Genomic DNA, 144,179 nt, shown 5'->3' with positions numbered 1-144,179 from the left:
CTTTTATTAATAATATTAGAAATCTGTTCATGGTATCGTGTATTTCTCTGAATCATGGCTATTCCTTCACAGTGAAGCTTCTTTGGGCACTGGGCCAGGTCATGGGGGCGACACTGTTGGCAGTGATGGCTTCGGTTATCTGGTCCCACATCGTTTGTTCTGGAGAGCCCCCTGGCCCCTGTGTAGAGAGGACCTCTCTTGCAGTGTTGGCCCCCTGCACAAAGCTGGAGTGACCTTGGGTGCCCCTCCCCTGGCTTGCTGAGCCATTTGTGTTAGTGCTGAAGCACTTTTCCCATTTTTTTAGGTGCGGAAGGGAATTCAGCTTTAAGAGCTGAAGACACGCATTTGGGAATTCTTTGTAATGTTAATTTTTTTTTCAGAAGCCAGTTGAGCTGTAAAGGTCAAAAATTGCCTATTTTTACATGATTTTTATTTTTTTTCATTTCAGAAGGCAGTTCCCCTTTAAGAGACCTAACTGCTTTCTGAAATGACAGGCTTGCTTTAACAGAGGCTGTGCTTGCTGCAATGACGCTATGGCCTCGCTACATTGGGGCCTCCTGCCAGGACGAATGCCACCAGGACGGCATTGCACAATGAGTTTAGCGCTGCGCTAATGTTAATTATCCACCAGCGCCAATTTACCAGTCCAGTCAGTGCCACCATTTTCAATGGCCGCGGTGGCACCGGCAGGTTTTTACCGCTATCGAATTTTTAGCCATTTGTTCTTTCAGAGTACTATTAAAAAAATTCTCTCCCCTTTTACCAATTGGGTTTCAACGAGAATCTCAGCAACCATTTTTAAAATAGTCAAAAAAATTGCTGAGCGATTTGCATTTTCCTGCCCACAGGGGTGATGGGACCTCTCTGTTTCCTGTGAAATATAGGAATACTGTCACTCTGCGCCATGCATTGAATCTCACATTTCGATTCATGAACTCCTAAGTCTTCAATAATTTAATTGAAGCCATTCCAGCATGAAAATACAGCTAGTGTGGGATCCAGCATCCTTTATAACCTGACCTCATTTCAGTGATAGATGAGATGAGAACAGACTCAGTAACAAGAATCATATCTCAATGGAGGTTTGCATTTCACTGAATGTTCACATTCAGCTTTTAAAGGTGTTGAAGGAGATAGAAATTAATGATATGATGAAAAGGATGACCAAAAAGGAAAACAATATAGTAGTTTTAGGATGCCATGAATAAATAAAGAGGTTAGAAACTGATTCAAATTGAAGAAGAGGGGCCTATGAGGAGAAAAATAATAATAATAAAAAATAATAATAATGAAAAAAACTAAAGGAGAATATGAGAAAATAAGAAAAGAGGTTCTGAGGGGGATAAGGAAAGTTAAGAAGTATCATGAGGAAAATATGTCAAAAAAATCAAATGGAATTAGTTAAAAGTGAGGTGGGACCCTGAGATTGTCAATTTGTAAATGATGATCAAAAAATGGTGGAGGAATTTAATAAGTACTTCTGAACAGTCATTGCTATGGAAAACAGGTGAATCCTCGTGGTTGAGACTGCGATAAGCAATATTATGACGTATAAAAGGAGAAGTTTATATAAGTTAGTTTGGCTAAAGGAAGACAAAGCACCAGGTCTGGATGGGAAGCATCCTATGGAAGGTGAGGGAGGGATTGCTGAGGCCCTAGAAATGATATTTCAGGCTCTTTTGAGTGTTGACGTGTGCTGGATGACTGGAGAGTGGCCAATGTAGTGTGGCGTACCGATCACAGAACGAACACAATCCGCTTTCCGGTCCGTAGACTATAAATCAGGGCCTAGAAATTCAGTCTGGACACTTTTGGGGCGCTAAAGTCGGGCGCTCGCTAAAGTTAGCGCCCGCCGGAAAGTGCAGGCCACCTCGCCGAAATTCAGTAGAGTTGGCCAAGAGTTTGGCCGAGCGCTGAAACTGGCGTTGCAATGCTCTGTTCAGGCGCTAATCCGGCGATGCGGCCTGATAACGCCGAGGCCGGGCGCAGCGCAGGTGCGGTCATGTTATGATTGACAGCAGACACCCTGACGCCGGCCAGCTCTTAAAGGGGGAAGGGTCGACTTTGACTTCTGCCACGCCCTGCATACTGGAGCCCTGCAGCTAGGCCTCAACACTGCTGGTGGGACAAAATAGCGCCAGGAGACATGGAGAGGGCCCGTGAACGAGCGCAGCGCTTCTCCGAGCATGCTCTGAGGGTGCTCATTAATGGTGTGGAGGACAAAAGACAGATCTTGTGCCCGGACAGTGGCAACAAGGCTCCCAGGAGCGAGTACAGGAAAGCCTGGAGGAGAATCGCCCGCAGGGTGTCATCCACCTGCGATGTCCCCAGGAGTGCGGACCAATGCCGCAAGAAGTTCAACGACCTCACTCGGTTGGTGAAGGTGAGTACCCTTTCCAGTGTCCTCCTCATCCTTGCATGTGAACCTCACATTATGGGCAAAGGGACCTCAAAGGCCTAATGGGCAGCCCTCCTCCCGCAGCAATGGCACTGGCATGATCATCAATAGCACTTTCTGCACTTACCACACTGGCCAAGCTATTCCACCATGGGAGGCAGTGCACACAGCAACAGGGCATCACACTGGCCAAGCTATTCCACCATGGGAGGCAGTGCACACAGCAACAGGGCACCACACTGTACTTAGAGTCCGTCCTTTCTCTTGCAGGCCAAGCTGGCAAGGAATTTGAGGAGCCAGACTGTCACCGGTGGAGGCCGTCCCCAGTACCAGGCGCTCACTGATCTGGAGGAGAGCGTGGCTGGACTCATGCGTTCCCAGGTGACTGGCCCTGTTGCGATCGGAGATGCGGACCCTGTACTGGAACCCACTGGTAAGGACATGACCGGTTGGACCTCTCTCGTTGCCCTAGCGCTTCAGACCTAGATCCTTTCCCACTGACCGACAAATGCGCATAATGCCACCACTCAGGCCTCCCTCGCTGACGCCGTGTCCTCACTCTAAAGCTACTCTTATGCCTTCCTGCTTTCAGCTGCTGAGGAGGAGGTGGTCCCTGAAGCTCCGAGTGCCAGGCCCTTGGAGGAGGAGGACGACGAGGACCAGGAGGAAGGCGGCACATCGGGGGAACCCTCAGCCGCGCCAGGGGATGGCAATGGAGGGGGGACGTCTGGCCTGCAGGAGAGCCAGGGGGAAGTGTTGCAGGGGAGGGCAGATCCTGTGGCCAGTGGGGTTGAGGCACGCGGGAAGGGTCCGGCAGCACGCCGGCCTGCTCCCCAGAGGGGGGAGGTGTTGCAGGGGAGGGCAGATCCTGGGCGCAGTGGGGTTGAGGCACGCGGGAGGGTTCGGCCAGCTCGGCCGCCTTCTCCCCAGAGGGAGAGTCCTCCCTCCAGTCCGGAGAGGGTCCTCGCCCAGGAGGTGCGCCTCCTCGAAGACATCTCGGCGGCCTCTGAGCGGCGCCACCAGGAGTTCATGGGGGTTGTGGACCAGATGCCTCAGGCCATTCAGTCCCTGGCTTAGAGTGTGGTCGCATTCGGGGAATCACAGGCCAGGGGGGTGGAACAACTCGCGGCAGCCCATGACAGGGGTGTCCAGCATCTCGCGGCAGTGCAGGACGCGACTCGCGAGATGAGTGGTGCCATCCAGACACTGGCACAGCTGATGCGGCCACATACCAGGGCAGTTCGGGCACTCACTTCTGCCACACTCGCTGTGGCGCAGAGGCTTCGCCACGGCACCCGCCGCCCTGCTGCAGCACAGCGGTCTGGCCTCCACCAGATAGCTGCGCCTGCTGCACTGCCAGGCCGGCCGAGTGCCAGTGTCTCTGGCGAACATCGCGCGCCTGCCATCAGCCAGCTTGCCCCCCTTGGTGCAGCCGACAGTGCCACTCCCCCAGCCAAGGTGCGACGAGCTGCTGCTTGTTGTGTATGTAACCTGTTCCACCTTAAGAGAGCTTAAGCCTGTTCCACCTTAAGAGATGTACTACTTTCTCAGGTTGCTGTAGACGTAATACCGGGGGTGAACACACCGGTATATAAGCACTGTGCAGTAATCTTGTATTCAGAATAGTCCCTACCTCCAACCAGTAAAGACCTGTTTTATTGTTACTGATTAAGTCTGAGTATTAATTACTTGAACAACTCACAGACTTAACACTGGCGACGAGTCTGATTCGGACCCTGCGGCAGTCACTCCACGGCAGCTTCGTCCACAGCCAGGACGTTGCAGAGAGGTTTCCACCCTCTCCACCCCACTGGAAGACATCCTGACCTCGGAGCCTCCATCGGCGACCGTCAGCTTCTTCTCCAGCTTGGTGGTGGGTAAGCCGTTGTCTGAGCCGGGCAGCGACGCGACAGGCAGTCGACCGCGTTGGCCGCACGAACGGGGCTGGGGGAGCCGGAGGAATAGGGCGCGAGAGCCGCTTCGAGCGGGAGGCGTTTCAACAGAGCGATCGCATCTCCTGATAAGGGCCGAGAGCCGCGAGAGCGATCGCATCTCCAGATAAGGGCCGAGAGCTGCTTCGGTCGGGAGCCACTTCGCGATCCAGCGATCGCATCCGCTGATAAGGGCCGCACTCGGGCGATCGCGGCGAAGATAAGGGCCGCACTCGGGGGCTGAAGGGAGACGGCGTCGGGGGACGGGTGAAGACCGCCAAGCGCGGGAAAACCGCCATTTTGTGGGCGGAGGACGACGGCAAGAGCGGGAAGCCGCCATCTTGGATAGCAGTAAAAAAAAAAAATCTGAGAAATTGCAAATCTGATAAAGTACTACAATGCCTAAACACGGGAATATTAGCAACTTTGATAGTGACATCGAAGATTGGGCCATATATGTTGAACGAGTTAAAAATTATTGTAAGGCCAATAAAATTCGTGAGGCTGATAAAGCACTAACATTATTAAATTTAATGGGTGCGAAGACATACGGGCAATTGAAACACCTGTTATCACCAGATGAACCGGCGGATAAGATGTTCGATGAGATTGTTACTGTCCTGAAAGATCATCTAAACCCCACGCCGCTGATGCTAGCGGAACGATTTAAATTTTACGACAGAAGGCAGCTACAGCATGAAAGCAATGCTGAATATTTGCTGGAATTGCGTAAATTAGCGAAATATTGCCAGTTTGGAACGGGACTGACAGATGCACTACGAGACAAATTTGTGTGTGGTTTATTTAAACAGGATACACAAAAGCGACTGCTCGAGGAGAATGAGCTGACGCTTGAGAAGGCGGTCACTATGGCAGCAGCACACGAAGCCGCAGCGAGAGGCACGGCAGTAATGCAGCTACGGTCACCGGAGCTCAGTGCACACAAATTGGGTGTGAGTTCTGGCAAATGTTATCGTTGTGGAAAGACAACGCATGATCAGAACCAGTGTTGGTTTAAAAACCACGAATGTAGAACTTGTGGTAGGCTTGGACATATAGCTAGAGTATGCAGGTCAGGGAAGAAGACCAGCAACAAGAAGTCACCGCAAGGAAAATACGCAAAAGTACACAAGGTGGCCGAACAGGAGTCCGATTCAGACGCTAGCAGTAATGAACTGGCTGGCTTAAGCAGTATTGAACTGGCTAGCTTAAGGGTACTCAACGTTGGTAAGGGTGCAGACCTCCAGACAATTTGGGTTACTCTTCAGATAGAAGGAGTCCAAGTAAAAATGGAATTGGACACTGGATCGGCATTGTCGGTCATGAATAAGAAAGATTACAGAAGGTTATTCCAACATATTCCCCTACAGGATACGGAGATTATATTGACAACCTACACGGGGCAGAGAGTGTACCCCATCGGGACAATCAAGGTTGCAGTGGCCAACAAGGGCGAAGGAAGTCAAATAATGGACTTATATGTGCTACCGGAGGGAGGTCCACCATTACTAGGCCGGGAGTGGTTTAGAAACATAAATATGGACTGGCATTCGCTAAAAGCCATAAAGAGTGAGAACTCGGTGCAGATAATCAGCCCAGACTCTAGAACTGATGATGGTAAGACCAACCCATGTGCAAAAGACAAAGTTTCAGCACACAATTCCACTGAGCAACAACAACATAGTTTAACAGAGAATTCTGAGTCTGTCAAGTCTACTGATATGCACATTTTTGAGGGACACTGGGCTCGAACTCAACTCCATTTCAAACTACAACAGCAATTAGAACAAATGATTCGCCGTTTTGAGCAAGAGATAAATGAAATAAAAAAGTTCTTTGTTACAGAGTGGGAGAATCTGGAAAGGCAACAGAAGCAACTGATGGAGAAAATGGAGCAGGAGCACACCAACCATCTGCGCGAGGAGGCCGAACGAATCAAAGCTGATTCAGGTTCTGAAGGTGCGTGCCATAATCTGGTGTCAGAAGAGTTAACGGTCAGCCAACTCCTTCATATGCTGAGGGACAAGACTCTGAAATGGGAAAAACTTGAACACGAGCTGCGATCTTCAAAGGAAAAGGGTTCGGAGCTCTCAAAAGTCATTGAGATGGCTGATGTGATGACACAGACTGAAACGACTGCAACAGAGCAGCCATTGGATGCCAAAAGTACGCTGACTCACGTCAATGTAGAACAACAGACCGCTGAAACAGCTGCTCCGGTAGAGGGATTGCATAGTCTGATCAATCAATCTCCAAAGGAAGTTGAAGTATTAAAATCACAAATGAGGTCACTAGTAAACGACTTGCTGAAAGCCCAGAAAAAGCTGGATGCAGAGGTACACATGAAGAAGTCTCTTCAGGAAAGATGTCTGGATTTGGAACAAGAGCTGGCTAACGTCCAGCTGGGTATGGAGGAAATAGACGACCCTCTCGCTGACCTGTCGGATGACTCCGAATATTACTATGTCCTGTCCTGCCCAACTTGTAACTTCGACTCCCACCATACAGAAATCATGGAGGAGCACCGAAAGTCTACGGAACATCGGGAGAAGGTGGCTCTACTACAAAAAAAGGAGGAAGAGAAGGAGGAACTGCGCATGCAGCTGGCAGCTGTGGCAGCTGACAATGGAGCCCAGAGAGTCTCCAAGAAGCAGAAAAGGAAAAGTAAAAACAGAAGATGACCCATCTGAACCATTATCACCTCTACCAGATCACACACGTGGTCCCTCCGAACGGAGCCAAATCAGTTCGGAAGTTCAAGCTGTTAAATCCATGAAAGGACTATTGAATGAGTAACGTGAACCGACTACACCACAGAGATTGAATCTGTGAACTGTTTTCCGCAGAGACTGAATCTGTGATATGTTATTACGTTATGTTAAATGGGGGGGATGACTATAAAGCTAAGAAGGGAGGAGTGTTGTGTATGTAACCTGTTCCACCTTAAGAGAGCTTAAGCCTGTTCCACCTTAAGAGATGTACTACTTTCTCAGGCTGCTGTAGACGTAATACCGGGGGTGAACACACCGGTATATAAGCACTGTGCAGTAATCTTGTATTCAGAATAGTCCCTACCTCCAACCAGTAAAGACCTGTTTTATTGTTACTGATTAAGTCTGAGTATTAATTACTTGAACAACTCACAGACTTAACACTGCTGGCACTGATGCTGGCCAGCGACAGCTGCAGCAGTCAGCAGCCGACCCCTCCCGGGACGTGCGTCGTCTAGGCCGACCCCCAAGGGCATCTGCCGACACGCCTCGGGGCCCTCATGAGCCTTCCCCCAGCCTTGTCCCAGCCACAGGGCCCAGGTTGAGGCGGAGCAGCAGGTCGGGCAGGGGCCGGGGAAGGCTGTCTAGGGACTCGCCCTCTCGGCACACCCACTAGAGTGTGGTGAGAGCGGTTTTTTATATATGGGGGGGCTTGTGTTTTGGGGGGGATTATTTTGGGAAGGCCGAAGATCAAGGACTTGTTTGTTTTTATGGGGGTGTTTGTGTTGTGGAGGGGGGCCCTTATTTTTGTAAGGCCGATGTTGGAGGCCATTTGGATGGCCAAGTTTTGTAAGTCCTCCCTAGGTTTTGGGAGCAACAGATGTTTTTGACTGTTTTTTGGGGCTCTTGTCTGTTTTTCTGTTTCATGTGGGAAGGGCCCTGAGTTTGTGAAATAAAGCGTTTTATTTATTCAGCATGTCCAGGTGTCATGTTTCAAGTGGTTGTTGCATTAACTGGCTGAGGGCTTGCGGAGCGGCTGCCTTCAGGTGCGTACATTTCCACAGCCCATTCCCTGACAGGGGGCCTAGAAGTGTCGAGCAATAAGCCCCCGGCGGACGGCCCTTGGACCTTGTGGCTCCCTCCTGGGCTGGTACTCCTCCTCCTCCTCCTCCTCCTCATGGTCCTCCTGCTCGTCCTCCTGAGGTGGCAGTGCCTGAGTCCTGCGGATAGCCAGGTTGTGCAGCATGCAGCACACGACGACGAACTGGGAGACTCTATCCGGCGAGTACTGTAGAGAGCCGCTGGAACGATCCAGGCAGCGGAACCGTTGCTTGAGGACGCCTATCGTTTGCTCTATGATGTTCCTTGTGGCTTGATGGCTTTCGTTGTATGCCTCCTCCGCTGGGGTCCTGGGCGTGCGGAGCGGGGTCATGAGCCATGTACACAAAGGGTAGCCCTTGTCCCCAATAAGCCATCCCCTTGGTGGAGGCTGTGCCTCGAACATGTCAGCCACAGTAGTCTGGCGCAGGATAAATGCATCGTGGCTGCTTCCTGGAAAGCGGGCATTGACAGCTAGGATGCGCTGCCTGTGGTCACACACCAGCTGTACATTGAGGGAATGGAAGCCCTTCCGGTTGCGGTAATCCTCGGCATTGTCGATAGGTGCCCGCATAGCCACATGCGTGCAGTCAATGGCGCCCTGCACCGTGGGGAAGTCCGCGATCCTGCCAAATCCGACTGCACGCTGCTCCTGCCTCTCTAGGGTCATGGGAAAGGAGATGAATTGGTGTCTCCTCGCAAAAAGGGCATCGGTGACCTGCCGGATGCAGCGATGTGTGGCGAACTGGGAGATGTTCGCTATGTCCCCAGCAGCGGCTTGGAAGGAGCCGCTTGCATAAAAGTTCAGAGCCACCGTGACCTTCACTTCCACCGAGAGAGACGTCCTGCACATCAGCTGTGGACGCAGATCTCTGTGAAGCAGCTGGCAGATCTCTGCAACCACCTCCCTTCTGAAGCGCAGCCTCTTAACACAATGCGCGGCAGTCATGGTGAGATAGGACACCTGCTGCCGGTATTCCCTGAGTGGGTAAGGCCTACGTTGCCGACGCCTGATGGCCCCTCTGCGTCTAGGCATGGCTGGCCCTCTCTCACAGCGTCTGCGAGCCCTTCGCTCATAATGCTGCAACTCAGGGTTGCACCCCCATACAGCCCCCATAATGAAGTTGAAAACAGTGAAATCACAATGAGTCAAATGTCAAAGCACTGGCCAGAAGCCAAAAATACTTCTCCTATGTTGTCCCAAATCAGTTAGCTCTGTCCCTTGGTCTCTGTCCAGAAATTCAAAGCAGTAAAGTCATTGCAGCAAAATGGCTGGGCTTTATAGGTCAGTGTAAGTGCCCTTTAATTAGCGCTCCCCGAGGCCCACAGGGCCTCTGTTGCGTTCCACTTCACAGTTCTTAGCAGCGCCACGCCCACATTGGGCGGGCGCCACTGAATTTCCGGTTTGGGGCGCACAAACAGCGTTGCGCGACAATATGACGTCATAAGCTGCGCGCGCACCTGATCGGGCGCAAACACTTTGCGCCGGCGCTAAATGTCAACTGAAATTGGGCGTCGGCGCGGATCACGCTGCGCCCGGGCGCAAAGTGCCTAGCGCTGGAAGTAGACCCCTCTTATGGCGTTAACGGCTGGCGCTATCCACTGAATTTCTAGGCCCAGGTGTCATGCCTTTAAGAAGAATCACACCTTTAAGAAACTCGATCTGCAACATAGTTAAGCCCAGAGCGGGGGAGGAGCGGTCGAAGCTGTGCACTGATGAAAGACAGTTGTACTTGGTGTAGTCTCTGACTCCATTTTGTGTTCAGCATGCAGCCTCAACAATTAAACCTTTTCTGTTGAACCTCTCCGAGTTCAGTATTTTTTGCTAGGAGTACGTAGACTCCTACATTGGTGACCCCGACGCTCAGGACGACTCCTAAGCGTAACCATGGCTGACACAAACGCAGTTTCTGTGAAGCTGCTGGAGCTCTGGGAGAACCTGGCCACCGCCTGGTTCCTTCAAACCGAATCGCAATTCCGACTCCGCAGCATCACCGCCGACGCAACGATGTACGACTACCTCCTCGCCTCCCTGGGCAGCTCCACAATCACGAAAGTCTGGACAACACTACAAAACCCTCCGGAGGAAGGCAAGTACGCACATCTCAAGGCCGCGCTCATTAAAAAATTCACAGCCTCCCAATTCGTGCGCAACTGCCGCCTCCTCGACCTCCCGGGCCTCGGTGACTCCACGCCGTCAGACTAGCTCTCACACATGCTTGCTCTGACCGACGAGAAACCGCCCGGCTCACTCTTCTGCACGCTCTTTATCCGCCAACTACCTCCCAGCATCTGCCCGGCGATCGTGGCGTCCAGCCTCACGGACCTCGAGGCCCTGGTCGACGAAGCCGATAAGCTCCTGTCCGCCAGCTCCAACCACGCCGTCACCCCCGACCTGGCCGCCGCAGCGTCGGCGCGCACTCCACCCTCTATCGCGCGGCCACACAGCTCAGCCACGAGTCCCCCCAGGCCCCCACGTCCCCCAAGCCCTCCGACCCAGGGCTACTGCTACTTCCATACCCGGTTCGGCGCACGGGTACGCCGCTGCAGCCATCCCTGCACGTTTCCAACTGCCCCCACACCGGCCTACACGATGGCCGTGGGGCAAGCAGGCGCGCTGCTGTACGTTACGGACAGCGCCTCTGGACGTCGTTTCCTATGCAACACGGGCGCGCAGCGCAGCATCATCCCCGCGTCCGCCCTCGAGATCCAGCGAGGCAGCCGCGGCCCTGCGCTGGCTGCCGCCAACGGCACCGACATCCGGACGTACGGCACCCGCACCGTCACCATTGACCTCGCAGGCCGTTGCTACCACTGGGAGTTTATCACCGCCAAGGTGCTTTCCCCGCTCCTCGGTGCGGATTTCCTGTGCGCCCACGGCCTGTTGGTCGACAGGCCTCGGCGCCGCCTCGTGGACATGAACACCATGTCACCTGTCCCGGGCGCCATGGCCTCCCCCAACCCGCCGAAATGGCATGGCAGTGCCGCGCCCGCTCAACGGACGACTACTCAGCACTCCTGGCTGAGTTCCCAGCCCTCACCAACCCGACCTTCTCCGCGAAGGTTGCCAAGCATGGGGTAGAACACTTCATCCCCACCACAGGCCCACCAGTGTATGCCCACGCCCGCAGGCTGGACCCGGCCAAGCTGGAGATCGCGCGGGCCGAGTTTGCCACAATGGAACAGCTCGGCCTCATCTGCTGCTCCAACAGCCCCTGGGCCTCCCCACTCCACATCGTCACCAAACCCGACGGGGGATGGCGCCCCTGCGGGGACTACCGGCACCTAAATGACGCCACCACGCCGGATCGGTACCCCATACCGCACATTCAAGACTTCTCGGCTAGACTGGCCGGCCGCTCAGTCTTCTCCAAAGTCGACCTGGTGCGCGGTTACCATCAGGTGCCAGCCCACCCCACGGACATTCCCAAGACGGCCATAATCACCCCTTTTGGGCTATTCGAGTTCCTCCGAATGCCCTTCGGCCTCAAAAAAGCGGGGCAGGCCTTCCAGCGGCTCATGGACTCGGTCCTCCGGGACCTGAAGTTCCTCTTTGTCTACCTGGATGACATCCTGGTAGCTAGTTCCTCCAAGCAGGAACACATCGAGCACCTCCGCTCCCTGTTCCAGCGGCTCAGTGAGCACGGGCTCATCATCAGCCCAGCCATGTGCCAATTCGGCCTCAGCAGGATCGAATTCCTCGGCCACCACATCACGCAGGACGGAGCCATTCCCCTGCCCACCAAGGTGCAAACCGTCCAGCAGTTCCCCCGGCCTACCACCATCAAAGGCCTCCAGGAGTTCTTGGGGATGATCAACTTTTACAACCGCTTCATTCCCGGAGCGGCCTCCCTCATGCGGCCCCTATACGAAGCCCTCCGGGGTAAGAAAGACAGAATGGCGATCGAGTGGTCGGTGGACATGTTGACCGCTTTCGACTCGACCAAAAAGGCGCTCGCCTGCGCCACCATGCTCGCTCACCCACAGCCCAATGCCAGGGTGGCCCTCACCACGGACGCCTTCGACCACGCGGTCGGCGCCGTGTACGAACAGTGGGTCGACGGGGCCTGGCAACCGCTGGCCTTTTTCAGCCGCCAACTGCGCCCCCCGGAGGCCAATTACAGCGCCTTTGACCGCAAGCTCCTCGCACTGTACCTGGCAGTCCGCCATTTTAGATTTCTTCTGGAGGGCCGCCCCTTCACCGCGTTTGTCGACCACAAACCCCTGACATTCGCGATGGCGAAATCTGTGGACCCGTGGTCAGCCAGGCAACAACGCCAGCTTGCCGCGGTGTCCGAATTCACCACGGACATCCGGCACGTCTCCGGTCGAGACAACGTGGTGGCCGACTGCCTATCCCGCCCCGCCGTCCACGGCGCCCACCTGGCAGTGGACTATGCTCAACTGGCAGCGGAGCAACGCACCGACCCCGATCTGCTCTCCGCGCCCACTACCCTCCCAGGGCTGCGACTGACCGACGTCGCCTGCGGCCCGTCCGCCGTCACAGTCAAATGCGACACCTCCTTGGCGCAACCCCGCCCCGTAGTCCCGGCGTCCTGGCGAAAACGGGTGTTCGACATCGTCCACGGCCTCTCACACCCCGGCACCCGCGCGTCCATTAGACTGGTGGCCAACCGATTTGTCTGGCGCGGCCTGCGCAAAGATGTGCGCATCTGGGCCAGATCCTGCATAGCTTGCCAGCGTGCCAAAATCCACCAGCACGTCAAAGCCCCACTCGAGGAGTTCACCGTGCCAGAAAGAAGGTTCAACCACGTCCACATCGACCTCGTCGGCCCCCTGCTGCCATCTCAAGGTCACACGCACCTGCTGACAATCGTGGACCGTACCATCCGTTGGCCCGAGGCCATTCCACTGACGTCCACCAGCACCGCCGACATCGCGAGGAAGTTCATCGGTACCTGGGTCACTCGGTTCGGCGTCCCCTCCGACATGACGTCAGATAGAGGCTCGCAGTTCACCTCTGATCTGTGGGCTGCCATCGCCCGAAACCTCGGGGTGGCCATTCATCGCACCACGGCTTACCACCCCCAAGCTAACGGACTGTGCGAGCATTTCCACAGGTCCATGAAGGCGTCCCTCCACGCCAGCCTCGAGGACGAGGCTTGGATCGACCGCCTCCCGTGGGTGCTACTCGGCCTACGCGCCGCGGTCAAGGGAGTCCTGCAAGCCTCAGCGGCGGAACTCGTGTACGGCCAGCCGCTGCGCGTACCCAGAGAGTTCCTGCCCACCGCCACGACCCCCTGGTTGGCTGACCAGCAACGCCGCGCTTTCGCCAACCGAGCACAACAGTTCGCTCCGGTACCCACCGGCCGGCACGGCGAACCAGCAACCCGCATACCACCTAGCCTGCACATGGCCAAATTTGTTTTTGTGCGCCATGACGCCACCGAGGACCTCTACAGCCCCCATACGACGGACCCTACAAGGTACTCCAAACGGGGAACAAGTTCTTCCTCCTCGAAGTGGGCGGCAGAACTGACAAGGTGTCAGTCGACCGGCTCAAGCTGGCGCACCTAGAGCCCGATGAACCCGTGCAAGTGAGCCAACCCCCACCGCGTGGCAGACCGCCTAAGAGCCCGACGTGTCCGACCGCCCCGCTCCCGACACCAACCGCCAAGAGCCGTTCCGGCCGTGCCATCAAGCTGCCATGCCGGTTCGTACACTCCCTACTAGCGGATTCTGGGGGGAGCTGTGTGGCGTACCGATCACAGAACGGACACAATCCGCTTTCCGGTCCGTAGACTATAAATCAGGCGTCATGCCTTTAAGAAGGATCACACCTTTAAGAAACTCGATCTGCAACATAGTTAAGCCCAGAGCGGGGGAGGAGCGGTCGAAGCTGTGCACTGATGAAAGACAGTTGTACTTGGTGTAGTCTCTGACTCCATTTTGTGTTCAGCATGCAGCCTCAACAATTAAACCTTTTCTGTTGAACCTCTCCGAGTTCAGTATTTTTTGCTAGGAGTACGTAGACTCCTACAGTAGTATCCATTTTTAAAAAGGGAGACCACGCTAATCCCGGTAATTACAGGCCAGTTAAATAGTTTACGGCAGGAAAAACTTCAGTGTATCTAATTACGGATGAAATTATCACGTTTCTAAATAAAGACAAAGTAGTTAGCAGTAACAGCACAGATTTCAAACAGGATGATCATGCTTGACAAACCTCAGAGAATTCTTTGAGAAGATAACAGGCATGGTAAATGGGGGGATTGCAGTGAATGTAGGTAGATGAAGGAAAAGGGGATGGAGGCACACGGGAACAGGATGGGTAAATGTGATTAGGACTATTTGCTGGTGTGGAGGGTAAACTCCGTCACAGACTTGTTGGGCCAAATGGCCTGTTTCTGGGTGTATCTTCTATGTATTTCTATATATCTAATTTGGACTGTGAGCATAGAATTAGTAGGCAAAAATACAAGATTAACAAGCATCAAGCAAGACTAGAGATGCTAAGAAACTTCCCTTCTTCCCCTCCCTACGGAATAGCGGAAACACAGAAGAGATTCCAGCAGAAGCTGTTAATTTTGTGTTTATTAACTTCTTCAGGAAAAGCAAAAGTTATAAGAATAAGAAGTTATTTGTTGAATAGAGAAATTGTAAGGATAGATTTGTGGCGGAGACCACATAGGGACAATAACACAATGTATAACCAATGCTGTTATGTGTACCTAAACACAATTCACTATGTATAGCAATGTTGTGATATGTACATGCTGGGTTGGGTTATCGGTGCAGGGTCCCTTTAAGAGCATCGGTAGCGTGATGACGTCATGACGTCAGTAGCATGATGACGTCATAGCCCCTGCACAGGGCTGAGCCCTTCAGACCTTGTGGAGAGTGATTAAAGTAAGACACGTTTTGTTTTGGCTTAAACAAAAGCCTCAGCCTGTTGTTTTCTACCGATCCCAACATTGGTGACCCCGCTGCTCTTTTGGATGATTCCAAAGACCTCAGCTGAAATGGCGACGAACGCCGTTTCCATCAAATTACCCGAGTTTTGGGAACAACAGGCTGCTGCTTGGTTCGCCCAGGCCGAGGCTCAATTTGCACTCTGGGACATCACCGCGGACGACACGAGGTACTACTATATCGTCTCCGCTCTCGGCAGCTCCACCGTGGCCAGAGTCGTGAACCTGCTCGAAAACCCCCCGGAGCTCAACAAATACAATACACTGAAGGCGCACCTCTTACGAACTTTCGGACCCACCGAAGCCGAACGCGCACGCCGGCTTCTCTCTCTACCCGGGTTTGGCGACTCCAAGCCCTCGGAGCTGATGGACCACATGCTGGCCCTCCTGGGCACACACAGGCTGTGCTTCCTCTTCAAGGAACTGTTCCTTCAACAGCTGCCAGGTCAGGTACGGTCGGCTTTAGCCAACTCTTCCACTACCGATTTCCGCAACCTGGCCAAGGAGGCCGACAAATTTTTCTCCGCCGGGCAACAGTACTGCACGGCCATGCGGAGCCCTGCCCCCACTGTTACAGCCCAACGGCGGCAACCCTCAAGCCTCTGCTTCTACCATGCGCAGTTCGGCCCCAAAGCCAGGAAGTGTCAGCCCCCGTGCAGTTTTCCCGCGGTGAAACAAACTAAAGACCACATGTCGGCTGCTATGGCTGTCGGCCTTTCAGGCAGTTTGTTGTTTATTACAGACACCGACTCCGGGCATCGTTTCCTTTGCAACACGGGCGCCCAGGTGAGCGTCCTGCCCGCGTCAGCCATAGACATTCAAGGGGGGAACCACGGCCCCGTCCTCGAAGCCGCCAACGGCAGTTCCATCCGCACCTTCGGGAAACAGAACGTGGCGCTTTGTTTTGGCGGGCAGCGGTTCACCTGGGACTTTGTCACAGCAAAAGTGTCCACCACCCTTCTCGTCGCTGACTTCCTCTGCGCCAATGGCCTTTTGGTGGACGTCAAGAACCGATGTCTCATCAACGCGGAAACCTTCAGCTCGCTTCCATGTTCCCTCAGCGGGTCCAGCACGATGCAGTTGTCCAGCGCACTCTCGGCCTCCGATGAGTTTTCCCACCTCCTCGCCCATTTCCCGGACCTCACGAAGCCCACGTTCTCATCCACCGCCACCAAACACGGGGTAGAACACCACATCTCGACCACTGGTCCGCCCGTCTATGCCCGCGCTCGGCGCCTCGACCTGGGGAAGCTCGCCATCGCCAAAGCCAAGTTCAACACCATGGAGCGCCTCGGCATCATCCGCCGGTCGAACAGTCCGTGGGCTTCGCCCCTCCACATCGCCCCGAAACCAGGCGGCGGGTGGCGCCCGTGCGGAGATTACCGGCGCCTCAACGACGCGACGACCCCCGACCGATATCCGATTCCACACATCCAGGACTTTTCCGCCCGCCTGGCCGGGAAAGTGGTATTCTCGAAAGTGGACCTCGTCCGGGGTTACCACCAGGTCCCTGTCCGGCCGCAGGACGTCCCAAAAACCGCGGTGATCACCCCGTTCGGGCTATTCGAATTTCTCCGCATGCCATTCGGCCTCAAAAACGCCGCACAGGCTTTCCAACGCCTAATGGACACCGCGTTACGGGACCTGACATTTCTGTTCGTATACCTGGACGACATCCTCATCGCCAGCGCCTCCAGGGCGGAGCATGTGTCCCACCTCCGGACTCTCTTCGAACGACTCAGCCAACACGGCCTAATTGTCAACCTGGCCAAGTGCCAGTTCGGGCTGTCCTCAATCGACTTTCTCGGGCACCGCATCACGAAGGACGAGGCGGTGCCATTGCCATTGAAAGTGGAGGCCGTGATGGACTTCCTGCGACCCCTCACCGTGAAGGCCCTGCAGGAGTTTCTGGGCATGGTGAACTTTTACCATCCTTTCGTCCCCCGAGCAGCCCAGCTTATGCGGCCCCTTTACGAGGCCCTCAAAGGCAAGCCCGACAAGCTCGCCGTTGACTGGTCCGAGGAGATGGCCAGTTCTTTCACGGACACGAAAAGGGCCCTGGCTAACGCGACCATGCTGGCGCATCCATTACCTGATGCGCCGATCGCTCTCAGCACCGACGCCTCGGACTATGCGGTCGGCGCCGTCCACAAACAGTGGGTCAACAGCACCTGGCAGCCGCTTGCCTTCTTCAGCCGGCAGCTCCGCCCCAACGAGCGGAAGTACAGCACCTTTGATCGCGAGCTTCTCGGCCTCTACCTTGCCGTCCGACACTTCCTTTTCCTGCTGGAGGCCTGCCCGTTCACGGCGTTCGTGGACCACAAGCCGTTGACCTTTGCCATGGCCAAAGCCTCCGAGCCGTGGTCGGCCCATCAGCAACGCCAGTGGGCCTTCATCTCGGAGTTTACAACGGACATCCAGCATGTGGCTGGGAAAGACAACCCCGTCGCCGACTGCCTCTCCCGAGCCGTCGCCAGCACCGTACACCTTGGCATCGACTACACCCACATGGCGGCAGACCAGGCCTCCGACCCGGACGTCCAGGCCTACAGGACGGCAGTCACGGGCCTTCAACTGGCGGACGTCGCGTTCGACGCTGCCGGCACCACACTCCTGTGCGACGTCTCCATTGGGCAGCCACATCCCGTCGTGCCCGAAGGGTGGAGACGGCAAGTTTTCGACGCCGTCCATAATCTTTCCCACCCGGGCAGGAAGCCATCACAGAAGCTGGTGGCGGCTAAGTTCGTCTGGCATGGGCTCGGGAAAGACGTTCGCGACTGGGCCAGCACCTGCGTGGTATGCCAACGCTCGAAAGTACATCGCCATACTAAGGCCCCGTTGGTGCCTTTCGCGGTGCCCGAGAGGCGGTTCGACCACGTTAATGTGGACCTGGTGGGGCCCCTGCCGCCCTCCCGCGGGTTCACCCACCTCCTCACAATGGTCAACAGAACCACCCGATGGCCGGAAGCCATCCCGCTGCCTTCAACGACGGCCGCCGATGTGGCTCGGGCGTTCATCAGCACTTGGGTCGCCCGGTTCGGCGCACCATCTGACATTTCCTCTGACCAGGGGCCCCAGTTCACATCAGAGCTCTGGAACGCTGTCGCCCGAGGCCTCGGGTTGAGACTCCACCGCACCACAGCATACCACCCTCAGGCTAACGGGCTGTGCGAACGGTTTCATCGCTCCATGAAGGCCGCGCTCCGGGCCAGCCTCCGGGACGACAGCTGGATTGACAGACTCCCGTGGGTCATGCTGGGACTCAGGACCGCTCCCAAGGAGGACCTCCAGTCCTCATTCGCCGAGCTCGTCTATGGCCAGCCGCTACGGGTTCCCTGGGATTTCGTCCCCAATGCAACGGAACCTTGGTCCACAGCCCGTCAGCGGGCCGACCTTCTGGACAATGCCAAGGTTTTCGCGCCGGTGCCCACGTTGCAGCACGGCCTCCCGCAGTCCCACGTTCCGCTAACAAGGGAAATTAGTGGCTAACAAGGGAAATTAGGGATAGCATAAGATCCAAGGAGACGACATATAAATTGGCCAGAAAAAGCAATAATCCTGAGGATTGGGAGCAGTTTAGGATTCAACAAAGGAGGACAAAGGGATTAATTAAGAAAGGGAAAATAGAATATGAGAGTAAGCTAGCAAGGAACATAAAAACTGACTGTAAAAGCTTTTATAGATATGTGAAGAGAAAAAGATTGGTGAAGTCAAGCGTAGGTCCCTTGCAGTCAGGATCAGGGGAATTTATAATGGGAAACAAAGAAATGGCAGACCAACTAAATTCATACTTTGGTTCTGTCTTCACAAAGGAGGACACAAATAACCTCCCAGAGATGCCGGGGAACATAGGCCCCGATGAAAGGGTGGAACTGAAAGAAATCAGTATTTGTAGGGAAATGGTGTTAGGAAAATTGATGGGACTGAAAGCCGATAAATCCCTAGGGCCTGATAATCTACATCCCAGGGTACTTAAGGAAGTGGCCCTAGAAATAGTAGATGCATTGCTGGTCATCTTCAAGAACTCGATAGACTCTGGAACTGTACCCATGGATTGGAGGGTAGCTAATGTTACCCCACTATTCAAAAAAGGTGGTCGAGAAAAAGCAGCGAATTATAGACCGGTAAGCCTGACATCAGTAGTGGGGAAAATGCTAGAATCTATTATAAAAGATGTAATAGCAGAGCACTTGGTAAGCAGTGACAGGATCGGACAAAGTCAACATGGATTTACAAAAGGTAAATCATGCTTGACTAATCTAATGGAATTTTTTGAGGATGTAACTGGTAAAATAGATAAGGGAGAACCAGTGGATGTGGTGTATTTGGACTTTCAGAAGGCTTTCGATAAGGTCCCACATAAGAGATTAGCGTGCAAAATTAAGGCACATGGGATTGGGGGCAAGGTATTGACTTGGATAGAGAACTGGTTGGCGGGCAGAAAGCAAAGAGTTGGAATAAACGGGTCGTTTTCCGAGTGGCAGGCAGTGACTAGTGGGGTACCGCAAGGATCGATCCTAGGACCCCAGCTGTTCACAATATATATTAATGATCTGGACGAGGGAATTGGATGTAATATCTCCAAATTTGCAGACGACACAAAGCTGGGTGGGAGGGTAAGCTGTGAGGAGGATGTCGTGAAACTCCAGTACGATTTGGACAGATTGGGTGATTGGGCAGAAACATGGCAAATGCACTATAATGTGGATAAATGTGAGGTTATCCACTTTGGTGGCAAAAACAGGAAGGCAGATTATTATTTGAATGGCAATAGATTGGGAGAAGGGGAAGTGCAAAGAGACCTGGGTGTTCTTGTGCACCAGTCGCTGAAGGTAAGCATGCAGGTGCAGCAGGCGGTTAAGAAGGCAAATGGTATGTTGGCCTTCGTAGCAAGAAGGTTCGAGTACAGGAACAAGGATGTCTTGCTACAGTTGTACAGGGCCTTGGTGAGACCGCACCTTGAGTATTGTGTGCAGTTTTGGTCGCCTTACCTGAGGAAGGACGTTCTTGCCATGGAAGGAGTGCAGCGAAGATTCACCAGGCTGATACCTGGGATGGCAGGAATGACGTATGAGGAGAGATTGTGTCGATTGGGCTTATACTCACTGGAGTTTAGAAGATTGAGAGGGGATCTCATTGAAACCTATAAAATTCTGTCAGGCCTGGACAGACTAGATGCAGGAAGGATGTTTATGATGGCCGGGGAGTCCAGAACCAGGGGTCATAGTCTAAGGATAAGGGGTAAGCCATTTAGGACTGAAATGAGGAGGAATTTCTTCACCCAGAGAGTGGTGAACCTGTGGAATTCTCTGCCACAGAGGGCGGTGGAGGCCAGTTCATTAAATATATTCAAAAAAGAGTTGGATATATTTCTTAAGGCTAAAGGGATCAAGGGATATGGGGAGAAGGCAGGGACAGGGTACTGAATTTGGATGATCAGCCATGATCTCATTGAATGGCGGAGCAGGCTCGAAGGGCCGAATGGCCTACTCCTGCTCCTACCTTCTATGTTTCTATGTTTCGACCTTCGTGAGGCGGAGTACTTTTTCGTCCGCCATGACGCCCACCGGGGACCTCTTCAGCCACCCTACGAGGGTCCATTCCGCGTCCTGGAAACCGGGGACAAGACCTTCGTAGTGGATGTCGGCGGTAAGCCGGACTACATTTCCGTGGACCATCTTAAGCCGGCCCACCTGGACCTGGACTGACCTGTTGAGTTGGCACAGCCCCTGAGGCGGGGCCGACCTCCGGTTTCCACACCCTCAGTCCACCACCGAGCGCCCGAGGTCCCTCCGACGAACCCGCTGGTCCCCACCCCGGAACTGAGGAGCCGTTCCAGCCGTGTGATCCGGCCCCCCCCCCAACGACTGACATTGCCAGTGTAGGGGGGCATCTTTTTTGGGGTTTATGGTAATTTACCTTCCTTTACCTGGTTTACGGTAATTCACCTGGTCAGGCAGCCTTTTGCTACTACACTCTGACCAATCCCAAACAGCAGTTTCGAATCACTAAACCCACCCTTCCAGTTCTGACTGGAGGACTTATAATTAATGATATATATTAAAACGGACAACTGGTCTGGATGTGAGAAAATCAACTTTTATTAAACTGAAGAAAACTACACCATACGATTTTAGTAATCACTGTACAATTGCTTAAATGGGGGAAGACAGACGTCAAAACAAGGGATAAATGGCTACAATGTTAATTAAACAATCTTAGCAATTTCCCTTAAATTACCACCCCCCTTTAACTCCTTACTAGATTGCCTTGCTGAGGAGTCAGAAACCTGCTCACCTGTGGCCCAAGGAAAATAAGAGAGAGAGATAGCTTCTCAGGAGCTATCTTTATATCCTGCGAGCTCCTGCTGTTTGGCGCTGAAAGAGTCTGTGTGCAAAGTTCGCGCCGAAAAGGTTCAAATACACAAAAGAAAGGCCATGATTGGCTGACTCAAATGGGCTTGAAGTGGTTTGTCCCGCCCACATCCGGAGTTTCTGGGCTAACAAAAGGGAGTAATGGGTGATTCAAAAACCCATTCATTCCCAACTGTTCTCTTTCAAAAGTCCTTTTCCGGAGTTTCGGTGTGTCTCATTGTGTGTGAAGGGTACTGAATGGAGTTGGATTGCTAGGCAAACAGAAGCCCATTATCCTGCGGTCACCGTAACCACAACCTAAGTGGATAATCCCTTATGTCAATAAACAAACATTGATTGCTTCTGTAGAGAAGGGAAACTCCCTTTGATTGGCAAGTCTTTCTCACAGACACACTACAAGCTGTACAAGCTGCTTCCTTTTTGTACTTGGCCATGCTTTTCTGACGGCCAAGTTTAAACCCCTTTGCAATTTACCAAACTCCAGGGAACAATTTTATTAATAAAATGTACTGTCTTAAAGTGTGCGAATTTTTCCATGAAGTTCCTCGATTCCGGTGTTGTCCACATGCTGTCCATCTCAATGCAGCCTTTTGCGGTTCTGGGCACGTTTTAAAACATTGTCCAACCCAGAGACAATTTCCACGATGTAGATTAATATCTCCAGTAGCTTCGGGGTTGAGGGGATTTTGCGAACCCCTAGACCAGTTCTAGTGAATTCTGGGGGCCGTATGTGGCGGAGACGACATAGGGACAATAACACAATGTATAACCAATGCTGTTATGTGTACCTAAACACAATTCACCATGTATAGCAATGTTGTGATATGTACATGCTGGGTTGGGTTATCGGTGCAGGGTCCCTTTAAGAGCGTCGGTAGCGTGATGACGTCATGACGTCGGTTGCATGATGATGTCATAGCCCCTGCACGGGGCTGAGCCCTTCAGACCTCGTGGAGAGTGATTAAAGTAAGACATGTTTTGTTTTGGCTTAAACAAAAGTCTCTGCCTGTTGTTTTCTACCGATCTCAACAGGTTGATATTTTGAAGGTTCATTTGATTACGTTTGGAGTTCAGGGACACAGAATTTTCCTTCATAAGATTACAAAGGGTAGACTACGTATTCTGTAGGAGTGAATTCCTACAGAATTCATGCTTTCTGATAGAATCCTACAGGCATAGTAATAAACCCACTGTTTCACTTTTACACAACTCCAATGATATTTTCATCAATTTGATTCAGTTATTTCATTTAAAATTTGCAGGTTTCATTCAAATTGTGGTATAAACATGATGCATGCTTACAATTGGCAGTTTATAGAATAACAAGACTGGAAAGGGAAACCAGCCAAAGAAAAAATGCAACTATTTCTCTCACTCACTCACTCGGATCTCCCATGGTGTTGTTTATGGTAAGTCAGAGCGAATGCCTCTCTCTTGCCGACCTTTGTCACCTTCCTGTTGCTGTGTCTGTGCCTGTCCTCATGGTCTCTGTCTTTATTTGTTCTTTTCTCCGCGTAGTCTTCTGCTTCTCCCTCACTCTTGATCTTTTCATATTCTCCCTTTCAGACATCTTTTGCACTGTCACCTCTTTCCCTCTCTCCTTTCCGTGGGAGTTGTTGGGTGGTGTGGCAGACCTGAACGGGGCGTAGATATATTTTCCTTTTGTATTTCCGGGACTGAATCATTCAAGTAATTGCAACAAAATTATTGGAAAAGAAAAAAAAATTGCACAAGAACTGAGAAAATCAATTAACTGCTTTATAAATGTTGAAACCTGGGAATTTCACCCGGATTAAGTCAAAACTGGAAAATCACGGGCAATGAAGAAAACCATGCAGTCAACCCCAGGGTCGACTTTCAATGTGTAAATTTGGCTCCTATCCCAGTTGTAGCATTCCAGTGCAGCCAACTTTGAGCTACTAATGGGTGGGGTGTGCACTGCGCACACTCCTCCGCCCATTGGCACCAGATGTTGAGCGGCCTAACTAATGATCCTTAAAGGGAATGCCGCAAGCCTCTCCAAAATGAGGTAGGTTTCTGGGTTGTTTTTTTTTCTTTTTAGAGATTTTTGTGGGACCAGGAGGAGCACAGTCCCCTCCACCCCCACCCACCCATCCCCGACCGGCAAACTGCCTGCGAGTGCCTAAACTGCACTTGCGGCTCGAAATAAGGTCTGGCCCTCAAAATGGCTCAGGGGCCCCTCCTTCTGCTACCCACTCAAAGTGAAAATCTACCCCCACAGATCACATTGTTGCTCCACTAATCTGCATAAAATGACACTACATTTTAAAAATACAAGGGGTAGAAGCCGTGCTTGTGGAATTTGTGGAAGTTGAAAACTCACCGCAGAAAAATCATTGTTGCAATTTGTTTTTCTTTATACTCACATGCTGAAAGATTTAATTAACTCTCACTGATACATTTTTCAATACTGCAAATTAAAATGTCACAGCATGTAGTTTCATCACTTTGTACAAACTGGACTTTACTCGCATCTTAATCACAACAATACAGATTGATTGTATTTTACAGCCAGGATCAATACCATCGTGGCAGGAACAGGTTAAAGTTTGCCAGTGTTGTCAATAAAAAATGAGCACATTCAAAAGAAAAATGAAAGCCTTTATTTATAGATATATACCAAAGAATGATGATGAAATGCTAATGCTATCAGTATGAAGTAGGAACAGTTTATTAAAGTCAATATTACAGCGCTTAGTGTAAAGGGGAAGCATTAGATGTAATTATCGGTGGAAATCCAGTTTAAAGATTTTATATCAACAATTTTATTCAAGTTAGCTGATTTAATCTGGGGATATCAACATCTCTTATAGCCTGATTATAATAATTTCCCTTTTTTAATATAACTTGTGCACCATGTTTAATTAAGATTGCATGTGTGAATTGCTTGCAAAGCCTGCAAATAAAGTTTACAAGTATATGCTGCTACTGCCAGGTCTGTGTATCTGTCCATAGATTCTGCACAGTAACCGTCATTCAGCATTGTGGCAAATCTGTAGTGAAAAGTGCTTGGGTGAAATATTCGATAGTGCCCGAAAACGGGCACAGGGATCACGATGCGCAATTAACCCATGCCTGTTCAAAGTAAAGCAGACAGCACGCAAACTTGGTGCTGCTTGCTAATTTAAATGATAGTGGCCTGCAGCCCAGTGCTAAACATGCTACTGAATGGCTGTACGCTCAGCAGGGGGCCCAAGTTCGTGTGAGGCTAGCACCAATCAAAGCTAGCCTGCACTTCTTAATGCCAGCCTGCACCTCTTATAGGAGAGCTGCAGTTTAACACGACCAGGTGCTGGAAGTCATTCCAGAAGACAGTTTCAACTGGGAAACATTCAGCAATGGCACAACAGGCCAGAGAGAGGACCCCAAGGTTCTCAGACACAGCACTGGCAGCCTTAGTACAAGAGGTGTAGAGGAGGAGAGAGGTCCTGTTTCTACAGGGAGCCAAGAGGCCTTCCAGACAGACACTGTGAAGGCAGTGGGAGCAGATAGCCACAGAGGCCAATGCTAACAGTGTTGCCCTGAGGACCTGGATGCAGTGCCGGAAGAAGTTCAATGACCTCACATGAGTGGTCAAGGTCAGTGAATGCATCTTCAAATGCACTATCCCACAAACTGCACCACTAGCCTCAAACACTGCTCAATTGACCACACCCCCATTACTCACCTACCAACAATCTCTATCAATCATGACTCATACCTCACATTCATATGCACCATCTCACCCTCACACACTTACAACTGCTGCAAGCCTCACACACACATCTCACAGCTTGCGCACACTGCCAGCTATTCAACCACAACAGCCACATCAGCCAAACACATTGAACGACACTCAGTGACACATGACCCTCTCTCTTGCAGGCCAAGGTGGCTCACAACCATAGGCAGCAGTAGCTAACTGGAGGGGGACAGGCGCACCTTCATATCCTGACCCTGCTTGAGGAGGTGGTGCTTGGCATAATTGGAGTGGTTGTGACTGAGACCGTGGCCAGCAGTGGCGCTGAAGCGATTGAACATGACAGTACGCTCATAACATATCCTCCTTCTCGCATCCCACTTCCCCCACATTCCACAATCTCTTGTGACTTACAAGCTGCAGATGGTGTAAGTATGCACCTCTTGCTTTCCCTCCCCCCCACTCCTCACCACAACCCTACCCTTGTGCCTATCTCATTTCAGAGACCCAAGAGTTCCAACCTGACCAGACAGTGGTGCAAGAGGAAGAGGAGAGTGATGATGAAGAAGAAACACCATCACTCAATCTGATAATCACAGCCACCAGCTCAAGTACTGGTACTACGCGAACTTTAGAAGGTAGCTTAGAAGCAGGAACTGCACGTGGTGAGTCACCGGGCACGAGAGTGGGCTGCAGCCAGGGCAGGGGGAAAAGGTAGCGCAGGTGCCAGCTCCCTGGAGGGCAAGGTCGCACATGACATCTGCTGCAGAGCTCTCGATGGGGCAGCCTACTGAACAAACCTGATGGGTATGCACAACAAAATGTTTGGTGCATTGGCAGGCCTTCCAGAAAGCCTGAATGCAATGTCAAGGAGCATGGAGGCGTCCAGCTCCAACCATGCACAGGGCTTTGCTCAGAGTTTGGAGCCCATCCTTTCCAGCGTGGAAGGGGTGGGCAGATCTATTAGTGGACCCAACCATCATGCAGCATCTGATGGCCGATGTCTTGACTTGCATTGCAGCACAAGCAGAAGCCTTCCTGCAAGGCAATTTGCATTCTCCCCCACTGAAAGTCAACAGCCTTCCACCAGCCATGCTCCAGTCACTGGCGTAGCACTGCGTAGGAGCACTAGGACAGGCAAATCCACACTGAAGACTGGCACTAAGCTAATGCAAAGGGTGATTAGTTGACTTTTGAATGAAATATTGTAATGGTTTGATTCATAAAATTGGTTTGGAATGTCTGTTTTGTGGTGGCTTTTATTGTAGCTGTGATGGTCAGTAACAGAGGGAAGGTAAGGTGTGGGACTATTGGTGAATGAGGAATTGGGGTTGTGTTCATTGGAACCGAAGTTGGATGAGTCAATCACGGACAGCCCGGGCAGAAAGGGGATGTCTGGGTTGCCTCCTCCCTTCCTCCTCTTCTCATTCTTCATCCTCCTCTTTTGCTTCCTCTTCCTCCTCCTCCTCCTCCTCCTCAGCTGATTGGCATATATGCCTGGTGGTAAGGGCTGTGCCCTCATGATGACATAGTTGTGGAGCATGCAGCAGACAACGACGAAGCATGAGACACACTCTGGCGAGTACTGCAGGGTTCCTCCAGGGCGGTCAAGGCAGCGGAAGCATTGTTTAAGGACGCCAATGATCTGCTCTATCAGATTCTGTGTGGCAGCATAGCTTTCATTATATGCATGCTGCCCACGTGTGCGTGGGTTGCGCAGCGGAGTCAAGTGGTCAGCGCCCTTGTAGCTCAGTAACCACCGTCTGGTTTGTCGTGTTGGCTCAAATGCTGATGGTACAGTGGGACTGCTGCAGAATGAAGGCATCATGGCCGCTGCCAGGATACTGAGCATTGACTGCGTGATGTGCTAAGTATGGTCGCACACCAGCTGGACATTGAGGGAGTGGAATCCTTTCCGGTTGTGGTACAATTCCGAATAGAGATGCGGTGCCCGCAAAGTGATGTGTGTGAAGTCAATGCTTCTCTGTGGCAAGAAAGAATGAAATGTATTCAACTCTCTTTGCATACAGAGCCTCACTCATCTCGCTTATACAGGAGTGGACGGCGAACTGGGAAATGTTACAGATGTCGCCAGCTCCAGCCTGGAAGGAGGCCGATGTGAAGAAGTTCAAGGCCACAGTCACCTTTACAGCCACGGACAGTGCTGTCCTCGTCCTGGACTGAGGCAGCAGGTGACAGATTTAAGTGAGCACTTCTTTAAGTGAAGCGGAGACGTTGCAAGAGGATTTGAGTACAAGAGTAAAGAAGTCTTACTCCAATTATATAGGGCCTTGGGGAGACCACACCTGGAGTACTGTGCACAATTTTGGTCTCCTTACCTTAGGAAGGATATACTTGCCATAGAGGGAGTGCAACAAAGGTTCATGAGATTGATTCCTGGGATGGTGGGACTGTTGTATGAGAAGAGATTGAGTAAACTCAGCCTGTATTCTCTTGGATTCAGAAGAATGAGAGGGGATCTCATTGAAGCATACAAAATTATTACAGGGCTTGATAGGGTGGATGCTGGGAGAATGTTTCCCTTGGCTGGGGAGTCTGGAACCAGGGGCCACAGCCTCAGGATTAAGGGTAGGCTATTCAGGACTGAGAGGAGAAGAAATTTCTTCACACAGAGGGTGGTGAATCTTTGGATTTCTCTACCCCAGAGGGCTGTGGAGGCTCAGTCATTGGATATATTCAAAACAGAAGTTGATAGATTTCTGACTGGTGAAGGCATCAAGGGATATGGCAATAGGGCCGGTGAATGGCGTTGAGGCAGAAGATCAGCCATGATCTCACTGAATAGCAGAGCAGGCTCGAAGGGCCGAATGGCATACTCCTGCTCCTATTTCTTACGTTCTTATGTTCTTAATTACATTTTACATATTTATAGGCTTATTTTATGTATTTCCTAAATTCAAATAAATGTTGATACATTTACTGTAATTGATATCGTTTTCTTTTGCACATGTACATACAGTCCCCACCACTTAAAATGTCTACGTTCAAAACGGACAGTCGCTTATATTGGTCAGTTAACCTCGTTAAGGTGCACTGAATGCAAGAACACGCAAGTAAATTAACACCTCGTTAATGTTCAATTACATTTTGTGCACTTAAACCCTTCTAATCCCCTCCAAGTGGTGTGGGATTACAGGTTGTACAAAGCACTGACTGCAGTTTAAAGAAAGCTAGTTGCATTGCATCCAGTCTTATTTAGTTTATTCGATAGTGATCTCTGATGTTATATAGTAACGCTATTACAGTACTCTATCACGTTATACCGGCCATCGCGTATAACGGGCAAACCATGGGGACTAAAGAAGATTTGAGTTGAGCAGAAAGAGAACTGAAATGTCTGTGACAATGTCACTATTTAGTGAGATACACATCCAGACCCATCAGCTGCTCCACGGGTAGGGAAAGCACAGTCAGACAGCTAGAATAAGAAGGCAATCATTGAGAACATGCAGTGTGTGCCTGGTATACTGTCAGTTATGGGGATTCAGAGGAGGGGCTGAATGCCAGGCAGTAAAGCAAAGAGACTAAGCAAAATTGCAGTCTGGTCCAATTGGGAGCTGCTGTTTATTTGATTTAGCTACTCAATTTTGGATGTCAAATTTCTTTATTAAATTATCACTTTGGCTGGGCCCTGAAGTAGCAGAATGCACACTTACTCGCTATGATTTTTCACTGGGTGGAAAGGAAAATTTGATGATGATTTCCCCTTGTGAGCTCAAATGTGGTACTACCAGAGGCCAGGGAGCTGGTCACCTGTCCATTCCTCAGCCAGAGAATGGTGCATAGCCCAGGAAATGGAGATAGCTATATGTGCTCTTAGTGACACGTGGAAAAAACAATTCTCTGTGAGAGTATAACATGCACTGATGCTGATGGAATAGATCTCAGGTGAAGTAGAGATGACAGAAGTGATCTGTCAATGGTGGGAGAGGTAATGATGTCAGACTGGATGGAAACTTGTGTAAAGACTTGCAGCATCCTGAATCTGTAGTGAAAATGCAGTTTAGAGAAGGTAGTGGCTAAGGGAACATTTCTCAATCAGCTGGGGACTTTGACTTGACATTTGAAACTGTCAACTCAACAGCTGAATCAATGGCCAGTGGCCTCCTGTCTCAGCTTCACAGACGAGATCGAGGCACAACGGGAAACCGGTGGGCGAACTGTCAAATTCAAAAAGCTGGGAAAAAAGCCACTAATGATTTTAATTGCCTCCCCCGCCGCTGCCTGTTGGGACTCCTCAGTGCTGGCAGACCCGACATCGGGAAAGTCCAGTGTGCACGTTTTGACAGTGAGTTCCCGACCCACTGTAAATCATTTTAAATTTAACAGCTGAACCGCCACCCATCCCGTCTGCTGAGCGCCGGCAAAATTCCGGCCTAAGAGTCAGTAACTACTCGACCGTGGAGTGTTTCACAGCCAAGCTTGTTTCTGTCCTCAGCTGATGTCCATGCATCACACATTCCAGTAGGAGTCACTGAATTGTATCAGAAGTGAGATCCCCAGCCAATTTTTCCCCTTCATTAGTCAGGGCCCATTATAACTTCTTCGCCAGCCCTAGATACCTTCTCAGATTCGGTAGTGTCAGTAGCGCCAGTAAAGACATCTGACATCCCTTACGTTCTGGAGTGGACTCGCTTAGCCCAGTAGGCAGACTGTTTTGTTTGCGCTTTAGTGAGATGAGGCTATAACAAAACATTAAGCAGCTTCAAAATTTTCTCAGGCAGCAAGTGAACACACAGAATAACAGTTGTGATTAGGCTCACTTGTCTTTGAACAGGCTACACTTCCCCACATCAGTGGGTTGTCTTGCTTGATGTAAATAAAATAATTCTTAACTACCTGACTGCATGAAAAACTACCTGACTGCATGAAAACCTTCTGAGTCTGGGTGGGTGAAAGCCTGCCCTAGCAGCTTTTTGCTTAACGACCTGGCTGTCTGTGTGTTTCTATCCCTATTTCATTCCCTGTGTTCACAACTAGATGGGAGGGCCTATGCCAGACAACTCTTGCTGAGACCAGGGACTTCCCAACACAACGGGTGTGAGGTTGCAGGTTTATGAATTGCTCATTGTTTTCAATCTTTGGGGAAACAACTTCAATGCCTTGTTCATCAGCACTTAAATCACTCTTTGTCTCAGTGTCTTTATTTTAACCTTGTGCTTTAAAAACCTAACATTTAAATTTAACTCTTTTCCAAATTCTTTCTGGGGGAAAAATGGTCAAAAGAAATTCCAAAATGTGACAGGGGCACTGAGGTCTAATGTAGTACGTGTTGGTGGGCTAGTAACCAAGTGGGTGAAGGGGAGGAATGCATTGGTGTCATAATAGCTGAGCCCAGTCTTGTCCTCTTCCATCTATAGCTGTGCACTTTTCAAGGGACTCACTAGATAACTTATAGGAGTGGAGACCCTGACTGATTTTATCCTCCCTACTCTGGGACATTAATGGTAATTGTAGTGTCCCCACTGCTGCTCCAACTGAGATTGACTAACTCAACACAGATCAGGGATCAAATGAATCTAAATGGCGCAGTTCCACGTTAGCCAATGAATTTACTGCCACCTTCGCAAGGTCAACTAGGGACGGGTAATAAATGCTGGCCTTGCTAGCGACACCCATATCCCAAGAATTGATTTTTAAAAAAGTAATAATAGTGAAGCAATCATCTTACATCCTTCATTTCCCTGAGTCTAGGTCAGAACTCTTTCTGTTTTGGATGGATGTTCGCCTCTGATAAAAACAACAATCCTTTTAGCATTTCTGATGACAGCTTAACAGGATCTGTTGTGAACAATAAGCACCATGGGACAAGGACAGGTGCACAGCTGCATCATAAGACATCTTCCTTCAGTTTGTCTCCCAGGTCCAGGATGCAGGTGGTAGAATTGATTAAATTTTAATCTCTTTCCTCTAAGGGTGAAATCATACAATCTGGTATTATAAATGTATTAGTTGAGCTGCTGGCAGTTTGCTGCCTCAAGCTGGGACTTCAACACGTTGAAATTCATGGTGCCTCTTTTTAAAAAAAAATAATGAATTGGCTATTTTTTTTTCTCCTTCATCATAGACAATTACAATTATAAAAATTCAGTTGCCTCAGTTTCTTAGAGGGGAATTTTAACTCCCCAACCTGAGTTGGTGGGTAAAATACCCAAAGCTTCCCGTTCCATTCCGATTTCAAAATGGCTGATTTTTCAGGCGTATGAGGCGGCTGACTAAGTCAGGTGGGAGCCTAATACATTTATGCAAATTGGGCTCCTATTAAGTCAATAGGAGCCCAATGCCATCCTAACCTGGAAGGGAGCTGGGCACCACAATGGCCACCTTGGTGGCTACAACCAGGTTTGAAGACCAAAGTGGCCTTTCCAGGTTAGTTTAAAACTTTCCTTTGTGGGGCCTGGAGGAGCAGGAGTAACCGTCCTGGGACCCCCATTCCTCTTGACCCTGCACGTACCTTGGGTGGCTTCCAAGCTGCCCGACTTTACACTGCATCCGGCCGATTTCCCGTTTTGGGGTTAATGAGGCCCAGCTGTTAAAATTAGTTGCTGCCACTCCGGACAGGCTGGTTGCTTTCCAGCCTGTGAGTTAAAATTCCCACTTTGGTGTTGGATTCTGTAATGCAATGCTGTATTATTTGTGTTTGTTTTCTACTGCACTTAACACAAATAGAGTATAAGCTGACATTAGGCATTGATTTACAAGGCTAATAATAGGGCTCCAATGATAGTATAATGACAAAGTTACAGCTCTGTAACAATTTCATTTCTATCTGTTTCAGAAAAGGATCCCGTGGCACTTTTTAAAGAAGAATAGGAACCTCCCTTGGTGTTCTGGATGTAGCGTATGTACTTTGCAGAAGGAACTATATTCTGCAGCCCCTGTATACTGCAGTACCAGTAGTGACCACCCCTGTATATAAGCCTGTGTAGTAACTTTGCATAGTTAGTTCCAGTTTGTCTCCACTCAGTAAAGACCTGTTATAACCAACTCCTGCAGTCCGTGTCTCAATTACACACGGACATAATACTGGCGACGAGCAGATCCGAACTTATCTACAGTCTGCACCACCTCATGGGGATCCATCCCTGAAGCGAAGTTGTCAGAGGCCGAGGCCAGAAGAAAGAAAGAAAAAAATAAATAAAACGATCAGAAGAAACGGGCGTCGACCGTGGGGCAACCGCCTCTGATTCATCGGAGTGAAAGATTTGCAGGAGAGGCTGTCGAGGGCGGGGCTTGGTTATCCTGTCGATGGTGTTCCAGCTAATTGGGCTGGTGGCAGGTAGTACACTGATCCTTCCTGGGCTGCGGTGGGCTAGAGCTCGATCGGGTGGCTTTTCAACGGGGCCGAGCAGCGTTGTCGGGAAGAGGAGAGAGAGAGAGAGGGTGGAGCACACAGGGCGCGGCCAGTGCTACGAAGCCAGGCAGCGTACAGACCCGAGAAGAGGGAGGAAAGTGTCCCGCAGGGTTGCTCCGACGACGGGGAAATAAAAGAAATTAGAAGCGCAGAAAGCCGCGAGGAGCTGCCGTTTGCCACGGGAACCACGGAGAACAGCGCTAGCAGCAGCGGAGAAGACGGAAAGCGCGGGAGGCACCATTTTGTTAAATTGGGGAAGAAGGCAAAGCGCGGGAGGCGCCATCTTAGATTCCAAGATGCCGAAGACTGGCAATATCACTGCCTTCGATAATGCAATAGAAGACTGGACCACGTATGTGGAAATAGTCGAAGTATATTGCGAGGCAAACGAAGTAGCCGATGAGAAAAAGGCATTGGTACTACTAAACTTAATGGGCGCAAGAACGTACGGCCTATTGCGGAACATGATTACTCCAGCCAAACCGATGGCGAAGAGTTTTAACGAAATTGTTGATATCCTACAGGAACACCTAAATCCTACACCGCTGCTGATAGCAGAAAGATTGAAATTCCACAGGAGAAATCAGCATAAAGATGAGAGCAATGCTGATTACCTTACGGAACTATGCAAGCTATCAAAGCACTGCCAGTTTGGAGCAGGACTTGCAGATACCCTACGGGACAAATTTGTCTGTGGACTCCTGAGTGAAGGAACCCAGAAGAGGTTACTCTCAGAGAAAGAGCTGACACTAGATAAGGCTTTCAGCGTGGCAGTATCGTACGAAGCAGCAGCAAGGGGAGCTGCAGAAATACAGCAAAAGCCACAGGAATACGGCACCCACGAAATGACACGGGGATTTGAAAAATGTTATCGCTGCGGCAGAACAACCCATGACCAGAAGGACTGCTGGTCCAAGGACAAAATATGCAGGCAATGCGGAAAGATGGGACACATTGCACGAGTTTGCAGGTCTGGGAAGAAGACTAACGACAACAAAAAGGCTACTAAGGAACAGTACAGGAAAGTACAAAAGATGATGGACAGTAGTTCCGAAGACCAGATGAGCGATAGTGAATCCGGGAACAAGAGACTAAGCTGTCTCAAACTTCACAACGTAATCGCAAAAGAGGATCACCGAACCATTTGGGTCACCCTCACGATAGCAGGGTCCCAAGTCAAAATGGAATTGGATACAGGATCAGCCCTGACCGTCATGAATCGATGAGACTACGAGCGGCTATTCTCACACATACCCTTGAAAGAGACATCCATTGTCTTGAAGACGTATACGGGGCAAAAAGTATACCCCAGAGGGAAAATAAGGGTGCCTGTCGAATACAACGGCAAGGAAATACAGAAATTGTATCTGTACATACTGCAGGATAGTGGACCACCGTTATTGGGACGTGAATGGATCAGAAAGATAAGTTTAGACTGGCACTCCATTCAGGCACTGACGGTGGCTGGTAAAAAGGATGACGACGTCACACCTGGTCGATTGTCAAAAATCTTAGCTAACGCCAAAGAGGTATTTCAACAAGAACTGGGAACTCTTAAAGGCGTAACCGCCTCGATAAAAATAGAAGGGAATGCAATTCCCAAGTTTTTCAAAGCAAGACCGGTACCATTTGCAATTCGCCCAGCCGTCGAGGCAGAGCTGGAGAATCTGGAGAATGCAGGCGTGTTATCTAAGGTAGACTGGAGCGAGTGGACGACACCCATCGTTCCTGTCATGAAGAAAACGTTAAACAATAAGTCTGAGGAGCCAAGGAAGGTTCGCATCTGTGGGGACTTCAAGGTGACGGTGAACCCAGTCCTTCACACAGTACAATATCCTCTCCCAAGGATAGAAGATATTTTCGCCTCACTATCTGGAGGGAAGCGTTTTACAAAAATTGACCTAGCACAAGCATATTTGCAGATGGAGGTTGAAGAATCCTCTAGGAAGTATCTCACGATAAACACTCACAAAGGACTTTACCAGTATAATCGACTGGTATTCGGAGTAGCATCAGCTCCGGCGATATGGCAAAGAGCGATGGAACAAGTCCTGCAAGGGATTCCGGGGACTCAGTGTTACTTGGACGACATCCTAGTGACAGGTGAAGATGACAGTGAACACCTTGCCAACCTAGAGCAGGTGCTCACTAGACTAAGAGAACATGGGCTACGAGCCAACTGCCCCAAGTGCGAGTTTTTTAAGAAACAGATATCGTATTGTGGCCACGTGATTGATGAAGTGGGGTTACATAAGTCCCCTGACAAAATTGAAGCGGTAGTTAAGGCTCCAGCGCCTGAAAATGTGTCGCAACTGAGGTCATTCCTCGGATTGGTGAATTACTACCATAAGTTTTTGCCGAATTTGTCCACAATTCTGCACCCACTGAACGCCCTACTACAAACTGGAGTAGCATGGAAATGGAGCGATGAATGTAAGCGGGCCTTTCAGAAGAGTAAAGACCTAATCACTTCAAGAGAAGTATTGGCTCACTACAACCCATCACTACCGATAAGACTGGCGTGTGATGTGTCTCCCTACGGCATTGGAGCGGTACTGTCACATAAATTCCTTGATGGTTCAGAGAGGCCGATAGCTTTTGCGTCACGCTTGTTAACTTCAGCCGAGCGTAACTACGCCCAGATTGACAGAGAGGCCCTCAGCCTGGTGTGGGGGGGTGAAGAGGTTCAATCACTACCTGCACGGTCAGAAATTTACTCTACTAACTGATCATCAACCTCTTGTCTCCATTTTCAACCCTCAGAAGGGCGTCCCGATAATGACAGCACAACGGCTACAGAGGTGGTCCCTTTTCCTAGGGGCACACCAATATGACATTGAGTACAAAGGAACTAAACAGCATGGGAATGCTGATGGATTGTCGCGCCTACCGTTGCCGATGGTGGAAGAAGCACCTGCAGTGGATCCAGTGGAGATATTCCACTCGACCATAGTCGAATGTCTACCTGTGACGAATGCAAACATAGAAAAGGAAACACGAAATGACCCGACACTCTCCTGGGTCTATGATTTAACGGTGAAGGGATGGCTAGCACATGGCGAACCACTGTTGCCAGCATTCTTGCCGAGAAGAGAACAGCTGTCACTGTGCAGAGGAACCTTGATGTGTGGATCCAGAGTAGTAATTCCACCCAAATTGAAGGATAGAGTGCTCAATGAGCTTCATGAGGGTCATCTGGGAGGGGTAAAAATGAAGAACTTAGCCAGAGCGTTTGTGTGGTGGCCGGGAGTCGATAGAGAAATCGAAGAGATGACCAAGAGCTGTACAGGATGCCAGAAGGTCCAAAACGCCCCACCACAAGCCCCTCTACATCCATGGGAGTGGCCCTCATCTCAATGGCAAAGGGTGCACATTGATTTTGCTGGTCCATTTATGGACTCGATGTTTTTAATTGCGGTGGATGCACATTCAAAGTGGCCAGAGGTAATAAAAATGTCCTCAACCACCACAGAAAAAACTATCACAGTCTTACGAACCATATTCGCCAGAAATGGGCTACCTGAACAGATTTGCTCCGACAATGGACCACAGTTTGTGTCTGAAGAGTTCCGGAGGTTCTTAAAGAACAATTATGTTAAGCATTACACATCCGCCCCATATCATCCAGCCACCAATGGATTGGCTGAGAGGTTCGTTCAAACATTCAAGAAGGCTATCAAGGCAATGTGTAATGAAGACATACCCCTGCAACACAAGGTGGATAACTTCTTGTTTGCCTACCGGAATGCGACACATGCGGTTACCAACCAAACTCCAGCCATGATGTTCTTCAATCGAAGACTACGATGCCGCTTGGATTTGGTTAAGCCAAACATCAGAAGAGATGTGGCGAACAGGCAGTTTCAGAATATGAATGAAAGGCCGACCAGGAGTTTTAAGATAGGTCAACCAGTTTTGGCCTGGGACTACCGCACAGAGAAATGGCAGCCAGGAACGATCTGTACACGGCAAGGACCTCTAATGTATACCGTGGACGTTGGAGAGAGCATTGTAAGACGCCATGCTGACCAGATTCTAGAGTCACTGGAAAACGTCAATTCCACACCACGATCCGATACACCTGGTGATGAAACCGAAGTACCAATTGCATCTACCTCAGAATCGGGAATATTGGAAGCAGACGAACCCAACAACGACGTTGATTCCGAATCAACTCTGCCAGAAGAACCTGATACCCCAAAGAGGCATTATCCAGACAGAATCAGGAAGCCTCCTCAAAGACTGAACTTATAATTGCTTAACTTCAGCTAATGTATATGACAACTGTAATTGTAAATATGTTATTTAATTATTAATCGAATGTTATGTACTGTTTAGCTAAAAGGGGAGGAATTGTAGTGTATGTACTTTGCAGAAGGAACTATATTCTGCAGCCCCTGTATACTGCAGTACCAGTAGTGACCACCCCTGTATATAAGCCTGTGTAGTAACTTTGCATAGTTAGTTCCAGTTTGTCTCCACTCAGTAAAGACCTGTTATAACCAACTCCTGCAGTCCATGTCTCAATTACACACGGACATAATACTGGACAACGTCCCTTTCTCAACCAATGCCAAAACAGAGTCATTGGGCTATAATTTTGCTGTAGCAGGGCACCTAACGGCTGTTAGTTAGACTTGCCCCTGCACGTTTAGGTTTTTTTTGTGTGACAAGTTGCTGAAAGTGCGAGCTGATAGTGGCACAGTGAGGGAAACCGGGCACCTGGGACCTGAGTGAACAGGGCAAGCAACTGGGTATCTCCTTAACCAACCAGATTGAAGGATTGAGAAATAAACAGCGCAAGGACTGAGAAGGAAGTGTAAGTTAGAGTGGGTGAATTCAATGTCAAATCAGGTACAGAAAGAGAAATAAAGAGGAAAAGAAAGATTGGTTTAAGAAAGAAAGAAAAAAGAGACAGAAAGGAAAAGTATTTTTTTTTAAATGTTAATCTCCAACTACAATAAAAACCTGAAGGAATGAGCACCCACACTTGTAATAGTTAATTTTCAGTGCCAGAGAGGTTTGCTGGCAGTAATTAACACTTATCATGTCTGTCTGTGTGGAGTTTGCACATTCTCCCCGTGTTTGCGTGGGTTTCCTCCGGGTGCTCCGGTTTCCTCCCACAGTCCAAAGATGTGCGGGTTAGGTTGATTGGCCATGATAAATTGACCATTAGTGTTAGGGGATTAAATACGTGGGGTTACGGGGATAGGGTGGGATATGTGTTGGTGTAGGGGTTACGGGGATCAGGTGGGATATGTGTCGGTGCAGGCTCGATGGGCCGAAATGGCCTCTATCTGCACTGTGGGGTTTCTGTGATTCTGTGATTCTGTAAAAGGGTACTTAGACTGAAATGGACAAGACTTAACTTTCTGTGGTGAGTTTAGTTCATATCTACCATGCATATACAGCAACATCAATATGAGATAGTTACCAAGGAATCAAATAGGGAATAGAATCATAGAATAGAAGGCGGTCATTCAGCCCATCGAGTCTGCGCCGGCTCTTTCGAAGAATTCAGAAGAAACTTCTTTATCCAGAGAGTGATGAGTATATGGAACTCATTACCACAGGGAGTAGTTGAGGTGAATAGTATAGATGCATTTAAGGGAAAGCTAGACAAGCATATGAAGGAGAAGGGAATAGAGGGTTGTGCTAATAGAGTTAGATGAGGAAGGATGGGAGGAGGCTCGAGTGGAGCATAAACGCCAGCATAGACTGGTTGGGCCGAATGGCCTGTTTCTGTGCCGTATATTCTGTGTAACTTCATGCCATTCAATGCATTTCAATGGCGAGCCAAACAGTGAGATGCCATTTTTGCAAAGTTAACGGCAGAGCGGCCCAACTGGGACAGCAACTTTTGGATATTTGAGTTTAACCGTGCATCTGCCCTTCACCTGAAGTTGGTGTACCAGCTGTGCATAAATAACGGCGAGCGCCGTTAGCCTCACCGATCTTTTGGCAGCAAATTATGGACCATTGCCTTTTGTGGGAGTTGCCATGTGCAAAATGGTTGCATGGATAATAACAATCACTGAATCTCAAGGTAATTCATTGAGCAAAGTGCTTCTGAGAGAGTTAATGAATCGAGATAGCTGCACAGTAAATAGCACTTTTAATTAAACCTTGATGCCATTTATATTTATTACTGACTGACGCATTGTTTAAGGGGCTGCATAAATGCAGGTCTCTTTTAAAATCTTGTTTGTTTTATTTTGTGTTCTTTTTAAAGTAATGCGACCTGGATTTTTTGTACTCTTACGGTATTGGTAATTGTAACTGTTTCCAACTGGCTGCTTATTCAGTGTGTTCTAGGTTTCCGTGGTAAGTTGGCAGGTTAGAGCAGTGTGATATAAATCACTGCCCACACATGGGTATTGTAATGCCATTACTGCAGCTCGCAAATAAATAATCTGCAGTTCATTCTGGAGAAAATGGATCTAGTTATGTTATACAGAAACTTAGAGATATTTGGGTATAAAAAGAAAATGCTGTAAATCTTAAATTAAAACAGAAAATGCTAGAAATATACAGCAGGATGATCAGCATCTGAGAGAGAGATTAACATTTCTGGTGGAAACCTTCATCTGAATTGTTCATGAGTTCTGATGAAGGTATATCGCTACAGGTATAACTTGGTATCTGTAGTTATGTACAGTAACGTCGCTTGTCTCCGCCCTTGCCTCACCTCATCTGCTGCTGAAACCCTCATCCATGCCTTTGTTACTTCTAGACTTGACTATTCCAATGCACTCCTGGCTGGCCTACCACATTCTACCCTAAGTAAACTTGAGGTCATCCAGAGCTCGGCTGTCCGTGTCTTAACTCGCACCAAGTCCTGTTCGCCCATCACCCCTGTGCTCGCTGACCTACATTGGCTCCCGGTTAAGCAATGCCTCGATTTCAAAATTCTCATCCTTGTTTTCAAATCTCTCCATGGCCTCACCCCTCCTTATCTCTATAATCTCCTTAACCCCCTGAGATATCTGCGCTCCTCTAATTCTGCCCTCCTGAGCATCCCTGATTTTAATTGCTCAACCATTGGTGACCATGCCTTCAGCTGCCTAGGCCCTAAGCTCTCTGCCCTAAACCGCTCTGCCTCGCTACCTCTCTTTCCTCCTTTAAGGTGCTCCTTAAAACTTACCTCTTTGACCAAGCTTTTGGTCACCTGCCCTAATTTCTCCTTATGTGGCTCGGTGTCAACTTTCTTTTTGTCTTATAACACTCCTGTGAAGCGCCTTGAAACGTTTTACTACGTTAAAGGTGCTATATAAATACAAGTTGTTGTTGTTGGAAGTTCTCCGACAGTTCCCTTTGACCTGGATGTGTTTTGCATGATTGCATGTGATTAATTAAAATGGATGAACAATAAAGAGCATGTACGTTTGTAAGCTCTGAAGGCTGTTCTAGTTTGTTAATGACTGAATTTAATAGCAAACACATTACGGTGTCAGAATCGAAAATAACTGAATCTACTAGAATGTTTTAAAAGGTGATATGAAAGAAAAGAAAAAGAACAATTGAAACCTGTTCTAAGTGTTTTACAGCTAAGTACTCTAAACTTCCTCAAATATAGATCTTGTACTGTTTTTGTTTGACTGCACTCTATTCTGTGACACTATCAGCTAAAATGTTGTTTAAAACCAAAAATTAAAATGTTAGGTCATGGGAATGCAACCACTGTATTGTTCCTCAAATCTACCATTCCCAGTAAAACTAGAGATGGTGGGTAATCTAGCAGGCTTTGAGAATTTGGGACCATTACGAGATTGCATGATACCTCATTATAAAGCCAAAAGATGTCAGAACTGCTACAATAATTACCAGTATGGGCAAAGAAGCGCTGACAAAACTTAGTGGCCTCAGTTTGTGACAGGAAGCGAGAAGACAGAGGATGTTCTTAGTAAGAGGGAACAATTTTGTGTTGGAGAGGCTAATGAAATCTATCAACGTTATATATTCAACGATCAGAACCAAGATCCTGATGAAACTTTTACAAGATCCAAAATTGACATTCAAAACTTGCAGTTACATATGTAAAGTTGGTGAATCGACAGTAAAGCAGCTGAAAGAAATATGGACCCAGAAATAAGGTGCAATATTTAGTCATGGAAAAATGACTCCATTATATAAAGGCTGAGAAATTTTGTTATAAGTTCCTGAAATAGAGTGCAAATACCATGAAAAGTATTGGAGTAGAAATTGGCATGCGGTGTGTCTATTTCAGGTGTAAAATGGGTGCAATGCTGACATATTTAGCAGTGGGACAGCTTGCAACCAATCTGTGTGTGCCTTTGGCCCTCTGCTAAATTTGTTGGGCCCATCCTTTAGGCGTCCTGGGCGACCGCCTAAAACAGATGTTAAGGCCGCAAAATTTGGTTCCTTTGCGCTAATGAGGCGCAAAGGGCTTATCACCTGGGTGGGGGCAAGCGCCTCCCGAGAAATTTGGTGGGGCGCTACTTAGCTTTTGGTCACTGCTGGTGAGGCAAGCAACCCAACATTTATTTTCCTCATGATAGCAAAATACTGCGGATGCTGGAAATCCGAAATAACAACAGAAAATGCTGGAAAAACTCAGCAGGCCAGGCAACATCCGTGGAGAGAGAAATAGAGTCAACGTTTCAGGTCGAAACTGTAGTGTATGTAACCTGTACCACCTTAAGAGGATACCTTAAGGTGATGGACTACTTTTTGATGGCTCCTGTACATTGTAGTACCGGTGGTGACCACACCGGTATATAAACCCTGCGGAGCAAAGTGTATCCCAGTTCAGCCTTGACCCTCAATCACTAAAGACCTGTTTGATTACTTCTGTAGTCTGTGTACTGTTATTCAGCATAACTACATTTGAAAACACAGACTCAACAGAAACCCTTCGTCAGGACTCTCCACGGATGTTGCCTGGCCTGCTGAGTTTTTCCAGCATTTTCTGTTGTTATTTATTTTCCTCAAATGCACGAGCTGCCCTTGGAGGCAAGGCGGGCACTGTAAACTGGTGCAAAAAATGTTAATGAGGACCAGTTTGGAACCGACCTCTGGACTCCCGGTTGGGGTGCGTGCTGTTGACACACTGCTGGTCATGGACTCAAAAATGGACCATAAACAATTTCCACCTCATCGTGTCAGAAAGAAAAATGTCTTGGGGTCAGAATTGAATGTTAAAGAAGGGTGCAACCCAAAATATTAACCTTCTGTGCATTTTCAGCTTCATCTATTACTATAGTTGTTTGAGAATAGGTAATACGTCTTTTATTGTGGGGATATTGGAGTTAAGGTGAAATCAGTTACCATGAGAGCAATGCTTGGATATCTTCTGAAGCGCAAAATTAAGTTACACCCTCCATTTTCTTTCCTTAAACCTCTCTTGAAAGCACTGGGATACAATTCCATGGGTGTTTTAATGTGTATTATTGCGAGACTGCCAGTAATAAACACCAGACAGTTGTAGGGCTAATTAAATGTGTTCTTTATTATGCAGCTTTCTTGATCTTACACTGCAACTGCCAATCATAAAACAACTTCTGGATCACAAAGAACATTTAGAGACCATCTAATAATTCAATATTGATACAAGGTTTCATTTTAATACAGGTGCAGGCAGCTCTCTAAATTGTCCATCCATCACATGAAGTCTATTCTATCAGGCACTCTGCTCCACCCATTTAATCTCCTGAGGGAAAGTGCTGCATAAATATTTTCTGAGTCACAATAGTAATCAAGCAAAAACCTAGGATATTCATTATTCCACGCGTAGCCTGCCACCCTGCACAGATTACATTCCCTCCCTCGAGCCCAGGCCTCAGCAGTAACAGAACTATTGCATTCCATGGATATTTGATCACCTTAGCTTTTTTCTCCAATTCTGTTCCCAACCAGATGTTTTGGAGCTCCTCTTTGAAGCATAAATTGGCATAACTTACAGCAGAAGTCACCCGTTCGCAATCAGGATCAAAAGGTTTCCTTCCCTATCCCAAGGATGCAGAAGCTATTTGTAACTCCATTTCTATTGCCTTGGCTGAAATAAGCTAACTCAGCACAGACTAAGGATCAAACGCGGGATCTTACTGGTCAGTGCGGCATGTATTTCACGGTAAAAATAGGTATGCGCTGCGCCTGTTTTGCACCCGAAAAATGGTCGCAAAGCATACCAATTTAACAGTGCCTAATCTGTGCAGGCATTGGTCCAACTGTTAAATTCGTGGCGCCCATTTTTTTAGACATCCGCAGGCCCCTTAAATACGTAGATTGGGGCCTAACGTCTGTTGAAGGACACCTTTTCAAAATTGGTCAGCGACAAGCGGGGCATGCCTCGAGCCCACCACACTCAGGATTCTTCAGTGGCTCCCATGGCCGCCAATGACCGGTAAGATGTAAAAATATATTTTAAAAAAACCCTTCCTGCCGCTGGATTGCTCCTCCCACTCTGCAGGCATCACGGCCGCGCCCTTTCCCTGCCCCCTCCCCCTGTATTCCACTTCAACCTCCATCTCAGGATTTAACTGAGCGCTGCGGCAGACATCATGGCTGTCCGACATTGATGTCTGCTTCGACAGCGAGCTGCCTGGGGACCCACAGCAGGCGCCTGCCGCTCGCCGGTCTAATTTAAATGAGGCCCGAGGCCCAATTTCAATCGGGCCTCAGGCCCGCTAGGGATAATTCCCATTCTAATTCGAATTTGGTTTAAAGTGCAATTATATTGAGCAGCAACTTGCTGGAAAAATAACAGCATGTCAATGATGCACGCCGTTATCCACGTGCAAATTGGCCAGCAAATTCAGGGGATTAAGAGATACGCCATGAGTTGAGAATCTCCAGAACTTGCTGGTCGATTTACGCTGCTCTGTCGTTTGCTTTGCACAAATGGTATCTTGCCCTTAGTCTCCCGTTACTTTTAAGAACTTGCTGAATTTGCCCATTAAACTTGCTGCAGAAAGTTGGGGCTGGTGATTAAGAGCGTAAGAACCCCTTTTAGTGATGCGAGAATTGTTCATGCAATTCCAAATGAACCTCACTGGCCCAGAAAGGGAACAATTTAAACTGTTCAATCTCATTCCTGCAGGTAATAAATTTCTCTTTAGAGATTTAAAAAATGTAAAATTTTAACATTTTTCTCTTACTTTTACTTTCTGCCTCTTTTTTCTCTCTCTCTTAATCCAATCTTTCTTTCCCTCTCTTTATTTCTCTTTTGGTACCTGATTTGATTCTAATTCACCCACTCTAATTCACCCTCCTTCTCCGTCGTTCCTCTGTTTCTCAATCCTTAAATCTCATTGGTTAAGGAGATACACTGTTGGTTCAGTTGTTCACTAAGGTCCCAGATGCCCTGTTGCCCTCACTATGCAGTTATCAGCTCGCATTTACAGAACAAAAAAGTTGTTGATGATCCCTTTAAATAGCGCGGCTGGAGGCTCCTTCCTGCTGCTGAATGCATGGTCAGCTGGTTTTGATTAGGAGAGGGTGTTAACTGGAGCGGCGATGTTCAAAATGGCAGATCATGCGTCGAATCAGCATTGCACACTCATTGATGTCACAATCTTTCTCATCTAAATATCTGGAGCGAGCGCAGGCAATGGCAGCCTGACCGACCTCCCCAAAATTGTGGCCGCCGCGGGACATCACGGAAGCGAGGTGGCCGCCATTTTCTCAGCAAAACCGGTCTTAACGCCTGGTGTTAAACCTCCGTATTTCACAGCCATAGAGGTTAAATTGAGACAGAAAAAGAAGGTTTATGATAAATGTCAGGCTCATAATACAGTAGAGAACCATGCTGAATACAGAAATTATAGAGGAGAACTGAAAAAGGACAAAAGAGGGGCAAAGACAGTGTATGAGAATAGGATTAGTGGGTAACATAAAAGGGAACCCAATAGTCTTTTATAAACATATAAGTAGTAAAAGGAAAGTTAAAGGAAGGGTGGGGCCAAATAGGGACACGTTCTTCTTTTGGAGGCAGAGGGCATGGCTGAGGTATTAAATGAGCACTTTGCATCTGTCTTCACTAAAGAAGAGGATCCTGCCAATGTCACAGTAAAGGAGGAGGTAGCAGAGAAATTGGATAGGATAAAAATAGACAAAGAGGAGGTCCTTAAAAGGTTGGCAGTGCTCAAAGTAGAAAAATCACCCAGTCTGGATGGGATGCATCCTAGGTTACTGAGGGAAGTAAGGGGGAAGATAGCAGAGGCTCTGGCCACAATCTTCCGACCCTTCTTAGATATGGAAGAGGTGCTGGAGGACTGGAGGATTGCAAATGTTACACCCCTGTTCAAAAAAGGGGAGAGGGATAAACCGGGCAACTATAGGCCAGTCAGCCTAACATCAGTGGTGGAGAAACATTTAGAAGCAATAATCGGAGATAAAATTAATTCTCACTTGGAAAAAAATGGGTTAATAAATGACAGCCAGCATAGATTTTTTAAAGGCAAATTGTGTTTGACTAACTTGAATGAGTTTTTTGAATAAAAAGCAGAGAGGGTTCATGAAGGTAGTGTGGTGTATATGGACTTTCAAAAGGCGTTTGATAAAGTGACACATAATAGACCTGCTAGCAAAATTGAAGCCCATGGGATTAAAGGGGCAGTGGCAGCATGGACACAAAATTGGTTAAGAGGCAGAAAGAGTAGAAGTGAATGGTTGTTTTTCAGACTGGAGGGAAGTGTGCAGTGAAGCCCTCCAGGGGTTGGTATTCGGACTTTTGATATATATTAATTGCGTAGACTTGGGTATAAAGGGCATAATTTCAAAGTTTGCAGATGACACGAAACTCTGAAATGTAGTAAACAGTAAGGAGGATAGTAACAGACTTCAGGAGGAAATAGACTAATAAAATGGGCAGGTACATGGCAGAGGCAATTTATGCAGAGAAGTGTGAAGTGATGCATTTTTGTAGGAAGACTGAGGAGAGGCAACATATACTAAATGATACAATTTTAAAGGGGGTGCAGGAACAAAGAGACCTGTGGGTGTACCTACATAAATCGTTGAACGTGACAAGACAAGTTGATAAAGCTGTTTAAAAAGCAGACGGGATCCTTGGCTTTATAAATAGCGGCATAGGGCTGGGTTTTGTCAGTGTGGGCGGACTGGGGCGTGTCAGGTGGAAATCATGTCAGGACCCCGACTCCTAAGTGAAGTGTTGAAAAAGTGGGATTTTCCCCTAATTGGCCAATTGATTTCCTGCATGTGGGAGCCACTGGCCCAATTAGTCTTTTCATACAGAAAGTCGCCTCCGATGATGTCATCAATGCTGTTGGATTTAAGGCCTGCAAGCAGCCTTGATTCTTCTGGAGACTGCAAAGGCTCTGCAATTTATATGAAGGAGTTGAATTGTGAAAAATGTCAACGATCAAGCAAACGTGTGCTCCTCGGTTTGATGAGCCCTCCCTCCAAGCTCTGGTGTACGGAGCCAGCTGTAATAAGGAGGTGCTGTTCCCTTCCTCAGGGAGAAAAAAGCCAACCCAGCAGACAAAAGCTGTGTGGCTACAAGTGGCCCAGGTTGTCAACTCCATTTCAATGAGCCGCAGAACCTGACTGCAATGCAGAAAGAGGTTTCATGACCTTCTCCGCACAGGAAAAGTGAGTATGACTTTCCCATCACCCTCAATCTGATCCCCATCGCCTCTCCTCACCAACACTCTGCTTTGCCAACCTCTTCCTCCACATCCCACTTGACACTTGCATCTCTGCACCCTTACCCATTCCCTCTCTCTCTATGGTCACATTCACTTAACTATTCGACCATGCAGCCCTCACACTTCCTACCACTGTGATGCCATGACAACAACTACTTACAACACACAGGGAGGGTCCTTTGTATCCTTCTAAGCATCTATGCTATGCATTCACTACACTCACTCCTTCCATGGTCCATGGAGGAGCTTAGTCACAAGGGTATTGAAAACATGGTCATTGTTCAGAATAGAATGACATCTCTTGAGGAGCGATGGTCAGCTATTGGGCAAACAAAGCAGACCTTCATGCAAGTCCTCTGGAGTAGGACTTCCAGTGCAGAAATGGGTTCTCATGGCCCCCATGCAGTGCAGCAAGGTGCTGTCAAGCCACTTGCTACCTCTGAAGTGGGGCTGCTGTTGGTGCTGCTATTGCTCATGGTTCTGCTGCTGCCGTGGCTGGTCTTTATCCGAATGTGATGTCTAGGAGGAAAGGAATTAAATGGTCACCATGCTTCTGGTATATGCCTCAGTTGAGGAAGCGCTTAGTCAAGGTGGGAGAGGGGTTTCTAAGGAGGTCACACTGGAGATGGGTGTCAGGCTCCAAACTTCCACAACACTGAGTATGCCTGCTAAAGGTTCCCCCAGACCTGAAACAATAAAGTTCTACCACCTGCAAATGATCATCAGTGAAAACTCCTTTGTAATGGTGGAGCTGCAGCTGTTCATAAGCAATCCACTAGTGAGGCCGCCAGGATTACCTGGCGTGTTCCAGAGGAGGCGTGTAGAATGGGGGAAATGTGTTAAAATCGGAAAGGCCTCTCAAAATGGGATTATAGAGGCAATTAAGTGGTTGTTAAGGGCCGTAAGGGCCTATCCCGCCTCTTGGAGGTGGGATGAAAAGCGGGTCAGAAAACACGCACTTGGGAAAATTGCATGGAGGTGGGAATGGGCCTGCCCGCCAATTTTGGCGACTTTAACAACCCGCACGCCTCCAAACCTGCCTCCTCGGGGCTGGGAAAATCGAGCCCATAGAGTACAAAAGCAAGTAAGTTATGCTAAGCTTTATACATCACTGGTTTGGCCCCAGCTGGAGTACTGTGTCCAATTCTGGGCACCACACTTTAGGAAGGATGTCAAGGCCTTAGAGAGGATACCGAGGAGATTTACTAGAATGGTACCAGGGATGAGGGCTGTAGTGTCCGTGTGTAGATAAAGACACTGAAGACAGGAGTTGGTTCATAGGTATTTACTAAGCAAGTCTGGGGGGGGTTTCTAAAGGATATACACAATACACAGGCTTATATAGCTCAAGTGGCACTTACCGGCATTACGCACACCTGGGGCTCTTAAAGGCACATACACCATAATTGCTCTTAAAGGCACATACACCACAATTCCTCCCCTTCTAGCTAACTAGTACATCATATTTTAAGTAATTATTAATTACATGTTATATGCAAAATAATATACATTGCTGTATTAATTAATTATAAGTTAGTCTCTCAGGAGGCTTCCTGACTCGGTCCGGATAACGCCTCGGGGGTGTAGTAGTTTCTGGTGGTGTAGTAGGTTCTTCTGGCAAGGCTGATTCGGCTTGAAGGCCAGTGTCGGGTTCATCCGGCTCCAGTATCACCGGATCGGAGGTAGATATGGGTATCTCTACTTCATCGTTAGATGTATAGAGTGGTGGTGTAGGTTGTCCCTTTTCGGATGACTTGATGATTTGGCCAGCATGGCGCCTTATTATGCTGTCTCCGATGTCCACGGTATACATCAGTGGTCCTAATCGTGTGCAGATAGTTCCAGGCTGCCATTTCTCGGTACGGTAGTCCCGGGCCAAAACCGGTTGGCCTATCTGGAAGGCCCTAGTTGGCCTTTCATTCATGCCCTGAAACTGCCGGTTCTCCACGTCCCTTCGGATGTTGGGCTTGACCAAATCCAGCCGGCATCTCAGGTTTCTATTGTAGAACATCATGGCGGGAGTTTGGTTAGTAACCATATGCGTTGCATTCCTATATGCAAATAAGAAGTTATCCACCTTGTGCTGAAGTTTTATGTCTTCATTACCCATGGCCTTGATGGCCTTCTTGAAGGTCTGGACAAACCTTTCAGCCAATCCATTGGTGGCGGGATGGTATGGGGCGGACGTGTAGTGCTTTACTCCATTGTTCTTTAAGAACTTTCTGAATTCTTCGGACACAAATTGTGGTCCATTATCAGAACATATCTGCTCCGGCAGCCCATTCCTGGCAAATATGGTCCTTAATACTGTGATGGTTTTTTCCGTGGTGGTGGAGGACATCTTTATTACCTCCGGCCACTTGGAGTGTGCATCAACTGCGATTAAGAACATTGAGTCCATAAATGGACCAGTAAAGTCGATGTGCACCCTTTGCCAGGGAGATGAGGGCCACTCCCATGGATGTAGAGGGGCCTGTGGCGGAGCATTTTGGACCTTCTGGCATCCTAGGCAGCTCTTGGTCATGTCTTCGATGTCTCCATCGATACCTGGCCACCATACAAACGCCCTAGCTAGGTTCTTCATTTTCACTCCACCCAGGTGCCCCTCGTGAAGCTCCTTTAGCACTTTATCCTGGAGTTTGGGTGGAATCACCACTCTGGATCCACACATCAAGGTTCCTCGGCACACTGACAGCTGTTCTCTTCTTTGTGAGAATGCTGGCAACAGTGGTTCGCCATGTGCTGGCCATCCCTTCACTGTTAAATCGTAGACCCGTGAGAGAGTAGGGTCATTTCTTGTCTCCCTTTCAATGGCAGAATTTGTCACCGGTAGACATTCCACTATGGCAGAGTGGAATATCTCTACTGGGTCTACTGTAGGTGCCTCTTCTATCGTTGGCAATGGTAGGCGTGATAAACCGTCAGCATTCCCATGCTGTTTTGACCCTTTGTATTCAATGTTGTATTGGTGTGCCCCTAGAAAAAGGGACCACCTCTGTAGTCTTTGTGCCGTCATAATGGGGACACCTTTTTTTAGGGTTGAATATGGAGATGAGGGGTTGATGGTCAGTCAGCAAGGTAAATTTTTGTCCGTGTAGGTAATGGTTGAATTTCTTCACTCCCCATACCAGGCTGAGTGCTTCCCTGTCTATCTGGGCATAGTTACGCTCAGCTGAGTTCAATGAGCGTGACGCAAATGCTATCGGCCGTTCCGAGCCATCAGGGAATCTATGGGACAATACCGCTCCTATGCCGTAAGGGGATGCATCGCACGCCAGTCTGATTGGTAGTGATGGGTTGTAATGAGCCAAAATTTTCTCGGATGTGATTAAGTCTTTACATTTATGGAAGGCACGTTTACAGTCTTCGTTCCATTTCCAAATCACTCCTGTCTGTAGAAGATCATTAAGAGGTGTAGAATAGTTGATAAGTTCGGTAAAAATTTATGATAGTAATTTATTAATCCCAGGAATGACCTTAATTGTGAAACATTTTCAGGTGCTGGGGCTTTTATAACTGCTTCAATTTTTTCAGGTGACTTATGCAACCCTTCCTTATTAATTATGTGGCCACAATATGATATCTGATTTTGGAAAAATTCGCACTTGGGGCGATTTGCTCGTAGGCCCCGTTCTTTCAGCCTAGTGAGCACCTGCTCCAAATTGGCAAGGTGCTCGTTGTCGTTTTCTCCTGTTATAAGGATGTCGTCTAGGTAGCATTGAGTCCCCGGAATCCCTTGCAGGACTTGCTCCATAGCTCTTTGCCAGATAGCTGGAGCTGATGCTATTCCAAAAACCAGTCGATTGTACTGGTACAGGCCTTTGTGTGTGTTTATTGTGAGATACTTTTTAGAGGTCTCCTCAACCTCCATCTGTAGATATGCCTGTGCCAAGTCAATTTTTGTGAAACGTTTCCCTCCGGATAGTGAGGCGAAAATATCTTCTATCCTCGGAAGAGGATACTGTACCGTGTGAAGGACCGGGTTTACAGTCACCTTAAAGTCCCCACAGATGCGAATTTTTTTCTGTTCCTCAGAGTTATTTTTCAATGTTTTTTTCATGACTGGAACGATGGGTGTTGCCCATTCGCTCCAATCTATTTTGGATAATACGCCTGCCTTTTCCAAATTCTTCAGCTCTGCCTCGACTGCCGGACGTATTGCGTATGGCACCGGTCTTGCCTTAAAAATTTTTGGAATTGCTGTATCTTCCACTTTTATTGAGGCGGTGATGCCTTTCAAGGTTCCTAGTTTCTCTTGAAACACTTCTTTGGCGTTGGCCAAGATGTCTTTTAATCGTTCAGGTATGATGTCATCATTGTTTTTTTCCTTACTGGTCACCGTCAGTGCCTGAATGGAGTGCCAGTCTAAACGTATCTTCCTTATCCATTCACGTCCCAACAACGGTGGACCACCATCTTGTAGAATGTATAAATACAACTTTTGTATTTCTTTGCCGTTGTATACCACAGGCACCCTTATTTTTCCTTTGGGGTAGACTTTCTGCCCCGTATATGTTTTTAAGATAATGGATGTGTCTTTTAGAGGTATATGCGAAAATAGCCTCTCATAATCTCGTCGATTTATTATGGTTAGAGCTGATCCTGTATCTAGCTCCATTTTAACTGGGGACCCTGCTATTGTGAGGGTAACCCAAATGGTTTGGTAATCCTCTTTGGCAAGTACATTATGTAATTTGAGACAGCTTAGTCTCTTGTTTCCGGAGTCGCTATCGCTATTCTGGTCTTCGGAGCTATTGTCCGTCATCATTTGTACCTTCCTGTACTTTTCTTTATTGATTTTTTGTTTTCTGTCAGTGGATTTATTTTGTCCAGATTGGCATACCCGTGCAATGTGTCCAATCTTACCACATTGCCTGCATGCTTTGCCCTTGAACCAGCAGTCCCTCTGGTTATGGGTGGATCTGCCGCAGCAATAACATCTTCCGAACTCCTGTGTCATTTTATGGGTGCCGAAGTCCTGTGTCTCTTGTTGTATCTCTGCAGCTCCTTTTGCTGCTGCTTCGTATGATACAGCCATACTGAAAGCTTTGTCCAATGTTAAATCTTTTTCAGAAAGCAGTCTTTTTTGTGTTCCTTCACTTAAGAGACCGCAAACAAATTTGTCTCAAAGATAATCCGATAGTCCTGCTCCGAATTGGCAGTACTTTGATAGCTTTCTTAATTCGGTTAGGTAATCAGCATTACTTTCATTCTTGTGTTGATTTCTCTTGAAGAACTTGAATCGTTCCGCTATCAGCAGCGGTGTTGGGTTTAAATGCTCCTGCAGGGTATCAACAATTTCTTTAAAAGTCTTGTCCTTTGGTTTGGCTGGAGTGATTAAATTTCGTAACAGCCCGTATGTCTTAGCGCCCATTAAGTTCAGAAGTACTGAAGCTTTTTTTTCATCTGTTATTCCATTTGCAGTGCAATAAACCTCTACTCTTTCCACGTATGTGGTCCAATCTTCTATTTCGCCATCAAAAGCCTCAATATTACCAGATTTAGGCATTTCAGAAAAGATATGGCGCTTCCCGCGCTTTTTTTTTCTCTCTGTAGCAACGATATGGCGCTTCCCGCGCTTTCCCGCCGCTGCTACCGATAACAACGCTGTTTTACTGTGGTTTCCGTTTATTCACTGTTGGAGACTCGTTCCCGACGGCGGTCTAAACGCTGACCTGCTTGCCGCGCCGGCCGTCTCTCGAGTGCACCCTCCCAGTCCGTTATTGCTTGCCTCCGATTTCGCTGCCTGTCTCAGCTGTAGAGCCCGCCGCTGGAGCTCCAGCCTGACGCCCAGGAAGGATTAGCGCAGTACCTGTCACCAGCTTGGCCAGCTGGTGAAACCACAGTTTCTCTTACTTCCTTGAGTCTTCTGGACGCTGGAGGAATCGATGTCCTTGAGGTGCTGCCGAATTGCAGGTAAGTCCGTTTCCACTTCGTCGCCACTGTAGTGTCCGTGTGTAGATAAAGACACTGAAGACAGGAGTTGGTTCATAGGTATTTACTAAGCAAGTCTGGGGGGGGTTTCTAAAGGATATACACAATACACAGGCTTATATAACTCAAGTGGCACTTACCGGCATTACGCACACCTGGGGCTCTTAAAGGCACATACACCATAATTGCTCTTAAAGGCACATACACCACAAGGGCCTTCAGTTATGTGGAGAGACTAGCGAAGCTCGGGTTGTTCTCCTTGGAGCAGTGAAGTTTAAGGGGAGATTCAACAGAGGTGTTCGAAATCTTGAAGGATTTTGATAGAGTAAATAAGGAGAAACTGTTTCCAGTGACAAAACAGCCGGTAACCAGAGGACACAGATTTAAGGTAATTGACAAAAGAAGCAGAGATGAGGTGAGGAGAATTATTTTATGCAGCGAGTTGTTATGATCTGGAACACGCTGCCTGAAAGGGTGGTAGAAGCAGATTCAATAATAACTTTCAAAAGGGAATTGGATAAATACTTGAAGGGGAAAATTTGCAGGGCTATGGGGAAAGGGCAGGGGAATGGGACTAATCAAGTAGCTCTTTCAAAGAGCTGGCACAGGCATGATGGGCTGAATGGCCTCCTTCTGTGCTGTATCATTCTATGATTCTATAGCATACAGAGGAATTATCCTCCAAATGTCTACAGATAATAGGTCACAATCGACTTTATTATCATTTTGCCTATGTATGGTACTCCTGGTGTAATTGTACCCATTATGCCCACTGTACAATGGGGAGAAAAGAAGATAGAATACAATATATGTATTAGGTCGAATAATAAATCTTTAACATTCAGTTACAAGGCTGCAATTCAATCAAAATCATTATGCTTCACTCTTGGGGATCATGATACTATCCTCCTATAAATTACAGACTTGCACTCACTCGCTGCCGGCTGCCAATTGTCCTGTACATGCTTCAGTGAGGAAGACTGATAACCATATTATCAAAATAAATGTTACTACATGTAATTGTGCTATTTATAGTGCACCTAGATTTCACAGTCATTATCTTGTCATGTAAGTGGTGATCCAAAGTGTCTGAAATAAATATGAATAAACTAGCTTGATGATTTTTTAATAAGTTTTTGTGTGACATGCTTGAGTACATGATGAGCTTAATTGCACCAACATTAGTTTCACTCCAGTTTGATGGTGAATTTTAATGAACGCTTAGCTTATATCAAAGGGTGCCAATACCAGCAGTGTGTGATCAACACCATACAGATTTTCTTTTTGTAGTCCCATTTGTCCTGAAGGCAGGGAATTGTGCTGGGACATGATTCACTGGCACAGCAGCCCTTCAGTACTTTGCCTAAGTTACTGTTCTTCATTTGTGAGCTTGGACAAGAAATGCCTGTGGCTATTCAATGTGACGGGCATTATAGCTGAACTGAAATCTGTCCCCACCCAACGCCCACACGTGCACACATACTGGAAGGTGCCACTAGTGAGTAATTGGGATCATGAATGATGGTTGATTTTAGCACCATAGCTTGGAATGGAGATCCACTGTCGCTGAGATCAGCTCACTCAACACAATTCAAGGATTGAACCTGGGTCTTCGGCTACAACAGAAATAATGGTCTCATTGCCTAACTCTGTGGCACTTCCTCCGTGTCAACAGGTTCGGATAGGACATCAGCTACAGCTGAACATGAGCACACGACTTATCACAGCAAATTATCAAACAATGCTTTGCATACAGCATCAGAGCAAATTTAAATTAAATAAATTAGCCAAGTTCCACAGGTGCCAACAGAAATTTTCAGTTTCTTGATTCAAAACAAGTTTTGAGTTCTGCTGAGCAGTCTTTCTTTCCAGACCATGCACTGTGTTTTTTGCAGTATGAAATCTGTAACTATTTATTGATATTTCTTTGTCCTTTTGTTTGTGTACCGAGAAGAGGGAAGCTGGGATAGACTTCGGGGAGAGAGGCGGTGCAAAGTTCGGTTACATCTGCAGTCTCAATCCCTGCTTGCACTGTGAGCTGTCAACCAACATTAACCAAACTAGCCGAATGAATCCTTTCCTAGTTCACCACCCCACCCCCTGCACAGGGATTACAGTGTACAGCCAGGCCTGATCGGTGGGGGCCATTATAATGGCTGTGTAATTGCCCTACTGAGAGCTATAGGACTTAACTAATGTCTGCGTAGCAGCTTCATCGACATTTATTTTGAAACATTCTGACATGGTGACTGGGTTAATAAATACCTATTCTAGGTTAATGGGGTAATCAATACCTGTTTTCAAACGTTCTGTTCGAAACGCCTCTCAGCTACTTTAGGTCTTTTGTTCTAACCGGCTTTAAGATTTACTTCACGTGGCATGGTTCAGTGTTACAGTGCTACACTTATACACTTTCAATTTTCCTAAATCATCTAATCTGTTACATTGGTCTGCATGACTCAGTGTCATAATATGCAGAGCATTTACTTCCATGGCCATTGTGGTGGTGGGATAGGCGTGAGGGTACAGCTTATGCTGGCATTATATATTAACAAATTAATTACTTCCATTTAAGAGACGAGTGCCTTGAACCTAGAACATGAGCCCAATATGTAGAATCAGTATCTTGAACTCCAAATTTCAGGCCTCAGAATGCGATGTTTAGATTTACATGCCTTGCTTCTGTAATTTTAACAAATATCACCTGTTTCAGCACCTCGCTAAACAGGAACATGAAACAATGATATCTGAAGTTCAAATTAAGTGGAGCTGTAAAATTTTGATTGATTTGGAGGCAACTTAGTAGCTCAATCTATCAAGTTTCTTTCCCATCAGTATCTGATTACTTGTTCCAAGTTGTTGCCTTTCTCTGGATCCTATCCAGCTGATGATATTCTGCTAACCTCAAGGACATTTCTTCTTCAGAATTGCAAATGCCTTTTTATTCAGGGTGTAGATATTTCACCCAAATGGAAAGATTTAGGTGTCAATATGGTTTTCAATATAATTAGCATTTTCAGTTTTATAAATAGAAGCGTATAGAATAAAAGCAAAGAGATAATGATAACCTTGAACAAGGCAATGGTTAGGCCATAGTTAGAGTATATGTGTAGTTTTAGATGCTCCATTATAGAAAGCACATTAAAGCCATAGAGAGCGTGCGGTGCAGATGCACCAGGATGATACCCGTGATGAGAAACTTTGTTATGAGGAGAGACCTGATATAGTAGGACTATTTCTACTGCAGCAGATAAGGCTAAGAAGAATTTAATTGAGGTTTTTTAAAATTATGAAGAGCTTTGATAGGATGAAGAGAGAAAAAACTATTCACTCTGGTTATGCAGCCAGTGATGAGGGTGCATCAATTTAGTCACTAGGAAAGTGGGGAGCGAGATTGGAGAAATGTCTTTATGCAGAGGGTTCTGGGCATATGGAATGCTTTGACAAAGGGAGTAGTTGAGGCAGCGACCATTCGCTCATTTAAGTGAAAAGTGGATCAGTTTGGATTCAATTTGAAGCAAAGGAATATACAGCGCTGTAGGGAGAGAGCAGGGTACTGGGATTAGTTTTGGATTGCTGTAGTAAAGAGCTGGCACAGACATGATGGGCCGAATGGCGTCTTTCTCTGCTGTAAATAATATGGTTCTGTTGTGAAAGTATGTGGCATTACTATTACTGATTAATTCCAAAAAAGTTCAGCATTAGGCGCCTGATGCTAGGGGAGGAGAGGGCGTTGGTCTGAAAGTCTGTTTTTGGGGATGCATTTGACTGCTTTTTCAAGTTTGTCCCTCACTGAAGTGAACTTACATACAATATACGAAAGCGCACTCTGCATTTTGTACCATTATTGGCTTCAATATGGGACTGCTTGGGATGCAGGGCATTTAAGAAAGTTCAGGACAATCTTGAAAATTCAGGATTGGTTGGAACTTCTACATTACCTAAGCAACAGAACATTCAACTGATGACATTGGCGTTTTATTGTTCCAAATGAATATCTGGAATGCAAGTCCGTGTCAGTTGAGACATGCATCAATGGCGTCAAGTTTTGAATGTTCAGGGGCAATGTCGTTAGCACTGTTAATATTATTATTGTAAATTTAAGTACGTTTATTCAAAAATAAATGAAATCAGAAAGTTCCTTATTTTTAATCTGGCTATGACACTTATTGCAATTCCCCTGTACTAAAAACTTGGAATCTGCAGTGCAGTCTTTAAGTTGAACATTATTATATACCGCTCCAAAGAAGTGTGGTTGCCAAGTGATCAATGAGATAAGCAACTGATGATACTGAATCTGAGAATGTATTTATAATAATTGGTGTCAACTACCTGGGACACTGTGTTACCGTTCAAATGAAGGTGAGTCAAAATAGTTAAAATTTAAAAGTGAATTGAAGAGAAACAGCGAGATTTTAAAAATGTCTAAGCCAAGTTGAACTTGAGTTTAAAGGATTCATGACTGAAAAGAAAGTGAAGGAGAGAGTGTTTCAATCGGAGCTTGAGCGATTGAGACAAGAGGAAGAGCAAGAATGAGAGCAATGCAAATTCCAGGAAGAGAGGGCTGGCACAACTTCAAGGCCCGTGAGGGGGAGAAACAGCGCCAGCGTGAGGCCAACGAGAGGGAGAAAGAACATTGTCATGCGTTCAAACTGGCAGAGAAACAGCATCAGCATCAAGTTGGGCAAGTCAGGTAGTGGAACTCATGGCCCACCATTTTATTCAATCAAATTTTATTCCAAATTTTAAAGAGTGGGATGATAGGGATAGTTTAAACCATGGCTTTGAACTCAGTCTTGCCCCTTCCTATCTCTGGAACCTCCTCCAGCCCAACTACCCTCCGCGATCTCTGCACTCCTCCAATTCTGGTCTCTTGCGCATTCCCGATTTTCATCGCTCCACTATTGGCGGTTGTGCCTTTAGCTGCCTAGGCCCTAAGCTATGGAATTTTCTCCCTAAACCTTCCGCCTCTCTACCTCTTTCTCCTCCCTTATGACGCTCCTTAAAACCTACCTCTTTGACCAAGCTTTTGGTCACCTGCTCGAATATCTCTTTACGTGACTCAGTGTCAAATATTGTTTGATAACTCTGTGAAGCACCTTGGGCCGTTTTACTATGTTAATGGTGCTATATAAATGCAAGTTGTTGGTGTTGTTAGTCAATAACCACAAGTGGGACAAAGCAGAGCCTTTTTCAAACAGGAAGGCTTCAAAGGCAGCCAGTTTCTTCAAGAGAAAATTGTGAGTTTTTTTGCTGAGGCAGTGAGATTGGAAATGCATGCTCTTTATTTTGTATTATTATGTGAAGGCATGTAGTATGGATTACATTAAGTGAGTCCTGACTGTGAAATAAAGTAGCTTAATGATTCGTAGCTGGCCTTGTCTCATCAAGCCTTTGCTGTGTCCGCCTTTGGAGAGATTGAAGATGCATTCGTGCAAAAGACACAAATATCCAGGCCAGGTCACAGAGATGACACTGCTCCATCTTCTACATATGCTATCATACAAGTAGATAGTGGGCAGTGTGAGTCAACTCCCACAAAATTTAGATGGTCGGACAGCTGACACGAGATACTGACTGACACATGGTGTACACGGACTTCCAAAAGGCATTTGACAAAGTGCCACATAATAGGCTTGCCAGCAAAGTTGAAGCCCGTGGAATGAAAGGGACAGTGGCTGCATGGATACAAAATGCGCTAAGTGACAGGAAACAGAGTAATGGTGAACGGGTGTTTTTCGGACTGGAGGAAGTGGTGTTCCCCAGGGGTCGGTACTAGGACCACTGCTTTTCTTGATATGTATTAATGACTTGGGCTTGGGTGTACAGGGCACTATTTCAACATTTGTAGATGACACAAAACTTGGAAGTATAGTGAACAGTGAGGAGGATAACGATAGACTTCAAGAGGACATAGACAGGCTAGTGAAATGGGCTGACACATGGCAGATGAAATCTAATGCAGAAAAGTGCGAAGTGATACATTTTGGTAGGAAGAACAAGGAGAGGCAATATAAACTAAAAGGTACAATTCTAATGGGGGTACATGAGCAGAAAGACCTGGGGGTATACGGGCACAAATCGTTGAAGGTGGCAAGGCAGGTTGAGAAAGCGGTTGAAAAAGCATATGGGATCCTGGGCTACATAAGTAGAGGCATCGAGTACAAAAGCAAGGAAGTTATGATGAACCTTTTATAAAACACTGGTTCGGCCTCAACTGGAGAATTGTGTCCAATTCTGGACACCGCACTTTAGGAAGGATGTGAAGGCCTTAGAGAGGGTGCAGAAAAGATTTACGAGACTAATTCCAGGAATGAGGGACTTCAGTTATGTGAATAGACTAGAGAAGCTGGGGTTGTTCTCCTTAAAGCAGAGAAGGTTGAAAGGAGATTTGATAGAAGTGTTCAAAATCATGAGGGGTCTAGACAGAGTAGAGAGAGAGAAACTGTTCACATTGGTGGAGGGGTCGAGAACCAGAGGACACAGATTTAAGGTGATTGGCAAAAGAACCAAAGGCGACATGAGGAACAACATTTTTACTCAGCGAGTGGTTAGGATCTGGAATGCAATGCTTGAAAGGATGGTGGAGGCAGACTCAATCATGGCTTTCAAAAGGGAGTTGGATAAGTACCTGAAGGAAAAAACTTTCAGGGCTACGGGGAAAGGGCGGGGGAGTGGGACTAGCTGAAGTGCTCTTGCAGAGAGCTGGCACAGGTTCGACGAGCTGAATGGCCTCCTTCCGTGCTGTAACCATTCTATGATTCTATAACCGACAAGGTATCTACACCGGACTCGAATATGAATGCTGTCACTGTTATGTGAGCAAACAAAAGGCGAAGGAAGGATTGAAGTGATTCTTAAGAAAGGAATAGTGTTATGTATAAGAAGAAACGAATATTACATTAAGAACCTGATCTGCCTTTTCAATTGGACAACCCAACCTGAGCTGAGCTAATTACAGATTATTTTTTTATGCTGATTGAACTGGCCAACATTTTGTCACGAGGTGTAGTCTGCACTTACCTTTGGAAAACAGCAGGCATAGCCTTTTAAAATTATTAGTATACTAAAGGAGCACTGTCTTGAATGCTGAGGTTGAAGAACAGTGACATGCAATATTTATTGCAATGACACTACATGAACTGAAGTTATCCAGCACATTTTCATTAGAATCATGGAGTAGTTGAGGGGAAGCTGGTCGTCAGCTTGGTGGCAATTTGTACCTAATTCTGGGCAGTTTTGTGCCGTGGGCTCAGACCCACAAGGAACTAGTAGGTGTAAGATGGATTTAAGCCTCTGGTCTCAGAGGTGGAAGATCAGTCATAGAGTCATAGAGTAATACAGCACGGATAGAGGCCCTTCGGCCCATCGTGTCCGCGCCGGCCATCAAGCCCTGTCTAATCTAATCCCATATTCCAGCATTTGGCCCGTAGCCTTGTATGCTATGGCATTTCAAGTGCTCATCCAAATGCTTCTTAAATGTTGTGAGGGTTTCTGCCTCCACAACTCTTTCAGGCAGTGAGTTCCAGACTCCAACCACCCTCTGGGTGAAAAAGTTCTTTCTCAAATCCCCTCTAAACCTCCCGCCCTTTACCTTGAATCTATGCCCCCTAGTTATTGACCCCTCTACTAAGGGAAAAAGCTCCTCAGCATCCATCCTATCTATGCCCCTCATAATTTTGTACACCTCAATTATGTCCCCCCTCAGCCTCCGCTGCTCCAAGGAAAACAAACCCAATCTGCCCAGTCTCTCTTCGTAGCTGAAGCGCTCCAGCCCTGGTAACATCCTGGTGAACCTCCTCTGCACCCTCTCTAACGCGATCACATCCTTCCTGTAGTGTGGCGACCAGAACTGCACACAGTATTCCAGCTGTGGCCTAACCAGTGTTTTATACAGCTCCATCATAACCTCCTTGCTCTTATATTCAATGCCTCAGCTAATGAAGGCAAGTATCCCATATGCCTTTTTTACCACCTTATCCACCTGTTCCGCCGCCTTCAGGGATCTGTGTACTTGCACACCCAGATCCGTCTTGCCTAGGGTCTTTCCATTCATTGTGTATTCCTTTGCCTTGTTAGTCCCCCCAAAGTGCATCACCTCGCACTTTTCCGGGTTAAATTCCATTTGCCACTGTTCCGCCCATCTGACCAACCCATCTATATCGTCCTGCAGACTGAGGCTACCCTCCTCGCTATTTACCACCCTACCAATTTTTGTATCATCCGCGAACTTACTGATCATACCCTTTACATTCATATCCAAGTCATTAATGTAGACCACAAACAGCAAGGGACCCAGCACTGATCCCTGTGGTACCCCACTGGCCACAGGCTTCCAGTCACAAAAACAACCTTCGACCATCACCCTCTGCCTTCTGCCACTAAGCCAGTTTTGTATCCAATGTGCCAAGGCACCCTGGATTCCATGGGCTCTTACCTTCTTGACCAGTCTCCTGTGCGGGACTTTATCGAAGGCCTTACTGAAATCCATGTATACCACATCCACTGCGTTACCCTCATCCACACACCTAGTCACCCCCTCAAAAAATTCAATCAAATTAGTCAGACATGATCTTCCCTTGACAAAGCCATGTTGACTATCCCTGATTAATCCTTGCCTCTCCAAGAGGAGACAAATTTTGTCCCTCAGGATTTTTTCCAATAATTTTCCTACCACTGATGTTAGGCTCACTGGCCTATAGTTCCCCGGTTTTTCCCTACTACCCTTCTTGAATAATGGTACTACATTAGCGGTTCTCCAGTCCTCTGGCACATCCCCTGTGGCCAGAGAGGTCCTGAATATATGTGTTAGAGCCCCCGCAATCTCCTCCTTTGCCTCACACAGCAGCCTTGGATACATTTCATCCGGGCCTGGGGATTTATCCATTTTTAGGCCAGCTAAAACCGCCAATACCTCCTCCCTCTCGATGTTAATATGTTCGAGCATATCACAGTCCCCCCGCCCTATTTCTATGTCTACATCGTCCTTCTCCATAGTGAAAACAGATGCAAAAAATTCATTTAGAACCCCTCCTACATCTTCCGGCTCCACACACAGATTGCCACTTTTGTCCCTAATGGGCCCTATTTTTTCCCTAGTTATCCTCTTACCCTTAATATACTTATAAAACATCTTCGGATTTTCCTTTATTTTGCTCGCCAGTGTTATTTCATGGCCCCTCCTTGATCTCCTAATTTCTTTTTTAAGTATCCCCCTGCACTTTTTGTACTCCTCTAGGGCTTCCTCCGTCTTTAGCCTTTTGTATCTACCAAAAGCCCTCCTTTTTTTCCTAATCCATTCTCGTATATCCCCTGACATCCACGGTTCCCTGTGGTTTTTGGAACCACTCTTGACCTTTACGGGAACATGTTGCCATTGTATGATCTCAATCTCCCTTCTGAAAGCCTCCCATTGCTCCGATGCGGATTTTCCTACAAGTAGCTGATCCCAGTCCATTTTGGCCAGATCCTGCCTTATCCTATTAAAATCGGCCTTCCCCCAATTTAGAACCTTTATTTCCGGCCCATCCCTGTCCTTTTCCATGACCACCTTAAATCTTACCATATTATGGTCACTATCACCAAAGTGCTCACCTACTAGCACTTTTTCCAGTTGGCCGGCCACATTCCCTAGAATTAGGTCCAGTACCGCCCCCTCTCTTGTAGGACTTTCTACATGCTGGCTCAAAAAGCTCTCCTGGATGCACTTTAAGAATTCTACACCCTCTGAGCCTTTCACACTCTGACTATCCCAGTTAATATTGGGGAAGTTGAAATCCCCCATTATTATTACCCTATTATTTGCACATTTCTCTGAGATTTGCCTACATATCTGTTCCTCTATCTCCCCCTGACTGTTTGGAGGCCTATAGTACACTCCCAGCAAAGTGCTTGCCCCCTTTTTGTTTTTAAGCTCCACCCATATGGCCTCATTAGAGGACCCTGCTAATATATCATCCCTCCTTACTGCAGTAATTGACTCCTTAATTAATATTGCGACACCCCCTCCTCTTATACCTCCCCCTCTGTCTCGCCTGAAGATTCTGTACCCCGGAATATTGAGCTGCCAGTCTTGCCCCTCCCTCAACCATGTCTCTGTGATAGCAACAATATCATACTCCCATGTGTTTATCAACACCTTCAGTTCATCCACCTTATTTGCAAGACTCCTTGCATTAAAATAGATGCCATCCAGCCTTGCCCTTATATATTTGCCCTGTCTACCAAGCTGACTTGTTTTTTTCTCTATAATTGGCAGCACATCCCCCCTATTTCAGCCCCCCTCTGTATCCCATCCCCCTGCCAAGTTAGTTTAAACCCCCCCCAACAGTGCTAGCAAACCTCCCCGCAAGGATATTTGTCCCGCTCTGGTTCAGGTGCAACCCGTCCGACTTGTACAAGTCCCACCTTTCCCAGAAGCAGGCCCAGTGATCCAGGAAAGTAAAACCCTCCCCCCTACACCAACTCTTTAGCCACGCATTCATCTGCTCTATCCTCCCATTCCTATACTTACTAGCACGTGGCACTGGGAGTAATCCAGAGATTACAACCTTTGAGGTCCTGCTCTTTAATCTGTTACCTAGCTCCCTAAATTCTTGATGCAGGACCTCATCCCTCTTTTTACCTATGTCGTTGGTACCAATGTGGACCACGACCACTGGCTGTTCACCCTCCCCCTCCAGAATGCCCTGCAGCCGCTCAGTGACATCCTTGACCCTGGCACCAGGGAGGCAACAAACCATCCTGGATTCACGTCTACGGCCACAGAAACGCCTATCTGTTCCCCTTACTATAGAATCCCCTACCACTATTGCTCTCCCACTCTTTTTCCCCCCTTCCTGGGCAGCAGGAGCACCCCCAGTGCCAGGAAGTTGGCTGCTGCTGCCTTCCCCTGGTGAGTCATCCCCCTCAACAGTATCCAAAGTGGTATACTTGTTTGAAAGGGGGATGTCCGCAGGGGTTCCCTGCACTACCTGCCTGCCTTTGTTGCTCCGCCTGATGGTCACCCCCTGTGCTGCCCTACCCTGAGGCGTGAACAACTCGCTAAACGTGCTATCCACGAGCCTCTCAGCATCGCGCATGCTCCAAAATTCATCCATCAGTGTTCCAATCAACTGTGCACGCCACCTTTCTCTCCATTTGTATCCTTGTATCTGTTTCTGATGAATTTTTAAAAAATGTTCTCTTCAACAATTTCCCTCCCCCACCTTCAGGCAGATGTTGACCCCTTGCTGTGATTGCCTTGAAGTACCGTGTCCAAGTGAATCTTAACAACGAGTGTCAATGGGTTATTTGACTGCAAGGGACATCAGACCTGAAACGAATCCTGTCCTCCGGGGATGTGAGGAAAAACTTTTTTACGCAGCGAGTGGTGAGTGTATTGATTTCTTTGTGGGTTCAATGACGAGACATTTATGAAAGAGAATGTCTTTTAATCTAAAGCTTGTTCAACTCTTTATACAGCATTTACAGGAGACATCATGCTAGTGATGCATCTAGAACGAAACTGAAACCAAACTGAACTGCCTTGCTTGTCTCGGTCACATGCCCTCTGCTGGTCAGGCACAAGCAATCAATACATGCAAACATGCTGGTAAGACATGATAATCAAACAGGCAAATAACATCACTATTTGCTGATATCATTACAGTGAGGACCTGGAAGTTGCTGCCGACGGAAGTGGTGGAAGTGGAGACACTCAATGTATTCAAGGGGTGACTGGATAGGCATTTGAGGGAAATAAACTTGCAGGGCTACAGGGATAGAGCGGGGGAATGGGACTGACTGGATAGCTCTATAGAGAGCCGGCATAGACTCGATGGGCCGAATGGCCTCCTTCTGTGCCGTTATGACTCTATGACTTCCAGCAGAGGTAAGTATCTGATCAGGAGGGGGAGCCTTGGATGATTTTAACCTCCTTAACCCAGGGACACAAAGGTCAATTGTGGTACCCGTGCTGCCACCCTATGAACATGTGATAATGAAGGCCAGGAAAGAGCAGTTGGTCAATCGAGCCTGTCCTATACTGTCATGGCATTATTTCTACACACCATTATCACTACCCCCCAACCACCAGCTATGCAATTTCTTGAGAGATGCAGAAGCACAGAGAAAAAAAAACCTTAGGCCAATTTAGGAAAAAACTCTGGGGAATCCCTCTCTAAACCTTGAAGGCGATCAAACAAGTTCCAGGAGGCACAAGACCACGGTGACTGGGAGAAGCATTTCTGATGCCCACCTACCTTCTTTATGCTGTTATGTTGACCACACTCAGGAACTTGTCCAGCCCCCTTTTGAATGCACCTTAACCCAAGCTCAGCTAATTCAGAACAAACTGGGTCTCAAAACTGGCCCCTTCCTGACCTGTATGGGCTCAGTTACTTGTTGGATGAACTTTCCTGGCGGGAATCCCTTCAACTATCTCTAATAATCAAAGTAATACTCAATTGCACTTTATGATTTTAAGGTTGATGATGCTGCGCAACAAGCAGTGTTTGAAGAAAATCGAAAAGGTGATTGGGTTACAGGCAAGGAACAAACTGTAAGAAAAAATGAATATTTTATCCACAGTTTCTGATTTCTTTTTGTCTCTTTTAGCTTAAAATAGTTTGAGATCATCACACACAAAATGAAAGTCTCTACTTAAAAGCCAACTTGTTGGCTATAGAGATGAAAGAGCAAGAGTAACCCTTGATAACTGAATATTTTGACTTCAAACTCATTAAGAATAAATGTACTCTTAGAAACAATAATTTCCTTTTATATAATTTTCAGGATTTGGGAGTCACTGGCAAGGCTGGCGTTATTTCCTGTCTGTTGAGTGGGCTTTCTAGGCCGCTTCAGTGGGCTGTTAAAAGTCAACCACATTGGTGTGGAATTGGAGTCACATTTAAGACAGTCCAAGTAAGCAATGAAGGACGTTAGTGAGCCTGCTGGATTTTTATAGCAATCTGATAGCTTCACGGTCACTTTTACACTGATACCAGCTTTTTATTTCCAGATTTTTAAACTGAATGCAAATCCTCAACCTGCCATGGTGGATTTGGAACTCAGGTTTTCTGGGTTATTCGTCCAGGTCTCTGTCCAGTTACAGAATCACTGCACTACCACATCCCTGTGATCCAGACAAACAGGCTATTCTTATACCAATCCAGTGATGGTTAACTGAGTTCATGCTTTGAACCAGATGTCAATGAGACATGTGAAATGGCTCCAATATCGTCATCTTACTTTTGTGTTTATGCGTTGTGAAGAATTTGTGACATTTTTCAAGTTGGTTACCTCTGTCTCATAGACGGACTTTCAAAGCAAGGGAACTCTGTCACAATGGGGGTCATTTTGACTTTGGGCGATAGTGTGAAATGGGTGATATCAGATCAGCCATATCACACTGATATTATACTTACAAAATGTACCATGAAAAGAAAGAAGTGTGAATGGCGATTACAATTGTCCCAGTGTGAATCATTACAATTCTCTGATAGTAGCACATTACTTTTTTTTCCTCCTCCGGGTTATGAATTTAACGAAAATGTAATTAACATGGAAATCAGAATGTGAACCTTAACTGGTTTAGACAGATGAACATTTTGATACCGAATATATGCGCTGAGAATTGCATTTTTTACTAATTATGTTTTACTTTATTTATTAATTGAGTTTTGACTCATTTGGTAACCTCGTTGTCAAGACTTTCTTTACAATTAATTGCAAAGATACAATTTTATGTAACACTGAGAGTTCACTGGGATTATTTCCACAACACATCAAAACACATTTATTAAATACAAGAAGACTGCTGCTGTCATCTTTTTATGCAGATAATAGATTATACATGTTTGATCCACGTTTTGCTTGTAAAATGTTTAATTTGTCAAAACTTCTTGCTTGGCTTTAAAAACAACACCACAGTACTTTGCTTGATAGCAGTGCAGTCTTACTGGACAGGAGTGAACGATCTCAATATCAACGTACTTTAGTACAGAGGTTCCAAGTTTAACCTCTGGTCTGTGCTGTTAGCAACATCAGTAAGGTTGCTACAAGTGGCTGCAGCAACACTGGGTTAAGGAAAGGAAAATTAGTCCGGTGTTCCCACCCCTGGCTGTTTATCCAGTGATCCCAGTTGGAAGTACATGTGTGTGGATGCTAGTGAGGACAGGACTGGATTAGACTTTAGTACACAGTTGGATACACTGCTGACACACACTGTCAGCCTTGGCTCAGTGGTAGCACGTTTGCCTCCGAGTCTACAGGTTTGGGTTCAAGTCCCACTCCAGAGACTTGAGCACATAATATAGGCTGACACTCTAGTGACATCTCCAACCTCCCTTTCCTCTCCAAGGTCCGTGAATGTGTTGTCGCCTCCCAAATCCGTGCCCATCTTTCCTGCAATTCCATGTTTGAATCCCTCGAATCAGATTTCCTCCCCTGCCACAGTACCGAAATGGCTCTCATCAAAGTCACAAATGATATCCTTTGTGACTGTGACAAAGGTATACTATCCCTCCCTTCTTGACTTGTTTGCAGCCTTTGACATGGTTGACCACTCCATCCTTCTCCCATGCCTCTCCACCGTCATCCAGCTGGGCGGGACTGCACTTGCCTGGTTCCATTCTTATCTATCTAATCGTAGCCAGAGAATAACCTGCAACAGCTTCTCTTCCCGCTCCCGCATCGTTACCTCTGGTGTCCCACAAGGATCTAACCTTGGCCCCCTCCTATTTCTCATCTACATGTTGCCCCTTGATGACATCATCCAAAAACACATGTTCCGAAAACACATGTTTCTACATGTACACTGACGACACCCGGCTCTACCTCACTACCACTTCTTTCGACCCCTCCCCCGTCTCTAAATTGTCAGACTATTTGTCCGACATCCAGAGCAGAAATTTTCTCCAATTAAATATTGGGAAGACCGAAGCCATTGTTTTCGGTCCCCATCACAAACTCTATTCACTAGCCACTGACTCCATCCCTCTCCCTAACATCTATCTGAGCCTGAACCACACTGTTTGCAACCTTAGTGTCATATTTGACCCTGAAATGAGCTTCCAACCACATATCTGCAGCATAACTAAGAATGCTTATTTCCACTTCCGTAACATCGCCCATCTCCGCCCTTGCCTCAACTCATCCGCTGCTGAAACCCTCATCCATGCCTTTGTTACCTCTAGACTTGACTATTCCAATGCAGTCCTGGCTGGCCTCCCACATTCTACCCTAAGTAAACTTGAGGTCATCCAAAACTCGGCTGCCCGTGTCCTAACTCGCACCAAGTCTGGTTCACCCATCACCCCTGTGCTCGCTGACCTACATTGGCTCCCGGTTAAGCAATGCCTCGATTTCAAAATTCTCATCCTTGTTTGCAAATCCTTCCATGACCTCGCTCCTACCTATCTCTGTAAACTCCTTCAGCCTCACAACCCCGAGAGATATCTGCACTCCTCTAATCCTGCCCTCTTCAGCTTCCCTGATTATAATTGCTCAACCATTGGTGCCTTCTGTTGCCTAGGCCCTAAGCTCTGGAATTCCCTGCCTAAACCTGTCCGCCTCGCTACCTCTCTTTCCTCTTTTAAGATGCTCCTTAAAACCTACCTCTTTGACCAAGCTTTTGGTCACCTGCCCTAATTTCTCCTTATGTGGCTCGGTATCAAATTTTTTGTCTTTGAATACGCCTTGGGATGTTTTACTACATTAAAGGTGCTATATAAATACAAGTTGTTGTTGTTGTTGTTGATGCACTGTCAGAGGTGCTGTCTTTCTGATGAGATGTTAAACTGAGGCCCCAAATGCCCTCTCAGGTGGGCGTAAAACATCCTGTGACACTATTCGAAGAAGAGCAGCAGAGTTCTCTATGGTGTCCTGGCAAATATTTATCACTAAAACTGATCATCTGGTCATTATCTCATTGTTGTTTGTGGGAGCTTGCTGTGTGCAAATTGGCCGCTGTGTTTCCTATATTACAGCAGCGACTACACTTCAAAAAGTACTTCAGTGTCTGTAAAACACTTTGGGATGTCCTGAGGTCGTGAAAGATGCAACATAACTGCAAGATTTTCTTTCTTTCTGTCAAAGATTATAAAGAAAGTACATGCACTTATATGGTTAGGCATGAATGATGGTACAAAAGGGTCATTAGTATCTGTTGGATCATTAAAAAAAAACTTTTCCTTCCTCTCCTGATGGCAGTGACTCATCTGGGGTAAAGGTCACTCAAGTAACATTCCATATAAGGCGCTGTATTAAATACAAGTTGTAATTATTGTATGTTAGTTTTGGGAGGCTATTTGACTAGGGGCATCACAGCCAAGCCTAATCCTGTCCGCACTAGTGTCCATACACGCTTCCTTTCCAGCAAGAGTCAGTAGGTAGCAATTAGGAGCAGGTTGAATGTTTTCCTTTGTCACCCCAAGAGTACTGAAGCCTATTGTCAGTTAAGGTCAACAACTCAGCACAGACCACCCCAACCTGATACAGTACTTGGGTCTGCTGTCCTCAGGCTTGCAGGAAGACTCAGGCTTTGACTCATGATGCAGCCCACTAGTGCTATGTCCCTATTTCACCTTCCAATGGGCCTTTCTTGTTGAACCGCTCCACTGTCCCCCCCCTCAACCACCCCCCTCCCCCCGCGAACAAGAAGTGGAGTAATCTCTATTAACTGTTTTGTTAATGAGGGCTGTCAATTTAACATCAATGTGACCACTTCTTCAAAAAAATAAAGGCACACATGGAAAATTGGCCAATACTTCTGATTTATAATCACAATTTGACCCTGACCTTTATTAGCATTTGAATTTTGCAGGCGTGGCAGTGAGGGAAACATTCGACAATTGCGCCATAGAGTCGCTTGATAATGCATTCTTTGAACAGCTGAGGAGTAATTAAGGAGAAAGATAGTCAATAAACAATTAGAACAGCATTAATTATTCATTTTAATGGAATTGCTCTCCTCTGTTGGGAAAAAAAATGAACTTCAGCAGTGTTTCATGATCTGGCCTTGAAGTTAGGAAATGTTATACACGTTGACCAGCAGAGGGAGCCAAAGTCCTTAGTAATGACATTCAGGCTTAGTTGGGAAACCGAAATGGGGATAAAAAGGGATCGGATACAGTCAACAGTGTAATGTATATACCTTTTAAGTGGGGAACTATCTTTTACAGCTCATGTATACTGCAGTACCGGCAGTGACCACACCTGTATATAGCCCTGAGTAGTAATCTGTACAGATCAGTTGCAGTGTGAGCCACGTTGAGTAAACACCTGTTGTACCGTTCTCCGCAGTCTGTGTCTTATTATACACAGACGCAACATTGACGACGAGGCAAGTTGGAACCTACCTGCAACTCTGCATCAACTCCCGGGGATTCGTTCCTGGAGATCAGTGGATTGGAGGTCAAGGCCAGAGACTCGGGCGTCGACCACGGGCAACCGCCCAGTCATCCAGCAGAGACTCGAGAATTGCGGGGGAGGCTGTCGAGAGCCAGGCTTGGCTTTCCAGTCGAGGTGGTCCAGCGAAACAGGCTGGCAACAGGTAGTGCGCAGACCCTTCCCGGACAGCGGCGGGCTAGAGCCCGACCGAGCGGCACAGCAAAGGGCCGAGCAGCGTCGACGGGGGAGAGAGAGAGAGGGCAGAGCGCACAGGGTGCAGCCGGTGTTCAGGGGCCGAGCAGCATCGGAGAGAGGGAGAGAGAGACGCGCAGAAACCCGCGAGGCGCCGCCATTGCCACGAGGCCCGCCGAGAGCGGCGTTGGCAGCAGCGGGGGAGGAAGGAAAGTGCGGGAGACGCCATTTTAAGCCATTGGGAGATGCCATTTTAAACCACACCCAAAATGCCGAAGAGTGGCAGTATCACCGCATTTGACAATGAAGTCGAAGATTGGACTACATATGTTGAATGAATAGAGGCGTACTGCAAGGCAAATGAGGTGTCAGATGACAAGAAAGCGTCGGTATTGTTAAATTTAATGGGTGCAAAGACGTATGGTTTATTACGAAATCTAGTAACCCCAACGAAGCCAATGGAAAAGAGTTTTGAAGACATAGTAACGATACTAAAGGAACATTTAAACCCCACACCGCTGCTGATAGCAGAAAGATTCAAGTTTCACAAACGGAACCAGCATAAGGATGAAAGCAATGCTGATTATTTAACAGAACTGCGCAAACTATCGAAACACTGCCAGTTTGGAGCGGGACTGGCAGATACCTTAAGGGACAAGTTTGTGTGTGGGCTTCAAAGTGAAGGAACCCAGAAACGGCTTTTATCTGAAAAGGACCTTATGCTGGAAAAGGCTTTCAGCATTGCGGTATCATATGAAGCAGCAGCACGGGGCGCTGCAGAGATACAACAGAGACCGCAAGAATATGGCACAAACGAAATGTCATATGGAACAGAGAAGTGCTATCGCTGTGGCAGAACAACACACGACCAGAATGATTGCTGGTTCAAAGACAAAGTGTGCAGACAGTGTGGAAAAGTAGGACACATAGCACGAGTCTGCAGGTCGGGAAAGAAAACCAGCAATAAGAAACCTATCAAAGAAAAGTACAAGAAGGTACATAAGATGACGGAGAATAGTTCAGACGAACAAAAGAGTGATAACGACTCTGAAAGCAGGGAACTGAGTTGTCTGAAACTACATAATGTGATCACAACGGAGGATCACCGAACCATTTGGGTCACTCTCAAGTTAGCAGGAGTCCAGGTAAAGATGGAATTGGACACAGGATCAGCCCTAACAGTCATAAACCGACGGGACTACGAGCGGCTATTCTCACACATACCCTTGAGAGAAACAAAAATTATTTTGAAGACGTACACGGGGCAAAAAGTCTACCCCAAAGGAAAAATAAAGGTGACCGTTATATATAACGGTAAGGAAACACCAAAACTAGACCTGTATGTATTGCAAGATGGAGGACCACCATTACTGGGACGTGAATGGATCCGGAAAATACAACTGGATTGGCATTCCATACAGGCACTGACTGTGGCTGACAAAAAGGATGACGACGTCACACCTGGGCGACTGTCAAAGATCCTAACTGACGCGAAAGAAGTGTTCCAGCAAGGACTCGGAACACTAAAAGGCATGACAGCAATGATTAAAATTGAAGAAAATGCAAGCCCAAAATTTTTTAAGGCCAGACCGGTACCTTATGCGATCCGCCCAGCCGTCGAAGCAGAGCTGGAGAGTCTGGAACATTCAGGTGTACTGTTCAAGGTAGACTGGAGCGAGTGGGCTACTCCCATCGTCCCTGTGATGAAAAAGTCATTGAGCAGCACGCCTGGGGAACCAAGGAAGGTTCGCATCTGTGGGGACTTTAAAGTAACAGTGAACCTGGTCCTTCACACCGTACAATATCCACTTCCGCGGATTGAAGATATTTTCGCCTCGCTATCTGGAGGGAAACGCTTCACTAAGATTGATCTGGCCCAGGTGTATCTGCAAATGGAGGTAGAAGAAGCATCAAAAAAATACCTCACAATCAACATCCATAAAGGTCTCTACCAATACAACCGGCTGGTATTCGGGGTAGCATCAGCTCCGGCTATTTGGCAGAGGGCAATGGAACAAGTCCTGTAAGGGATCCCAGGGATCCAGTGTTATTTGGACGACATCCTGGTCACGGGCGAAAATGACAGTGATCACCTTGCCAACCTGGAGCAGGTGCTCACTAGATTGCAGGAATATGGGCTCCGAGCTAACTGCCCCAAATGCAAGTTTTTTAGAAAACAGATCTCGTATTGTGGCCACATTATCGATAAAGAGGGGTTATATAAGTCCCCAGAGAAGATTGAGGCAGTAGTCAAGGCTCCAGCACCGGAAAATGTGTCACAACTGAGGTCGTTCCTCGGGCTGGTAAACTACTACCATAAGTTCTTGCCAAATTTGTCTACAATACTACACTCACTGAACACCCTACTGCAAACTGGGGTGCCATGGAAGTGGAGTGACGAATGTAGACGAGCTTTCCAGAAGAGCAAAACACTAATCACATCGAAAGAGGTATTGGCCCATTACAACCCAGCATTACCAATTCGGTTGGCATGTGATGCGTCACCCTACGGCATTGGAGCGGTGCTGTTGCACAAATTCTTGGACGGCTCAGAGAGGCCAATAGCCTTTGCGTCACGATCACTAACTTCAGCCGAGCGTAACTACGCCCAGATTGACAGGGAGGCCCTCAGCCTAGTGTGGGGAGTGAAAAAGTTCAATCACTATCTGCACGGGCAGAAATTCACCTTGCTGACTGATCACCAGCCTCTTGTCTCCATTTTTAATCCGAAGAAGGGCGTTCCGGTGATGACTGCGCAACGACTAGAAAGATGGTCACTTTTTCTAGGGGCGCACCACTATGAGATTGAATATAAGGGCACGAAACAGCATGGAAATGCTGATGGGCTATCACGCCTGCCACTGCCTACTGCGGAGGAAGCACCAGCAGTGGATCCTGTCGAAATATTCCATTCGACTATAGTTGAATACCTACCGGTAACTAACGCTTGTATCGAAAAGGAAACCCAAAATGACCCAACACTGTCTCGGGTATATGATTTGACGGTGAAGGGATGGCCAGCACATGGCGACTCACTGTTGCCAGCATTCTCGACAAGGAGAGAACAGCTGTCAGTGTGCCGGGGGACCTTGATGTGTGGATCCCGAATGGTAATTCCACCCAAGTTAAGGGATAGAGTGCTCAATGAGCTTCATGAGGGTCAGCTGGGAGGGGTAAAAATGAAAAGCCTAGCCAGGGCTTCTGTGTGGTGGCTGGGAATCGATAAACAAATCGAGGACCTGACCAAGAGCTGCTCAGGATGCCAGAAAGTCCAAAATGCACCACCACAGGCCCCTCTACACCCATGGGAGTGGCCCTCATCTCCATGGCAACAGGTGCATATTGATTTTGCTGGTCCATTCATGGACTCAATGTTTTTAATAGCTGTGGATGCGCACTCGAAATGGCCTGAGGTCATCAAAATGTCCTCCACCACCACGGAGAAAACTATTGCAGTCCTACGGACCATTTTTGCCAGGAATGGCTTGCCAGAACAGATTTGCTCCGACAACGGACCACAGTTTGTGTCCGAAGAGTTCCGGAGGTTCTTGAAAAAGAATGGGGTAAGGCATTACACATCCGCCCCGTATCATCCAGCCACAAATGGATTGGCTGAGAGGTTCGTACAAACCTTTAAGAAGGCAATAAAGGCTATGTCCAATGACAACATTCCGCTGCAGCACAAGGTGGACAATTTCCTGTTCGCCTACCGGAATGCGACACATGCAGTCACCAACCAGGCCCCAGCCATGATGTTCTTTAACCGAAGGTTAAGATCTCGCCTGGATTTGCTCAGACCAAACGTACAAAGAGATGTTGAGAGTAAGCAATTCCAGCACATCCATGAGAAGCCAACAAGGAGCTTCAATGTAGGGCAACCAGTCTTGGCCCGCGACTACCGAACAGAAAAATGGCAGCCAGGAACGATATGCACACGGCAGGGCCCACTAATGTACACAGTGGACGTTGGGGAGAGCATCATGAGATGCCATGCTGACCAGATCCTAGAGTCACAGGAACAAGTCAACCCCATGCCTCGTCCATACGTACCTGGTGATGAACCCGACGTACAGGTCGCATCTACCCCAGAAACAGTAGCATCGGAAGCTGATGAACCAACCGACGACAGGGGGCCAGAATCGCCTCCGCACCAAGAGCAAGACACTCGGGAAAGGCGCTATCCAGAAAGGATCAGGAAGCCTCCCCAAAGACTGAATATATAAATAGACTATTTTCAGCTAATGTTGCATGTTAAAAGTGTTAATTGTAATTAGTTTGATATTTAATTGTTAAATGAGTGTTATGGTACTGTTAATCTAAAAGGGGAGGAATTGTAATGTATATACCTTTAAGTGGGGAACTATCTTTTACAGCTCATGTATACGGCAGTACCGGCAGTGACCACACCTGTATATAGCCCTGAGTAGTAATCTGTACAGATCAGTTCCCGTGTGAGCCACGTTGAGTAAACACCTGTTGTACCGTTCTCCACAGTCTGTGTCTTATTATACACGGACGCAACAAACAGGATGGATGATTGACTGAATCACCGAAAGCTATTATACTGCATTCTTGTTAAGTGTGCAATTTTGAGCAGAAATTTACAGTAGTGGGTATTTAAAAAGAGGGGACATTTATTGAGCTGTATTCTGCCTGGGCTACATTGTGAAAGTACCATTCAGAGTTGCAAATCCTCCATATATACCCAGATATACCGTGTGAAATTGAAGTGTTTCATGACAGTAATCACTGCTCATCATTTTTTTCTAATATTCCCATTATGAGAACACGCTACTCTAAAAGAACAGCCTCACAGATGGAGCTGTGACAGAACACTTTAACCCATTGAGGACTGCAGGCATATATATCAGTGGAATGACACATGCCAACCCTCAGGTGCACGTATTAGGACACGCAGAAGTTTATTATCAACAACCTGATCACTTGTAGATAACGGTAATACTTTACGTTTTAAGTGATTTTAACTGATAAAACCCTATTGGCTCTCCCAGAAAATGTTGCTTTGAAAAATGAATCCTGCCTGCCTGCCTGGGTGAGGGCAGGATTAGTCTTGTCTGTGATGGCTTTCATGGGTAATGAGCCTTCTATCTCTCATTATTTAGGGTCACACATGAAGCATGGCTACTTAGGTGCAGTACTGGAATACAGCCCGACTGCTGCTGAAACCCTCACCCATGTCTTTTTCACCTCCAGACTTGACTATTGCAATTGTTTTCCTGGCTGGGCTCCCATTCTCTGTCCTCTGTAAACTTCAGCTTATCCAAAACTCTGTTTCCCGTATCCTTTCCACCACCTGCTCAGCCATCACCCCCGTCCTTGCTGACCGACACCGACTCCTGGGGGGGAAAAATTCAGTATCGCCCCGTTTGGGGCGCGATTATCGGCCGTGCGCAAAGTTTAATACCTGCTGCTAATTATCGCCTCCAACTGCAAACTTGGCTTTTATCGGCCCTGGAGGTGATTGGAGCGCTAAATCAGGCGCTTCACACCTCTCTTAAGGTGCAAAGGCCGAGGAGCGAGGCACTACCTCAGAGCGCTGGCGAAGCTCGTGATGTCAGTCAGCAATGGAACACAGACACAATGGCACCGGCCAGTTCTTAAAGGGGAGGGTTGATTTTGCTCTCCATCCACATCCTGCTCATTGCAGCCTTGAATCTCGGCCTGGAGAGACCTGTACATCAAATCTGTTGGAAAGAACAATGGAGAGGCCCAGGGAAAGAGCTCAGAGTGCAGCCCCCACAGTCTCTTCTAAATCGATACAAGGAAGGGCAAATCAAAATGAACCTGCAAAGTGCTGCTCAGTACCCAAAACTCCTTCACACAGCGTTGACTCTCTCCAGAAGTCTCCCTCTCTCTCTCTCAGAATGCGTGGTGCAAAAATGTCACCAACAAAAAAAGGCAGGAAGCGGTCGCCATTAAATTGCGCTCCCCCAGTCCCTTCCTGACTGCAAAACGCTCCCCTCAACCTGTCGTTGCTAGCGGCAGGCGGTAAGGCAGGGGGCACCACTCAATATCCGCTCTGGGGCGCTACCGGGGTGTTGCGCACTCGACTGACGTCATGATCTGCTGGCGCAGGAGATCGTGGCAGTAGTGTTTAGCGCCGCCGCAAAATGTCTAGTTAATTTCGTGAGCGGCGCAAACATCGCCGCGCACAGGCGCTAGTTGCTTTGTGCCCCATTAGCGCCCTCTTAAGGCGCTAACGGGAGGTGCAAACCAACTGAATTTTTTCCCCCCCGGTCTCCAAAGAAATTTAAAATTCCTATCCTCGTATTTAAAACCTTCCGTTGCCTCGCCCCTCCTCTTTGTGGCCTTCTCCAGCCTTACAACCTCTCAGCTCCCCTATCTGGCTTCTTGTATATCCCCCCTGCCTTCGCTCCACCAATAGAGGTTGATGTAAGAAAACTACTAGGCACTTGGTCTAAGCGTTAAACAAAGCTTTAATCAACTGTTTTACAACATGGAGGTCTAGTTGTGTCCTTCACTAGTTCCTGTTAAGAATGTTCTGCGCAAGCTGGGCCCGTGCCCGAGTATTTATACTCTCCCTGGACAGCGCCACCCGCAGGCTGCTCAGTTGATTCATGTCAGAGGTGCCTTCAGCTGCCTAGGCCTCACACTCTGGAATTCCCTCCATAAACTCCTCCACCTCTCCAGCTCCCTCTCCTCCTTTAAGCCCCATCGTCTGACCAAGCTTTTGGCCAGCTCTCCTAATGTATCCTCCTTTGGCTCAAAGTACAATGTTTTTGACTATGACACTGTGAAGCACTTTGAGACATTTTTCTATGTTAAATACTTTATATAAATGTAAGTTGTTTGTGTTGTTGCTGGCATCCATGGAACCTGGCCTTGGAATTAATCACTGCCTTCAAGGAGAAGGAAGAAAAGGAGAAAGAAATAATAAAACACAAAAATTCCCAACCATTCCCAAACTATTTCTTCTGTGAAGACATAACCAGCAAAAGTGGCACATCTCTAATTCCATTAAAAAACTACTTAATTGCTTGTTCTGTGATGGAATACCATATTTCAGCAGATTTTAAAAGCTGATAAGATGTTCTAGTGCTCAAAATGTTAAGAGAAAGGAGAAAGGAACTATTATGAGGAATTAGTGGGAATCACAAAATCTGATGTACAGCTGTCAGTTTGAACATTAAAATGCCACTTACCCAATGGCTTGACTCTCACTATCAGAGGTGGTTAGGAATCATCAAACTGCTTCATGCAGACAGCACGTAATGCAGATTTCTTCATTCAGTCGGAATTTACAACACCTTAGATCTAAACTGATACCATTTCAGAATTTGCCTGCACTGCTAAATACTGGATCCAGTTTGAAACTGGTTTAACCAGCTCACTGTGAATTTTGCCCTTCTCGTTTCCCAGTGTTTGGTCAGAGTTAGTTCCCTCACATATTCCCATCTCCCACTAGGGCTCGCCTGCTTCACAGATTACATCAAATAACATCCAGTAAATTACAGACTCCTATAGCTGTCATTTTATAAAAGACGAACTATGCATTTATGTAATAGTGAAATTGCTACAGCACTGGTTCAAAAAATCAGAGGATAAAATCCGTGTGATTCCGTGATCTGTCACATTTATCACAATTTCTTTAAAGTCCTATAGCCTAGAAACTACTGAAGATATTATAGGGCGAATGCTTACGCGTTTGTATAACATTCCCCTGTTGGGTATTTTTAAAGTGGCATTAACCTTGAAATGGGTAAATGTCTCTGCTAAATTAACAAAGAACGTCTTATAAATACATAAATCATTCGTCTGCTAATATCGGCAACAGTAATTTCCAGGCTCATATGTTCTTGCTTCCAAGTAGATGGGCATTAAACAGTGGATACGACAATTTATTTGCTAATTAACGGTGGATAATGAAAGCTTAATTTCCATGCAAGTCCAGCATTGTGTTTCTGGTTTGGATGACATAACTTAAATGTCACTGGAAGCGGCCTTGGTTGTTGCAGGTATCGTGCACATGTACATGTGTAAAGTTGTGTCAGTGTGACACAAGGTCTATAAAGTTAAACCCATAGGGCGGAATCTTACCTCGAAGGCCGAGTTCGAGGCGGGACTGCTGGTTTTCGGGCTTGCCAACCAAATAAGGGAAAGCCGGTGTCAGATGACGTCAGTTGATGACGCTTCATCTGCTGGTTTTCTTAAAGGCATATGTACCACACTTGTATGACAGATGATTTGACAGTGTTTGACAGCATTGAGGTGCTGTCAAACACTGACAATCACTGTCCAAAGGTGAGCCCTTACACCCAGACTCTCCAATTACTCTCTCCTTAGGATAAAACAGGTGGCAGCTGCAGCTGAGATTGCAGAAGCCATCTGTCACTTCTCCTGATGAGATTAGGCTACACAAACACTTCACAGCTTGTCACCTGCAGAGACATCTAAACACATTGAAAATTACTTTCACAATATTTCCTTACCTCTGATACTCACCAGTGTCCCATTGCATCCTTCACACCACTTCTGCAGCTGTCATCTATACACCAACATTACAACAGACCCACAGCACACCACACTTACCCTGGTGGGGTTCCCCGATGTCAAGAAGCCCACAGCAGCAGTTGAAAAATTGGAAAAAGCCTCTTAACTGCCTGTTAACAGGCAGTTAAGTGGCTATAATCTGCTTCCCGCCGCTAGGAATCAGGTACCTGTGCAAATCGGGGACCTGACTCCCGGGAAGATTGGTTGGAGGCGGGTTGGCAGCAGGTTTGGGACCCGCTCCTATTTTTGGGGATTTTCCCAGCAGTCCTGCCTCCAGACCCGCCTCCTCAGGGCTGGTAAAATCCAGCCCATTGTGTTTATGAATAACTAAAAAAGAAAAAAAGACTTGCATCTATATAGCGCCTTTCACGACCACTGGACGTCTCAAAGCACTTTACAGCTAATGAAGTACTTTTGAAGTGGAGTCACTGTTGTAATGTAGGAAAAGCGGCAGCCAATTTGCACACAGCAAGGTCCCACAAACAGCAATATGATAATGACCAGATAATCTAAGACCAATAATTACCTGGAAGGTTATCAAACATTACAGCTTGTGGATCAAACAACAAATAAGCACATTGGCAGAACAACCTGGAACAAAGTGAAGGTTTTGGTTTGAAAAGGAATAGCTGTGGATTAATGGGGATTTTCATGTCCAAATGCACTTTTCATCACTTATATTAGAGGCTGAATGACGACCCACTTGACCTTCAAGCATATATTTGCCATCATAATGTAAGAGAGCATATTAATTACAGATAATCAGACGACCACAGCGGAGAAAAAACAGAAAAAAAGTACATTCTACAGAATTGCTTCATAATCATAAATATAAGATTGGAAGGCACCTATGCTATTTTCAATGTGTCTTTTTTTATATTGGCCCTGAATTTGTGGTCGGAGGCTTCCCACGGGGATATGCCTCCAATCCGCAAATAAAATGCCCACGTACCTGGTGGTCCGGGAGGTACGGAGACTCGTGGTCCTGGGCCTCTCTGGGTACCCGCAAGCACCCCCGGGATCACGTGGGCCAGCCCAACGAATGGGGATTCCGTATGTACAGAAACCCCATAAACGTGAATGGGAATATCCCCCAAAAATACATCTACACACCAAATAAAATTAAAAAAAATTACATATTTAAAATTAATTAAAATGGCATTTAATTAAATATTTAAAACAAAAATTTTATTTTTTGAAAAATAAATTTACATGTTTTTAAAGGGGCTAAAAATAAACTTACCTTATTGCACAGGTTTTTTAATGTATAAATTACATAAGAACATAAGAAGTAGGAGCAGGAGTAGGCCATACGGCCCCTCGGGCCTGCTCCGCCATTCAATAGGATCATGGCTGATCTGAACCCAGACTCATGTCCACCTCCCTGCCCGCTCCCCGTAACCCCTAATTCCCTTATCAGCTAGGAAACTGTCTATCTCTGTTTTAAATTTATTTAATGTTGCAGATTCCACAGCTCTCTGGGGTAGCAAATTCCATAGATTTACTACCCTCTGAGTGAAGAGGTTTCTCCTCATCTCAGTTTTGAAAGGGCAGCCCCTTATTCTAAGATTAGGCCCCTTAGTTCTAGTCTCACCCATCAGTGGAAACATCCTCACTGCATCTACCCGATCAAGCCCCCTCACAATCTTACATGTTTCGATAAAATCGCCTCTCATTCTTCTGAACTCCAATGAGTAGAGGCCCAACCTACTCAACCTTTCCACATAAGTCAACCCCCTCATCTCCGGAATCAACTGAGTGAACCTTCTCTGAACTGCCTCGAGAGCAAGTATGTCTTTTCTTAAATATGGAAACCAAAACTGCACGCAGTATTCCAGGTGTGGCCTCACCAGTACCCTGTATAACTGAAGCAAGACTTCCCTGCTTTTATACTCCATCCCCCTTGCAATAAAAGCCAAGATTCTATTGGCCTTCCTGATCACCTGCTGTACCTGCATACTAACCTTCTGTGTTTCATGCACCAGGACCCCCAGATCCCTTTGTACTGTAGCACTTTGCAGTTTCTCTCCATTTAGATAATAACTTGCTCTTTGATTTTTTGTGCCAAAGTGCATAACCTCACACTTTCCAACATTATATTCCATCTGCCAAATTTCTGCCCACTCACTTAGCCTGTCTATGTCCTTTTGCAGGTTTTTTATGTCCTCCTCACTCACTGCTTTCCCTCCCATCTTTATATCGTCGGCAAACTTGGATATGTTGCACTTGGTCCCTTCCTCCAAATTGTTACGATAGATTGTAAAGAGTTGGGGTCCCAGCACTGACCCTGCGGAACACCACTAGTTACTGATTGCCAACCCGCGAATGAACCATTTATCCCAACTCTATGTTTTCTGTTAGATAGCCAATCTTCCACCCATTCCAGTATATTACCCCCAATCCTGTGATTTGCTATCTTGTGCAATAATCTTTTGTGTGGCACCTTGTCAAATGCCTTTTGGAAGTCCAAATACACCACATCCACTGGTTCCCCTTTATCTACCCTGTTTGTTACGTCCTCAAAGAATTCGAGCAGATTTGTCAAACATGACTTCCCCTTCATAAAACCATGCTGACTCTGTCCGATTAAATTATGCTTATCCAAATGTCCTGTTACTGCTTCCTTAATAATGGACTCCAACATTTTACCAACCACAGATGTTAGGCTAACTGGTCTATAGTTTCCAGCCTTTTGTCTACCTCCCTTTTTAAATAAGGGCGTTACATTAGCAGTTTTCCAATCTGCTGGGACCTTTCCTGAATCCAGGGAGTTTTGGAAAATTACCACCAATGCATCCGCAATCCCTTCCGCTACTTCTCTCAAGACCCTAGGATGTAAGCCATCATGTCCCGGGGATTTATCCGCCTTTAGTCCCATTATCTTACCGAGTACCACCTCCTTAGTGATTTTAATCGTGTTTAGCTCCTCCCCCGCTATAGCCCCCTGTTTGTCCAGTGTTGGGATATTTTTAGTGTCCTCTACTGTAAAGACTGATACAAAATATTTGTTCAGCGTTTTTGCCATCTCCATGTTGCCCACCACTAATTTCCCGGTCTCGTCCTCTAAGGGACCAACATTCACTTTAGCCACCCTTTTTCTTTATATAACTGTAGAAACTCTTGCTATCTGTTTTTATATTTTTTGCTAGTTTACTTTCATAATCTATCTTCCCTTTCTTAATTAATCTTTTAGTCAATCTTTGCTGGCTTTTAAATGCTTCCCAATCTTCTATCCTCCCACCAGATTTGGCTACTTTATATGCCCTTGTTTTCAGTCAGATACTATCTTTTATTACTTTACTTAGCCACGGATGGCTGTCTTTTCTTTTACGCCCCTTTTTCCTCAGTGGAATATATTTTTCTTGAAAGTTGTGAAATATCTCCTTGAATGTACACCACTGCTCATGTACCGTCTTACACCTTAATCTATTTTCCCAGTCCACTTTAGTCAACTCTGCTCTCATACCTTCATAGTCTCCTTTATTTAAGCTTAGTACGCTGGTTTGAGATCCAACTCTCTCACCCTCCAACTGAATTTGGAATTCAACCATGTTATGGTCACTCATTCCAAGGGGATCCTTTACTAGGACATTTTTAATTAATCCTGTCTCATTACACAGGACCAGATCCAAGATTGCCTGCCCCCTGGTTGGTTCAGTAACATACTGCTCAAGGAACCCGTCCCTAATGCACTCTATGAACTCTTCCTCAAGGCTGCCCTGCCCAATTTGATTTGTCCAGTCAATATGAAAGTTAAAATCCCCCATGATTATAGCTGTTCCCTTATTACAAGCCCCAACTATTTCCTGATTTATACTCCAACCAATAGAGTTGCAACTGTTAGGAGGCCTATAGACTCTGCCCACTAGTGACTTTTTCCCCTTATTATTCCTTATATCCACCCAAACTGTTTCACTATCCTGATCCTTTGACCCAATATCATTTCTCACTATTGCAGTGATTCCATCCTTTATTAACATAGCCACCCCACCTCCCTTTCCTTCCTGTCTGTCCTTTCTAATTGTCAAATACCCTTGGATGTTTAGTTCCCAGTCATGGTCACCTTGTAGCCATGTTTCTGTAATGGCCACCAGATCATACCCATGTGTAGTTATTTGTACCATCAACTCGTCTATTTTGTTACGAATGCTGCGTGCATTCAGATAAAGAAATTTTAAATATGTTTTGTGACAATTTATTCCTGCTTTTACCCCCTTTACTACTTTACCTTTATCTTTATACATTCTGTCCCTTCCTGACACGCTCTGGTTTTTAATTCCCCCACTGCTACCTTGCTCTATTGCCTTCTCTGCTGATATTTTAATTTTATTTTTCGCTCTCTTGAAACCTCCCCCCCACTAATTTGTTTAAAGCCCTCTCTACAGCCCTAGTCATTCGATTCGCCAGGATCCTAGTCCCAGCACTGGCCAAGTGAAGTCCGCCTAACGGAACAGCTCTCTCCTGTCCCAGTACTGGTGCCAGTATTGCTAAAAAATTTATTTTTCTGTTTTTTAAGACTCTTATGTTGGCAAAAGCAGGCCTTACTTCTGCTTTTACCAAGCGTAAGAATTTCACGGGCGTTCGCTGGGCAGAAGCCCAACTCTCCGCCCACGGAGGCCCTTTTCCCGGGTATGCGGATGATCTGTCAAGAAAATTCTTGACAGATCGCAAGTTCCGGGTTTTGGTGCATGCGCAGCGCAGCGCATCGCCTAAACCTGGAACTTGCGTGGTCCTTATGGGCGCGTAGCATCGCAAATTACGGCCCATAAGTTCATGGGATGCGGACGTCGCTGGCAAGGCCAGCATTTATTGCCCATCCCTAATTGCCCTCGACAATGTGGTGGTGAGCCACCTTCTTGGACACAACAGAGTGGCTTGCAAGGCCATTTCAGAGGAGTCACATGTAGGCCAGACCGGGTAAGGACACAGATTTCCTTCCCTAAAGGACATTAGTGAACCAGATGGGTCTTTATGACAATCGGTAGTTTCATGGTCACCATTACTGACACTAGCTTTTTATTTCAGATTTATTTAATTGAATTTAAATTCCGCAGCTGCTGTGGTGGGGCTTTGGATTCATGTCCCTGGATCATTAAGTCCAGGTCTCTGGATTACCAGTCCAGTAACATAACCACTATGCTACCATAACCTTCTAATTCAACCTTTGTTGCTCTGTTTTGTGCTTTAGTATTGTTGGTGAGGCCAGTTTGGGAACAGATATTTTGTGTAGAACTCCTTTTGTGACATTAGGTTGTAATGACATTGACATTGTGAATGAAGACAGCAGATTATGGGAAAATGTCTTCATTCACGATTATTTTTTCTGTCTCATTCATTTTTGAAAGGATAAGTATGTCGCTCTGTAGATCAATTAATCAATTTTCCTGTAAAGTACAAGGATCTTCATTGATTTGGGAAACAAAATCCTCTTTTAAAGTGAAAGGGGTGGGTAAAATAAACAAGGTGCATAGCGTAGTTTAAACAGATCTCCAAAGACAGTTGAATAGAATGAAATAGATAAAGTGCACTTGAGACCAAACTCAAGTTAACAGTTAAGAGAGACACCAGTCAACAATGTAGCCTCCTGCTCTGAGAACCCAAAGATATATTGGCTGTCCAAGTTCCCTTTGGATACGACAGGGTTCATCCTCTTTATTGACATACATGAATGAAAGGAGGGTACTCTGAGAGCAACATAGACCTAGTCAACATGATTGAAATCAATACTCAGCAAAACAGAGAACTATTGCACACGAGTGCATCTGAAACGTGAGATGGAAGACGAGGTCAAGGAACTCAGAATTAAAGAGGACAGTTTAACAGCGGAATAATTAAGTCAAACATCTGCTTCCACTGGCTTCCCAGAAAATATGGATTGACAAGTTGTAAAAATCTGTCCTGCTGGAGTGATTCTAAGCTTTTTAATCTCTGTAATACATAGCTGAAAAAGAATGCGCTGTGCTGCAAGTAGGAATCTGGAAGATATTTCCAGGAAAGCTGCAGCAGATCCTTTACATAAGGTATTCATTAATCGTTTGAGTTCATACAACTCATGGCATAGTGTTACAGAGTGCTGTCTTTCAACTCAACAATACTACCTTCTGCATCTTTCCAACTCATGGCATAGTGTTACAGAGTGCTGTCCTTCAACTCAACAGCACTACGTTCTGCATCTTTCCAAACGAATATAAATTCAGGATGACAAAATGTGTAGTTTCTTCTCCTGTTCCTTTCCTCTCCCACACTTGTTATTTCAGCTATTGAGTAGGATGGCTCAATCCAATACAAACATGGAGGCTCTATCTTTGATGGTGAGCCACATTGAGTAGGAGCCCCTGCCAGGCTCTGCTGCTTACGGATGGGGAGTTGGCGGGAAGCAGCTGCCTGGCTGCTAAAATCGTGCCAGTTGTAGGCAGCTGCTGGGGGCCGGAGGGAACACTCCCAGCACTAAAGTAAGTGGATAGGCGGTGGGTGCCGGGGGCGGTGGGGGGGGGGGGACCCTTAGCAGGAGCCCCAAGGTTTCCTTGCGGGGCCCAGAGGAGCCCTCCTTGCTCCTGCTGACCCACAAGGAAACTAAAATAAACATTTTGAAACTCACCGTATTCTTCAGGCCCTTGATCCAGGCCTTGACAGGTTTGGCCTGGCAGGGAAGCCACCACTGCTCCCCCCGCTCAGGCCTCAGGATAAAATTGAAGTTCAGGCTCCGATAACATCATCAGAGCCCGATCTGCAAATTTTAGCCTCATCTGCAAATTTTGGACACCACTTCCTCTAGCCTTATATCCAAATCAGTGATGCACACAGGGAATAGAAGTGGTCCCAGAACAGAGCCCTGTGAGACACCACTACCCACTTCCAACCAAACTCTCCATCAAGAGAACCCCCCCCCCCACCCCCTCGCACTGTCCAGGAGGAAGACGACTCCTCAGCCTCTGAGGGTGCACCGTCACCCGACACAAATGCACCCAGCACCAGCGCAGATACCTACACCTCGGTGGGTGTCATGTGAGGTAGAGGAGTGTTGGCACCGGGTCTGTCACAAGTCACAAGTGAGCAAGAGGAGATGGTGGAGACAGGGACAGCAGTGGAGAGTCCTTGCCGGAGGGCGCAGGACGCTCCCAGCTCTGCTCAGCTGCATGCAGCTGCTGAGCCTCGGGGGCCATCCAGAAAGAGGGCGATCCTGGAGGTGCAGCAAGAACTGCAGGAGGCCTTGACAGGTTTTGCAAGCGCGAAGTCTGCAAATGTGCAGGGAATGGAGGAGTCCATCTCCAACATGAGCACCACTGTGTCACAGGCGATGGCGACTGTAGGCTCTTCCCTGGAAAGGATGACCACCTGCATGGAGCAGCTAATACACCACTCACATGAGCGCATGCTACCTATGGAGAATAGATGGCAGACGCTCATAGACCTCCTCTCTAGGAGGGATGTCAACATCGACATGTGTCCTCATGGCCCCACCGCTGTGCAGCAAAGTGCTCTCCAGCTTCTTGATAGCAGGGAAGTGCGGGTGGCCCATGAGAGGGATAACGGTGAGTGGGGACATGGAAGTGGGGGCTCCTCTCAAAGCGTTCAAACTTTCCCCCATTGCTTCCCCCTCAGTCAGAGCCCCACGTCTCCTGGGATCACGATGACCGAGTCTGCCCCTGCACAGTCACAGGAGGAGCAGACTTTGGCAGGGTCATCACAGGCTCCAAGACCCAGAGGACGTCCGCCAAAAGTGTCGATGCAGTTGCAGCAGAAAAGTGAGCAGGCTGCCTCTGCCTCTGCTGAAGCCACAGGGGTAGCACCTCGTAGAAGCACGCATACGAGAAAGATGACACACACGTAGATGCTCAAGGGTAAGCACTTGGGTGTTTTAATAAATGTTTGTGTGATGTTTCTGTTAATTTGATTTTACAAATAAAAATTATTATTTTCACCACTCACATGGCCAATTCTGACTGCAACTTTGGAAGTGGCTTAGTGAGTTGGAGTGAATGGTGAAATATAACATTACATCCAGCAATGGTGGTCAATGTTAATGTCCCGGTCATTGTAGGGATGCTTTATGGTGTTGCTGTGGGGTGTTGGCAACCATATGGGTGTAATGCCTGAAGTTAAGTAAATCTAGCCATGATGAGGCCATCCCTGGCCTCCCAGGCAGCAATGTGCTCGGGTGCTGGTGGGATCTGGCCCATAGGTTCCTCCTGCTCCTCCTCCTCCTCTGAAGAGGCTGTGTGCTCAGAGCCTTGCTCCTCATGCAGCGCTAATCCTCGCTGCTGCTCTATGTTGTGCAGGGCGCAGCAGACCACGATGATTCTGGAGACCCAGGCTGGTGCGTACTGAAGTGCTTGTCGAGATCTGTCAAGACATCTGAATCGCATTTTCAACATGCCTATTGTCTGCTCGATGACACATCTGGTGGAAATGTGGTTTTCATTATATCTCTCCTTGGCCTCAGTACTTGGCCTCCTCAAGGGTGTCATGAGCCATGTCTTCAGTGGATAGCCCTTGTCTCCAAGCAGCCAGCCGGAAAGTCTGTTTGGAGGAGCGAAGATATGAGGGAGAGTGGACTGGCGCAGGATGAAAAAGTCATGGCAGCTGCCAGGGAATTTGGCGCACACACACATGCATGATGATCTTCCTATGGTTGCAGATGAGCTGCACATTGAGGGAATGGAAGCCCTTGTGGTTGACAAAAACTCCTGGGTGATGATTGGGTGCCCTGATGGCTACATGTGTGCAGTCATTGATGCCCTGCACCCGTGGGAAGCCAACCAGAGCAGCAAAGCCGAGCGCCCGCTCAGTATCACTGGCTTCATCAGTGGCAAAGTTGATATAATTGGCTGACTTGTCAAAGAGGGCATTGATGCATCTGGGGGCGAGATGCCGCAAATGTCTGCTGCAAATCCCTGGAAGGAGCCTGAGGCGAAGAAGTTGAGGGCGCTGGTGAATAGAACACCCACTCCTCTGGGCTGCAGGTCTTCCTCCAGCAATCTGCAAATGTCTGCGATGACCTGACGCGATAGCCTGAGCTTCCTTTGGCACTGCTGCTCAGTCATGTTGAGGAAGCTCAAACTCTTCCTGTATACCCTGTGTTGGGGATATTGCCTCCAGTGCGGTGCAGCCCTGCGCTGATGCCCTCTGTCCTGTGCAGCATCAGGTTGAGGAGAAGGTTAGTGGTGTTGTTGTTGGTGCTGCTGGTGTGCCTGGTGCTGTTGTTGTTGGGGCTCATCGTAGTTCGATTCTGAGGGCCAAGGTGACAGCATAAATGGCACCCATTCTGATGTAATAGACAGGATTGGCCTATACTCATTGGAGTTTAGAAGAATGAGAGGTGATCTTATTGAAACATATAAGATTCTGAGGGGGCTTGACAGGGTAGATGTAGAGAGGATGTTTCCCCTTGTGGGGGAATCTAGAACTAGGGGGCATAGTTTCAGAATAAGGGGTCACCCATTTAAAATGGAAATGAGGAGGAATTTCTTCTCTCAGAGGGTCGTGAACCTTTGGAATTCTCTACCCCAGAGAGCTGTGGAGGCGGAGTCATTGAATATATTCAAGGCTGAGATAGGCAGACATTTGAACGACAAGGGAGTCAAGGGTTATGGGGAGAGAGCGGGAAAGTGGAGTTGAGGCCAAGATCAGATCAGCCATGATCTTATTGAATGGCGGGGCAGGCTCGAGGGGCCAAATGGCCTCCTCCTGCTCCCATTTCTTATGTTCTTATGTTCTTAGATGGCAGGTCAAGTAGAGATGACAGAAGCAATCTGTCAATGGCATGATAGGTTCTACCAATGAGATGACAGTGGCTCCCGACTTTGCTGAAAACACTTGCAACCGCTCAAAAGCTAAATCTGTGCTGACAATGCACTCAGAAATAACATCTGCCTTAGGAAAGTAACCAGATGTCAGGTGGTAGTATTTATTGTGCTTTCCATGCTGTGCACTAATGAGTTCCATCAATGGCCACTGAACTTCTGCCTTAGCTTCACATACATGGTTCCCGAGCTGCGTAATTCCCGTGGTCACCCAGCGAAGTTGGAAAGGTAGGGTTAAAATGACACTTAAGGGTCTGATGAGTACCTAATAAGCATCTGAATTAACTCGGCTGCCTGTCGTTCGGGTCGCTGCCGTGCTGGCAATCGCGCTCGAGGGAAAGGCGATGGAGGTGGGATGACGGCGGGTTCCCAACCTGCTCCAAGTTATTTCAACTTTCACTCCAATCCCGTCCGCACGGACGCCAGAAAATTCCGGCCATAGAATTCCATAGAATGTAATACAGCACAGAAGCAGGCCATTTGGCCCACCTGGCCCATGCTGGTGTTTATGCTCCACACGAGTCTCCCACCATTCCTCTTCATCTAACCCTAGCAGCATAACCTTCTATTTATTTCTTGCTCATGTGTTTGTCTAGCTTCCCCTTAAATGCATCAAATACAAATGGAACTTTGTTTCAACACTGCAACTACACCGATTGTCGTTCAAACTTTACCAAAATACTTTGGCCTCGAAATTATGCCATCAAATACTGGCATACAAATGCTTAGCATGTTTGTCTGTGAATCCTCCCACCATTATTTTGGTAGGGGTGCCAATCCATTCATTTTGATAGACTAAGATAGCAAAGGAAAGAACATAGGAGCAGGAGTAGGCCATTCATCCCCTCGAGTCTGTACTGCCATTCCATTAGATCATGGCTGATCTGTATCTCCACTCCATTTATCCATCTTGGTTCCATACCCCTTAATGGCCTTACCTAATAAAAATCTATCAATCTGAGTTTTGACATTTTCAACTGACCTAGCCTCAAGAGCTTCCTGGGGAAAGAGTTCCAGATTTCCACTACCCTTTGTGTGAAGAACTGCTTTCTGACATCATCCCTGAATGGCCTGGCTCTAATTTCAAGGTGATGCCCCCCTTGTTCTGGACTCCCCCACTAGAGGAAATCGTTTCTCTATCTACCCTATCAAATCCTTTGAACGTCTTAAACACCTCAATTAGATCACCTCGTAATCTTCTATACCCAAAGGAATACAAGCCTCGTCTATCCAACCTATCCCCATAATTTAACCCTTTTAGTTTCAATCTGAAGGAACTTCAGACAAACATGTTAAATGTTCATATGCTGGCATTCATGGTGCTACTTCAAGGACTTTGTTCTTACACACTTATTGTGCTAAGGAATGGTAAGATAGTGGTTTGAACGTGCGTTTTCCCATACTATGATTTCTCAAGTTGGCTGGGTTGTTGGCAGAGACAAGGTAAATCTCACAAAGTGAAAGGACAATCACAATCCATCTCCTTGGACCGGGTTACAGAAAAGCCTCACTGGAGAACTATTCATTCTCTTTGGTGGAGAATTGTGTGTGACATGGAGGACTTGTGTGACAAGGTCAGTTGGCATATTGACCTGTCAGTTGCCAATAGGATGGGCAACAGTACAAAGCTGGTCCTTGTTGGTACTAAATTGATCTCATTTAGAAAGTCCGCAAGGGTGCCATATGTGGAAAATGGAAATGTGACACTGGTACAGCAGGCGCTCTTCTTCCAGGGTTGGGCCTAAGGCATATTTTGGGGGCAGAGAAGAGAGGGAGATTTACTTTGCATCTAACCATGTTATATAAGTCCTGGCAATCTCAAAGCTAAGATTGAGTGCTCGAATAGGACATGTTATATTCGTCACCGCTAACTTTGCCCTGCTGAGCACAAAAATAAATGGAAAAAATAAGATATAAATCAATAAAATTTCACTTCTTACTTAATTTGAATGTTTTAAAATAAATATTTCCTTCCCATTTTTAATGATTCTTGTTTCATTAGGTTTCCCTGTGCCACTCATCATTTCCTGGCTGAGAAGGCAGGCAGCCTGCTCTTGGGCCTTTTCCAATGTTGCCCTTCAGCCTTTGTGAGTGATTTTCTCTCTGCTGGGAACTATTTGGCAACCCAGTTACTTTTCTCCTTTCCTGATGGGAATTGTTTGGCATCTGCACAGTACATATCCCCCTGATGGCCCAACTTGAGGGAGTTAAATTGCCTTCCCACATCTGCTTAAAAAGAAAAAAGTCCCTACCTGACTCACCTTGTGTATTAGTTGGGACCAAGATCCCTGACCTTGGTGGCACTGCCAAAGTATCTTAGTCGAGAGGGAGTTGGTATGTTGGTTCTAGTCTGGAAAAATCGCTGGTGTTCTTTCCTGAATTCTATAATATGTTATTTCCAGTCTAGCCTGGACATAAATATGCTGTAATTATTCTACCTACTCAAGTGTGTTACCATCACAACCACGCATTTTGTGTGGCAAATAGTGTTTCAAACCTGCATCCTCCCACAGCCCACTGACGTGTTGTTCCATGACCCTAACACTGAAGGGTTGTTTTAATAACTCTCTTGACTGAGAACAGCAAAACCATGGCATATTGTACTAGCATCACCGTGTAAATCTGTCTTACAGGCATGCTTCTTCCTAAGACCGGCACCTTAAACACTGGTGTTCTTTGAAGCCTTGTTTGTCTTTCTAAGGCAGGCTTTTCAATTTTTTTTAAAACACAATTTTACTACTTTCTCATGTCAAATGTGCATCTTTGGAGTAGGGGTCTGTCGAAGCCGCTTGTGACTGGACATTAGGCTAGCATTTGCCGACAAAATAACAGCAAGTTAAAGGCATGCGCCGTTATTAGTGTGTAAAGTAACTCAGCAATTTGTGGCAAGGAAGAGATACGCTGTTAGCTGCAAATCGCCACAAATTGCTGGATGATTTGTGCCACTCCACTGTTAGCCTTGCCGTCAACTACCCCATTAGTTTTTAGAAATTGCTAGATTTGCATAATAAATACGAATTAAACTCGCCGCCGAAAGTTAGGGCTGGTATTTAACGACATGAAGACCCATTTAATGATGAGATTTATGTTCTTGCAATGCCACTCAACCCTGGAGGCCCAGAAAGGGAATAAATGAAACTGTGGAGTCTCACTCCTGCAGGTAGTAAGTTGCTCCGAGAGGATTTTTAAATTTCAATTTTTTTCTTGCCTTCCTTTTGTCTCTTAATCCAATCTTTCCCTCTTTTTATTGTTCTTTCTGTATCTAATTTGACTCTAATTCACCCTATTTCCTTCTCCGTTGTTTGCTCTGTTTCTTTCTCTATGATTAAATTTCATTGGTTAAAGATATAAGGGGAAAAATTCGGTATCGACCATTTTGGGGCGCTAACATCGCCTTGCTGTTAACGTTAATCCTGGCAACCGCAAAATTCAGTTTTATTGCCCTAAGAGGGAAGTGGAGCACTAAATCAAGCGCTACACACTCCTCTTAAGGGGCTAACGTCGGGGAGCGGGGCGCTACCACAGAGCACCAATCAAGTTCAAGCGCTGTCAATTACAAGTACTCAGACAGACTGGCGCCTTCCAATTCTTAAAGGGAAAGTTCAATCATGCTGCACATCTCACCCTGATCATTGCTGCTTGTAACCCGGGCCTGCAAGGAACTGCAAACCATCCTTGAAGGATCTCATGGCTGATCAGAGGCCCAGGGAGAGAGCTCGCCGGTTCAGCGACCAGGCTTTGGAGGCTCAGGTAGCGGCCGTGGAAAGCTGACAGGCAGTGCTGTTCCCAGACACTAGCAGGAGGCCATTGCCGCAGGACTTCAGGAGGGTGTGGAGGGAGGTGGCCCAGTACATCTCAGCCAGAAGTGTGGTCCACAGGACTCCCTCTCAATGCCGCAAGAAGTTCAATGACCTCGCTCGGGTGGTCAGGGTGAGTACATGCTTCAAAAACCTCTACATCCCACCATCTCAACCTCACTCTGTGCATCGATGGTGTAAACTGCCAAATCCCCAACACTCACCCACCAACTATGCCCACCTACTAAAAGTCACATCCACATCTCACACCTTGCAGACATTAACAGCTATTCAACCATGGTAGGCACATCTGCCAAACACATGGCTGCACACTCACTCACATGCTGTCCTTTTTCTTGTAGGCCAAGCTTGCTCATAACAGGAGGGAGCAGCAATGCACGGGAGGAGGTCAGGCGGAGCTGCACCCCCTACACTGCTGGAGGAGCGAGTGCGCAGCATCATCACGGCTCAGGTCATGAGCGCTGTGGCAGTCGGAGAGGTCGACCCCATTGGGGACAACAACGGTATGTTTATCATCTCTCCCTCTTCTCCCATACCACTTCCCCCTCACAACACCAGCCCTTCCCACTTTCCATCTAAGTATACTGTCCATTCCTTGCTCCCTTCCTGCCCCCCTCCCCTGACGTTAAACCCACTCTTGTGCCTTAATGCTTTCAGATAGTGAGCCACCATCTGACCAGCCTGTCCCTCAGCCTCCCAGTGGCAGCGACGCGGGAGAGGAGGAGGAACAACAAGCCTGTGTCTCCCGAAGGCGAGACATCCGATAATGAGGCCACGCGGTCGTTGGAGGGGAGCAGAGGAAATGGCTCCGATGTGGGTGAAGCTCCGGGGCCCAGCGGGCTGCAGCAACGCCATGGGGAAAGGGAAGCTCGGGGGCCATCTCCCCGGAGGGTGAGTGCGTATGAGTTCTGCTGCACAGGACTCAGATGAGGACCTCGAGATGGAGGCAATGACCACTCAGGCGATGAGCATGTACACTGAGCTCATGGGTGCAATGCCAAGGGTGCCCGAGAGCATGGATGCACTGGCTAGGAGCGTGGAGGAGTCCGCCTCCAGCATTGCTCTCATCGCTGCGCAAACCATCAAGCCCATCCTTGGCACTTTGCAGAGGATGGTTGACTCGCAGAGAGACTGTGGGGACCCAGAGCCCATGCCGTGTGTCATGGGTGAGGTGGCAGCAGCTATTGCAGCACAGGCCGAAGCAACGCAATGGCTTGGTGCTGGAATCAAGTCATTGGTTGGTGCCATCCAATCTCAGACTGCTCTGATGCAGTCTCTGATTGATGCCACGCAAGCGCTGACCGCTGCCATCGTCACTGGGTCAGCCACTGTCCACCGGGGATCTCACGGTGCCGCAGCAGGCCAGCAATCTGTGCTCGAGCAGATTGCTCCGGATGCTGAGGTCCTGCCCCGGGGGAGTGGCAGTGTGTCAGTCGAGCAGGAAGGTGCTGTCCTCTCTCAGGATGACAGCATTCCTGTTCCCACCAGTGCCACTCCGCCATTGCACTTGCCGCAGCCTGTAACACAGCTGTCCCAGACTGCTGCTGCCCATGCTGAGGTGGTGCAGTCTGCAGCTGGGCCCTCCAGGCCCAGAGCTGGTCGAGGGTGTCCTGCAAGGCCATCTGCAGTCTCTGGCGCCGAGATTCAGCAGCCTTCCACCAGTCTTGCTGCAGCCACTGGGGCCACATTACGGAGGAGCAGTAGGGTTGGGAGGGGGGAATTGCAAAGGGGAGGGAAATCATTGAGGAAGGACGAGTGAATAATACGAATAATTAGCAAATGGGGGGAGTGTGTGTAAATAATTTGATGTGCTTGTAAATATATTGGTGAGTTTGGTAACAAATAGTTGTGTTTGTTGATAAATTGTTTTGTTTGTTTATTATTGGTTGCGTTTGACGAGAGTTGTTCACAATAATGCATTTTTATTTCGACGTAGCACATTTTGTGATGTTTCTCATTTGACCTTTGCCCGGTGATAGGGGCCGCGAGCTGGCTGTAATGATGTGGTTGTTCTGCGCAAATGCCGTGTGCTGTCTCATTTATCGGAAGTGCTAAGTAATGAGGCATTCACGAACGACCTTTGCAGAAGCAACATTGAGTGGCTCCCTCTTACGTTGGTGCTGCTCCTCCTCCTCTTCATCCTCCTCCACCGCCTCCTCCTCCTCCTCCTCTCCCTCTTCCTCCTCCTGAGGTGGACCTCCAATCCCTGGTGGCAATGGTTGGGCCCTCTGAATGGCCAGGTTGTGCAGCATGCAGCACACAACAATGAAAAGGGAGACTCGATCAGGGGAGTACTGCAGGGCTCCTCCAGAGCAGTCAAGGCAGCGGAACCGTTGCTTTATCATGCCGATGGTCTGTTTGATCAGGTTCCTGGTGGTGCTATGGCTCTCATTGCATGCATGCTGAGCAGGGGTGTTGGGGTTGTGGAAGGGTGTCATCAGCCAAGTGGTGAGTGGATAACCCTTGTCTCCGAGAAGCCAGCATGAGCTTCTTGTGGTGGGTGGAACAGGTCTGGGACACCGGTCTGTCGCAGGATGAATGCATCGTGGCTGCTGCCAGGATAGCGGGCATTGATGGTGAGGATGAGCTGTCTGTGGTCGCACGCCAACTGAACGTTCAGAGAGTGGTAGCCTTTGAGGTGCCCGCAATGCAACGTGGGTGCAGTCAATGGCGCCCTGAACCATGGGGAAGCCCGTTATCCTTGCAAAGCCACATGAGCATTCATGCTGTTCCTCTCTGGTCATGGGGAATGAGATGTACTCCCTTCTCCTTCTGTACAGAGCATCTGTCACCTCCTGGATGCAGCAATGGACGGTGAACTGTGAAATGTTTGCAATATCCCCTGCTGAAGCCTGGAAGGAGCCGCTGGTGTAGAAATTGAGAGCGACTGTGACCTTCACTGCCACTGAGAGAGCCGTCCTGGTCCTGAGCTGAGGCTGGAGCTCTGGCTGCAGGAGGTGGCAGAGCTCTGTGACCACCTCCTTGCTGAAGCGGAGCCTTCTAAGGCACTGCTCCTCTGAGAGATGAATGTAGGAGAACTGCTTCCGGAATACCCTGGGAGGGTAAGGTCTCCTGTTGAGAGCCCTGTTGGCCCTCCTCCCTTTGGCCACATTTTCCAATCTTTCTCTCTGCCTCGGCTGCCTCTGACGGTGAAGCTGGAGGGTGAGGTCCCGTGCCAGTACAGCCCTCATTAAGTGTTTGAAATGTTGCACTATCAAAAGTAACCCAAATGAAACTGATACATTTTTGTCAGGAGCAAAACTCCTTCAAGTAGGAAAAGCTCAAATGGGTCAAAACGTCTGTCTGCTTCCGTCAAAGTGACAAGGCAGCATTGTTTGCCGACTGAAATAAACCAGGAAGTGCGTGCCTTTAAATAGCGCTCCTGCAGCTCTCAGCTGACTGCAAATCGCCTCCTCTACCTGTAGTTCCTAATGGCAGGCGCTGAGGCAGGAGGCGAGAATGAATTTCTGGTCCAAGTCACTACCGGGACGATGCACCACCAGAAGACTTCATGATTTCCAGCCGTAGGCGGGCACGGCGACAGTGGTTAGCGCCGCCGCAAACTGCCAGGTGAATTTCGCCGGCGGTGCAAGCATCACCGTGCCCGGGCTGGAAGTCGTCAGCGCCCCGTTAGCGCCCCCCGGAGGCACTAACGGGAGGTGCTAAGGTACCAAATTTCTAGCCCATAGACTATTGGTCCTGTTGTTCACCAAATCCCAGATGCCTCGCTGTTATCAGCTCACACTTCCTGAAATTTGTGGTAAAACTTAATTGGAGCTGAAGGGTGAGGAAAAAAAAACTCACAGCGCTCACTGCGAGATGCCCCGCTCCAGTATATTCTGGACCATTGTGTTAGAGGCTCTTTTTTTTGGTTTTGTTAATATTTCAGACTGTATTTGACAGTGTGATTATTTCATTATCAAGATAGATTATGCATGGTCTAAGATCCTGCAAAGCTCAAAGGATGAGTCATAGCCCTGTCTCCATGTATTATGTAAGTCACAGAGGTATATGTCACTCTCCTATACTCTGTTCAGTTGTAGTAACCAGGTTTGCAATGATTCTACGTTAGGCAGACAAAAATCATCATGTACTATAATTAGCAACCACAATGTACTTTTTATGTTTGTTAAGTGATATATTCCTATTGACGTCACGTTATGTGGCCATTTCTCACATCTAGGAGCTTTCAGTGCTGTCTGCATCACTCTACTCTGATAATCCTTGGTGAAGTTGCATGTTCTTTTAATGCTGAGTGTTTGTGACAAATTTTTGGATAAAAGCATATTTCATATTTAATAGGACAGTTGAATTGAACATGGCATCAAAAATCACTTTACTTAAAACCCCTAAAGGTGAAATATTAGGTAAGTGTTGAAGTATCTAATTAAATGCTACATTCTGTAAATTAAAATAATACATCTATGACTTTTGTCATTGTTAAGTTTATTTTCTGAGTTATTAGTTTTGGGACCCTGATTAAGGTGTCACCTCATTTTCTTCTACTGGTATTTAATTTGAGTTACAGTAACTCCACCAAGCTTCCTCCTAAAGTCCCCACCATAATAGAAGCCAATCTTCAGCCAATTCGATTCACCCCACGTGATGTCAAGAAACGGCTGAGCGCATTGGATACAGCAAAGGCTGTTGTGCTGAAAACTTGTGCTCCAGAACTAGCTGCACCTCAATTCCAGAGGTGAGGTGAGAGTGACTGCCCTTGACATCAAGGCAGCATTTGACCGAGTGTGGCATCAAGGAGCACCTAGTAAAACTGAAGTCAATGGGAATCGGGGGGAAAGCTCTCCACTGGCTGGAGTCACACCTAGCGCAAAGGAAGATGGTTGTGGTGGTTGGAGGCCAATCATCACAGCCCCTGGACATCACTGCAGGAGTTCCTCAGGGCAGTGTCCTAGGCCCAACCATCTTCAGCTGCTTCATCAATGACCTTCCCTCCATCATAAGGTCAGAAGTGGGGATGTTCGCTGATGACTGCACAGTGTTCAGTGCCATTCGCAACTCCTCAGATAATGAAGCAGTCCATACCCACATGCAGCAAGACCTGGACGACATTCAGGCTTGGGCTGATAAGTGGCAGGTAACATTCATGCCACAGAAGTGCCAGGCAATGACTATCTCCAAAAATCAAGGGGAAAAATTCAGTATCGCCCCGTTTGGGGCGCCATTATCGGCCGTGCGCAAAGTTTAGCGCCTGCCGCTAATTATCGCCTCCGACGGCAAACTTGGCTTTAATCGCCCCTGGATGTGATTGGAGCGCTAAATCAGGCGCTTCACACCTATCTTAAGGCGCAAAGGCCGAGGAGCGAGGCGCTACCTCAGAGTGCTGGTGAAGCCAAGAAGGGCAAATTAAAATGAACCTGCAAAGTGCTGCTCAGTACTCAAAACTCCTTCACACAGCGTTGAATCTCTCCAGAAGTCTCTCTTTCTCTCAGAATGCGTGGTGCAAAAATGTCACTGACAAAAAAAGGCAGGACGCGGTCGCCTTTAAATAGCGCTCCCCCAGTCTCTTTCTGACAGCAAAACGCTCCCCTCAACCTGTCGTTGCTAGCGGCAGGCGGTAAGGCATGGGGCGCCACGCAATATCCGGTCCGGGGCGCTATCGGGGCGTTGCGCACTCGACTGATGTCACGATCTGCCAGCGCAGGAGATCGTGGTGGTAGTGTTTAGCACCGCCGCAAAATGTCTAGTTAATTTTGCGAGTGGCGCAAACATCGCCGCGCCCAGGTGCTAGTTGCTTTGTGCCCCAATTAGCGCCCTCTTAAGGCGCTAACAAGAGGCACAAACAACTGAATTTTTCCCCCCAAGCGTCTAACCACCTCCCCTTGACATTCAATGGTACAGGTAGACTATCCTTTATCCGAAAACCTCGGGACCAGCCGTGTTTCGGTTTTCGGAAAATTTCGGATTTCGGAAGGTATTTTATAAGACTGGGAAATTTGTCGGGGGGGGGGGTCGGCGGTGGGGGTCGTCGGGGTCGGGGTCGGCGGGGATCGGGGTCGGCGGGGGGGTCCGCGGGGGGGTCGGCGGGAGTCGGGGTCGGTGGGGGGGTCGGCGGGGGTCCGCGGGGGGGTCGGCGGGGGGGGTCGGCGCGGGGGTCGGGGTCGGCAGGGGTCCGCGGGGGGTCGTCGGCGGGGGTCGGGGTCGTGCACACGACTTACGCTGACCCTCTGCTCAGCGTAAGTCGTGCGCCACTCTGGTCATGTCGTGCGCACGACTTACGCTGAACGAAAAACCTTTGGTTTTTAGAGGGTTTCGGTTTTCGGAAGTTCGGATAAAAGGTAGTCTACCTGTATTACCATCACTGAATACCTCACCATCAACATCCTGGAGTTCACCATTGACCAGAAACTTAATTGAACCAGCCACATAAATACTGTGGCAACAAGAGCAGGTCAGAGGCTAGGTATTCTGCGGCGAGTGTCTCATCTCCTGACTCCCTAAAACTTTTCCACCATCTACAAGGCACAATTCAGGAGTGTGATGGAATACTCTCCACTTGCGTGGATGAGTGCAGCTCCAACAACACTCAAGAAGCTCGACACCATCCAGGACAAAGCAGCCTACTTGATTGGCACCCCATCCACTACCTTAAACATTCACTCCCTCCACCACTGGCGTACCGTGGCTGTAGTGTGTACCATTTACAAGATGCACTGCAGCAACTCGCCAAGGCTTCTTCGGCAGCACTTCCCAAACCTGCGACCTCTTCCACCTAGAAGGACAAGGGCAGCAGGCGCATGGGAACACCACCACCTGCAAGTTCCCCTCCAAGTCACACACCATCCTGATTTGGAAGTATATCGCCGATCCTTCATCGTCGCTGGGTCAAAATCCTGGAACTCCCTCCCTAACAGCACTGTGGGAGTAAGTTCACCACAGGGACTGCAGCGGTTCAAGAAGGTGGCTCACCACCACCTTCTCAAGGGCAACTAGGGAGGGACAATAAATGATGGCCTTGCAAGCGACGCCCACATCCCATGAGCAAATAAAAAGAAAAGCAATATGTATGAGCAGGGGCAAATGATATTAAAAGAAAAAAGAAAGAGTTGCATTTATATAGTGCCTTTCATGACCTCAGGACATCCCAAAGTGCTTTACAGCCAATTAAGTACTTTTGAAATGTAGTCACTGTTGTAAGGTAGGAAACACAGCAGCCAATTTGTGTACAGCAAGCTCCCACAAATAGCAATGTGATAATGACCAGATAATCTGTTTTAGTGATGTTGGTTGAGGGATAAATATTGACCAGGACACTGGGGAGAACTCTCCTGCTGTTGAGATCTTTTATGTCCATCTAAAAGGGCAGATGTGGCTTTGCTTTAACATCTCAGCCGAAAGACGGCACCTCCGACAGCGCAGCACTGCCTCAGTATTGCACTGAAGTGTCCGCCTAGATTTTGTGCTCAAGTCTCTGGAGTCACACTGAGTTTATGGTGAGATGCAGTGCTAAAATCTGTGCTCAACATCAAATCCACTTGGGTGGTTTATGTGCAGCTACACCTCTCATGCTGTATTGCTTATTTTAATTTAAATTGTATTGGTATAAGCTAGCATGCACACTCTACTAGTATGTGTATCAGGCATTGTGTGTACATGCATTAGACATGCAGCAATGTTACAAAAGATGCACCAAGTCCCGTTCACCTATCACCCCTGTGCTCGCTGATCTACATTGGCTCTTCATCCGGCAACACCTTCATTTAAAAATTCTCATCTTTGTTTTCAAAACCCTCCATGGCCTCGCCCCCCTCCCTATCTCTGTAACCTCCTTCAAGCCCTACATATGTTTCTACAGGGATCAAGGGGTATGGGGAGAAAGCAGGGACAGGGTACTGAATTTGAATGATCAGCCATGATCTCATTAAATGGCGGAACAGACTCGAGGGGCCGAATGGCCTACTCCTGCTCCTATCTTCTATGTTACAACCTTCTGAGATCTCTGCGCTCCTCCAATTCCGGCCACTTGCGCATCACGGATTTTAATCGCTCTACCATTGGCGGCCGTGCTTTCAGCTGCATGAGTCCTAAACTCTGGAATTCCCTCCTTAAAATCTCTTTGCCTCTCTACCTCTCTCTTCGCCTTTAAGACGCTCCTTAAAACTTACCTCTTTGAACAAGCTTTTGGCCATCTGTCCTAATATCCCCTTATGTGGCTCGGTGTCAAATCTTGTTTGATGACGCTCCTGTGAAGCGCCTTGGGATGTTTTACTACATTAAAGGCGCTGTATAAATGCAAGTTGTTGTTGTTGTTGAAGAAAAGTATTTGGGGGAGAAATTGAGTATAGCCCCGTTTGGGGCGCCAGCCTCGCCAGGGCGCTAAAAGTAGCGCCCCGGAAACATTCGAGCCCCCGCACCGGAAATTGAGTTGTTGCGCCCCAAAGGGAAGCGCGGCGCTATTGGAGGCGCCCCGCATCCCTCTTGGGGCGCTGCGAGTGAATATTGTGGCCCTACGTGCCACAGCGCCACACGCTGCGGCATGTCGCGCTGCGGTATTGCAGGCCTTCCTCCCCTTCTTAAAGGGGAGGGGCCTTGTGCAGCGCGATCTGGGGCCCAGCTGGGCCCCCGAGGATCGGGAGTGCAGGCAAAAGAGCCCGGCACCGCGGAGAAGTGCCGGGCTCTTGGAGCGCAGCCGGCACTCTGCGTGGGAGGGGGGGGGGGGGGTTCAGGAGGCCGGGGACGGGAGCGCAGGCAGGTGCTGGCAGGCGGCCAACAACAAAAATGACTGCCCCGCACCTCGCCTTTAATTTGCGCCTCCCCGGCCGCAGGTAGGCCCCCCTGAACCCGTCGGACATAGCGTCCGGCGGTAAATCAGGGGGCGCTGCCAAATATCGCGGCCGGGGCGTCAGCGGGGTGCTGCGCACACTGATGATGTCATCGGCAGTGGCGCAGCGCTAATGGTTAGCGCCACCACTAACGTCCCGCGGAATTTAGCGGGAGGCGTGGGAAGTGCCGCGCCCGGGTGCCAGTTGGCTTGCGACCCACTTAGCGCCCTCTTAAGGCGCTAATGGGTGGCGCAACCTACTGAATTTCTCCCCCTTTGCGTTAAACAAATGTAATAGTTCGCACACTGATACAGGGAGTCGCTGGGGGAATATGTTTTCAGGTCACTATGTGTTAGCGGTAGCACAGAAATAGCTGGAAGGTTTCCTATTTCCGGGTAAAAGTGTAACGCTTGTTTGCTAGAAATAGCGAACAGCACTGCATTCGCATATGTCTGAATCAGTACTGTCATAATGCCTATTACTGTTCCCGCAGATTGCTGGGGCAAAAAAGTGACTGGAGCTCAGGACTAATCTAAGCTTTTGCTTTCATTTGTTCCTGAGATGCAGGCAACGTTGGCAAGTCTGTGTTTATCGCCCACCCTTAGTTTCCCTGAGAAAGTGGTGGGCATTCTCCTTGAACTCGTCACTATAAAACGGGATGCAGTAATAAATCATTCCAGCACCAGGACCCTAACCTATTATTTTCAAGTGGTACCGAGGAGCAGCGTAGCAGAGCTGAGTGCCCCTGTCCTAAATGAATTGAAATGTGTACAAGCCACTGGTGAATATATCAGTTAGCACGCACAGCAGTTTTTGAAAGAAATGAATAATCTTTTGTTCCCCCTTTTTTTAAAATCAAAGAAAAAGGGATTATTTCCTAAACTTGTCCTGTCGTGGACTGTTCTGGGTCTCCTGTATGCTTCCTTGTAACTAGAATCAAATACAGGTTTGCCAGGGGCTTTCCATCGCAGCACACAACATTCGCAGTGTTTATCAACGGCATTGAAGCTTTTGCAGACGACGGCTGTTTCTGTAATTTCAAATGCAGATAATCATTTATCAAAATGCACCATGTTTGTGATAACCATCCGGTACCAGCTGTACTATACTCGGGTCCTCATTACACTGTAGAGCAGCAGGGCAAATCTCAGAAAGGAAGGAGGGAGCTCCAGCAATAGAAAATGAATGTGTAATTATAAAACAGCCAGAGGAAAAGCTGGCGTAGGTGGTCAAATTCTCCAGTGTATGGTTAGTAATGAATTCACTCTGTTCCGCATGGAAAACGAAATCCTGCATTCTTAACATGAAAAAGGCAACCGCGTAGAGGAGTGTGTTTTCCAGTATTTCGACCCTTTCCCCACTTCTCCCTTTCATTTAAGTGAAGCCGTGTGATTCGTCAATAAGCCTGCAGCTAATCTATTCCAGCAGGGGTCATCACACGACCTCCCGCTTCCAACCACCCCACCCCCATGCTCCCACGATCGGTCGCCTACCACGTCCATCCTCATGGCCTGCAGTCGTCCCCCGCCAATTGGAAAGCGATTAAACTTTTTGTTACCCAGTTGGATGACTCGTGACTATCACTCAAACAGTTTTTATTCCCATCTCCTATATTTTTTACAACTAATAAACAAATGCGTTCAAAGAAAATAAAGAAAAACACTACTTATGTTAATGCTGTGATGAATTTTCTCCTGGGTTACTCGCAACAGTGTCTTGTGGGGATTAATATTTAATTCCGGGAGACTCCAGGAGAATCCTGGAGGGCTGGTAACCCTATCTGCGACACGTCTTCGTTTTTTGCAGGATGTGTTGGAAATAATCATCCTTGTTTCATGTCTACACAGGACAAGCATGCCCAGTCAAAGGTGCCGTATGCAGGTGCGAACCTTGGATGCCTCGCAGGTTGCAATCCGAACAACATAGAAACATAGAAGATAGGAGCAGGAGTAGGCCATTCGGCCCCTCGAGCCCGCTCCGCCAATTAATGAGATCATGACTGATCATCCAAATTCAGTACCCTGTCCCTGCTTTCTCCCCATATCCCTTGATCCCTTTAGCCTCAAGAAATATATCCAACTCCTTCTTGAATATATTTAATGAATTGGCCTCAACTGCCCCGTGTGGTAGAGAATTCCACAGGTTCACCACTCTCTGGGTGAAGAAATTCCTCCTCATCTCAGTGAAACTGCCTTATGATAAATGTCACTTGGATATTGGTGGCTAGAAGAAAGATTTAACTCCTGTCATCTGATTGACCAGCTGAACTATCCCACTGAGTGGGTGAATGCAGCAGGTGTGCTGGTACTGAGCCATACAGCGCAAAAGGTTCCGGGTTTGATCCCCTGGTCTGTGCTGTGATATTGGGCTCCCGTGAGGCAGCAGTTGGCAGGCTACAGTTGGACTCAACACCCTTTGGCTAAGGAGGGACAAAATAAAAAAAATCAACTTGGGTTCATGCTCCTGATGGCTTTGCTGGAAAGTGTGCATGGTGGATGTTGGGGGGGGAGGATGGGATACAGCCAAACCGTGGTTTCCTCCATGACAAAATAGCCCACTAACACTTGATGACCAGGGTCATGGATGTAGAATGGTTTGTTGGACAAGGTATCAGAGGGCTACAGATACCCATGGAGCTGTACCCCAGCAAGAATCGGTACGTTCAAAAGAGGAATATTTAATATTGTAGCAAAATATCATTAATGACCTTCCCTCTAACATAAGGTCAGAAATGGAGATGTTCGCTGATGACTGCAGAGTGTTCAGCACCATTCACAACTCCTCAGATAATGAAGCAGTCCATGCCCGCATTAAACAAGACCTGGACGACGTTCAGGCTTGGGCTGATAAGTGGCAGGTTGTGGCAGGTAACATTCGCGCCACACAAGTGCCAGGCAATGACTATCTCCAACAAGCGAGAGCATAACCACTGCCCCTTGATATTCAATGGCATTACCATCGCCGAATCCCCCACCATCATCATCTTGGGGGTTCACCATTGACCAGAAACTTAACTGGACCAGCCACATAAATACTGTGGCAACAAGAGCAGGTCAGAGGCTAGGTATTCTGTGGCGAGTATCTCACCTCCTGACTCCCCAAAGCCTTTCCACCTTCTACAAGGCACAAGTAAGGAGTGTGATGGAATACTCTCCACTTGCCTGGATGAGTGCAGCTCCAACAACACTCAAGAAGCTCGACACCATCCAGGACAAAGCAGCCCGCTTGATTGGCACCCCATCCACCACCTTAAACATTCACTCCCTCCATCACCGGCGTACCGTGGCTGCAGTGTGTACCATCTACAAGATGCGCTTAAGTAACTCGCCAAGGTTTCTTCAGCAGCACCTCCAAACCTGCGGCCTCTTCCACCTAGAAGGACAAGGGCAGCAGGCGCATGGGAACACCACCACCTCCAAGTTCCCCTCCAAGTCACACACCATCCTGACTTGGAAGTATATTGCCGATCCTTCATCGTCGCTGGGTCAAAATCCTGGAACTCCCTCCCTAACAGCACTGTGGGAGTAAGTTCACCACACGGACTGCAGCGGTTCAAGAAGGCGGCTCACCACCACCTTCTCAAGGGCAATTAGGGATGGGCAATAAATGCTGGCCTTACCAGCGACGCCCACATCCCAAAAATGAATTTAAAACATTTTTTTTTTTAATGGAAGCCTTCTGATTTATAAATAAAAACATAACAGGATTAACATTTGAAGAGTTTAATCCAGAATGCCGAGAAGAATGAAATATTCCTCGATTCTCTCAATCTTTTGAACACTTTATCACATTCATTTGAAATCTACTTGACAAATTGGCTTTTGCAAATGTTTCTGCACATTCTAAGAGCTGAAATGGCCTATTTCAGTACGGAAGCAGCCTCGGTCCTTGCCGCACATATCCAGAGGTCCTGTCTCCCCTTCTTTCGTGCATGTTCCTAGAATCTCTAGTGCTGTCACTCACTAAGTGCACTCTAATTCCCAGTTTCACTGGAGCATTAGACTGATGATTTGACAGTCACCAGTACCAGATATGTGAGGCCCAAAATAATGATGGCAAATTCCCATCTGTCCACCTGTCACTGTATTTAATAGCTGGCAAACATTTTATCAAAGTTCCAGAGAGAAAAGATAAGCCGGGTGTTCCAGAATTTGAAGAGTAAAGCAAAGTAGAGTAACAGCGACAGAAGCAGAACACGACAAAAAAAAACCACACAGCTTACCACAAGGTAAATTCTATTCTTTTGACTTTAAAACTGAGAAATATGTATTTTATGGTCATCAAGGTGTATCAAGTGGGGAAAGTGTCTCAACCCCAATTTTTGAAGGCCCTCCCACGTAACATTTTCTGTTTCCCACAGCAACCGTCCTGTAGCTTTTTTGAGCGAAATTGCCAATTTAGTGCCCAATTAGGGATAGTTTTGTGCTGTGGGTCCAGACCTACTGGGAATTAAATTTGAGTTTAATTCATGTAGGAACTCTTATAGCCAGCAGAGAGATACTTTAATCCCAAGATTGTAGAATTACTATTTTTTTCTGTTATTGGTGAGGTCTTCCTTGCTTATGAAGATGATGGGAAAAAATTGAATACAGGAAACTCTTTGGTATCCGGCACCGATGGGACCGCCATGTTGCTGATTGATCAAAAATTCCAGATGACAGAGAGGGTTATCTACCGAGGCTATTTTTAACAAAGAAAAAATTAAAAAAATCAAGAAATGTGCTGTATACAGTAATTGGGTACTCACCTACAGAAAATGTTGTGTTAAATGGATGGTGGAAGATGCTTGATTAAGTACAGTACTGCCAGTTGAGGGTAATGCAATGCAATGACTACCAGCAGCGTGGGAGACACACAGTGCCCCTGCAAAATGGCGGATCAGAAGAGACTACCGGCAGCGCAGGAGAGTCAGACTCCTGTTACAGGGGTGTTGAGGTGTTCCGACTCCCGACAGCGCCAAGAAGCTGAGTAGTGGCAGTTTGGAGAACTACCCCCAATGACTAACTCGGCCACCGCGGGAGACTCGGACTCGGCAACATTGCCGGTTATTGAGGTGTTGTTTTCGGCGTGAGAATTTTGCCGTTTAATAAAGAATTCTGGATATTTAGGTGCCGTTTAAACGAGAGTTTCCTGTACTTGCTTTTTAAAAAACAAACCTAGGTTTAGTATAAAATTCCTGATAGTTTGTCCTAACTGTAGCCTCAGCTACAATCGCAGATCAGCTCCCGTTAGCTGCTGAAGCAATGTGGTATTTCCATTTCCTACGTCGGCTATCTTTCCTGTCTCCCCACTCCGGTATGCTTCCAACTTAGTGCAGGAAGAAATGAACGGGACAAAAAACAGAAAATGATGGCCTTTCAACCTGAAACGTTGACTCGGTTTCTCTCTCCGCAGTTGCTGCCTGACCTGCTGAGTGTTTCCAGCATTGTCTGTTCTTATATCAGAATTCCAGCATCCGCAGTATTTTGCTTTTGTTTTAAAATAAAGGGGATATGCAGTCAATCTGGGTTTAAGAGAGTGAGCTTATATTTCTTCAGACCTACTGTGGAGGATTCGGCAGTATGGCAATCGTAGTTGTGTCCCACCTTTAATGCAAGAGAATCAATTCACTGACGCCTGAGTGCTGACTGCAGTTTCTTCAATTTTCTCCCCTCCCCTCTCTCCTGAAAGCAGAGATCCCGTCAATCCCCCCTAATCCGAGGTACAGTCCCAAGGACACTGGCAGCCCTCTGGCATCTCACCCAAGTGACCCATTCTTCATGTGCTAGCCTACCATTGAGCGAATGCTGGCTGGGTGCTCGATGACTGGGGAAAAGCAAGAGTTGTAGGAGTCTATGTACTCCTAACAAAATATACTGAACTCGGAGAGGTTCAACAGAAAAGGTTTAATTGCTGAGACCACATGTTGCACACAAAAATGGCGTCAGAGCTTACACCAAATCTGACTGCTTTTCATCAGTCCCCAGCTTCGACTGCTCCTCCCCCGCTCTGGGCTTAACTATGTTGCAGATCGAGTTTCTTAAAGGTGTGATCCTTCTTAAAGGCATGACGCCTGATTTATAGTCTACGGACCGGAAAGCGGATTGTGTCCTTTCTGTGATCGGTACGCCACACAGCTCCCCCCAGAATCCGCTAGTAGGGAGCGTACGAACCGGCGTGGCGGGTTGATGGCACGGCCGGAACGGCTCTTGGCAGTTGGTGTCGGGAGCGGGCCGGTCGGACGCGTCGGGCTCTTAGGCGGTCTGCCCCGCGGTGGGGGTTGGCCCACTTGAACGGGTTCGTCGGGCTCTAGGTGCGCCAGCTTGAGCCAGTCGACCGACACCTTGTCAGTTCTGCCGCCCACTTGGAGGAGGAAGAACTTGTTCCCCGTCTGGAGTACCTTGTAGGGTCCGTCGTATGGGGGCCGTAGAAGTCCTCGGTGGGCGTCATGGCGTACGAAAACAAATTTGGCCATGTGCAGGCTAGGTGGTACGCGGGTTGCTGGTTCGCCGTGCCGGCCGGTGGGTACCGGAGCGAACTGTTGTGCTCGGTTGGCGAAAGCGCGGCGTTGCTGGTCAGCCGACCAGGGGGTCGTGGCGGTGGGCAGGAACTCTCTGGGTACGCGCAGCGGCTGGCCGTACACGAGTTCTGCCGCCGAGGCTTGCAGGTCTTCCTTGACTGCGGAGCGTAGGCCAAGTAGCACCCGCGGGAGGCGGTCGATCCAGGCCTCGTCCTCGAGGCTGGCGCGGAGGGACGCATTCATGGACCTGTGGAATCGCTCACACAGTCCGTTGGCTTGGGGGTGGTAAGCCGTGGTGCGGTGAACGGCCACCCCGAGGTTTCGGGCGATGGCGGCCCACAGATCAGAGGTGAACTGCGGGCCTCTATCCGACGTCATGTCGGAGGGGACGCCGAACCGAGCGACCCAGGTCCCGATGAACGCCCTCGCGATGTCGGCGGTGGTGGTGGACATCAGTGGAATGGCCTCGGGCCAGCGGGTGGTATGGTCCACGATTGTCAGCAGGTGCGTGTGACCTTGTGATGGCGGCAGGGGGCCGACGAGGTCGATGTGGACATGGTCAAACCTTCTTTCTGGCACGGTGAACTCCTCGAGTGGGGCTTTGACGTGCTGGTGGATTTTGGCACGCTGGCAAGCTATGCAGGATCTGGACTAGATGCGCACATCTTTGCGCAGGCCGCGCCAGACAAATCGGTTGGCCACCAGTCTAATGGACGCGCGGGTGCCGGGGTGTGAGAGGCCGTGGACGATGTCGAACACCCGTTTTCGCCAGGACGCCGGGACTACGGGGCGGGGTTGCGCCAAGGAGGTGTCGCATTTGACTGTGACGGCGGACGGGCCGCAGGCGACGTCGGTCAGTCGCAGCCCTGGGAGGGGTGTGGGCGCGGAGAGCAGATCGGGGTTGGTGCGTTGCTCCGCTGCCAGTTGAGCATAGTCCACTGCCAGGTGGGCGCCGTGGACGGCGGGGCGGGATAGGCAGTCGGCCACCACGTTGTCTCGACCGGAGACGTGCCGGATGTCCGTGGTGAATTCGGACACCGCGGCGAGCTGGCGTTGTTGCCTGGCTGACCACGGGTCCACAGATTTTGCCATCGCGAATGTCAGGGGTTTGTGGTCGACAAACGCGGTGAAGGGGCGGCCCTCCAGAAGAAATCTAAAATGGCGGACTGCCAGGTACAGTGCGAGGAGCTCGCGGTCAAAGGCGCTGTATTTGGCCTCCGGGGGGCGCAGTTGACGGCTGAAAAAGGCCAGCGGTTGCCAGGTCCCGTCGACCCACTGTTCGTACACGGCGCCGACCGCGTGGTCGGAGGCGTCCGTGGTGATGGCCACCCTGGCGTTGGGCTGTGGGTGAGCGAGCATGGTGGCGTCGGCGAGAGCCTTTTTGGTCGAGTCGAAAGCGGTCAACATGTCCGCCGACCACTCAATCGCCATTCTGTCTTTCTTACCCCGGAGGGCTTCGTATAGGGGCCGCATGAGGGAGGCCGCTCCGGGAATGAAGTGGTTGTAAAAGTTGATCGTCCCCAAGAACTCCTGGAGGCCTTTGATGGTGGTAGGCCGGGGGAACTGCTGGACGGCTTGCACCTTGGCGGGCAGGGGAATGGCTCCGTCCTGCGTGATGTGGTGGCCGAGGAATTCGATCCTGCTGAGGCCGAATTGGCACTTGGCTGGGCTGATGATGAGCCCGTGCTCACTGAGCCGCTGGAACAGGGTGCGGAGGTGCTTGATGTGTTCCTGCTTGGAGGAACTAGCTACCAGGATGTCATCCAGGTAGACAAAGAGGAACTTCAGGTCCCGGAGGGCCAAGTCCATGAGCCGCTGGAAGGCCTGGGCCGCGTTTTTGAGGCCGAAGGGCATTCGGAGGAACTCAAATAGCCCAAAAGGGGTGATTATGGCCGTCTTGGGGACGTCCGTGGGGTGGACTGGCACCTGATGGTAACCGCGCACCAGGTCGACTTTGGAGAAGACTGAGCGGCTGGCCAGTCTAGCCGAGAAGTCTTGAATGTGCGGTATGGGGTACCGATCCGGCGTGGTGGCGTTGTTTAGGCGCCGGTAGTCCCCGCAGGGGCGCCATCCCCCATCGGGTTTGGTGATGATGTGGAGTGGGGAGGCCCAGGGGCTGTTGGAGCGGCGGATGATGCCGAGCTGTTCCATTGTGGCGAACTCGGCCCGCGCGATCTCCAGCTTGGCCGGGTCCAGCCTGCGGGTGTGGGCATACACCGGTGGGCCTGTGGTAGGGATGAAGTGTTCTACCCCGTGCTTAGCAACTTTTGCGGAGAAGGTCGGGTTGGTGAGGGCTGGGAACTCAGCCAGGAGTGCTGAGTAGTCGTCCGTTGAGCGGGCGCGGCACTGCCACGCCATTTCGGCGGGTTGGGGGGGGGACATGGCGCCCGGGATAGGTGACATGGTGTTCATGTCCACGAGGCGGCGCCGAGGCATGTCGACCAACAGGCCGTGGGCGCACAGGAAATCCGCACCGAGGAGCGGGGAGAGCACCTTGGCGGTGATAAACTCCCAGTGGTAGCGGCGGCCTGCGAGGTCGATGGTGACGGTGCGGGTGCCGTACGTCCGGATGTTGGTGCCGTTGGCGGCAGCCAGTGCAGGGCCGCGGCCGCCTCGCTGGATCTCGAGGGCGGACGCGGGGATGATGCTGCGCTGCGTGCCCGTGTCGCATAGGAAACGGCGTCTGGAGGCGCTGTCCGTAACGTACAGCAGCGCGCCTGCTTACCCCACGGCCATCGTGTAGGCCGGTGTGGGGGCGGTTGGAAACGTGCAGGGATGGCTGCAGCGGCGTGCCCGTGCGCCGAACCGGGTATGGAAGTAGCAGTAGCCCTGGATCGGAGGGCTTGGGGGACGTGGGGGCCTGGGGGGCCTCGTGGCCGAGCTGTGTGGCCGCGCGATAGAGGGTGGAGCACGCGCCGATGCTGCGGAGGCCAGGTCGGGGGTGACGGCGTGGTTGGAGCCGGCGGACAGGAGCTTATCGGCTTCGTCGGCCAGGTCCTCGAGGTCCGTGAGGCTGGATGCTACGATCGCCGGGCGGATGCTGGGGGGTAGTTGGCGGATAAAGAGCGTGCGGAAGAGGGAGCCGGGCGGTTTCTCGTCGGTCAGAGCAAGCATGTGTGAGAGCAAGTCTGACGGTGTGGAGTCACCGAGGGCCGGGAGGTCGAGGAGGTGGCAGTTGCGCACGAATTGGGAGGCTGTGAATTTTTTAAGGAGCGCGGCCTTGAGATGTGCGTACTTGCCTTCCTCCAAAGGGTTTTGTAGTGTTGTCCAGACTTTCGTGATTGTGGAGCTGCCCAGGGAGGCGAGGAGGTAGTCGTACATCGTTGCGTCGGCGGTGATGCCGCGGAGTCGGAATTGCGATTCGGCTTGAAGGAACCAGGCGGTGGCTAGGTTCTCCCAGAACTCCGGCAGCTTCACAGAAACTGCGTTTGTGTCAGCCATGGTTACGCTTAGGAGTCGTCCTGAGCGTCGGGGTCACCAATGTAGGAGTCCACGTACTCCTAACAAAATATACTGAACTCGGAGAGGTTCAACAGAAAAGGTTTAATTGCTGAGACCACATGTTGCACGCAAAAATGGCGTCAGAGCTTACACCAAGTCTGACTGCTTTTCATCAGTCCCCAGCTTCGACTGCTCCTCCCCCGCTCTGGGCTTAACTATGTTGCAGATCGAGTTTCTTAAAGGTGTGATCCTTCTTAAAGGCATGACGCCTGATTTATAGTCTACGGACCAAAAAGCGGATTGTGTCCTTTCTGTGATCGGTACGCCACACAGTCACCATTGATGCCCACACATACACGCACTTTCTGGAAGCTAAAGGATGAAGACCAGGGGCGGGAACCCTGGCTAATTTTTGCTCCCCAGGGACGCTGAGGCCAAATCTAACGTGCTTGCTGTTGTCTTGGCTGAATTTTGCTAAGCTCAGTAAAGACCAGGGAAAACAGCAGCCCAGGACCCCACCACGTATTGGGGTAGATTTCCCTCCCCCCCCGGTGCGGAGTTCGGGTGACCAGCTGGTGGAGCACGCCTGCTGGCAGCTCGATCGTCGAGGCTGGAGGTCCAGTCCATTGTGAGGGCCGGGCTGGGCATTGGGCCGGCGAGCTGCGGGTGGAAAACATCCAGGCTCCGGCCTGCCGCGATATTGGGCCGACCTAACCTGATTAGCCTCTGGGCCGCAACAGAGTAGGTCCATGGGCAGGGATCCGATATCAGGGGTTGTGGGTGGGGTGGGCCGTGCAGGGAACGTCCAGTGCATCTGCCGCTCAGGCTGGTTTTGTGGAGCCCAGGTGAGCACACCTGCTCCTTCCAGCCTCACAAACATACCCTTCGATTGGAGTGCCAACTGATGCTAGTATGCACTGCACATGCCCAGTAATGTCCCAAAATGGCAAATGGAATCCTATGTATGTTCAAGGTCCCCAATTTGCACATTAAAAGGACTTACCGCCGCACTCGGGCTGGCCCTCCTGCTGCCCAGCAGCAGGCCCAGGGGAAGATTGTGGTACCCACAGTGCCCTGTTTCCACAGGGTGGGAAGCCTCAACGTTTTCCCCATTATGTTTACCAACTGAGCCACAGGGGAAAGCTCGAGAGCATTTAAAGCAGCGGAGATACATTGGTAGAAAGAAGTAAGATTACTATCCAATTCTACCATTACGAACTTAGAGATACAAAAGAGCAGATTTTCTGAAGACATATTTCTGGTGCAGGGCCTTGCCCACCAGGAGCACGCATTCAGAAAATTGGTTCTAAAAATTTTACTTTTAAAATGATTATTAAATAATACCACAGCTGAAGCAGGACTGTTAAATTTGTTGTGCACGCTGTACGTTATTCACGCTTCCTCTGTTCTCCAAAACTATTGCAGAAATTAAGGACTGAAATTAAAACAGAAAACGCTGGAAATACACAGCAGCTGATCAGTCAACATTTTTAAGAATTCATTCTCGGGATGTGGGCGTCGCTGGCAAGGCCAGCATTTATTGCCCACCCCTAGTTGGCCTTGAGAAGGTGGTGGTGAGCCACCTTCTTGAACCACTGCAGTCCGTGTGGTGAAGGTACTTCCAACAGTGCTGTTAGGGAGGGAGTTCCAGGATTTTGGCCCAGTGATGATGAAGGAATGGCGATATACTTCCAAGTCAGGATGGTGTGTGACTTGGAGGGCAACTTGGAGGCGGTGGTGTTCCCATGCACCTGCTGCCCTTGCCCTTCTAGATGGTGGAGGTTGCAGGTTTGGGAGGTGCTGTCTATCAATAAGGAAGAAAGACAGGTGTCGACATTTTGTTTGTGTAGCCTTCCTCAGAACACTTATAGACTTGACTTTTGGACCTTAAATTACAATCATAAAATAGGGGAGTGACCTACCTACAGTTGAGAACTTATGTGCAATGTTTTATGGTAACAGTTTCCATTCCCCATTTTGGATCTGAACCAGTAGAGTAGGAGATCTTTGTTGTTGCACGAGTGGCAGAATGTTTCAACTCCCCCATCCCCATTTCTATCCCACCTCTATTCATATTCTCATCACTGTTGAGTCTGTGTTTCCAAATGTAGTTATGCTGAATAACTGCACACAGACTACAGAAATAATTAAACAGGTCTTTAGTAATTGAGGGTCAGGGCTGAACTGGAATACACCTTGCTCCACAGGGTTTATATACCAGTGTGGTCACCACCGGTACTACAATGTACAGGAGCCATCAAAAAGTAGTCCATCACCTTAAGGTATCCTCTTAAGGTGGTACAGGTTACATACACTACAATTCCTCCCTTTTTAGCTTAACAGTGTACACCCCAATTTAAACATTACATGGATAACATATATACAACTTTCACACAAAACTGTTCAAAGATTCAGTCTCTGAGGAGGCCTCCTGATCCGGGCCGGATAATGCCTTTCAGGGGTCTCTGGTTCTCGTTGCTGGGGTGACTCATCCATTTGATCTCCTATGGATTGAACATCATCATGTACGTTCGAGTCTGAGGTAGATGCTACAGGCTCAATAACTTCTTCAACTGGTGTCTCTGCCGTAGACATGGGGTCGACCCTTGTTCTCGATTCCACAGGTTGGTCAGCATGACGTCGTATTACTTTCTCTCCAACGTCTACCGTGTGCATCAAGGGTCCTTGTCGGGCATGAATTGTTCCAGATTGCCATTTATCATTCCTATAGTCCCTGGCCAACACTGGTTGTCCTATTTCGAAACTCTGAGTGGCCTTGTTATTTACGTGCTGGAATTGCTTGTTTTCGACTTCCCTACGCACATTGGGTTTTAACAAATCCAACCGGGACCGCAACCTCCTGTTATAGAACATTATGGCAGGGCTTTGATTTGTCACTGCATGCGTGGTGTTTCGATATGCCATCAGGAAATTGTTCACCTTGTGTTGTAGTGGAATATGGTCTTCGCTCATGGCCTTTATCGCCTTTTTGAACGTTTGTACAAATCTCTCGGCCAACCCATTTGTAGCCGGATGATATGGGGTAGATGTATAGTGTTTCACCCCATTCTTTTTCATGAATTTCTGGAATTCTTCTGACACGAACTGTGGTCCGTTGTCTGAACATATTTGTTCCGGCAACCCATTCCTTGCAAATATGGTCCTTAGAACTGCGATCGTCTTTTCAGAGGTAGTGGTCGACATCTTAATCACTTCTGGCCATTTAGAATGTGCGTCTACTGCTATCAAAAACATGGAATCCATGAATGGACCTGCAAAGTCGATATGCACACGTTGCCATGGGGTTGAAGGCCATTCCCACGGATGCAGCGGTGCAATTGGAGGTGCATTTTGAACTTTTTGGCACCCTGAGCAGCTTTTAGTCAGATCCTCTATTTGTTTGTCGATACCTGGCCACCACACATAAGTCCTAGCAAGGCTTTTCATCTTGACTCCCCCCAGATGACCTTCATGCAATTCCTTCAGAACTCTCTCTCTTAATTTAGGAGGAATAATCACCCTTGTTCCATACATCAATGTTCCTTGACAGACGGACAGCTGTTCTCGTCTGGCTGAGAATGCTGGTAACAGTGGGTCGCCATGTGCTGGCCATCCCTTCACTGTCAAATCGTAGACCCGAGACAGTGTCGGGTCATTTCGGGTATCTCTCTCAATACCCGCATTGGTGACTGGTAAGCATTCGATGATGGTCGAGTGAAATATCTCGACAGGGTCAACTGCCGGTGCCTCTTCCGCTGTAGGTAGTGGCAGGCGCGACAGCCCATCAGCATTACCATGTTGCTTTGTACCTTTGAATTCGATATCATATTGATGTGCCCCTAGGGAAAGGGACCATCTCTGAAGCCTCTGCGCCGTCATAACCGGAACACCCTTCTTAGGGTTAAAAATGGAAACCAACGGCTGGTGATCTGTCAGCAGCGTAAACTTTTGGCCTTGCAGGTAATGGTTAAATTTCTTAACTCCCCACACGAGGCTGAGAGCCTCCCTATCTATCTGAGCATAGTTGCGCTCTGCGGAGGTCAATGATCTGGATGCGAACGCGACTGGCCTTTCCAAGCCATTTGGAAACTTATGTGAGAGCACTGCCCCGATACCATATGGAGAAGCATCACAAGCTATGCGAATAGGCAGCGTTGGGTTAATGTGAGCCAACACTTCCTTAGAGGTGATCAGTGCCTTGCTTTTTTGAAAAGCCCGCTTACAATCATCGCTCCACTTCCATGGTATTCCCATTTGCAAAAGAGTGTTCAGCGGGTGTAACACCGTGGATAAATTTGGAAGAAACTTGTGGTAATCGTTAACCAACCCAAGGAATGACCTCAACTGGGATACATTTTCCGGAGCGGGAGCTTTCACAACAGCTTCGATCTTGTCAGGTGACTTATGGAGCCGCTCCTGGTCAATGACGTGGCCGCAGTACGAGATTCGCTTTTGAAAGAACTCACATTTCTGGCGATTAACTCTGAGCCCATATTCTTTCAATCTGGTGAGCACCTGCTCCAAATTCGCGAGGTGATCCTTATCATCATCTCCTGTAATCAGAATGTCGTCCAGGTAGCATTGTGTGCTTGGAATTCCCTGCAATACCTGCTCCATGGCCCTTTGCCAAATCGCTGGAGCCGATGCCACTCCAAAAACCAGTCTATTATACCGATATAAGCCCTTATGTGTGTTGATCGTGAGATACTGGCGTGACGCTTCATCAACTTCCATCTGTAGGTACGCCTGCACCAGGTCTATCTTGGTGAAGTGTTTCCCGCCAGACAGCGAAGCGAAGATATCTTCAATCCGCGGAAGCGGATATTGCACCGTGTGAAGAACAGGATTAACAGTGATCTTGAAATCGCCACAGATGCGAACCTTCCCAGGTTCCCCCGGCTTGTTGCTCAACGAACGCTTCATGACAGGAACAATGGGCGTGGCCCATTCGCTCCAGTCCACCTTTGACAGTACTCCTGAACGTTCTAGCCCTTCCAGCTCTGCTTCCACAGCAGGTCGTATCGCATAAGGTACCGGTCTGGCTTTGAAAAATTTTGGGTTTGCATGTTCTTCAACCTTGATGTTTGCCGTAATTCCTTTCAGTGTTCCCAGTCCCTGTTGGAACACCTCCTTAGCATCGTCCAATATTTTGGACAGTCGTTTAGGTTTGACGTCGTCCTCTTTACAGGAATCTACAGTCAGTGCTTGTATGGAATGCCAGTCCACATTTATTCTCCGGATCCATTCCCGTCCCAGTAGTGGCGGACCTCCATCAGGTAACACATACAAGTCCATTTCCTGACTTTCTTTACCATTGTAGACCACATTTACTTTTATCTTTCCGATGGGGTATACTATTTGCCCCGTGTATGTTTTCAATACAATCTCCGTATCCCTCAGGGGAATGTGCGAGAATAACCTTTTGTAATCTTGCTTATTCATGACCGTCAATGCCGATCCAGTGTCCAATTCCATCTTCACTTGGACTCCTGCTATCCGAAGCATGACCCAGATAGTTTGGTGGTCTGCTGTGTTACCCACATTATGTATTTTTAGACAACCCAGTTCCTTACTGCTGGAGTCTGAATCCATCTTCTGTTCATCCGAACTGTTCTCTGTCACCTTGTGTACTTTTTTGTACTTCTCCTGCGGCGACTTTTTGCTGCTGGTCTTCTTTCCTGACCGGCATACTCTCGCTATGTGACCAAGTTTGCCACATTGCCTGCATTCTTTATCTTTGAACCAGCACTGGTTCTGGTCATGCGTTGTCCTTCCGCAACGATAGCACTTTACTGCGCCCAATGCCATTTCATTGGTGCTGAATTCCAATGGCCTTTGCTGTATCTCTGCAGTGCCTCGTGCTGCTGCCTCGTGCGATGCTGCAATGCTGAAAGCTTTGTCCAGCGTAAGATCCTTTTCCTCTAGCAGTCGCTTCTGGGTTCCTTCCCTTAGGAGCCCACACACAAACTTATCTCTCAGTGCGTCTGCTAGTCCTGTACTGAACTGACAGTACTTTGATAACTTGCGCAGTTCGATTAAGAATTCAGCGTTGCTTTCTTCTTTAAGTTGAATTCTTTTGTAGAATTTAAATCGTTCCGCTATCAGCAGCGGCGTGGGGTTTAAATGCTCTTGCAGGATAGTAACAATATCCGCGAAACTCTTTGCTACCAGTTTATCTGGTGTTACAAGGTTCCTTAATAACCCGTACGTCTTCGCACCCATTGAGTTTAATAGGGTTAGTGCTTTCTTATCCTCCGGTACCTCATTCGTTGTACAGTAAACTTCGACGCGTTCCACATAAGTGGCCCAATCTTCCACATCGCTATCAAAAGCAGTGACGTTACCCGTTTTTGGCATTCTTGTTGAGTTTCCTTTCCTTCGGATATGATTATTATTTTTTTTTATTTTTTTCAAAATGGCGGCTTCCTGCGCTTGGCGGCTTTTCCCGCGCTTGTCTTCTTCCCCCGGCGACTCAAAATGGCGATTACCGCGCTGTTGCCGTTCTCGCCTCCCAGCGGTCCTTTATTTTCCCCTACGCTGCTGCTCTTGTTCCCTGCCGCTCCCGCGGTCCTTGTGGACATAAACGCTTTTCTGGCTGCTGCGCGTCTCTGCCCCGATTGCAGTCCAGCCCCTGACACCGGCTGCGGTCGTGTTCTCTGCCCTTTTCGTCGTTTCCCTCCCCTTCTCTTACTGACAACTCGGCCGACTTCCCCCCCCGTGCCGCTCGATCGGGCTTACCCGCCGCTGTCGTCGAAGGGATGTTCACTGATGTTTGACTTCGTGGCCAGAAACCAACCCGGGTTCCTGATTGCCTCCCGTGCTATGCAGTGCCCAGCAGGATGTTGAGGGTGGATGTCCTTGATCGACGCCCGTTTCAGAGGCGAAGCTTCCTTTGATGCAACTGCCGCTAGGTAAGATCAGACTCGTCGCCACTGTTGAGTCTGTGTTTCCAAATGTAGTTATGCTGAATAACTGGACACAGACTACAGAAATAATTAAACAGGTCTTTAGTAATTGAGGGTCAGGGCTGAATTGGAATACACTTTGCTCCACAGGGTTTATATACCGGTGTGGTCACCACCGGTACTACAATGTACAGGAGCCATCAAAAAGTAGTCCATCACCTTAAGGTATCCTCTTAAGGTGGTACAGGTTACATACACTACAATTACCATTTCATCAATAGCTCACAGTCCATGTCAAAGATCACAAATGGACTATCTGAAATGCAGAAATTTGAAAACAAGAAAATCGGATGCTTTCTAATAAAAGATAAGAGTAGTAATGGCCCCCTTAAGGCCTGTTATCTTAGAATAAAACATTTTCATTGTTACATATCACAAAATCTACAGCAAGCTAAAATTGGCTCTTTTATTAGTTGTATGCATCAATTTAGACGAAGATAATTCTTTAGAGCAGGTCACCCAATAAAGTGCTGATTGAAATGTAGAAATAAGTAACATGTACATTGCAGTAAGGTTTGTTATATCTGTTTACATACCGTGGATGCGAAATTAAACATTGTTGCGCCTGTTTTTTTTGCATGAAAAATCAACCTTGGGGGGATGAATTTTGTATTGCTGCCCCCGATTTCCCCTGGAAATGCATTGGTTGCCAAATTGAAAGCAAGTGACTTCTAGGTGTGCAGGGTGCCCGCCTGAAATGCATTAGGTACCTTACATATGTAGGACCCTGGTGCAAAATCGGTCATCACATGGGCGGAGCCCAGTTGTTCCGGGTCTTCAGCGCCCCAACCAGAGATTACAGTAATTTTTTAAAAAAATAATTAAAATACTTCATTAAGTCTAAAAAGGTGTGTTGAAAATAAAATTCTTCAAGCTGGACTTCTGCAGTATTATGTACTCCTGCTTCAGACTCCGCTGACAAAAAAGGTAAGAAAACTTTTTTAGACTTTCATTTCTGTGGCACCACGAGGGGCAAGAGTGCTCTTGCTGTCTCCAGTAAAATACTCAGTCCTGACGAAGGGTTTCGACCTGAAACATTGGGCTCAATTTTAACTCAGCTCTCAGGCGGGCTTTGAGGTGTGTGGTGGGTTAAAATCGCAAAACCTGGGGGCCGGGACCCCCCCGCCTGGTTCCCGACACCTAGCCAATTTAACCCAGGCGTGTCTGATGGTCCCGAATCAGTCCCGCCTCCAACAGGCGGGACTGGTCTTTAGGGCCCTTAAACAGCACTTATTGGCCTTTATAATCCCATTTTAACAGGCCCTTGCCTGTTTAACCCTTTTCCCACATAAAACACGCCTGGTGGGGATCACGCCTGTGAAACCTGGCGTGAGCACTATTGGCTTGCTGACTATCAGCTGCAGGTCAACCTTTAAAGAGGAGATTTGATCAGTCATCATTTGCAGGTGGCAGGACTTTGTTGTCTCAGGCCTGGGGCAACTTTTACCAGGCTTAACCACACCTGTGGAAGGTTGGAGCCTCACACACTTCTCCATGTGACCTCCTGCGAAACCCCTCTCGCCACCCTCACTCAGCGCTTCCTCAACTGAGGCATCTACCAGAAGCATGGGAGGCCTTGTTTTCCTTCCCTTCTTGGCATTAGAGGACCTCCAGCCCCATTCGCGAAATGACACACGCCAGAACAGCAGCAGTTGCCATCAGGATTTTTATGCAAAACTAACAACTGATGGCATTTTTACAAAATACACAGCATTTCACCCAAGTGACTACCCTTGTGACTATTTGTGCATTATTTTCCTCTTACGCGTGCTCCTACGTAGTGGTTCCCCTGTGGCTTCAGCAGATGTGGCGGCCCCTTGCTCACTTTCCTGCTGCTCCTGTCTCGACACCTTTGGCGGGCGTCCTCTGGGGTGGCGAGCCTGTGAGGGCTCATCAGCAGTCTGCTGCTCCTGCGGCTGTGCAGGAGTTGAGCCGTCTATCTCAGTTGGGTGTGGACTCCGGCGGGGCTCTGACCGAGGGCTCTGCTGTGGCATGGAAGTGTGAGCGCTTGGAGAGGAGCCCCCACTTCCTTGAGGTCTGCCACCATCCTCCCTCTCATGGGTCAGGTCCCCCTCAGTGCCTGCAAGTGGCTTGAGAGCATCTTGCTGCACATCAGGGGGGCCATGGGGACCCATATCTACAATGGCAGTCCTACTCAGAAGGACTTCCATGAAGGTCTGGTTTCTCTGTTCAATAGATGCCCATCGCTCCTCAAGAGATTTCATTCTATTCTGAACACACACCATGTTTTCCATACCCTGGCGACTAACCTCCTCCATGGCCATAGCCCTCCTCTCCTCTACCGTAGCCCTTCTCTCCTCTACTGTAGCCATCCTTTCCTCTACGGTAGCCAGCCTTACCATGGAGGCAGCAATCATTTCCACGTAGGTAGCCATCCTTTCCGTGTTGATGCGTTCATACGCCACTGACTCCATAAAGGCTCTGCTCATGTTCATTATGGACTCCTCCATTCGCTCCACACTCGCAACGACGCTGGAGACAAAACCTGCCAGAGACTCCTGCATCTGTGCATGTAGTTTCATCACCTCTGAACTTATGGATGGGCCCAGAGGCAGAGGGTCGATATGCAGCTGAGCCGAGCTGGCAGAGTCCTGCGCCCTCCGACGAGGACTCTCCATTGCTGTCCCTGTCTCCACAATCTGCTGATGCTCACTTGTGAGCTGTGCTACACCAGGTGACAACTCTACTCTATGTCCCAAAGGTCCCACCGAGGTGTGAGTGTCTGTGCTGGTGCTGGGTGCACTTATTTCTGCTGATGCTGCGCCCTCAGAGGTTGCAGATTCCTCTGAGGAGTCTGGCTTCTCAGGCTCTTCCTCCTGCACAGTGGGGACGGGGGCTCTCGATGGTCCTGTGGGGGAGTCAAGGAAAAAGTTAGAGATGTGATGCCAAGGTTACATGCACATTGCATTCTGCAGATGATCATAAGTCCATATGATATAGCTTCACAATCATTATCAGCGACTCATGCAATGCCAATGAGAGAGATGGAAAACTATTCTGTCACCAGCTTGCGGGGATGCACCTATCTGTCCTTCCCCAACTTCCGCATCTCTGTCACCCCGACTATCTCCAGGATGGCTTCCTCCCAGGGGGTGAGCTGGGCTAATGAGGGCGGCCCTCCTCCTGTCCTGGCTCGCTCTCTCCTGTTGTGAGCTCTCTTTTCCTGCAATGAGGGAGACAAGTGAAGGTTGAGTGAGAATGAAGGAGTGAGTGCAGAGATTGCATAGCATAGATACTTAGAAGGAGACAAAGATGGAGTGAGGTTGCAAGACCAAGGGCCCTCCCTGTGTGTTGTCAGTTGTGTTCAAAGCATCAGAGTGAGAGGGAGTGTGAGGGCTGCATGATGGAATAGTTATGTGAATGTGAGCATAGAGAGAGAGGGAATGGGTAAGGGTGCATGGATGTGAGTGTCAAGTGGGATGTGGAGGAAGAGATTGCTAAAGCTGAGTGCTGGTGAGGAAAGGCAATGGGGATCAGATTGAGGGTGATGTCAACTTCATACAGTACTTACTTTTCCAGTGCGATGAAGGTCATGGAATCTTTTCCTGCACTGCATCCAGTTGCGCCGTGTGAGCCCCAAGGAGTTGACTTCACCAGCCACCTGTAGCCACACAGCCTTGGTCTGACTGGGAGGCCTCTTCCTCCCTGAAGAAGGGAACAGGACCTCCCTGTGGGCCCTAGCACCATCCAGCAATGCCTGGAGTGAAGCCTCAGCAAATTTGGGGGCAGCTCTTGCCCTCCCGCTGGCCGTTGCTCCTGCAGGCTCCTGTGCCATCCTAATGGTAAAGTTTGGAAGCCTGCAGAAGAAGCAAGGCTTGCTGTGGACCTTAAAAGCAGCAGCAATGATGACGTCATATTCTGCGACTTTCTGACTGGAAATACTCAATTGCCAAGGCTTCCCACATGTTGGAAATCAATTAGCTAATTGAGTTAAAATTGCATCAATCTCACAGACCCATTTGGATTCGTGTGGGAATCACTAAATTTGGGGAACCCGACAATTCCCCGCACCTGAGTTAAAATCGACCCCGTTGACTCTATTTCTCTCTCCACAGATGTTGCCTGGCCTGCTGAGTTTTTCCAGCATTTTCTGTTGCTATTCCAGAAAAATACTGCTGGGTGCAGCCAGCCCAGGGCCCCGCCCCCAGGACCTATGTTTGGGACAGCTCCGTACCAAAACTCCCAAGGACCCGATCAGAGAGCTGTATTGGCTGCCTGATTGGCATCCGCAGCTCGTCGGCTGAATTCAAGCGAGGCCCGATGCTGAATTTGGTTTTGGGACTCTTGCCAGCTTCTTCGGGCGCGCGTTTTGGGACCGTGTCGCTCATTCGGCGCCGGAATTTCTCCCCTTCCCCCCAGCGTTTCTTCAGATCTGCTGGCAGACTGTGGACGAACAGAAGCCAGTAGATGGCAGCGCAGACCTGGCTGAAGCATTGCCGCAACATTTTATTATGTATAGAAAATTAGTGCACTCCAAAGAGGCTTTGGACCGGACAGCTCATCATTTGTGTAAACATGACTGATTATAGTTATTAATATGCTGGTGATGTTGGGTAATTTATACGAAAATTCAGATTCATATTAAAGTTGTTGGCACTGCTAGTGCTGGCTGTATTTATTCAAAATTGAGCATAAAAGAAACAGTTTCTGTTACATAGTGGGAATTGGTTCTCGGAATGATGGATTGAAGCGCGGAGACATTACAAAATTTTTGTCATTTACACAACCCCAGAAAAATATTAAACCACTATAATAGGTAATCATTTTTTTTTAAATGCGGTCTGTAGCTGGGAAATTTTCTGGAATGTGCTATTAATATTCCTAATTCCTGTTCTGAAGAATGAGTTAATCTGATCTATCTGTCTGGAGTCACTGACATGCATTCTTAGATCTCCCGGGGCCTTGTAATGGTTCTTGAAGAAGAAAAACACAAAAAACAACAGGCTTTAGTTTATGGCTCAGTTCACACAAAATAACCTTCTGATTTAAAACGAAAAGGCGCTGCTGACTACAACTGGAGCCTTGTTAGTTTTTTACAACCATCTGAAGCAAGGTGGATTAATTGCAAAGTTGCGCATTAGCAGAAGGTAATGTCGACGCAAATATAAATCAAAGAACCGGATAGGCAAACCTTATTACACTATATGCTGCTGATAGAGCAGCAGGAGTTTGCTAACTGCATTCTATTTGTTCAAGAGAACACACAAATCTCCACACAAAGGCGCGAGCATATGAATCTGGTAAATTGGCTTGTGAGCACAGGCCTGCTGTGGCTGTAATCCAGACTCCAGCAAGTTCAGTGCTCTAATGGGGTGGGGGGAGATGGACAGAAAGTTGATAATCACCTCATACGTTTATCAGCTTGAGATCCACTATTCCAGTGTGTGATCTGCCAAAGATCACACAGTCAGCATGAATGAATAGACAATGATCTTCAATCATGGTACCAGATTCAAATTGAGACAGCTTTTAAAGCCCGAGTTTGGCATCTCCTACTTCTTGATTTAACTTGTTAATTCTCCTATTCTTTTCAGCCTTGGTGGTGTCCCGTTACAATGGGCTTTGGCCTTTCATGTACGTTTCTTAATAAAAAAATTCTTTCTTATCACATGAGCTTTTGAAGATTAATGCCTTCTGGTCAGTCATTCGTGTGTAAAACATATATATCAAGACTGCAAATGCTGCACAGGTGAAAATACAGCCAAGTTGTTTGAAGAAAAAATGTGTATGCACTGATAATCATTTAACAGCCCTAGCCTTTGTTCCCCTAACCACCGCCCCATGACATTCAATGGCATTGGCATTGTCGAATCCCTCACCATCAACATCCTGGGGGGGTCACCATTGACCAGAAATTTAACTGGACCAGCCACATAAATACTGTGGCAACAAGAGCATGTCAGAGGCTGGGTATTCTGTGGCGAGTGTCTCACCTCCTGACTCCCCAAAGCCTTTCCACCATCTACAAGGCACAAGTCAGGAGCATGAGGGAATACTCTCCACTTGCCTGGATGAGTGCAGCTCCAACAACACTCAAGAAGCTCGACACCATCCAGGACAAAGCAGCCCGCTTGACTGGCACCCCCTCCACCACCTTAAACATTCACTCCCTCCACCACTGGCGTACCGTGGCTGCAGTGTGTACCATCTACAAGATGCACTGCAGCAACTCGCCAAGGCTTCTTCGGCAGCACCTCCCAAACCTGTAACCTCTACCACCTAGAAGGACAAGGGCAGCAGGCGCATGGGAATACCACTACCTCCAAGTTCCCCTCCAAGTCACACACCATCCTGACTTGGAAGTATATCGCCGATCCTTCATCGTTGCTGGGTCAAAATCATGGAACTCGCTCCCTAACAGCACTGTGGGAGTACCTTCACCACACGGACTGTAGCGGTTCAAGAAGGCGGCTCACCACCACCTTCTCAAGGGCAATTAGGGATGGGCAATAAATGCTGGCCTTGCCAGCAACACCCACATCCCATGAACAAATAAAAAAAAATGCATGTTCCACGTTTTCACCTGTAGCCTTCAATTGGTATCACGCTGTCTCATCTGCTCATGTGTGGATTCAGTTAGCTGCAGTGCTTTTGTGGTCTCCAGATTTGCATATAAGACGATTTCACTGAATTTGAATTTATAAATGAAAGGCTTATACTTCCTGAGCTCACCAAGGCAAGTAATAACAGCTTTGGGAAAGGAACATTTTTCGCTCTATGTCTAGTGATGCACTTTGACCCCCCAGCCTCAGATGAGTACATATCAGATCTGTGATTGCTGAATTAAGCAGTACATATAGGTTGGTTTATGCTGGTGACTCAGATCCATAGGGAATGTCAGGGAGCTTGCCAGCACTCCAACTACAAAATACTCGCCCAAAATATTTGTAATTATAGCAGTAATTAATTTCTTAATGGTAATTTTTGTCATTCCCCTTTTCTCGCATCAGTAATTCCCAGTTCTCAGCATATTTTCCACAACAGTCTGACGTATTTAAATGCGTCCCATGGCAATAATATATTGCCACATTGTGGTTGTTTCTGTGACACAGATAATCTAATTGAGTGCTTACATGGCGACTGTTAGCACTTTAATCCATATGTCACTCTGTCAGAGTTTCACAAGAATGGAGGTTGTTGGGTTGAACAAATAGATCAGTTGGAGGACAGAACTGAAGGCCATTGGAACCAGGCTTGCATTCCCTCAAGTGTAGAAGGTGGTCTAATTGAGGTGTTTAAGAGGATTAAAGGATTCGATCGGGTAGATAGAGAGAAACTATTTCCTCTGGTGGAGGAGTCAAGAACAAGGGGGGCACAACCTTAAAATTGGAGCGATGCCCTTCAGGGGTGATGTCAGGAAGCACTTCTTCACACAAAGGGCAGTGGAAATTTGGAACTCTCTCCCGCAAAAAGGTGTTGAGGCTGTGCCAATTGAAAATTTCAAAACTGAGATTGCTAGATTTTTGTTATGTAAGGGTATTATGGGATATAGAACCAAGGCAACAACAACAACTTGTATTTATATAGCGCCTTTAATATAGTAAAACATCCCAAGGCGCTTCACACGGGTATTAGCCAACAACATTTGACACCGAGGCACATAGGGAGATTGTGGTAAACCACGTTCACTATCGTATCACTGTTAGTAGTTAGCACTGTTCACCACTGTTCGTTATAACTGTATCACTGACCACTATTGTATCACGGTACGAGGTCGCCTCTTGCCACACTGCTATACCTGGGATGACCACTGCCGACTCCGCCTTGGCTCCACCCACCAGGCCAGGTATAAAGGTGAGCGACTGGCTGGTATTCCTCCTGCTTGGATCGGATCACCCACGAGAGTGGGCTCTGTTATTTAGTCAATAAAAACCTTTAGTCACCTTCGTAACTCTTCGCCTTTTATTGGAGGAATTGATAGGTATATCAATTTTATTGACTAAATTTAATGATGTCCGACAACGAGTCACAACCGGCGGAGGAGCCACCAGCGCAGCTCCCAGGAGCACAGCCACACCAGCCAGCTTGGCTGCGAGCCCTCAGACCGCCGTACCTGGACCTGAACCCACGAGCAGCAAACTCAGCCGCAGACTTTAAACACTGGCTGGTCTGCTTCGAATCATACCTGAGAGAATCCAGCGTCCCTCAGGCATCCAAACTAAGTGTCCTGCAGGCACAACTGAGCCCGAGAGTATACACTCTCATCGAGGACATGACTACCTACGAGACCGCCATCAACCTGCTGAAACAGAAGTACCGGACCCCGGTAAACTACATGTACGCTAGGCACCTCCTAAGATCACGGCCGCAACAGCCAGGAGAATCAGTAGCCGAATTCTCACAGGCGCTATATGCACTCGCCAGGAACTGTGACTTTAAATCGGTGTCGGCAGCCGAAAATACTGAAGATAATATCCGCGACGCATTCCTGAAAGGCCTACGGTCCGAGTACTCACGGCAAAGACTGCTGGAAGCTAAAGACCTCAGCATGGAAAAAGCTGAAGCCCTCGCTATCTCCCTGGAAGTGGCCCACCAAGATCAGGAAGCATTCACCAGGTACTGCTCGCGACCCTGGGACTCGGGCCCGACCCCTACCACAGCACCCTTCCCAGCGCCGCCCCCGGGACCTACCTCTGCGTCGGCGTCCCGGACCCGACCGGCCCCGCCACCCCCGGCACCGGCCCCGACATCGGGCATCCGCGATCGGGCCGCCGGCTGTTTTTTTTGTGGCCAGGAGAAGCACCCGAGGTCGCGCTGCCCAGCCAAGAACTCCATATGCAAAACCTGCCTGAAGAAAGGCCACTTCTCCAAGGCCTGCAGGAGCGGATCCTCAGAGGCCAGCAGTGCCGCATGCGAACTATGGGGGCGGCCATCTTCGTTTAGGGCAACTGAGGCCAGCATCCCCACACATGAGTCATGGGGGTGGCCATCTTTGTTTAGGGCAACTGAGGCCAGCATCCCCACACATGAGTCATGGGGGCGGCCATCTTTGATTAAGGCAACCGACCCCAATAGTGCCTCATGTGAGCTACGGGGGCAGCCATCTTCTCCGTCATTTTGCCCTACCTCGTGGGAGACGCCATTTTACTCACCACGCCCGACCGCCTCGCCCGCAGATGACAACGACTCGCTCAGCTACACACTAGCTTCCGTCACCCTGGACCAAGCCCGCCCGCACCATCTGTCCAAGTCAATGATGGACATCAAAGTGAACGGCCACGCCACGACCTGCCTGTTCGACAGCGGAAGCACGGAGAGCTTCATCCACCCAGACACGGTGAGCCACTACTCCCTCTCTGTCCTACCAACGCGCAGCCGAATCTCGATGGCATCGAGGTCCCACGCCACGGACATCAGCGGCTACTGTGTCGTGACCCTGTCGGTTAAGGGCACGGAGTATAAAAACTTTAAACTCCTCGTCCTCCCCCATCTCTGCGCTGCCGTCCTACTAGGGCTGGACTTCCAATCCCACCTCCAAAGCGTAACCCTAGCATACGGTGGACCCCTCCCCCCACTCACAGTCAACAACCAGCAAACGTTAAACCGCCCACCGCGTAACACCTGCAGCCTCTCCACCCTCAAGGTCCCGCCACCCTCTCTGTTTGCTAACCTTACCCCTGACTGCAAACCCGTCGCTACCAAGAGCAGGCGGTATAGCGCCGGGGACAGAGCCTTCATTAGCTCTGAGGTGCGGCGCCTCCTGAAAGAGGGCATTATCGAGGGGAGCAGCAGCCCCTGGCGTGCCCAGGTCGTAGTCGTAAAGACCGGCGATAAAAACCGCCTGGTCATCGACTACAGCCAGACCATAAACAGATATACCCAGCTGGACGCATACCCCCTCCCCCGCATATCTGACATGGTCAATCAGATTGCACAGTATAAAGTATTCTCGACCATCGACCTGAAGTCGGCCTACCACCAACTCCCTATCCACCCTGAGGACCGCCAGTATACCGCCTTCGAGGCGAATGGGCGCCTATACCACTTCCTTAGGGTCCCCTTCGGTGTCACTAATGGGGTCTCGGTCTTCCAAAGGGAGATGGACCAGATGGTTGACCAGAACGAACTGCAGGCTACATTCCCCTACCTAGATAACGTCACTATCTGCGGCCGCGACCGGCAGGAACATGACGCGAATCTGGAGAAATTCCTCCGTACGGCCCAACGGCTGAACCTCACCTACAATAAGGAGAAATGCGTGTTTAACACCACGCGCCTTGCCATCCTCGGCTGCGTAGTGGAGAACGGAATCATCGGCCCCGACCCAGAAAGAATGCGCCCCCTCATGGAGCTACCCCTCCCCCACTGCCCTAAAGCACTTAGGAGAACCCTGGGGCTTTTCGCCTACTATGCCCAATGGGTACCCAATTACGCGGACAAAGCCAGACCCCTCCTGAAAGCCACTTCCTTCCCCCTCACGGAGGAGGCGTGCGCGGCCTTCTCCCTCATTAAGGGAGACATAGCCAAGGCCACGATGCACGCAGTGGACGAGTCCATCCCCTTCCAGGTGGAGAGCGACGCATCCGACTTCGCCTTAGCCGCCACCCTAAACCAGGAGGGGAGGCCAGTGGCCTTCTTCTCAAGGACCCTACAGGGCCCCGAGATCCGACATTCGTCGGTCGAGAAAGAGGCCCAGGCGATCGTGGAGGCAGTACGGCGCTGGAGGCACTACCTGGCAGGCAAACGATTTACCCTCCTCACCGACCAGCGTTCGGTGGCTTTCATGTTTAATAACAAGCTGAAGGGCAAAATCAAGAATGACAAGATTTTGAGATGGAGAATCGAGCTCTCCACCTACGATTATGAGATCTTGTATCGGCCAGGCAAGCTGAACGAATCCCCTGATGCCCTTTCACGAATGACATGCGCCAGCGCGCATATCGATAGGCTTCAGACCCTCCACGACCAGCTCTGCCACCCCGGAGTCACCAGACTCTACCATTTCATTAAGGCCCGCAACCTGACCTACTCCATCGAGGAGGTCAGGACCATGACCAGGAACTGCCAGACCTGTGCGGAGTGCAAACCGCACTTCTATAGGCCGGACCGAGCAAGCCTGATCAAGGCCACCCGCCCCTTCGAGCGCCTGAGCATCGACTTTAAGGGGCCCCTCCCGTCCTCTGACCGTAATGTGTACTTCCTCAACATCGTTGATGAGTACTCCCGTTTCCCCTTTGCCTTCCCCTGCCCCGACATGACCAGTAGCACGGTCATTAAGTGCCTGAATGCCCTCTTCGCCTTGTTCGGGTTCCCGAACTATATACACAGCGACCGGGGCTCCTCCTTCATGAGCGAGGAACTCCGGCAATACCTCCTAGAGAGAGGTATTGCAGCAAGCAGGACCACCAGCTACAACCCCAGAGGTAACGGTCAGGTGGAAAGAGAGAACGCGACGGTATGGAAGGCCGTCCTCTTAGCCTTAAAGTCTAAGGGCCTCCCAACCTCCCGCTGGCAAGAAGTCCTCCCGACAGCGCTGCACTCCATCCGGTCATTACTTTGCACGGCCACTAACACCACCCCCCATGAACGAATGTTCGTTTTCCCCAGGAAGTCGACTACGGGAACCACTCTACCAACCTGGCTGACCGCCCCGGGGCCGGTCTGGCTGCGGAAACACGTGAGGGCCCATAAAACGGACCCCCTGGTCGAGAGGGTGAACCTCCTGCACGCCAACCCCCAGTACGCCTACGTGGCGTACCCAGACGGGCGGGAGGACACTGTCTCCCTACGAGACCTCGCACCCTCAGCCGATCCGGAAACACCGCCACCACCCCCCCAACCCCAGCCCAGGTAGACGGCATGCCGGAACCCCACGAGCCCTCGCCGACCACGCAAACACCAGCATCAACACCGGATAAGGCACCAGCACCGGATAAGGCAACACCACCGCTGCGGCGATCGGAGAGGCTTACGAAGCCTCCGGACAGACTGACCTACCAGAATTGGTAGTACACTTCACCCCGCCGGACTTAATTCTAAACAAGGGGTGAATGTGGTAAACCACGTTCACTATCGTATCACTGTTAGTAGTTAGCACTGTTCACCACTGTTCGTTATAACTGTATCACTGACCACTATTGTATCACGGTACGAGGTCGCCTCTTGCCACACTGCTATACCTGGGATGACCACTGCCGACTCCGCCTTGGCTCCACCCACCAGGCCAGGTATAAAGGTGAGCGACTGGCTGGTATTCCTCCTGCTTGGATCGGATCACCCACGAGAGTGGGCTCTGTTATTTAGTCAATAAAAACCTTTAGTCACCTTCGTAACTCTTCGCCTTTTATTGGAGGAATTGATAGGTATATCAGAGATATTAGGGCAGATGAAAGAGGCAGGTTTTAAGGAGTGTCTTAAAGGAGAAAAGAGAGTTAGGGAGGGAATTCCAGAGCTTAGGGCCTTGGCAGCTAAAGGCACGGCTGCCACTGGTGGAGCATTTAAAATCAGGGATGCTCAAGAGGCCAGAATTGGAGGAGCGCAGATATCTCGGAGGGTTGTAGGGCTGGAGGAGGTTACAGAGATAGGGAGGGGCGAGGCAATGGAGCGTTTTAAAAACAAGGATGAGAATTTTAAAATCGAGCCGTTGCTTAACTGGGAGCCAATGTAGGTCAGCAAACACAGGGGTGATGGGTGAGCAGGACCTCGTGCGAGTTAGGACACAGGCAGCTGAGTTTTGGATGACCTCAAGTTTACGGAGGGTGGAAGATGAAAGGCCGCCAGGAGTGCGTTGGAATAGTCGAGTCTAGAGGCAACAAAGGCATGGATGAGGGTTCCAGCAGTGGATGAACTGAGGCAAGGGCGGAGACGGGCGATGTTATGGAGGTGGAAATAGGCGGTCGTAGTGGTGGCACGGATATGTGGTTGGAAGCTCATCTTGGGGCAAAATACGACACCAAGGTTGCAAACGGTCTTGTTCAGCCTCAGTCAGGGAGAGGGATAGTGTCGGTGGCTAGGGAGCGGAGTTTGTGGCGGGGATTGAAGACAATGACTTCTGTCTTTCCAATATTTAGTTGTAGAAAATTTCTGCTCATCCAGTACTGGTTGTTGGACAAGGCAGGTAAATGGAGTTATGATACAGATCACCCATGATCTAATTGAAGATACAGATCAGCCATGATCTAATTGAAGATACAGATCAGCCATGAGCTAACTGAAGATACAGATCACCCATGATCTAATTGAAGATACAGATCACCCATGATCTAATTGAAGATACAGATCACCCATGATCTAATTGAAGATACAGATCAGCCATGATCTAATTGAAGATACAGATCACCCATGATCTAATTGAAGATACAGATCAGCCATGATCTAATTGAAGATACAGATCAGCCATGATCTAATTGAAGATACAGATCAGCCATGATCTAATTGAAGATACAGATCAGCCATGATCTAATTGAAGATACAGATCAGCCATGATCTAATTGAAGATACAGATCAGCCATGATCTAATTGAAGATACAGATCAGCCATGATCTAATTGAAGATACAGATCAGCCATGATCTAATTGAATGGTGGCACAGGCTCAAGGGGCTGAATGGCCTATTCCTGTTCATTTGCAACATTGTTTTTCACCCACTATTTCTGCACAAACCTGAAGCAGAAAGATTTTAAGATGAGCTGATGGTTTCTGAGAGTTATTGGTGTGTTCATCCGCAAAGAACAAATAAGATGCTAAAATGTAGCATTTAAATTTTTCCATTTTACTTAAAGAAACTTCCTGGTGCATGTGCGGCTGTTCTTTTATTAGAAGATTCATTTTCTCCAAGACTCGTTGCAGCCAACCTTTTAAGATAAGGAGGATGCACCCTGGTGGGAGTGCATTAACTGGCTATAATTGAGCATTCCCATCACTGCAATTGTGCAATTACCAGGGTTTGGAAATAAAATAGGGAGTGGTGTTGGAGTGGTGATGACTTTACTTATTTTAAACAAATTATGTGGATATTCCCATATTCAGAATTTTTGGGCTGTTGGCTTGTTTGTGTGTGAGTTCCAGTGCCTGGTTATGTTCTGTAACTTACAAAGCTGTATTCAGTTTGTTCATGCATGCTTGGTGGAAGTCCCTTTGCTACTGTAAAGTAACTGTGGAGAGAGCCCACACCACCCATATTACAGCAGCCAACATCCGCATGAAAACGCGACATTATTAATCAACAAACCCCAGGCTTCTTCGGTCAGGTGCACTTGAACATACAAAATTCAGCTCCACATTCTTGTTCCTTCTAATTACACTCTTGCGTACTTGACTTTCTTTTGATCCTGCAGTGTGTGACGATTTTTATATTCAGCCGGCCAAGAAAATCAAACTTTTGACATTGTTGATAAGAGCAAAATAGGCTAGAAATGACTGTTGACAATTATAGCCAATAACACTTAAGGCATTCAATTGATGCTCCTCTGCCCATTGTTTCAATGGACGGCATTAAACCATTTATTTTAACTTTACCCTGCAAAGTTGTATCGAGGTCCGTACAGCTACTTATCATATATTTCAAATATCTGTAGCCCTTCTAGGAGAAAAATCTCACCTAATTTTTCTTCCATTAATTTAAATGGATGGAAATTCAGGCGGCCTTCATTACACGAGTATGATCCTCCCAGCCTAATTTTCCTTTATGTTCTGCACTCGGGGGATACTTTATGCCCAGTAAGAGGAGATTTTGTCCCAAAATGTCAAAAATCAAAACTTTCTGAGGTGGGGTTGGGTGGGGGGTGGAGGGGGGCTTGAGCGGGGGAGGAGGGGGGAAATTGAATCCCTTTTGAAAATAAATGTTCACCCCTTCAGTAAGCCATTGGTCAGCGATTGCCAGTTTTCGAGGTTAGAATGTTATGTTTGTGGTAAAGCTGATTGTGTGCCGATGGAGCAAAGTACAGTAGCTTGAACCAAAACTTTTGTTCTCTCTGAGGGTTGTCAATGTTTGGAATGTAGTAAATCCACAATTGTGATTCAAACAGGAGTCAAAGGGACCGATTACGCTTACATCTAGATCGTGGTTATAAGTTGACATCTAATTTAGGGCCTAGTTTACAAAGTAGTATTAATTACATATGTGAGCAATAGGGTAAAAATGATTGGCTGCAGCATCTATCCACTCAATCTGGGTTATAATCAATAATAAACTAAATGCAGCAAGTAGACTTTTCTTGATTCTTAATTTCTTTATGATGCTCTGACAATGACGCATTTTGCGAAAAGGATGCTTGATAGGGAATGGGAACGGTCAAGATTCTGAGGAGTTCTTTTTGAATTTCAGGATGAAATGCAAGAATCTTGGGGAAAATCCAAATTTCTGCCCAAAATGTAAAATCAGCACTGTTTGTGAGCATGTGTAGTGAGCATGTGAATCAAGTGATCTATCTGCTTGCATTTGACTCATTAAAAGTCCTGCATCCCCATCATAGTGTGCAGAAGCTCTGTATATCACAACTGATTGCACAAACGCTGTCCCAGCACATCACAGAGTCAACTAAATGCTAAAGGTCGCAATGTTCAGGGAGTGGAGATTTATGAAAAATTAAGCACAAAGTGTCCTGTTCACAAGCATGTTGTATGTCAAGGTGCATTTAAGGGGGAGCTAGATAAGCACATGAGGGAGAAAGGAATAGAGGATATGCTGATATGGTTAAAAAGAAAGACTTGCATTTATATAGCGCCTTTCACAACCACCGGATGTCCCAAAGCGCTTTACAGCCAATGAAGTACTGTTTGAAGTGTAGTCACTGTTGTAATGTGGGAAACGCGGCAGCCAATTTGCAAGGTCCCAGAAACAGCAATGTGATAATGACCAGATAATCTGTTTTTTTGTTATGTTGGTTGAGGGATAAATATTGGCCAGGACACCGGGGATAACTCCTCTGCTCTTCTTCAAAACAGTGCCATGGGATCTTTTACATCCACCTGAGAGAGCAGACGGGCCTCAGTTTAACATCTCATCCAAAAGACAGTACAGCACTGGGAGTATCAGCCCAGCTTTATGTGCTCAAGTCCCTGGACTGGGACTTGAACCTACAACTATTCTGACTCAGAGGCAAATGTGCTACCAACTGAGCCACAGCTGACACTGTTAGATAAAGAGGGGTGGGAGGAGACTTATGTTGAGCGTAAACGCTGGCATAGACCAGTTGGGCTGAATGGTCTGTTTCTGTGCTGTAAGCTATAAGTAATTCTATGGCCCGTAATTTGCGGTCAGTGGTGAAGGTGACCCCAAAAAAAGCTGCCCACAGAAATCGCGCGATCTCTGTGGCGATAGGTTTTGCCATTTTCGACGTTCAATTCATTTCAGCGCTCTGTAATGGGAATCCGTTGCATGATTTGCTGTGACGTCAACAAGCTGTCTAAGCAACCAATCACATTGCAGAATTCTCACAGACAGGAAACCAGGAAATGAGAAGCTGCTTTTATCCAGACTTTTTAATAATGTTACAGAGTACTAAATAAAGATTGGGACTCTCATGTGTGGATAAGCAGAAGCTGAAATATCATGAACAAACTTAAATTAAAAAAAAAAGTTTTTTTTAAATTGTAATTTTTATCATAATGGAGAGATTTGACACTGCACAAATATAAAAATTAATTTTTCAGATCGTTCGTTTACCAGTCAATACGCTGTTAAAACCCCAGTTACACCTATTCTAATAAATGGATCAAGGGATATGGGGAGAAAGCAGGGACAGGGTACTGAATTTGGATGATCAGCCATGATCTCATTAAATGGCGGAGCGGGCTCGACGGGCCGAATGGCCTACTCCTGCTCCTATCTTCTATGTTTCTATGTTTCTAATAAGGCTTTACATTTAATGGGGTATTTAACCATATTACCACGGAAAGGCCTAAGTTTTCGGCAGTTTCACTGATTTTACTGATTACTGCGACTTACCGCAACTTCAGGATTTCTGCGTTTATATGTACAGGCGCTAAATCCTGAAGTTACGGTCAGTTTCAGAGGGGTAATGACGGTGAATGCTGTTAGTTCGCCGTCATTACATACAGCAAATTCTGGGCCAATATTATTTACATAATGTTGTTTTTTTCTTTTTTGAGAATGTAGCATTTAAAAAAAAAATCATTCACTGAAATCCTGAGATGAAAGAAGGGAGAAATCGCTGCTCATGTGGTGCAGAAACACTATCAGAGGTCAGGTAATCTAGGGCAGGAATGCCCAACCTGCTGCCTAAGGCTACATGGCCCTCAAAGCAAAGGTAACCAAGTCCTATTTGTACTTATGTTTCTTACTGACTAGCTCGTCCTCTTTGAATTCTGTCAGGACTGGAGGTTAGGTAAAAGCTTTCTTAGCACTTTTGCCTCGTTGGTGGATAAACCTAAAATCAGAACACCAAGGTCTGTTGGTATCAGCAACCTAGGATATATGCAAATTGTTGGGAACACAGGGCTAGAAATTGGCCTCCTTTGCGCCTCCCATTATTGCCTGCGGGGGGCGATAACGGGGCACTAACGAGTCACCAACCGGGCATGGCGAAAGAAATGACTCTCGTGGAATTCAATAGCGGGGTAGCGCCGGCGGTAAAATTTACTGCCTCGATCTCCTGTGCCCAGGAGATCGTGACATCATCGGTGTGCATTGCCCATTACCGCCACGGATCCTGAATTCACTTCCGCCCCCTGCAGCTTCGCCGGGCGTCAGCAACGCCAGCTGCAGGAGGCGTTGTGACCTCAGCCAGCCGCTTGGGGAGCGGTATTTAAAGGGATTGGTGGTCAGATAGGCCAAAATTCTTTTATCACCCCTTTGTGCTGTTTTTAAAAAAAATTTCATTGCCGCGATTGATCAGCCCTGCACTCTCTCAGAGTGCTTGGGGTGGCTCCTCGTGGATCACGGGTGCCGTCGCCGACCCATCCCCAGCCTTACCTTTAACTGCTGTGAGCATTGGCCCTTCCCTTGAAGGGAGGGACTAAGCCTGCAGCGCTGCATGGAACATTGCTCAGCGCCCTGCTGCTACCGCCCCTCTCACTCCCTTTAGTGTTCCAAGGGAAGTGGTGCCGCTTGATTTAGCGCTCTACTTCCCTTTTGGAGCGCTACAACTGAATTTCGCGGGAGCCTCTCCTCATTAGCGCCTGGCGATAACTTTTCCGCTTCTGAAGTTTTAGTGCCCCAAACGGGGCTATCATGAATTTCTCCCCCTTAAACTTTATATTTAATCCCAAGGCTCCATGGTATGTAGCAATGCAAGTCGTAAACACAAAAACGTGGACATCCTGACCTAGGCGGCGCTTCGTTATTCCACCTGAGGAACTTGATGGCCTACATCCACCTCTGTAACATCGCTCAGCTCTGCCCCTACCGCAGCCAATCTGCCGCTGAAACCCTCATTCATGCTACCCTTTGTCACTACCAGACTCAATTATTCCAATGTTCTCCTGGTCAGACTACCATCCTCCACCATCGGTAGACCTAAAACTCTGCTGCCCATATCCTATCCCATGTCAAGCCATGTTTACCTATCATATCTCCCCGTAGTGCCCTACATCGGCTCCAGGTCCCCAGTGCCTCAGATTTACATTTTTCATCATTATGTTTAAATCCCTTTATGGCCTCTACCCTCCCCACCTCTAACATCCTCCAGTTTAAGTTTCCATTCTTCCCATTTTTGACCAATTACAAAATAGAGTTTTTTTAATATTAAACAGTCTTTTGCAGAACTGGCATGAAGCGATGGCACAATTCTAGCTGCAGCTCAACTTCCCAAGGTCACTAGTCCCTTACTTGCTTTGATGGCTCACTTACAATAAAGCTCATAGTAGCAAAAATGCTTTGCCCATTTTTTCTCCTTGAGCTTATTATTAAGGTGCAACTGGCCAGTGAAGTGGTGCCTCCCTTGGGTATGATAAATCCAGTAGATGCTGAAGTGCTTTGCTCCATTATGTTGTGCAGGCCACTCTCCAGCCCCTAAGCCATGGCGCTATGTGGCAGTGGGACAAAATTCAAAAAATGAAGTCCAGTTTATCATCTCTGCTGGTGCCCACGTGACACTTCGTGCAAATTTGGAGACAATTTGGAAACCACAAGCCTACAATAGCCCTAAACCCACTGCCAAAGCATTTAAATACATTTCATTATTGCACCTTCTGGCGTAAAAATCATGGTTAATAATTCTTTGCTTTTGAATACATTTCCCTTCTGATATTACTAGAATTACTCTTCCGCTCAAGTCAAATCTTCCTGTTCACCCGCGCCTGGGGCACTATTTATATCAAACATTACAACGAGTTATTAGTGACAGAAAAGCCCCTGATTGAAAAGCATGTAACTTATTTCTGTATGCTCTATAGGACAGGTGAGGGATGACAGTGCTGCAAAGCGGAACAGCTCACACTTTGCTGTCGGTGACGGTCCCGAAAGTGAAAAGCAGTGACTGAGACTAATGCCTTGGCTATCTCACTTGGGATCCTCTCCTAATGTCACCGGAGGCGCTATCACCTCCAATGCTGAGTCCTGTGGAGTGGCGCAGTGCTCGGGAAAGGCTGCAGTTGTTGCCGCCTGTGCTGTAAAAAAAGCACATCATTAAGACTGGTGTCTCGGTGCAAACAGAAACCGCAGGTGGGCACACTCCAGCCGCACAGACGATTCTGGCTCCAGATGAAGTTTTCATTCGCTCCACAAAGCAAGCAAGGAATTGTTGAACTGTCCTGAAGTCAGTGAAACACAATTCTCGATCTAACCTGCTCTTCAGCTAAAGTGGAAAGTTACTTAGTGAGCAATTAGCTGTCTCCTTGCACCACACTCGCCCTCAGCCTCCCCCCACCCCCACTCCTCTCTCCAGGAACGTCAATAAAAATTGAGAGGAAACTAATGACAAACCATGCAAATAAGCAGCTAAATTTGGGTCACTGTAGTAAATTGGGTGGTGCTGCCTATTAGAGAGTATTTGAAAGAAGAAAGAAAGACTTGCATTTATATAGCGCCTTTCACAACCCCAGGACGCCTCATAGCGCTTTACAGCCAATGAAGTACTGTTTTTGAAGTGTAGTCAATGTTGTAATGTAGGAAATGCAGCAGCTAATTGCGCACAACAAGCTCCCACAAACAGCAATGTGACAGTGACCAGATAGGTTTTTTTTGTTATGTTGTTTGAGGGATAAATATTGGCCAGGACATATGTTTGCAGTAGGGAGCATAGAATGTTAAAACAACAATCAGTAATTAAAACATTTGGGCCTAGAATTTCAGTATAGCCAGTTTTGGGGCGCTAACGTTAGCACCCGCCCGAAGTTAGCGCCCGCCCCAAAGTTGCGCCCCCTTGCCGGAAATTCAGTGGCTTCGCCCTAAGAGGTTGGTGGAGCGCTAAAAGAGGCGTTCCACTACTATCTTTAGGCGCTAAGCCGGCGGTGCAGAGGGATAGCGCCGAGGCGGGGCGCAGCGCGGGTGCGGTCATTTTTTGATTGACAGCAGACCCCGTGGCGCCGACCAGCTCTTAAAGGGGGAAGGGACGATTTGGTCTGCTGCCACGCCCTGCACACTGCAGCTTTGCAAATAGGCCTCAACACTGCTGCTCGGCCCCAGGGAGTCATGGCAACGCCAGAGAAGGCCCGTGAGCGTGCCCTGCGCTTCTCAGAGGGTGATCTGGAAATAATGGTGACAGCTCTGGAGAAGAGTCATAGAGTCATAGAGTCATAGAGTTTTACAGCACAGAAAGAGGCCCTTCGGCCCATCGTGTCTGCGCCGCCCATCCATCCCTGTCCAGTCTAATCCCATTTTCCAGCATTTGGTCCATAGCCTTGTATGCAATGGCATTTCAAGTGCTCATCCAAATGCTTCTTGAATGTTGTGAGGGTTCCTGCCTCTACCACCCTTTCAGGCATTGAGTTCCACATTCCAACCACCCTCTGGGTGAAAAAGTTCCTCCTCAAATCCCCTCTAAATCTCCTGCCCCTTACCCTGAATCTATGCCCCCTTGTTATTGACCCCCCTACTAAGGGGAAAAGTTCCTCTTTGTCTACCCTATCTATGCCCCTCATCATTTTGTACACCTCAATCAGGTCCCCCCTCAGCCTTCTTTGCTCCAAGGAAAACAACCCCAGCCTGTCCAGCCTCTCTTCATAGCTGAGGCGCTCCATCCCAGGTAACATCCTGGTGAATCTTCTCTGCACCCTCTCCAAAGCAATCACATCCTTCCTATAGTGAGGCGACCAGAACTGCACACAGTACTCCAGCTGTGGCCTCACCAGCGTTTTGTACAGTTCCATCATAACCTCCCTGCTCTTATATTCTATGCCTCGGCTAATGAAGGCAAGTATCCCATATGCCTTTTTAACCACCTTATCTACCTGTTCCGCTGCCTTCAGGGATCTATGTACATGTACACCAAGGTCCCTCTGACCCTCTGTACTTCCTAGGGTCCTACCACTCATTGTGTATTCCCTTGCCTTATTTGTCCGTCCAAAATGCATCACCTCGCACTTTTCAGGGTTAAATTCCATTTGCCACTTTTCCGCCCATCTGACCAACCCGTTTATATCGTCCTGTAGCCTGAGGCTTTCCTCCTCACAATTTACCACCCCACCAATTTTCGTGTCATCTGCGAACTTACTGATCATACCTTTTACATTCTCATCCAAATCATTTATGTAGATCACAAACAACAAGGGACCCAGCACCGATCCCTGAGGTACCCCACTGGACACAGGCTTCCAGTCACAAAAGCAACCTTCGACCATCACCCTCTGCCTCCTGCCACTCAGCCAGTTTAGGATCCAACGCGCCAAGGCACCCTGGATCCCATGGGCTCTTACCTTCTTGACCAGTCTCCTATGCGGGACTTTGTCAAAAGCTTTACTGAAGTCCATGTAAACCACATCCACAGCATTTCCCTCATCCACCCCCCTAGTCACCCCCTCGAAAAATTCAATCAGATTTGTCAGACATGATTTACCCTTGACAAAGCCATGCTGACTATCCCCGATTAATCCTTGCCTCTCCAAGTGGAGACTAATTTTGTCCCTCAGAATTTTTTCCAATAATTTCCCTACCACAGATGTTAGGCTCACTGGCCTGTAATTCCCTGGTTTATCCCTGCTACCCTTCTTGAATAATGGTACTACGTTAGCTGTTCTCCAGTCCTCTGGTACATCCCCTGTGGCCAGAGAGGTTCTGAAAATTTGTGTCAGAGCCCCTGCAATCTCCTCCTTTGCCTCCCACAGCAGCCTGGGATACATCTCGTCTGGGCCTGGGGATTTATCCACTTTTTGGCCTGCTAAAACCGCTAGCACCTCCTCCCTCTCGATGCTAATATGTTCAAGTATGTCACAGCCCCCTTGCCCGATTTCTATGTCTGCATCGTCTTTCTCCATAGTGAACACAGATGCAAAAAATTCATTTAAAACCCTGCCTACATCATCTGGCTCTACACACAGATTGCCACTTTGGTCCCTAATGGGCCCTACCCTTTCCCTGGTTATCCTCTTGCCCTTAATATACTTATAAAACATCTTAGGATTTTCCTTTATTTTGCTCGCCAGTGTTATTTCATGGCCCCTCCTCGCCCTCCTAATTTCTTTTTTAAGTATGCCCCTGCATTTTTTATACTCCTCTAGGGCTTCTTCCGTCTTTAGTCTTTTGTAACTGCCAAAAGCCCCCCTTTTATTTCTAATGCATTTTTGTATATCCCTTGTCATCCAAGGTTCCCTTTGCTTGTTGGTCCCACCCTTGACCTTTACAGGAACATGTTGGCGTTGTACTCTCTCTATTTCCCTTCTGAAAGTCTCCCACTGTTTTGATGCGGATTTTCCTATAAGTAGCTGCTCCCAGTCCAATTTGGCCAGATCCTGCCTTATCATATTAAAATCGGCCTTCCCCCAATTTAGAACCCTTATTTCCGGGCCGTCTTTGTCTTTTTCCATGACCACCTTAAATCTCACCGAATTGTGGTCACTGTCGCCAAAATGCTCTCCTACTGACACTTCCACCACTTGCCCGGCTACATTCCCCAGAATTAGGTCCAGTACCGCCCCCTCTCTTGTAGGACTTTCTACATGTTGGCTCAAAAAGCTCTCCTGGATGCACTTTAAGAATTCTGCACCCTCTAAGCCTTTCACACTCTGACTATCCCAATTTATATTGGGGAAGTTGAAATCCCCCACTATTATTACCCTATTATTTTCGCACTTTTCTGAGATTTGCCTACATATCTGTTCCTCTATCTCCCCCTGACTGTTTGGGGGCCTATAGTACACTCCCAGCAAAGTGCTTGCCCCCTTTTTGTTTTTAAGTTCTACCCATATGGCCTCATTAGAGGAACCCGCTAATATATCATCCCTCCTTACAGCAGTAATTGACTCCTTAATTAATATTGCAACACCCCCTCCCCTTTTACACCCCCCTCTGTCTCGCCTGAAGATTCTATACCCCGGAATATTGAGCTGCCAGTCCTGACCCTCCCTCAACCATGTCTCCGTGATAGCAACAATATCGTACTCCCATGTGTTCAACAACAACTTCAGTTCATCCACCTTATTTGCAAGACTCCTTGCATTAAAATAAATGCCTTCCAGCCCTGCCATATTCTCTTTTGCCTTCACATATTTGCTTTGCCTTCCCAGCTGACTTGTTTTTCCCTCTGTATTTGGCTGTAAATCACCCCCTACTATAGCTCCACTCTGTACCCCATCCCCCTGCCAAGTTAGTTTAAACCCCCCCCAGCAGTGCTAGCAAACCTCCCCGCAAGGATATTGGTTCCCCTCTGGTTCAGGTGTAAACCGTCCGACTTGTACAAGTCCCACCTTTCCCAGAAGCAGACCCAGTGATCCAGGAAACTAAAGCCCTCCCCCCTGCACCATCCCTTTAGCCACGCATTCATCTGTTCTATCTTCCTATTTCTATACTTACTAGCACGTGGCACTGGGAGTAATCCAGAGATTACAACCCTTGAGGTCCTGCTCTTTAATCCTTCACCTAGCTCCCTAAATTCTTGCTGCAGGACCTCATCCCTCTTTTTACCTATGTCGTTGGTACCAATGTGGACCACGACCACTGGCTGTTCACCCTCCCCCTCCAGAATGCCCTGCAGCCGCTCAGTGACATCCTTGACCCTGGCACCAGGGAGGCAACAAACCATCCTGGATTCACGTCTACGGCCACAGAAACGCCTATCTGTTCCCCTTACTATAGAATCCCCTACCACTATTGCTCTCCCACTCTTTTTCCCCCCTTCCTGGGCAGCAGGAGCACCGCCAGTGCCAGGAAGTTGGCTGCTGCTGCCTTCCCCTGGTGAGTCATCCCCCTCAACAGTATCCAAAGCGGTATACTTGTTTGAAAGGGGGATGTCCGCAGGGGTTCCCTGCACTACCTGCCTGCCTTTGTTGCTCCGCCTGATGGTCACCCCCTGTGCTGCCCTACCCTGAGGCGTGAACAACTCGCTAAACGTGCTATCCACGAGCCTCTCAGCATCGCGTATGCTCCAAAATTCATCCACCCGCAGCTCGAGCGCCACAATGCGGTCTACAAGTAGCTGCAGCTGGATGCATTTCCCGCACACATGGTCGCCAGGGACCCTGGCAGCGTCCCTGATTTCCCACATAGAGCAGGAGGAGCAGAACACGGGTCTGAGCTCTCCTGCCATGACTTACTCCTTTAATTAATCTAAAAATTTATTCAATACCCCAGTTACAGGTATACTCTAGGGCGCTTTATTTACCAACTGTCCTCACCACAACAGAGCCCCTAGAAATTTAACACCACAGAATTCAAGCTTGTAATGAAAAGAGAGAAATACTCACCAACCAATCACTTACCTGCTCCCTGGTGACGTCACACCCCGATTACTTTTTACCTCCCTGCAACTACCGAGCTCGCAGACTGGAGTTTGGTATGCCTCTCCTGGCCTCGCTGCCGCTTTTATACCTCGCCACCGAGTCTCCCACAGGTCCCGCCTCTCGCTGCCTGCCGCCGCTGCTCTGAGGCCTCTCCTGGCCTCGCTGCCGCTTTTATACCTCGCCGCCGAGTCTCCCACAGGTCCCGCCTCTCGCTGCCTGCCGCCGCTGCTCTGAGGCCTCTCCTGGCCTCGCTGCCGCTTTTATACCTCGCCGCCGAGTCTCCCACAGGTCCCGCCTCTCGCTGCCTGCCGCCGCTGCTCTGAGGCCTCTCCTGGCCTCGCTGCCGCTTTTATACCTCGCCGCCGAGTCTCCCACAGGTCCCGCCTCTCGCTGCCTGCCGCCGCTGCTCTGAGGCCTCTCCTGGCCTCGCTGCCGCTTTTATACCTCGCCGCCGAGTCTCCCACAGGTCCCGCCTCTCGCTGCCTGCCGCCGCTGCTCTGAGGCCTCTCCTGGCCTCGCTGCCGCTTTTATACCTCGCCGCCGAGTCTCCCACAGGTCCCGCCTCTCGCTGCCTGCCGCCGCTGCTCTGAGGCGCAGGATCTTGTTCCCAGAGACTGGGAGGAATCCGAACCACCAAGAATACACCAGAGCCTGGAAGCAGATCGCCAACAGGGTGACGTTCACCGGCGATGCCCCCAGGACCCACAAACAATGTCGTAAAAAATACAACGACCTGACCAGGATTGTCAGGGTGAGTACCCTTTCCAGTCTCCTCCTCATTCTTGCATGTACACCTGACATGATGGGCAAAGGGAGCTGAAAGTCCTAATGGCCAGCCCTCAGCCAGCAGCTTTGGGACAGTCATGAGCATCAATTGCCCATTCTGCACTCTACACTCTGGCCAAGCTATTCCACCAAGGGAGGCAGTGCACAGTACATCAGGGCTACACTCTGGCCAAGCTATTCCACCATGGGAGGCAGTGCACAGTACATCAGGGCTACACCCTGGCCAAGCTATTCCATCATGGGAGGCAGTGGACAGTACATCAGGGCTACACTCTGGCCAAGCTATTCCACCATGGGAGGCAGTGCACAGTACATCAGGGCTACACTCTGGCCAAGCTATTCCACCATGGGAGGCAGTGCACAGTACATCAGGGCTACACTCTGGCCAAGCTATTCCACCATGGGAGGCAGTGCACACTACATCAGGGCTACACTCCGTACTTACAGCCCGTCCTTTCTCTTGCAGGCTAAAGTTGCCCATAATCGCCAGGCCCGTGCCAGGACCAGGGGAGGCCGCGCCAAACTGCAGAAGCTCACTCGCCTGGAGGAGTGCATGTGTGGGCTCATGGGAGCCCGGCTGATCGTGCCCACAGCGTGCGGAGCAGCCGACCCTCCACTGCCCGGCAATGGTAAGGACCTCGCCTTTTGGCCCTCTCGCGTCGCACTTGCGCATCCGAGCTACCTCCTTTGCCACTGTCCCACCAATGCGCTGAATGCCACCAGTCCTAACTCCCTCGCTGACGCCGTCTCCTCACTCTGAAGCTACTCTTGTGCATTCCTGCTTTCAGCTGGTGACGACCAGGACCCTGAAGCTGCCAGTGACAGCCCCTCCGAGCAGGAGGAGGAGGAGGAGGAGGAGGAGGAGGAGCAAGAGCAAGCCGGACCATCAGGGGAACACTCAGGTCCCGCAGGAGAGGACGAAATGATTGACACGTCCTCACTGGACGAGTGCCTGGACCAACTGTCGCAGGGGATTGCAGCTTCTGGGACCAGTGGCGCCCAGCCACCCAGGAGCCCTGCGCGTGGGCCGCGGCCTTCCCCCCAAAGGGGGGAAGGATCAGAGGGGAGTGCAGTTGATCGGGACACTCGCCGCCACCAACGTGGCAAGGTTCCCCTAG

This window comes from Somniosus microcephalus, chromosome 2 (genome assembly GCF_052327205.1).
Source record: "Somniosus microcephalus isolate GS21.2 chromosome 2, FLI_Smic_1.0, whole genome shotgun sequence".
Classification (NCBI taxonomy): domain Eukaryota; kingdom Metazoa; phylum Chordata; class Chondrichthyes; order Squaliformes; family Somniosidae; genus Somniosus; species Somniosus microcephalus.
This window is presented reverse-complemented; position numbering follows the sequence as displayed.